Source organism: Orussus abietinus, unplaced genomic scaffold (assembly GCF_000612105.2).
Source record: "Orussus abietinus isolate OABI.00-Male unplaced genomic scaffold, Oabi_2.0 scaffold18, whole genome shotgun sequence".
Lineage (NCBI taxonomy): Eukaryota > Metazoa > Arthropoda > Insecta > Hymenoptera > Orussidae > Orussus > Orussus abietinus.
In genome coordinates, this window is record NW_019396011.1 from 741,373 (window position 1) to 882,324 (window position 140,952).

General features: G+C 52.1%; 6 protein-coding genes across 10 annotated transcripts; 4 read left to right on the forward strand and 2 right to left on the reverse strand.

Annotated features, from left to right (window-relative positions):
- The first annotated feature begins 1,519 nt into the window (after nt 1-1,519).
- LOC105700318 (octopamine receptor beta-2R) lies at nt 1,520-80,872 on the forward strand. Of its 4 annotated transcripts, XR_001104121.1 has the most exons (4): nt 53,147-53,260; nt 72,875-74,271; nt 74,372-74,628; nt 76,555-80,872. XR_001104121.1 is itself a non-coding variant. In XM_012426053.1 (3 exons), the coding sequence occupies exons 2-3, from the start codon at nt 73,031-73,033 to the stop codon at nt 74,457-74,459; spliced, it is 1,329 nt and encodes a 442-aa protein (XP_012281476.1). In that variant the 5' UTR covers nt 1,520-1,557; nt 72,875-73,030; the 3' UTR covers nt 74,460-80,872. The 4 variants fall into 4 exon arrangements, 3 of the variants coding, with proteins under 3 accessions (XP_012281476.1, XP_012281474.1, XP_012281477.1); XM_012426053.1 differs by lacking the exon at nt 53,147-53,260 and adding an exon at nt 1,520-1,557 and having other exon boundaries at nt 74,372-80,872; XM_012426051.1 differs by having other exon boundaries at nt 74,372-80,872.
- LOC105700317 lies at nt 12,329-14,551 on the forward strand. Of its 2 annotated transcripts, none has more exons than XM_012426050.2 (2): nt 12,329-12,458; nt 12,773-14,551. In XM_012426050.2, the coding sequence occupies exons 1-2, from the start codon at nt 12,399-12,401 to the stop codon at nt 14,117-14,119; spliced, it is 1,407 nt and encodes a 468-aa protein (XP_012281473.1). In that variant the 5' UTR covers nt 12,329-12,398; the 3' UTR covers nt 14,120-14,551. The 2 variants fall into 2 exon arrangements, with proteins under 2 accessions (XP_012281473.1, XP_012281472.1); XM_012426049.1 differs by having other exon boundaries at nt 12,330-12,458; nt 12,764-14,551.
- Nucleotides 48,951-50,270, reverse strand: LOC105700236 (facilitated trehalose transporter Tret1-2 homolog). The gene is made up of 3 exons (XM_023434507.1): nt 50,019-50,270; nt 49,666-49,954; nt 48,951-49,443 (listed from the first exon to the last, which is right to left on the reverse strand). Exons 1-3 carry the CDS (start codon nt 50,268-50,270, stop codon nt 49,031-49,033), a joined length of 954 nt encoding a protein of 317 aa, XP_023290275.1. The 3' UTR covers nt 48,951-49,030.
- On the reverse strand, nt 50,434-50,938 carry LOC111674365. The gene is made up of 2 exons (XM_023434503.1): nt 50,847-50,938; nt 50,434-50,762 (listed from the first exon to the last, which is right to left on the reverse strand). The coding sequence occupies exons 1-2, from the start codon at nt 50,920-50,922 to the stop codon at nt 50,482-50,484; spliced, it is 357 nt and encodes a 118-aa protein (XP_023290271.1). The 5' UTR covers nt 50,923-50,938; the 3' UTR covers nt 50,434-50,481.
- A 9,151-nt stretch (nt 80,873-90,023) lies between the features above and the next one.
- LOC105700237 (octopamine receptor beta-3R) lies at nt 90,024-91,213 on the forward strand. The gene is made up of 3 exons (XM_012425911.1): nt 90,024-90,662; nt 90,735-91,026; nt 91,209-91,213. Exons 1-3 carry the CDS (start codon nt 90,024-90,026, stop codon nt 91,211-91,213), a joined length of 936 nt encoding a protein of 311 aa, XP_012281334.1.
- A 32,153-nt stretch (nt 91,214-123,366) lies between these two features.
- LOC105700238 (octopamine receptor beta-3R) lies at nt 123,367-136,343 on the forward strand. Its single transcript, XM_012425912.1, has 4 exons — nt 123,367-123,981; nt 124,840-125,137; nt 133,395-133,506; nt 136,067-136,343. Exons 1-4 carry the CDS (start codon nt 123,367-123,369, stop codon nt 136,275-136,277), a joined length of 1,236 nt encoding a protein of 411 aa, XP_012281335.1. The 3' UTR covers nt 136,278-136,343.
- The last annotated feature ends 4,609 nt before the right edge of the window (nt 136,344-140,952 follow it).

The following is a 140,952-nucleotide window of genomic DNA, read 5'->3' on the forward strand; positions in this document are numbered from 1 at the left end:
GGATTCCGGATTTTTCTTCCAGCGGCGATCCACCCTCAGGGAGTGACGTTTCCGTTTCATTTTCTAATTTCACCACGGGAATGGACCGTTGGAAGTGGAATTTCTTTCTGTTTTTTTTTTAAGCGCTTAGATGGCTATTTCTATTTTTATTTCCTTTTGCGGTAATGGAGCGTTGGAAATAGAATGTTTATTTCTTTTTTAAGAGCGTAGATGGGTTGTCCAGCGGTATTTTTATCCGTGCACGGCGACGAGGCGTTAGAAGGAGGATCTCAATTTTTTTTTTTTTTTTCGTTCGAAGTGTTCAGGTGACAAGAGCTCTTTCCGCTCGCCGACCTTGATTTTTCGCTGAGCGGGGAGATCTCCAGGACGAGGCTCTCAGGAGGAGCTTTTTCCCGTCCGGGCCAAGCTCGAGAGAGCTTCGATCCCGGCTTGTCTACTTGACTGCCAGTAATGCGGACAAGTTTGAAACAGTTACGCCGGCCGAGCATTGCAGGGTACGACGGTGTTACGTCGAAATAATGACGTTAGTTTCACGGTAAACTACCCCTATCCATCCAGGGTTTCCTCTCCCAGGGGAGGTTCCAGGGCGTCTCGCAAGCTCCGCCTCGGCGGTTCGCGGCGCACCTCGGCGTGCTTTTTTACGGGAACTACCGAGACCCCTTTAATCCCCGAATGAATAATATGCCGAGGAATTTATGGTAATAAAACCCCCTCGAAAAATGCCATCCACCCTAACCTCGCATTTTCGAGCTTGCACCGAGTTTTTCCCGGCTCAGCGTCGCCGGATGAAAAGAAAAAAAATCGGAAAAATTCCCCTCTCGTTCTCCCCCGCAAAACAAAAATTGCTTCATTTACCAAAATCATCCGTTCGTTGAAAATCACCGAAACACAGTCGGTCCTTTAATTCCGAGCCTCGTTGTCGTTTGTCACAATCAAAGGTAATCTCAAACGATTTCCCCGTGAAAGACCCCAGGAATCGATATTTTTCGAGGAGCGTCTTCGGTACGAATCTCAGCCCCTCGCAGCGTGCGCATAATTGCCCCTCCCCCCCTTGAAAATAACGTAGCAATATCAGTCTCGGGGCTCAGGGTGAGTTTTCTCGCCCTAAGCGGCCTCCTTAGCTCGAAGGGCGAGAACCCTCCCGGGGTGCGCGCGCAGTCGAGCTTCGGGGCTGAGAAAATTCCGGAGGCCGGGTAGGCCGTTGGGGAACACTCGAATTCGGTGGATTTTCCTTCCCGGGGATTTCGGAAAAGCCGAGGGCGAGGCGGTGGGCGGTGCGGGGGTGGCGCCTGGAGAGGCGAGGTAGGGGCTCGTATCCGACACCGGCCGCAGTACCTCCGCGGTCACCACAGGGGACGCGTCGCTGCTGCCCAGATTCCGGCCGATCCGGTCTCGGGCCCCCCGGGCCCCTCGCCCGGGATGGGCCGCGCGCGGATTTCTGTGACAGTGTCGATCGATCCACCGACCGAACTAGACCGACGATGAGCATGGACGCCTCCTCCGAGCCGTCGACCCGTCCTCGAGAGACTTTCGAGCGCCATCGACGAGTACTCGGAGGTAAAGGGCCAGGGCCCTGTTCCTTACCTCGTTAGCGCCGAGGGGTGACTCCGGGACCCCCTTAACCGAGCCGACAGGTGTCCCGGACGATTACCCCCCTAGGTGTCGCGGAGACCCTGTAAGCCGAGACTTAGGCGCCCCGGCTTATGGGGCTCCCGTGGGAGTTTTTCCTCCTCACCGTGATAAAAATCCCCATGTAAATTTATAACGCTCGATTGTTGGGTATTTTTTCGATCCCACGGTAAATTGCGGGATTCGCGAGAGGCTAGTTTCAATTCCAAGTTTCATTCCCCTTTTTCTAACCCTCCCTGGAGGGGAGCCTGATGAGCTTCGGCTCGCTTTGGGGTCCCAATTAAGAAGTTTCCACGTGGACGGAGTAACCGAATCGACGTGGCTCGCTTTCGAAATCGGTTTTTGAGTAGTGGCCCGATACCTCGTCAACCTCCTCGTCATCTTCGGTATCCCCTTCATCTTCTTTGGCATCCTTACCAGCATCTTCTTCGTCGTCCTCTTCGGCATTGTCTTCAGGGCGAGGCGCTTCATGTCGCGAAAAGTGCCCCCCCCCCCGACGTTTTCAGCTTCCATTCGATTAATAATTCCATTTCCTTCTGAATTACGCGACTTCGGGCCTCGTCGAAAACCGATGGCCGGCGCCATTAGGAACTTCATTATTCCCGTCGGAAAGTTTGCCCCCCCTCGGATTTTCCGCGACTCCGTCGCAGACCCGTTCGACTTTTCCGCTAATTAATCGAAACTTGAAACTGTCCCCCCGTGAGATCTCGGGGGGAGGGGGGAAGATCGAGGGGTACGAGGCGGCCCCTTGCGCTAATAATCCCGACAAGTTGGGATCGTTTTTAATTAATATCGGGAGCCGGAGAGATAATAATTGTTCCCGCGGAGTTTATCGCTCAATATCACGGCCCCGGGTCGGACCTTAATGGGAGATGATTAATCTTCATCTGTCCAAGCGCCGGATAATCCGACCTCTCTTCGGTCAGCATATAATTGAATATCTGCGTTATTCGATTTGCTTGTTGTTAACTTACAAAAGAAATGAGAAACGAGTAAATGATATTAAACGCTTTTGAGCAACGCTACGGTTTTCTTTCAACGGCTTCGGCGCTTTTTTTTTGTCTTTTTTTTTCAAACGGTGGCGGGGCTTTTGCCGAGCACCTGCCATCATTATTTATTGCTCGGGTATTCCTCCAACGATATATGATAACCTTTCCCATGTGGACCCTCCTGTGCGGTGGGAGGAAAAAAAGAACTTTCGTTCGCTCCGAAATATTGTGTTTGCTTTATCGAGGTCGTCGCAGGCGTTTCAAAGCCCTCGGATGTATTCGGCTAAAAGTTATATCTACCGAATGTTGTTGCTCCGACGCGTGGCTTTCCTTTTTTAACCCCTTAACTTAAAATATCGTGCGAGAGAGACGTGGTATATCAATCGGGTCTAACGTGAACATGGTGCGACAGCCCTTTCGTAACACCGTAACCAGGTGAAGTTGCATCGTATGCACCTCGCACACCTGGCAGTCCCGACCTCGATTTCCGTGCCGCGGAAAACAGAGCCAGTAATTTCGGGGTAATTAATTTAATTGCCGTGATATTTCGGGGAAAATAATTTCTCTCGAATCGCGCGAGGGAAATCGATCATCTGTGTATCTGGTGGGCAGAGACCGGGGGATGGAAAGAATTTTTCCGGGGATATTCCGAAGGGCTTGCCGGGGAGTATTTTAAAAATACACCCGACGTCCTCCCCCTTCCTCCTTTTTCCGATGAAATATTCCCCCGAAAGAGCCGCTCTCTCGTTCGATTATCAACGTGCTCCTTTTCTGCTGCCAATTTGGAGGGAGCTCGTACGCGTTTCGTACACGTCGACATACTCGCCCTGTCTATCAGCCGACTTGTTGCGGATGCAATTTTGACTGGCCAGATGAAGGGAGCTCATCCTCGGGAGAATTCGTCATCGGGTTCGCGTGAAAGGGTGCAATCGAATGCGCCCTGCCCCCTCTTGCAGCAGGAAAAGCTCCCCGATGACGAAAATTAAGTTCGACTCGACCGAGTCTTATTTTCCGCGGACTACGGAAAATGAACGAATGCCCATTTACCGTCCTCATTTATTTTCCTCTTGTACCCTCGGGTTCTCCAATTCTATTTTTTTCCTTTCGTACATTCAGTATCTCGACTTTTTTTTTTTTTTTCAACACAGATTTCATTTCTTTCCGCGCATTTAGTTTCTCCATCTTTAGCCGTCTAGAATAAGGGGCCCCCTCGTGGGAGGTCCTGCGGTCAGCATCCTCGTTACGAGATCGGACGTTAAGTGCGGCTCCATAAAACATAAACACGGGGGGAGGGATTCCGCGGCCTCGAGTCCTCCTTCGGGAACCCCCGGGAGCTTTCCCGAGGGGATTCTCTGTAGCTTTCCGTTTTTCCGGAGGCTTCCTCATGCGCGTCACGTGCTCTCTTCCGGGTCGCGTGGAATGGATGTAGACGGGCGCTCGAGATGTTCCTCGAAAAATCTACCGTTTGTCCCCGGGATATATTAGTTCCCGATAGTCCTGGACGCAAGGAGGCGCTCCAGGGTGTGGGTTGTCCTGCGAGCCGAGGTAGGGGATAAGGTCGACTCGATTCGCCTTACTCCTTTAATTTCTGTCGAATCTCCGGAATCGATCGGCGGTACGGGGATGCGACCGCGGGACGAGACCTTCGGAGGTCCTGGGGATCCTTCGGGATCCCGCCACGACGGGTCGATGTAAATATTAGACGCGGGGATGATATTCCCGGGACGAGGGCGGGGGCGTTCTGCAAATGGATTCGACACGGGATCCCTCGGGACAGCCGGGACTCCTTCCCGATCCTTCTTCCTTCCTAATCTCGCCGCGACGGGGACGCAGGATAATTTTTAGAGCGATCCCTTGCGAGCCTTGTCGACGCTCCTTCCTCGGGAGAACACCCTGCCGGGATGCTCTACCCCGTATCTCGTTATTAATTCCTCCCGTCGTCCCGGGATGAGCGTCGCGTAAACGTGTCTCCCGGTCACGCGGAAAGGCCGCCCCCTTCCGAAAAAAAGACCACCCCCCGCGGTCTCCTTCCTTTTCTCGAAAGGGGCGTCGGGAATACGAAAGCAGGGAATCGGGGCAGACCTTGGATCGTCGTTTCGAATTTGCCGAAAAATATTTCGCCTTTTCTTTTATTTTCTTCTTTTACATTTTTTTCTTTTCGCAAATCAAAAGGCACTCTCGAGGCGCGGATCGGGGGGATTCGATCGCGGGCAAATCTCGGGGCCAATTTCCGGGGAGGTCGAGCCTCGCGACGTCTCGGCAGGCTCGTCACGTACTTTCGACATCGATAAATCGTTAGAGGCGCCTAATGCCCCGATCCTGCCCAGGTCTCCCCGAGGCCGTCCTCTTCCTTGCTCGCCCGCTCCCAATGGCGCGGTCATAAATCCTCCTTTTCCGGGAGTCATTAGGAGAGCCCCAGTGGAGGGGCAACGCGTTAAACCGGCCAATGAATCCGCCGGGCTAATTAGTGGTGGCGGCGTCCCAATGGTCAGCCATTCGCTCCTTCCTCGAGGTATGTGGCCCTCGTCGCGGCCCATTAAAAAGTTGGACGTCGGGCCCGACGTCGTCTCCAGGCTGCAGGAAATTAAGCACCCGGGTGCACTTACTGCACCCCGTCGTTCGCGCTCCATTTATTTCACCGCCCCCCCCCCCCCCCCAATGCGAATCGCCCGAGAAAAATCCCCTCGGATTCTCTCGCGTCCAGAATGCCTCCCCCTCTTATCGAATGAATTTTTTCCACGTGATTTTCTCCGTGGAAAGAAAAATCAAGGTGAAGTACAAGACGGAAAGAAGACAGACGGCCGCCGACTTTTTTACCACTGCGTGGCTCTCGCTAAACCTTTGAACGGATCGACTTTACAGTCGAATGGATGCCGCGCAACAGGGGAAAAGTGTTGGAAACTCGGGCCCCATCAAGATCTCGTTGAACTTCCGGGGGAACTATTGTAATTAGCCTTAACGCAATTACCGTCGCTTGTACCGCAAGCCGCCGGTGGCGCTGCACTTGCACATCCCCGTAATGCGGCTTCGTTAAGAGCCGGGGAATCGGCGCACTGTGCGCGGTGCACGCGGTGCATAAATATGATAACCGGGAACGGTGGGTTAACGAGGGGATTCAATCTTTCGGAGCTCCCGCGGGATTTGGTGGGTGGATGCCGGCCGACGATTTTATTTAGGCATCCCCGAGGGAGGAAGGCGCCGCGAGGACTCGCAGTCTAGGGCTAGGGATTTCTCGATTTCTGGACCTCCGAAATGTCGGCACGTCTGAAATTCTGAAATTCAGCTTTTCTGAACTCCATTGCGAGCTGAGCTGGACCCTCCCTGAAACTTCGTTTTAGAAAGCTCTCTACTTAAATGCAACACGTGGGGCGAGGGGGGACGCGGGGAATGTCCGACCATAACGACCAATTGCAGAAAATGTTCAAAGCTAATTGCACTTTCTGAATTATATTCGTGTATTTATGTATTGTGTGTATATATGGGTATGTATACATCACGGCGCCATAAACGCAAATAAGCGGAGCGGTAGTTTTCTCCAGACCGTCGGGACAAACTTTGTCGCTCGAATTGCATCCTCTATTTCTTTATATATGTCTGTCTCCCTCTCTCTGGAGAGAGAGAAAGAGAGAATCGTTAACGTTAATGGCCGGCCATTGGGGCAGATGATAAAAAAGTGGGCACCGAGGTGGCGCTCCGTTTTACAAAGTGCCGGGGCTCATCTCGCGAGGCAATCTCGGTGCATCTAGGTGCACCGTCTTCAATTTGCCGGGGGTCTCTTTTATTAAGAAATCGTCGCGCTCGGCTGATGCCGATTCTCCTAAACGATGGAAATTTATCCCGTCCGTTTGTCCCGTTAATTGTTTCGTGGATGAATTTATAATGCATTTATAAAGACTGTCGGTCTCGAGGGGGGCACAAATCTTTCACAAGGCCACACGTCCCTGTCCTCTTGTGCACATATGTCACTCCGTAACGATTGCTCGAACGAAGCCCAACATGGGGACATCGGGTCGAGCGATGCACCTGCCCTCGATGCACCGAACAACGGGGAGCAAGCCCGATCGGAGGCTGCCCCGGTTTACGGTCCTCTTTTTAAGGGAGCTTTCCATTAACGTTAAATTCCGGTACAGATGTCATAAATTCTTTTTGCCTCTAGCAGTCGGTCCTGCCTTTCTCCCCACAACCCCCCGCGAAGTCCCGGGGAAAGCTCGACGGTGAGATAAATTGCAGGAGATTTAAAAAGTTTTCCAGTTACCGCCCCGTAACGCCGTGCATCACGTCGATGCACTCTCGCCCGGGGTGCATACACGGGGAACTTTGGGATTGCCGTCGAAACCCCGTCGGTCTCTCTGCCTGGGGAAATGCTTATTCCGATTCTTACCCGGAATTGATTTCGATGGACCACGACGCATCTCCTCCTATCGCAGCATCCCTTGTCACTCGCGGCCGGCCCGTCGCGGTTTTTCCCTCATTAATCGTCCGCTAATGCGACGCGGACGAGCCGGACGTCGTCCTCGAAAAGCCAGTCGGACAGGTCGATGCCGTAACTCGATATTTCCCGTGCATACACTCCCCGTCAGACCGGGAATGCATTAACGCGCGTTGCACCGTCGGGCCGTACTCGTTCGATGTAAACTGGATCAATCTACGCGGCCGTAAATCGAGTTCGCCCACTTGCCGAATTAACCGACACCCCCGGCGACTTTTCCGCAGCCCTGAGACGCCACCCACCCTTGTCTCGACATAGCGAATTAAACATTCTACCACGCTCTTCGTGCTTCTCACGACAAACTTCATAAATAATAACTCGGCGCCGCCCATGAAGCGATACAGAGTAACTTCAACTACCGCGGGGAAAGCCTCTTATTTTAAGAAGTTCAACGCGAGTTTCCTGGCAGAAAGGGCGTTAACGCTTCGCCCACTCCGTTAAACAAATCGGGTGAAACTTTGTACGATTTCTCTTCCGCAGTTTGTATTCGGATACGGTGTACTGATTTTTTTTTTTATATCACGTTATAAATCCAATACACAGGTGCACTCATTTTCCCTAGGAAATTTCACAGAATTCTATGACGTTGCAGAATTATTTATTTTCAAGTTTATCATAAATTTATGGTACATTTACATTCGAGACGTGAAATATATTATTTTGCCACGGCCTTATGTACCAATTAGGACACCCTTGAAGGTGTATGAATTTTATGAATATTTTTAACGGGCCAGTTTCCGAGTCATCGGGGGGATGAGTCTGGGAGGGAGGGGTACGTTGTGCTATCTGTTATAATCTAGGTTATGAGCGCTAGGCCAAGCCGCGAGGGAAAATTGAACCTGGAGGGCTGAAAAGAACGAGAGGGTGGGCGGTGGGTGGTGGGTGGTGGGTGGCGCGCGAGGAGAGACAGGCCGGCCCTGGGGTGCAAAGGCTAGGCGTATCGCAAGCTCTGTCAGCACTCGAAAGCTAACCTCCCCCCTCGACCCTCCCCTTCGTCGTTCGACGACTCGCCCCACCCTCGGGGAGCTTTTTTGCGATTCCATCTCCCTCCCTCCGGGGCCCTTCCTTTCTCTGTTTATCTCCGTCTATCTAGCCGCGTATATACATATCTCTCCCTTTCTGTCGAGCTTGCATTAGCGAGGGCTTTATCGAGTTCCGGGGAGACGGGGGGATCGATCTCTCTCTCTCTCTCCAGAATCGCGCGACGTGATTCGATCTGCCCCTGTGATAACAAACTCGCGAGCGGTGCGTCCCGGCGCCTCCTCGAGCGGGCACGAGGGCGGAAACTGGAGCTTTCTCTCGGGTGCTTTCCAGGTCTTCCTCTTTTATCGACTCCACCCTCTCGCGAAAATCCTGCCGGAGGGGGACCTGGGGGGCTGTGCCCGGAAGAACTGCTCGGGGACGCGTCGGGCCCCGGAAACGCTCCATTGAAACCTGGGGATATTGATTTTTTGCCAATTCTGGTAATTAATGGCCACGTCGGGGCGAAACTAGGCCGGCCAGGACGCGTGGGCGAAATTCGGCCGAGCTTTTCAACCCGGCCCCGATATATCGCCCTGGCTGGCGATGCCTATTCAAATTTACCTCCACGGCCAGGATTCTGCGACCTGGACCAGTTACTTTATGGACCCGGTGACCCGTGCCCCCCTCACGGAGGACAATGGCTCCTCTAGGTGGCCCTGGCTGTTGCGACATTCTTTTCGAGAGGGAAGCCGTTGATATGGTCTTGGCCTTCCGAAATGTCACGACGAAAGTGGCCCATCGAGGCGGCATTTTGCTTCGATTCGATCGCCTTCGATTTTATAATCCTGATATCGTATCGGTGATTTCCTACGATTTTCCGGGACCTTGGGATTTCTCCCGAAGAATCGAATGCCAAGACCGAGGCCATATTCGCGGGACCTTTCTCTGATCCTTGAAGGACCTTCGCCATCCCGGGTAGTAATAATCGATCCGGGACTTCCGGGAATAATCCCGAAGGATCGTCGCCTCTTGGGGGGGATCCAATCGCGACCTCGGGCCCGGCAAAAAGAATTCGTTAGCGAGTTGTCAGGAGTTCTTTCCTCCCCCGGGATGGGGGATGATTGGTCGAGGCCCGGGACCTCGCGGGACGTACTATATACCATCCCTCGGGATAAATGGGAACGGATCCGCGAGTGCTCGGATAAAAAGAGTGCCGGGCCCAGCTATCGGTCTTACGCCCACGACGTCGGCGTTCCAGAATTGCGAGAGGTCGCTTTCTTCTCTCGAGGGAGACCTTTTCCCGAGGGAGAAGAGGTCTCCCCCGATGCCCCGGGACGAATTCGTCTCGCTCTCGGCCCCCCGTGGTGTCTCCGATTCCCTCCCGTTTTTTCCCACCTTTTTTTTCTCTCGCCTCTCTCTCTCTCTTTTTAATCGTACACCGGGGAAAAACGTCTCTGGTTAAAAGAAAACGCTCGTTCGGATCAAATGACGATGTCTTCGTGGAAGGAACTTGTAATTACTCCTAAGAGATGTTTCTTCTCCAAAAGAACGACATTATGTTCAATTGAAAAAATGACGGTGGAATATTTTCTTCAACTCCATTCGGTGGAATAATTTTTTGAGAGGAAAAAAAATATTTTTTTCGGGGTATCTTCGGATGTCAGGGGCGACTCTTCTTCTCTCGTTTGTGGAAGGGAGGGTAATGGCTCGTGATCGAATTTGTCTCACGGTGGCCCGTGATAAGTTAATTGTTAAGCCGCTTAGGAATTATATTTAGACGCGAATCGGTCGTCGTAACGAGCGATGAACGATATTACTCGGCCCTGGCTTGCTGGATTTTCATTTATATATCACACTCTAATTATCGCCCGGGCTTGCACCCGGCAATCGAATTCGGCCACCGACGTGTGCCGCTCGTTGTGGCAATTATGCGTGCACCACGCGTGCGCGCCCCGACGCTCGCGTGCAATTTCATTTTCCGCCGGAAGTTCTACATAGCGCCGGTTCTTGTCGAGCATGAACGCTCGTTACAGCGAATCCGAAACTCCGGGTAATTCGGACAATGGCGAGCTTTACTCCACCCTGGGTAATTTCTTAAATGCGATAATGTAGGTACGACATCGCATCCGGCTGGTCCATAAATTCCAAATTTGAATATTTGTGTTCAACGATTGTATTTTTTAGAGAGAACGGGAACGGTAATCGAGGTAATATGGATTAAGGGGATTGTAATTCTTTGAACAGTCCCAAGGAAATGTTTCGTTAATTCAAGGAAATTTTTCTTTGGGTTCGATGAATTTTTTTCCCTCGGTGCAGCACGTCTTGATTAAATTCAAGATGCTGCGGGGGGTAACTTTGTTACCGATATACCGCGACGGGGGAAACGTCGCGGGTACTCCGCAAAGCTCCGATTAAACATTGATTCGGTAAATATGGACCGATGGATCAGCTCTCGAAAGGGCGCATACCGCCTGGAGGGGGGTTGAACGGATTCCGCACGCGGAAAACCGCTCATACCCTGCGTACTGCGGTGAATTTGACGGAAAATCCGCAAAGGGCTTGCGGGAGATGAAATTCGTAGATTTAATTTAGGCCGGTCAAATTAAAATCTGGGCTTGTGCCCCGAGAGAAAAAGAGATTCATCGAACTGAAGAAATAACTCGTCACTTTTTTTCGGGTATGTTTATTTGTTTTTTCATTTCTCTTTTTTTTATTTTGGTTTTCATTTTCGGATAGAAAATTGGAACTGGGAGCTTTTAGCTAAGTTCGGGGGAAATCGGGTAGTCGAGTTGGGTCGAGCCGGGGAAGTACCTTTCCTCTGATTTTCCGGGGCAAAAATCCTCGTCCCGCCGCATCCTCCCTCCAGGATTAATTAACCCCTCGAGGACGAGCCCGGGATACCCTGGAAATTCGCGATGAAAAACTGACCGAGATTCCGCAGTCGTGTTTCGCGTTGTTCAATGCCTCGGGAAAAGTCGGCTCCCTCTCATTAGGCCGGCCCCGACTCTAAGGATATCCCATGAAGGAAACTCCGCCTCTTAATTCTCGAGCCCTCGACCTCTTCGATTACTCCTCCAATTACTCGATTACTCTTCTTTGCTCCCCTCGTTCCGCGTATCGATAAACTCCCCTTTTCGCCCCTCCTCGACTGACTGCCCTTCTTCCCCGAAAAAAAAAAAAAAACAGATTTGTCACGAAAGGAGTAAAACGAAAAGAGGATATTCCGCGTCGTCCCAAGAAAAAGGATTAGTTGACTGAAAAAAAAAAATATATATATAAAAGGAATAAAAACGCGATGAGAATTTCGCATCGTTGAAGATCCTGACATAAGGGGGTGGTTTTCGGATCGAGTGACTCTCCGGGGTGGAAATCGAGATCCTCCTCTTTCTTCCCTCGAAAACTGTCCTCCGATTCCCTTTGACGACCGCGGCCGCTTTATTCGCGTTATTCTCTTTACTCGCCTTATCCGGTTTATTCTCTTTATCCGCAGTTTTTCCGCGGCTTCGACGAGTGTCTCTCGCCTATCCCCCGGGGTGGCTAATTGGAAAAAAGAGGAGAATCCGCGGAAACGTGCCCGGCCGTGCACTTTTCGATTAAATCACGGGGTGGAGGTTTTTTCTTCATCCGTCCACCCCCGCTCGCTTTTCGCAGGTGGTTCGGGGGTAATCTGAAAAATTAGAGGGAGGGACCCCCCGGGGCGTCGTTTGAAGCTCGCGGCTCTGAATGCAACCCCCTCGTTCGTTTTTGCATCTGACGTGCCTCGTCTGCCGGTGAATGACACTCGACTCTCTGTAACCACTCCTGTAACACTCGTAATATCCATTACATTCGTAACCTCCAAAACACTCGTGGTCTCCAGAATTTTCATGTTTTTCACCCTGCCCTAGGAAACACTCGGTACTGCCTAAAGAGCGGGATTTTCCTCATAATTTTTCATCTCTCTTTTTTTTTTGGTTTTTCATCGGATCCATTTTGGAGCATCCGACAGGCGATGATTTCGCTCGGTCGTTACGAGTCGTTACGATTTCGTCAAAGCGTCGTTATCGTCCCCGCCATTAACGGCGGGGAGGGGAATGGTCGGTGTAAAGTGATTTCCCGGGGACTCGAGTCGGCGAATTGGCGGCGTAATCGTAAATCGATCGTAAACGCGAGATCGAAAACTCGCCGGAGTATTCGCCGTGTCCGGATTTGATGGGCGGGTACACATCTTTCGGCGTTAAACGAATCTAACGAGTTCTCGATAGCGAGCCTTTAATAAAGTCGAGCCGGAGCCCGAGAGGAACTTACTACGACGCCGGATCTCGGATGGTCGTATTCGGGGCTGAAAAATGCATCTCCTCGTGTCGTTGGCCTTATCACTCGTGCCGATCGTGATACCCGCCACCTCGGTAAGGACTCTATCTGTCTCGCCATACTCTCTCGCTCTTTCATTGCTCGTGAAGTTTGACTTTTTTAAAAGAAAGAAATGAGTTTTTATTCATCCCAGGCCAGAACCAAGGAAAGGTATTTTTATTTTTAATAAAATTTCACGAGCGTCGCGTTCTTTCTTAGGGCCTCCGTAATCACGTGTCGATGTTTCACGTGATTCGGGGCGCCCAGTTTGGAGGAAAAGTTTCATCAATCTTTTGCACGTTTTCGAGTACATATATAAAGTAACACATCAATCGGTGGATTTTTCTTGGCTAAATCGAAGTCGGTCCAGGCCGATCGGCGATGCTCTCACCTAGACTCCGTCGACGTCGGCGAGCCCTACCACGTGGACGGCCGACCTGGGGTGGTGAGTCAAGAAGGGACTCGAGACGAGAAGACCTCGCAGGAGTCGAATGGCAGCCTGGACACTGGGGGTGGAAAGTTGCACCAGGGTGGAGTCAAAGCTCGAGTGCACCCTTTTGATCCACCTGTTGGCGACGGGAGGAGGAAACGGGAGGCGAATGTCGAAACTGCCGCGGAACTGACAACGGAGTGCGTCGAAACGGAGAGGTCTTCGGGTAAGGGCGGTCAGGTGAAGTTGGATAGCGACGTCTTTGTTGAACGCGTAGATAGACACCAGGGGGTGGCCCACCCGGGAATAACAATCGGGGCGAGGAGGAAGAGGGAAGAAAACGCGGAAACTAGCACGCAGCCGGGGAACGAGGGCGACAAAGCGACGCAGGCTCCTAGCGAAAAGCCAGAGAACGGGGAGAAAGAGGCCCAGAAAGAGGAAGGAGAAACGGGAGGTCCTTCTTCGGGGTCCCCTTCGACGACCTCCGACGGGGGCGAAGCGAGGAGACTGGGGGAGGGCGAGGGGTCCAGCACCGTCGCGACGTCGGAGGCTGTGGAGGTTACTAGGGAAGCGAAGGCTGAGGGGAACGAGACGAGTGAAGGGGGGGCGAAGGATAAAGTCGATGATAAGGGCGAGGATAAAGCCGAGGATAAGGGCCAGGATAAGGAGGGTGGAAATCATTTGGTGCCTCCCTTGGTCTCCCTTGGTCTGCCCATGGTCGACATCGCCAAGCGGGCTCTGGGGGAGCTGAACCCCGTGCACGGATCCGTGCTCTCCTCCAGGATCGCTGACCTCCTCAAGCTGCATAGCGTGAAGATGGAGGGGGACAAGGACTCGTCGCCGAGGGAGGTCGTCCAAGAGAGGAGGAGGAGACAGGTGCAGCTCGACGGGCAGAAAGAGCTGACGGCAGGCGCGGCCGACCCCGCTCCAGAAACGAGGAAGGACGCCCTGGGAAAAAAGGAAAATAGGCAGGGCGATATCGATTGCGGTGGACTTGACCTCGTGAAAAGGGAGGTGGACCGAGAGACCGAGAGATTGTCATCGGGAAGATCTGCCAAGAAGGGCGGACGCGCCAGGGGCCAGAAGATCTCCATATCGAAGGGGAAGGTCCTGCTCCAGTCCGGTAGGAGAAGAGCCGGGATATACTCGTCGGAATCCTTGGAACATAGGGAGCCCAGGTTGCCCCCGGTAAGGCCTCTCACCTCCAAGCCCTATAATACTTGGAGGGCCCTCAGTACCGAAGAATTCCGCCGTCGAGACCCTCGCACTCGAGAGAAGGGCCAATGAGGGAAGGTCCTGCTCTAGCTTGGTGGGAGGGAGATGGTGGCATCGTCTGCAGCATCTTCGGAAGATAAGGAGTTCAAATTACCTCCTTCAAACCCTTTAATACTTGGAAGGTCCTCGGTATCGAAGAAAATTCCGGCGTCAATACACCCTCACCCTCGAGAGAAGGGCCAATAAGGAAAGATCCTGCTCCAGTTTGATAGAGAGGGATGGTGGCATCATCTGCAGCATCCTCTGCAGTATCCTCGGAAAATCAGTCCAAGTTACCTCCAGGAGAGTTCTGTACTTTCAAACCCTTCGGTACTTGGAAGCTACCCTTGCCAGAAGGGCCAACGAGGGGTGGCGATTTTTTAATCACTTAATCTCCAATCGAGACTTTGGACTGCTCATTGTTTCTGTATCGGCGAATAAAAACCGAGTCGTTTGGTTTCTTAATGACGATTTTCCTTCGAGGTCGGGCCCGGTGCTAATTAATTCCAGAGATTACGTCGCGCGGGGATCGCCTCCGATCGATACGGCTAATTGGCACCTTGTGATAAATCGGTGATAACTCGCTGGTTTAGGAATCGAATCAATTCCGATTGCGCTCGAGCGGTGCCGCCTGCTCGTGAGTCATGCTCGTTACTCTCGAGGTTAATGAGTGTTTGATTAACAAAAGGAAAAGAAGGAGATGTTGTTCAAGTCGAGCTCGAGCCTCTGGGAATTATTGGATCGGCCTGGTCAACAGGGGATGATTTATCGAGATTAAAAAAGCTCGTACACCCAGTGCGTATGAAACCGTGCGTGACTTTTATTCCCGTATGCCGAGTTATCAACGGCTTTTTAAATGTCATTGCATGACTCGCGAATGCCCAAGAGGCATTAAAGAAACGCGATAAGTTCGCTGAAATTGCACAATTAAGGTTTAAATTTAAATCGGACAAGGTGAACCGCGAACCAAGGTCCTGGGAATTTCTTTTTTATAACCTCCCCGATCTGCAAGGGAGGTCCTTAAGGGGAGGGTCGAGGAAGCGTTCGCTTTTTAGATTTTTTGTATAAATGCTTTTTTTCTTTTACGCCGAGTGTTTTTTGCCGAAACAATAATTGGGGTGCAAAGTTGCCGGCTCGCCATTTTCTCGGATTTTCATGCGGGACAAAAGGCGAGTTGCTAGAACAGAGTTAATTCCACCCCTAACGAGGCCATGAAAGTCCGTAATTCCGGGGCGGATTGAAAGTCCATCTTTCCGAAACAGAATCCCAGGTCGAGGATAACGCGTGATGTCTGAGGTGTTGCATTAATCTCCCATAATTAACCCCGTGATGCGAAAAGCCGCGACTCCAGTCTTCGGGGTGGTACGGGGGCTCGACGCCCCCGGGGTGGAAGTTAAAGGAAGAGCCGCGTATCCCGGGGGATATCCTGCGTGTCCGGGACAAAAGGACGTAGAAATCGAGCCTGCTCACTTTTCCACGATTTAATGAAATCCCCGGTTAATCCGGCCTGGGAATTAACCCGGACGTTTTGGGGTTGCGGGGGATTACCTTTGAGTTTGGGCTAATCTAGTCTGATGTAAATCTCACGGAGGGGGTTGCGGGTACATCGAGGAAGCGACATCCCCCGAAGAGTGTGAAAATTTATGTTAATTCCCATCGACTTTTCTCAGGGTGCACGTATTCGGACACGAGCAGGGGGCGCGTCCGACAGGTGACTATCAATTTCCAGGGGGTGTCATTTACCCCTGACCCGCCCCCGTCAAAATCTCGCCCCCGCGATGACAAATTCTTTTTTCCCCTCGAGATTATCGATGTCGCGGTGACTTGCGGCGTTTCCCCTGCGTTTTCCGCCCGTCACGATGAGTGTCGAGGCTCGATGCGGAATTAAGTGGAATTTGATAGGGTCTAATGACTCGTTTGCCGCGCATCGATGCCATCTGGGTGCTGTCCGGATGCTCTGGGTGTCATCTCGACGTCATCTCCTCGGAGATAAATAGGTGCCGTAAGTTACAGAAGCTTATCCGTTGGAAGTAGTTGTTCGCGGTACGGTTAAAAAAATTAATGGATTAGTGCGGTTAATCTTAATTTCTTTTTGACAATTTGCGGTCCTTATCTCAACGGATAAAATCTGTAAACTTGCAAAATTTTTTTTTTCCCCTGGGTCGATGCTACCTCGATGTCATCTCATTGTCATCTCGATGCCATATTGAACACCCTGGCCTGTTCCCACGGAGCCCTTCACGAAGGACCATTTCTCGGGGTTGAGTGATGTCCGAGAAAGCTCGCGGGGTTCCTCTTCCTCTTCCCCCGTCCCCTTTTCCATTCCCTCGGGGGAGTTCACCCCAAATCCCATATCCAGGTACACCTTCCTCGACCTCGAGTTCTCGTTAACGCGCGACTCGGGCCGCGTCTTGGGGATTCTCCGGTATCTATATCCACTCTGGTCGGGATTGCACCGGGTATCCCGGACGCGGGATGCCCCTGCCACGGGAAATCCCTCGGGATATCCTCGCCACCGCCGACAAGTCCACCGAGTAACCGGCTTCCGCAAGTGCAGGCACCCGGAGGCACCTGCAGGTGCATCCTTCCCCGGGAGATCGATCTTTGCATCCGACCCACCACTTTGGGACCCAACGCACCGACGATTCTTAACGAAATCAATTTCTCAATTTTACCGAGGAATCGAACCGAGGTATCACCTTAACGAGAAACGTGTTCGGTGGTTGCAAGTAATTCCCACCAGCCAGAATGCAATTTCCATTTTTTCTTTTCTCCCTTTTTCATTTCCTTTTCACTCGGCGAGGGGCCGCGTGGGAAGCGAAAACGTTTTTATGAATTTTCACTCTTTCAGGGGGAATTTCCCCCCTCGGTAGGGGGAAGGATAATATTTATGCGGGAATTTATGCAACGCCGAGCGGCCGATTTGAATAGCTCGCTTCTTTTCGAGTGGCCGATGTGTGTCAGGGGTCGGAGGGGGCATCCTCTCTTATCTGGCAGGGGTGGTGTCTCTTATTCCCTGACCTTTCGGCGAATTATTCCCTCCTGACCTTTCCCAAGGATTATTCATTATTCCATTGAAGTCTGCTGCATAACGCATAGAGTCTGATCCGATCCTGGCCATCGCTCAAAGGGCGGCCCTGGCCGTTTTACCTTGATTGTTGTCGCAAGTGCTGGGGAGGAAACCGAGGGGCTGCGACTTATCATTCTTATTTTCTCGACCATGGATAACGTACCTAGTTCCCCCGGGGGTTAAGGCGATTGAAAAACGAGAATCTCCCCCTTCGTTTTGAAAAACCCTCCCCGGTGTAACCCGGGCCGCCCCCTATTGCTTTCCGACTCGGCCGGTGTTCAATAACCGTTTCCAATAACCCCGGTTAATATAATATTAAAATATTCGGGCAATATTGCCGCTCGCAAAATTCCCCCTCGGTTGAAGATATCCCGGCCGGGGTCATATACGATTGGCTTTTTCCCCATTAATATTATTACCGCGCGAACAAGCGGCGGCGTAATCAACTGATTTGCATACACGCGAAAATCCTCGGTTATCGCGTTCCCACTGGGCGGCGTTAAATTCGGGGGAGGGAGATATCCACCCCACGGTGAATTTTTCCTCGTTAACACCCTTAATGCCGACAATGTCGCCCCGTTTATGGTTTAACCGCCTCATCGTTAATCTCGTTTCCCGCGTCGACGGGATATATCGCCCTCGGGTAATTAACGGCGTTACGGGGGATCCGTTAATCATCCTTCGGCGGAGCGTTTAGTTCGTTGTCTTCTTTTTCTGTTTTTTTTCTTTTCTTTTATCGCTCTCGTCGTTTTCATCAGTTTTATCTATCGCTTTTACGCCGCGTCTTGGGGGGAGGCCCGAGGGGTGCTAAGTGCAAGGCGGTGCATCCGGGGGTAGGAACGGGGGTGGGGCACACAGGTGCAGCAAAGTGCATCGCGCGTGCACCGGGGGGGTTAAATTCGCCCCTTTCTACGTGTAACATGCCCCACTTCTTGCACACGGCCCCGATGCGCTCGCGTAATTGATGGACCGACGACACGCCATTTTGGATGTAGCCGGTTATCGCGAATCAGTAATCAAGCTGGACCCCAGAACTAACCTCGGGCCTGCACTTCGGTTATTGCGCCGAGTAATCTACGGCTTTCGCTAACGACGTAATAATCATTTACCCGATCCGGGCCGAGGAATCGCGGGATACGGAAGCTCTCGGCACGCCATCGATTTTTACCCAGGAAGTACCGATTTAGAGATACATGGGAAACGTCGTTCCCCGAGACACCTCCTCCTTACAGCTGTTCCTCTTGGCGCGATTTTTCCAATTTTTCCGGAGTTTTATGAATTTCACGTATTTTTAGAATTTACATGTTTCCAGAATTTCCGATCGAGGTGGTGTCCAATCGCGCGATTTCCTCCTCCCACTTGTTCCCTTTACCGCGTTCGTGTTTAGTTTCGATGGATTTCCGGCATTTCACGTATTTTTCCAAGTTTTCCCCCCTTTCCGATATTTTCCGTATATCCGATCGACGTCCAATCGCGCTCTATCGGATTCTCGCGGGTTGCGGAACGAGGCGGATTCCTTGGGGGAGGGGTTTTGCTTTTGCTTTCCCAGATCAAGGTGAGCTTTTCGCACTTGGCGTAAGGACGAAGGGGGAAAAGTCCTCGAGGATTTCCACCGCCTCGGGATTGGCTGGTCCAGGCTCGCCGGAAGCTGCCTCCTGGAGAACGCCTCTTCCGGCCGCGTTGCGGAAAATCTCGAGATGGGAGGAGAGGGAAGTCAGACCCGCGGTGCACACCGGGGGGAAATCGCTTTTCCGTCAGGTGTGACTCCTTGTCGTTGGGAAAACGCGATTTCATTAGTTTCATTCCGACTCCGGAAATTGAATTGCCCCGTTAAGTGTAGTATTAATTAAATTTCTGGGTCGAAAGGCGACGAGGGAGACCCGCCCCCCTCCTGGATCGCGGGAATGTTTTCTTAATCACGGAGATGGCGCTTTAATTAATTCTCCGATCCATTGGCCCCGCGTGGTTTTTTTCAAAATTAATGCCCGAACGAACCGCAATCCGTGTGCCCCCGGTCGATAAAGCGGAGGAAACGTCGCGTAGACGGAATCGCGAGTTCCATAGACGGGGGAAAAGACGCGGAGAGGACCAGTCGGGCTGAAAACGCGTCCGGAAAGTGGCTTTTCCGACGACACTGATCGAAACGCGTCCGCCCTAAGGATTTAACTCCTCGGAGCGTGAATTGGAAGTTCGAGGGGGGTCTCGAGCTTAATGGAACTTTTTTTTCTTTCCGCTCCCAGGGTTCCGCGAATTTTTCGCGAGTTCCCCCCCGAGCCCTCGAGCACGTGGATGTATTAAAAAAAGAGATTGACAATAAATTTAAAAACATTCAGGACCTTCTGCGAAAATTCCGAGATTCATTTGCATAATATTCTCACGCTTCGACACCTAGGGGATGAAAAAGTTGAAGGAAAAAAATGGAAAAAGAAAAGGAAAATATTCTGGATTTTTTCCGTTTTACTCGCGGCTCGATAGGGATCTCGGCTGACTCCCTCGCGATGATGATTGCAGGGTAATAAGTCGACGGATTAAGACTCCCACTCCCGGGGGAGCACCTCGTAATCCGGGAGGCAGGACTCAATTTCCCACTCGGTTAAGCCCGAAGTTTCCCAATGAAACGATGGCAACTCGGATAATTCGACATGCGGATATCTCGAGTGCTCGATAGGGAGGACGAAGGAGGTTAACGGAAATCCTTGGACTATCCTGGGAAGTTCTAAAATTTCCCTCTTGGAGGGAAACCCGTAATCCCAGGGCAAGGTTTGCGGCGCCTCCGCGTTTGTTTTCCCGGGTTACGGCGTCGTGTCCTGGGTAAAGACGTATTTAAGAAACGTTTCCCGGGTTTATCGGGCGAGCTGGGTCAGGATCTCGCGAGGTGGGTAACGAGGGTGGTATTCTTCGGGGAATACTCGCGCCGTTATCGAGGTAACGCGGAATTCCGCGGGTAAAAGCTCGCTGCGGAGAGGTGTTCCCTCTCATTGCCCTCCGAGATGTTATTTCGAAAATGGAGGACCGAGCGCCGGGCATGTAAGTGAGCGATAAACCCGCGGACGGAATTACGAGGGGACTTTGCCGCGGCTTTTTATCGCGACTTGGAAAACGTCCCTATCGGACGCTTTGCTTTACCGCCACTTACTTCCCTCGAGTTACTTGTAACCGAGGGTATCAGATCGACGTCGCGACGTCCAGGATTGGAAACGTCGGGTCCCGACCTCTTCGGGCTCTGAATCCCCGCACCGAAATCCAGGATTTTACTTGCAAGCGTTTCTTTTCTTTATCTCCGAAGGTAGAATCGGTCGTTTACACCTGTCTCGATCTTCCCGGGGTCTGATATTAATTTTGTAACGCCAGGATTTTTTTTCTCATTTTTTTTTTTAGGCTTTGGGAGGCAAGGCTCAGGTGTTTGCACGTAGCCTTACCATCCGTTAAATTTAATATCCTAAGGATTTTATTTTCTCCTCTCTTCTCGGGTTAGGGAAGGTAGGGTCAGGAGTTCGCCCTCGTTTCCGGGAACTTTTTGAAGGGAGTGACGGGCTTTCCTCGATAATCCGAAGACGCGTGTCGAAGACGACGTCGTATAAGGGACGACTTTGCGGTATCACCTTCGTGACGTCGAATCCCGGATAAGAGCCTCGAGGTCGAGTTTTGTATGCCCTGGGCGATCCCGATCGGGAATGGCAGGTGTAACGGCACCGTAAAACGAAGGGGAAACCAACCCCTAGAATAGGCACGCCTCCACGTTTCCAGGATTTGAACGACCCCTGGAATTTCGAGTCTCTTCCCGTCCCTCCGATTTACGAATTTTACTATCACCGTATCACCGAGGTTATCACTCGCCCATATCAAAGTTCAAGTAACCGGGAAAGCAACTGGTACCTCACTTATCGAATTTCACCATTAGTAAATCAGTAATACCGATAACTCGTACATTAAAGCCGAAGCAAACAAGCGTTTACCTCTCTGTTGGAATTTCACTGTTATTCGGACCTATTGCGCCCATTATCAAGACAAGCAATCAATAAAGCAGGCGTTACCGCCCAGTTTTAGAGAGCCCCCCAAAATGGCGCAACGGACCTGGAAATTTAATCGCGAGTTCAACTTTCCTCCGGATATTAAATTACGAGGAACTTGTCCCAGGCTCGTATGGAGATCCCGCTCGAAGTTGCTCTTCTCCTCGACACTAAGCGACACCTTTGTCGAACTCGAAGTCTCAGGAAGGGCCGTCTTATTCCCCCAGTCGAGAGTTGTTCTTTCCGTCAACTTCCGGGGGAAGATGGCGAGATGGATCGAGGCCGAAACTTTCGGGGAATTGTTTCCGAGCCGGGTGAAGTCGCTGTCTTAAATGAGATCGCTTTTGTACTTTTCCACCGGGCAGCTTTATACAATTTGCTTTATACTTGTATTTTGGATGCGAGTCGGAATTTTCAACTTTTTCCGGGACCCATCTCCGCCGTTTTACGGCCTCGACTGTTTTCCCCATTGAAAATTCAAGTTTTCCCCCGTTACGCTGTCGTTGCATTTTTCATCCCCCCTCGGGGGAAAAGCGAAAAAGAGGGAAGGAAAGTGGCGCGTTATTATATCTCCAGGGGATGTTATTCATGTCGCCGTTTTTGCTTTCGGTTCCGGCCGAGGGCTCGATAAGGGACGAATCGAACGGTCGCGATTGCGGTAAATCACGTGAGGTGGAAAAAAAAGAAATGAAAAGTGGAGCGGGGAAATCTGTGGGTTCGATAACTCGGAATATTCGGGCCGGACTTGCGATATGAATTGCGGCCTGGTTTTAACAATTTCGGTTAATATTAATCTACGGCCGAGTTCGATTCTCGGCACAATTGGCTCGGATCAAACGTCCCCATCAAGCCGCATTTGCATGAGAGTGTGAACCGGGGATTAGGCAGCGTTAGGTCGGACTTAAAGCCGGGTCCACCCGTTTCCACCATCCACCTGTAATCACGGGGTAAATTAGTCACTCCTTGTCCCGGATCTGTTAATTATTCGGCTGTCAGTCGTAAACCTACTTTGCCGCAAAGTCGAGACCACCCATGGCTTCCTTGATCGCATGAAACTGGAATTAAAAGCCCCCAACGTATACCGATAAAAAAAATATCCCCATGTAAATTTACATACTCGATCATTTTTTATCTCGATGCCACAATAAATCACGGTAAAATCACGTTGTCTCTGTAATGTCCCGTTCGGTGTGCAGGTTTAGTTAAAGGAAATAGTAACGCAACGTTACGTCCAATTTTTATCAGTGCACCGGGGAATTGCCTGATTGCGGGACTTGGTGCACCTCGGGATGCACCGCGGAGGTGACGTTTATTCCTGGCGATTTCCCGGCATATCGACACGCGAGGAGTCGGTATAAAAGATGGACCGCCTCTCGGCCGAGATAAATTTCTCTTAGCGAATATCGGAGGGAGAGCCGACACGTGGGAAACGGATGCTGGGGAGAAAATAAAACCGGAGGTTATTCCGATAAATCCCGGGGTATCCGGTGGACCTCCTGGTGGAAGGTCTTGTTCCAGTGGACGCGAAACCTGCAATTCGGTACCGACTTCCATTTGTGCGGAAGACGAAGAGGAAGGAAGAAGATACCGTGGCACGCTTTTGTTACGAGAGAAGGATTCCGGCCACGTGTCTCCCGTAAATCGAGAGAAGATCTACTTCCTCGGACGTACCGAAATCCGCGTTCCACAGGTGCACGGATGCACCTCCCCCGATGCCCCCGATTTTATAGAGGGAATAAATAGACGCATAACTCACCCCCCCGTATTCCCACTTTTCTCTCCCAGGATTTCCTACCAAAATTCAAAAGATCCTTCAACCGATCTCCTGCCGAGAGTTGGAATTACAAGCTCTTCCAATTTCGAGACAATTTTCCATTGACTTTGTTCCATCGACTGCAGAAAATTGCATCTCCACCCTCCTCTAATAAAATGCACCCTCCTTCGGATATTTTTCAGGGAGCGCTAATAAAGTATTCATTCCCGAGACGGGGTAAAGTCGGGGGCTAATTTTCGGATTAATTTGGAAAATGTTGTTTAGGGGATGCAGGCCGGGGCATAATCTCGGGGATATGGTCGTATAACGAAGACGTTCGATGAGCCGGCCCGATTTACCCGCGACGGGGGTTGGGGCGGATTTAATTACGCGGTTTTATAACGGGGAGGTAATCCCGGTTCACCCCCTCCGCGTGGGGGTTAATCCGTCAGTCCTGCAAGGCCGTAACCCGTTTCTTCCTTGGCCGGTGCATTTTCGGGACTGTGCAGCGAGATGCAGTCCCTCGTGCACCCTTTAATCATTCCGGCTTTCGCGCTATTAATTTCATAGCTCTTTGCCGAGGGGGTCGTTTGCGACGCCATTATCGCGTCCAAGTGCCGGGGGGGAGGTGTACACGTTGTTTCCTCGTTACGGGGTAAGTAACGATGCACTCGTTTATGCACTCCACGAGAGGGGAGGGCATTTGCAGCCCCGAAGTTTGGGCTTCCGGGGCGGACGTTAACATGCGAGGCTTTGATAAAAAAAAAATTAGGCGGCATCTGCACCTACCTCTGCGAGAACTGCACAAGCCGAGGGCATCTTCGGGAACTGCGAAACTGCATGTCGCAGCTGCGCCCGAGACGGGAAGATGCATCCTGCGGGGACTGCGGGGGAGGAGAGGAGCAATCCGCGGAATTGGTCCCCCAGGAATCGGGGGAGGGAAATTATTAACCAAAGTTTCCGTGGGATTTATCGTCCGGCGAGATACTAATGGCAAACCGATTATGGGATTGCACCGACTAACTATGTACGGGCTCGATAATGCTATCTAAGGGCCCCCTCGACGAGAGACTCGCCCTCCCGATAACGAAGTCCCTCCTCGGGATTCACGAGACAGTCCGGCCATTTCTAGAATCCGTTCTAACGCGACGAAATCCTGAATTTCTAGAGGAGGGGACTTTTCCGAGGAAAATTCAATTCTAGGTGGATTTCCAACTTGATGAAATTATGAATTTCTACCAGGAGGATTTTTCTGAGGGAAATTATCTTCTAGGGAGATTTCTGCTACGAATTTCGGAAAATCTGGGGGAGTATCCGACCTGGCGGACATTTCTAGCGCTCGCTCCCGTGTTTCTATTCGGGCCGGATCGCTTGTCGAGCACAGTGTGTCGGTTATAGGACACGTTGGCGTCGTCAAACTTAACGGAGGCGTGGTAATTGCGACAAGGGACCTATTGGTTCCACGGGATTTAATAGGGACAAGGTCCATGGACGGTGTCGGCGATAGGCGATGTCGAGGTCTACCCGCTGCGCCTCCACCCGAATTGCGCCCGAAAGTGCACCCTGCGTCGATCCGATATAATAAAAATTGCATAATTGCCCCCTCCCTTTTCCTTGTACTCTGCACCGAAGAAAAGAATTTCCTTTCCTTAATACTATTCCTTATCAGCCATGCTGCCCTTTGCTGACAATTCAAGTCTCTTCTTCTTCCGTATGGGATTACCTTAAATGAACATCGCGGATTCGGTTTGCAAACGCTTTTTTAGAGGAGGGGAGGATCTCGTATTTCGGAAAGGGAGGTAGAGGGAGGGAGAGACCCACTTTCGGGAAATCATCCTTTGGCCACATATCGCGAATGCTATCTCGGCTTTTCAGGGTGGAGGCTCGTTCCCGGTAACGAGGGTTCCCTCTTCTCCCGCCCTCTCGTCGACGTGAAAGCCGAGATTCAGAGGCGGATTCGTATAAATTAAATCCAACGATGCATCTCGTCGTGTCGGAAGTGTTTTAATCCACTCTCCCCTCCCCGATTCGAATCGTCAAACGCCGGAATAAATCGATCATCCCCCGCGCGATTGCGGCGACCCTCCACTCGATTACTTTTATTATTCGGCCGGACGTGCATAATCGAAAGTAAACGGCTGTATCGCCCGCAATTGTCGCCCTTGTTATCGGCATTGTTGACCGCGTAACCGAGACGACTCGTCATGGCGGAAATGCAAACGAATTGGTGACGCCGACGACGAATTTTTCATCGAAAGCCCGAATATTTCCCGATGCAATTTAATCCGGACTCCGAGCTTCGTGGATGATTTCGGGTAGAAATCGATCCGGTACATTCCGAATTTCGAAAATGATTCTATCTTGCGATGTATCCAGAGGGTGCGAACTAGGCGAAGGGTGAGGAAATTAATATAAAACGTTACGTAAAAGGGGGGCAACGGGTTTCGCGTCGTTTACGGACGCTTGGTGCGCTTCTTCTAAGGGTCCATTTTGCGTTTAGGGGTGATAGTAAGACTAGGGATGCAGACGCACCCGGTTTTTAATCCTCGAAATCGCCCGTCGGAAGGAGTTTCGGCGAGGGTCTCGGGGCAAGAGAGAGAGAGATAAAGCGGAAATAAAAAGGAGGAAAACTGGGGAAAAAGGAAGAGGGAGGAAACGAGATGAAAGACCAAGTCGGGGGTTAATTCGCCGTGCGAAACTACTTTCAGAGCCGATCGCAAAGCCCCCGGAAACTGCGTCTGCCCGACTTTAATCCCGCGACTCTGCGACTTGGAAAAGTCAAGTCGGGGGTAATTGCTTGCCGGCATGGAGAGAGTTAGAGCCAGGAAGTGAGAGAGCGAGGGCGAGCAAGAGAGAGAGAGAGAGAAAGAGGGGATCGGGAAAAAAGGGAAGGTCGAAAAGCGGAAGGCAGAAAAAAAAAAGGAGCGAGTCGCATCTCGGGAAGGAGGGGGCGACTGGATTTATGGAATCTTCGTAAAAAATGGCCGGTATTTTGTCTCCTCTTTGATTTGTCTCTCCTTCTCTTCGCGGGGGGGCACCATCGAGATGGCAGAACTCGGGCCCGCGGATTTCGGGCTTCGAGGAGCGAGCTGCATAAATCTCGGCCGGAGGGAGGAAGAAAATATTACCCGGCCAACCCCTCGCCAACACCGTCCACCATTTACATGATACGCCGGCCCGGAGAAATATTAAGGTATCCACCCGGAATCTCCCCTAAATCATGCCGAAGAAGAAGAAGGTCCGCCTTTGCCGGCGATCGAAGACAAAAGGGCGCGCCCGGGGGATGATTTCGCCCGACGAGATTCCCCAGGGAGAGGTTCTCGGTCCGCCACAGGCGAGACGTTTCCCTAGACAAGGAAACCACCCGAAAGTCCCTCCCTAGAATTATCCCATGTTTTTTACTCTTCTTTAAGAAAATAAAAATCGCCGATAATCGCGAATGTCCAGGTTAGTCGAGGGTGGGTATCGATCGGGGGATGGAACTCCAGAGCTGCGCCGGATCTTTTCAGCCAACTTCACCCCTTTCATGGAACCTCCCTCGAGGCGGGGTTTCCGGCATGTGTCCGAATTCTCGCCGTTCCGGGCCTGGCCCTTGGCCAACTGTTATCGCGATATCGCGTTATCGCGTCGAGAAATAATTTCGGCTCGGACGGGTGGGTGCCATAGGATCGATCTTGAGAGAAAGTCGAAGGAAATCGGGGGACAATCGGCACGACCTCTTTGTCGAATCGAGGCTCGGTGACGGTCGAATCGAGGGGTGCAACGTTTGTAACGGGGTTGGTCCATAATTACGGATGCCGTATCTCAAAGCGCGTCTCTCGGCGCATCCGCGCCTCTATCTATCCCGAAATTCATGGACCGCTCCCCGGGGGGATGCCGCGCGCTTACCGCGTTTGCATAATATTACCGCAACGCGGCCGCCGCGGAATCCGTCGCGGAGTCGCCTAACGGATGGGCGTTACCCCGCGAGGGCGCAAAATACTGCTTAATTACGACCGCACTCGCCAATTGGACGGGCGATGCTCCCCTCTAACCTAACGAGCTCATTCAGTCCGGATCGCCTGATCCGATTACTCGCCGAGTAATTCCCCAGCGGTCGGGAAATGACGCGCAATTCTGCAGGCATTCATTCCCTGGGGTTTTCATTCCGGGGGTTGACTTCCCCCTGGACTTGTCGGGGTACTTTCTGCCCCTTAAACCTCCTAAGACCCCCGGATACTCTCGGGGAGCAAGTAGTTCTCCATCATGGTCGACGTCCGCTCCGTTCGGCCACTCTTCGAGGTAACTCCAGCGGTAACGAGGCGGATTCCTGACGGTGGGTGTCGAGGAGTTCGGCTTTTTATTTCCGGCCTTGATTCTCCTTCCTTATCCTTCCCGAGATGCTTTCCAGCCCTTACAAGGAAGGTCCTGGCTATTGAAGCTCGGAGGTCCAGACTCAAAGCTTGAAATCCAAAGTCTGAATCTTTGAGCTCGAGTCCGCAACTCCGAGCTCGAAATTTCAGGTTGGAAATTCTAGCTCGATCCTCGAAATTCGAAGTTTGAATTTCTGAAGCTCGAATCTGCTACTCAAAGCTTGATATTCCAGCTCGAAGGTTCAAGCTAGAAGCTCCCACGTCAGTCGCAGTTTTCCCGAGGGAATTGGGCCGAGTTCCAAGAGGACGGGCGAAGTTTCCCCCAGGAGGCGAGTGCTGGTGGAAATTGAATCCCACTCGATGATAAAAATCGGCCGAAAGCTCAAAATATTTCTCCCCTGTGTCAGGACTCCTCCCTCGTGGAGGAAGAAAATCCACTCCGCGTAGAATAAAAATAAAAATAATCTAGAGCATCTACTTGGGCGATGCTTGCGCCGAGAAAAAAAAAATTTCTTTTCTCGAGGGTAGAGAGTATTCCGAGCTTGCGATCGCTTTTAAGCAGCCCCGAATTGTCGGGTCGCCAAACCAGGGTCGGGTTTGGCCGGGCTTTCCCGATAGGGTCAATCTCCCTCGCACGTAAGCTTGCAAGCTCGTGCTTTGGTTGTTCTTCGGAAGGGATTGCGCGGCGTAAGGGCCGCAGTTTCCACAGTCAATATTAACAAATGATCGCAAGCTCCCGGCACTCGGCTCGGACCGGGCTGAGCTTTACGTGACCGGCATAAGAAGTTATTTCCGGCCTTCGAGTAAGGAGCTTTCCCACCCCCTCCACCTTCCGAGGGGGTCGAAATCGCCTCTTTCGTGGAATTTAAGACGAGCTCCTCCCTTGGCCATTGACACCAAGGCCGAGTTCGATGGGGTGCAGATACCTCGAGGGGGTGCAACGAGTCCACCCTCCTGGTACTCGAAAGCTCGGTCAACTACCAGGACGAAATCCACTCCTTTGTCCTTAGTAATCGCGCCGGAAATGTAATTAGGAGCTACTCAGGTTAGGGGATGGTGAAATATTCCGGGTAAATAATTGACGAAATTTGCATATTCGAGGAAACGTTTCTTCGGTTCGGTGGATTTCCTTTTCAGGGCAGGGTGCATTTCGAAAAATGATATCTAGTTTTTCCTTTCGATTCGTCGGCTTTTTCAGGATTTCCTTGGGAGAGATTCCTGGGGAGGATCCCTGGGATTGATTGAAATCCGATCGATCTCCTGACGGGGGCAGCCTCTCGGGGCTGGAGGATCTCTTAATGAGTTCGGTCCTCCCGTTAAAACGACGGGGAATATTGTCGGATTATCGGAAAATCGAGGAAATCGCAGGGCCCCGGCGGAACTTTCGCGATCGAATTTTAATTTCCCCCGGGGAATGTTTTCCCGGGCTTGAATTTATTGCGTTTGCCCCGCTGGAGAAGAAGCTCCCTTAACCCCTTGCAGACCCGTCATGCAAAATTCTAATAATATATACAAATTTATTAACCACAAAAATCTCACAAGGGTCAGGACCTTACTTTTTAAAGCAATTTCTTTTCTCAAACCCGCCAGTGCTTTTATCGGCGCAAATTTACCCGAATCTTTTAAGGGGGTCGATCGAGTTTGGATATCGATATCAAGTGTCGGCGAGAGAACGCGGGACGGAAGTGGGATCAAAATGGACTGCCGACAAACGGCGTCGATGAGGCAATTTTTATTCCGTCCAAACAGCAGGATCGAATCGTTTTGCCTGGAAATTATCCCGCGGGAGTGGCTCGTCAAGTTGGGTTGGCCACTCGGGTGGAGTGTCGGGAATGGAAGGCCAGTTTCCACGGGAGCGAGCGAGAGGTTCCCAGGGGACGGGGCGAAGGGGACGCCTCGTGGACCGGAAGTGGAGAGACAGGGGAAGATACACGCTTGCAGAATGCAGCGCGAACGGTGCACAATGACGCGATGCAATCAGCGAAGGTAGTCGTGCACTGCGTCGCTTATTGTCGATTTCTCCGCGGCCGGGCTCGGCTCGTTTGTTCGTTCGTTCCCTCCCGAAACAATTCGGTTAACAGCGGAGTCTGTTATCGGCCCGATTGGAGGCTCCGTGTCCATCCCCATTGATAATAGCTACTCCGCCCGCCGAGAGTTTGGCGGATTTTGCGCCCTAATGGCGATCAGTCCCCGTTGGATCCTCAGGGGTGGAGGCAACGTGCCTTATCGGAGCAGTCCCTGGCGCGATAAAAATTCTATTGACAGTTTTGAGAGTTATGGGAATTATGGATATTAAAGAGAAATTAAAATCGCAAGAGGTTTCATTCACCTCGGCGAATGCAAACGTTTGAAAATACGCCAGCAACGTTAAGCTGCTCCGAAGTACCCGTCTACAGACCGAAGTCGATTGTCGGGACGAGGGTCGAAATTAGCCGCAATTGTCCGGCCCAGGGCTCTTCCTCCGCTCCCGGAGCTTCCGGGGGACTTTTCATCCCCGAACCTCGCGACCAGCTTGAAAGAAGCTCATATAGGTTGAGTACACACGGAAACCGGGACGCCAGGGTGCTTTGACATCTTTTGGGTGCAGGTCGCGGTTAACGTGCATTCGGTGCATCCTGATGCACCCTCCTCGCTTCCTTTCCCCGGAGCTTAAAAACCCACCCCTACGCGTAACCACCGGGAAAAAAATATTTTTTCTCCCCCCAAGAAATGATTCCTTTGCTTAGGACCTCCTATAATCACGTGCTGAAATGACAAAAAATTATTCGGTGCCCCCAGCTTGGAGAAAACCTCTGGAAATATTTGGGACGTTTCATATACGTGGAGACCCGCCTTAATTTCTGAAATTTCCATTCGGTGGGGCCGGGGAACGTCAAAGCGACTCGGACACCGGAGGAAGGGGTGGACAGGTGTCCGTTTCCGGGGGAGTAAATCCTCGAGACGTTTGCCGGGGTCGTTTTCAACCCTTCCTGGGTAGAGGATCCAGGGAGGAGATGTTAATTCGCGAAAGCGAGTCGGCACTTCGGATAGGGTGCCGACAGGGGGGCGGCTGCATCGATTTTGGCCCTTTGTCGTCGGGACGCTCGTTTGGTGCGCCGGTGCACGTATTTGCATACGCCTAATTTATTTACCGTCGCATCGCGCGGGAGCTGCACTTCTCTGCATAAACGGAGGCCGGGGGGTGGCGTACTTCCGGGGAGCGTGGGGTTGAGTAATTCGAGTTTAAGGTGCGCCCCAGGGGGTGGCTTCGCATGTACTCTCGACGGTGCGTTCCGATCATTCCTAGTTGCAATTGGCCCGCAATTTGGGCTGCCTTTGATTACTTCGGGTTGCCCTCGATTATTAACATTCCACTTTAACCAGCCGACGGCTGCGGGGGTGGAGGAACGCGCCCTGGGGGAAGGCGAGCCCTTTGAGATGGGCGACCTGCGGATGGGCGCGTCATTTGGGGTCGGTTTTCTCCGTAGATGGGGATGCTTTACCGGGAGGTGTCAGACACTTCGCCCTGAAATGCTCGGCGAAACTCGGAAACTACTTGCCCGACCCACCACCTTGTTCCATAAGGGCGAGCAACCCTTTACCGCCTTGTAACTGGATGCTGGAACTCGCGCTGGTCTTATTTCGGGGGTGCATCCCGAGCACCGGAGGGAACCTTTCGAAAACGAATTTCACCCACCCTTGACTGAAATAAAGTTTTCTCCCTCAAGGAGATTATTTCTGTAAACAGAGTTGCAGAAACCGCAACGTCAAATAAATGTACTCCACGCTAAAAAAAATGCCGAAAGTTTAACTCCGATTCTTTCCATCGAGTACTTCGTATCTTAAGACAATAATTTTTTTTTTTCGCATTTATGTTGCTTTTCATTTTATCTCGATGATTTCCCAGGATGGATTTTTTTCTACCGAGTATCCTGATTTCCCGATATTGACGCATGTCAAGGAAAGTAACCGAAAGGGTGTTTTATATCACCTTGCATCTATTATTCTTCGCAGTATTGGACTCTTCAATTTTTTTCGTGAGGTGGGATATTTTTTAGGAAATTTGGGCGAGCCGGGACTCCTCGATATCCCATTGATTACCTCGTAAAAAGGACGCCTGGCGTCGCGGGACCCATAAGCCAACGCCGCGGAATACGACGCCTGTAAACGCGCCCCTTTTTCTTTATTTCCCACCGCGTGCTTTCGGCCTTCCCTGCGTTTCCGCAGCCGAGAACTTCCTAGGAGCGGGTGTATATCATGTTCGCGTGCAGGAGACAATGGCGGCTCGTATACTTTATCCACCTGTCGCCGGTGAGCAGTACCGATCGTTCGGAACTTTTCCTCGGGACGTAAGGCGTCGTCTCCCCAGGGCTTGCAAAATTCACGGCCGGATTCTTCGACCAACTTTTAGCCCCTCCACCTGAAAGGGAAGGACGCATCTGTCACCTGGGAATTTTTCCTCCATTATTGCAATCCCCCTAAATCAATAAAACGCGTCGACATAAATAACGAAAGTCCCGCCTCGTTTATGAAACATTTCTGCAAACTTTACCGCGTGAACATGGAGGCTAAAAGAAAGGTCCCGACGCCCTTGAAATTTCGAATTTAAATAAAAAAATGGTTTATACGTATTTTTAATATTTTCCGTAAACAGTGAAATTTCCTGGGGGGCCGGGACCTTCCTTACAGGTTCTATATTCACGTTGTAATGTTTTACACGATTCGGTACACCCAGTTTGGGCTTTCGGACCCCCTTAACATTGGAACTACCAAATGCAGTCGGAATGACTGGTTTCGGATGGATCACCGCGGCGATAAAAAAAAAAAAAAAAAAAACTGGCCGGTAGTTCTAGCGTTCATCATCTCCTGCATTTATTTTTGAACAATTCCGGAATACGGGGGAGTTTGAAATGGAGCTTGATCGATTTGTCCGCAATCGAGAGCGGTGCACCGCCAGGAGTTGCAGGGTGCATTGTGCAGTCTTCGCACGTTTCCACCTGACGAGTCGGCCGAATATCGCGGGGTAGAAATGTGCACCGAGCCGGCGACGCGGCCCCAGTAACGCGGAATAATATCGTTATTTTCCGCAGGAGCGTCGCTGGATGATAATTCATTGCTCGGCGACAATTTCGGGGGAGGAGATAATTACTCCCGGACTCGTTTCGCCGACCGCGACGAGAATTCCGCGTCCGCGTAATTCCGCAAGCCCGATCCGGCCGAGACGTCCGCTCTAGCGGAATAATTCCGTCGGAGGTTTGGCCGAAAAAAGTGAGATGCCCAACTTGCAGTGGTCAGTCTCTGGTCGGCCGATCGTAGTTGCAAGCTCTATCGTCACGTCTGCGGAGGGCCGACGATCGGAAGCTGCAACTGGGAGCTTGCGGAAACGTGACGGAAGCGACCACCCCCTAATGACCCCCAGGCCACGGTTTCGGGATAAATTTCCACGGACGCGGCTCGCAAGTTCCGAGTCCGGTTGCAGTAGATAAAAACAAGGGAAAAAAGGGAGGAGCTTAAATTCCCCCGGGAAGAAAGCTCCACTCGATCGGACGTGATCGAAAGGACTCGGTGGAAGAGCGGGGGAGATATTACGGAAGGAAGCTGCAGTTGGAGAAATAAAGGGAGAGGGGGTCGGACATGATCGAGATAGCTTGCGGTCTGGAAATATCGGGAAAACGGGAATGAAGCTCCGGGGGCGGGGGCAAATCCCCCGGCGGAAATAATTGCTGCAATTAACTACTTTTTAAAGTTCCCGGCCGGTATAGGGAGCCCGAGGAAAGCTCTCCGGGGCCTTCGACGAGAGGCGGGGGCGGAGCGAGTAAAAGCTCGCATCCGGGAAGCGGATCGAAAGCGAAGCTCGACGTTTTAACCGGTACAGGTGATTGCGGCTCGTGGGGCAGGTCAGGGTACCGACCGCGGGCGATTGTAATTCCGCGGGGGCTAGGATATTAACTTGAGAAAGAAGAGCACCCCCCGATAAGGGTTATCGCGAGCATCGTTAGGCAGATGCAATCGTCCCTGATTCGGGGCAAGTCGAGCTTAACTCGTTCCCGAAGAGCTTGCGAAAGATCTCGCACGCGACCTGCATATTCCGGAAGACGCGATTACCCGAGGAAAATGAGAAAATTCGGAAACTTAGGGAGGTTTCCGATCTCTTGAATCTCCACCTTGGTTTAACTTAGAAAGGCATACTTTCGACGCGATTAACCCTTTGGTGCCGGCCGAGGTCGTTAGCGCTTTAAAACGACGATATATCGTTGTTATCACGGCCGTTCCGCGACCGATCGGCCGTCTCGTTACGGCCGCATCCGTTTCGCCGCTTCTTTGAGGGCCGTTCTCAGAGACCTGTCCGCATCCGCCTCGGACCGGGGGTGCATTATTACCGAAGCTTGCGGAATCCGCAGCCCGTTATCCGCCCTTAGCGAGTCTAAGCAAAAGAGTGCGGAGTCGCGGGGGTCGCCGGCGGTCCAGGAGGGGGAAAGTCGGGGGGGTCAGGGAGGAGAAGGAGGGAAAATGCGGAGACCTAAAGGGGTGGAAAGAGAGGGAGTCGCGAGTAGACAAACCCGGGAGGGGCGCGAAGGGCTGGTGTAAAAGAAAGCGAAGAAGGGGTTTCGGGGGTGGCTGGAGGGGGGAACGCGGAGGGAGGGGAGGCCGCTGGTAGGCAGAGACTAAGGGTGGACGAAGGGGGTGCTCCATCGATTCACCCGGGGGACGTGCATCCAGCATCCGCTCGGCTACCACCCACACCCCCGTGCCTACACCTATGCCATCCACCCCCCCGCGAACTTAAGTCGCGACTTGGCCGTACAACTATTTCGCCCCCGCACCCTGGACCGCGATCTCGAGATTTATCACGATTTCTCGAGAATTCTCACGATTTATCAGGATTTCTCACGATTAATCGACCTTATCTCTCGCGTGATAGATTCCTTCTCGAGGGTGGTTCGCACCCCGATTGAAACGTCAACCTGACAGTCGCTCTCCATGTCCCCTTATGCACCCCGCGCTATTTAGTCCCCCTCGAAATGATTTTAAGCAGGGGCTGCTTTATACTATTTTCTCTCAGTAGTTCTTCCTTTCTCTTCCTGTTTTCTCCCCCTCGCTGATTATTCGTCGGAGGGGCGAGATGAAACACCTTTCTTGGGTCCGTCTCCATCCTCCACTCTGGCGCACCCCTCTTTGGTACTCTCTCTCCATTTTCTCTACGAGTCTTTGTCTGCATCTGTTTTCCCCTTTCTTCGGGGCTCCATCCGAGGGGTAATTCGCGGGGGATCCGCCTCAAAGAGCCCGGCGATGACATCGGAGATGCATTGCGAATGCAACGATAACGGGCGTGCAGGGCCTCGGGCGAGGCGGGATCGATTGGCGCAGATTTGCATGAAAAACGGCGCGGCCAATGAGGAGGCACTTTAGTCTTCGGAGGAAATCTGCACCGATGCATCCAGCTGGGATTTTCTAAGAGATTCGACGTTCTTGAGAATTCAAGTATCACTTTGCCATTTCCGGGCATTTCGTTGTCCTGGAAATTTTTTTCACACCTCGCCTCGACCCCATGAAAAGGTACTTTTTATCAGCTTTTCCCGATTATCGAGAGTAATCTCTGGGTCCTGGCCTTGGTCCGCGCACGCCTAGCGCGTAATTACGTTGCGGTCCAGGGGGATGCTTTCGCGCCGCTCGGCCGCACGCGTTACACGAAATTGCGTGAGCGATGTCGATAATCGCTTTCAAGAACCCCTAAGCGAGTTACACTTTGCAAGGCAAGTGGCCGTTCTTTCGGAAAAAAAAAATGTATCCTTCGGAGGAACCCGGGTTAGGCGCACATGGCGGTCTCGCAAGACTCAAAGAGCGATATATCGACGTTGTCCCCATTACCCCCCGGAAATTATACATAAATAGTATTTCCCAAGTCATTGTACATACTTCTGAAAGTAGACGACGAAATAACGAAGCCTTCTTTGTTGGGAAAGCTCGTTGAAAAAATACAAAGAGGACTTTAGGAGACTAAGGGGCTCGGAAGGATTTCCACGTCGAGTGATTAATAATTAATAATAGTCGGGACCGCTCGGGAGTTTTCCTCGCCGAATCCGATTTTCAATCCTTTCCTCTGGTCCGTCGTCGCTAATGAGAGCGGATCGGCATGGAAAATTTCGCTTTGACCGTCGAGGCGATTCGTTGCCGGGAAATCGCGACTTTGACGGACGAAACTATTTCGGAGTCGTGGTAGGTGCACTTTCGCGATTTCCTCGATTTTCCCTCGGAAATGTCCTCGGCCGAGTTGTCATTAAATCCCATAATTTCCTCATATCGGATGATTTCGAGGGAGCTTCCCCGTATTTCACGGAGTGCGTTTCCGCTCTCGAGATTTCCGCAGGAAATGTCCGGAAATATGGCCTCTGTGGAAATAGGACTTCCACGTGGTCGATGTTGGTTTTTTAGGGGTTTCATTTTCTTTCTTCGGCCCTAGAGATACACGTAGACGTAGAAAGTCGGGTCGATTCCGGGTTTCCGGAAATCCTGTCCCAATTTGGCCGGAATTTCGAATTTTATCGGGATTTCTTCGGTTCTTTTTTCGGTCCCCGAGGACACGTAAACACGAAAAGTCGGGTCGATTCGGAGCTTCCGAAAGTCCCGTCCCAATTCGGGGAGAATTAGTCATTTCTTTGATTCCCCGCGCCTCCCGCGGCCCGTAGAGATGGAAAGTCGTCGGCGATCCGGAGCTTTTGGAAGTCCTGCCCCTCCGGTCGTGCCACATCGCGAGCATCGGCCGAGACCTGGGCGTGACTGGAAACCGTGTCAAGCACCGAGCCGAGTGACTTTGTACGGGTCGCCGGGGAAAATGAAAGACGAAATTAAAGAAGCGGGAGTTTCGCCCATCCCTGGGCAAGGTCTCGTCGAAGACTCCCGTTTTGTGGGTCGCGATCGCTGGTAAAACTCCTGAGTGATTTTTCTCCCCTAATAAAAGAGCAAGTCCTAATTAACTTTTCAATTCTTTTTTTTTTCTCCCCGGCGAAAAGCGGGGGCGAGGCACTCCTTAATTCCGCCACGGTATCCGGCCGCGTAATGAATTCATGGGATGTAAAACTGTCATCTGGCACCTCGGCCGACACCGGGTAAGTCCCGGCCTCGTAAAGATAGCTTTTCGAGGCTTAATCGAATTTTAATGGTCTCTTCGGGGTGCTTCATGATTAGAACGCCGAGTGGTGGGAGCACTTTGCATGCGAATGCCTCGATGATCCTCCGAAGTCCTTCCGCGAGTCTTAGTAAGACGGCTAAGAGAGGCCAGACTCTCCCGAAGGGAAATCATTAATGCCGGAAATTGGGGCGCGACTTGCCGTATTAAAATTCCCGAAGTTACCGTAAATTCGCCGACGTCGGGAATTAAGCTCCTAGTTTCCTCGTTTTCCCTCTTTCGCTTGCCTTCGGGCCTGGGCGGAGAGAAAACTGGGGGATGAAAATTCCGGGAGTTAATATTTGTTCCCCCATTAAGGCCGCCACCTGCGGACGATGATGGATCGTGTCTGCTTCTCGTCGATGATTCGACATGAATTCGATGATGTCGAACCACCCGACAGATATCGAGGGGATGAACACGTTTAACCCGAAGTTTACCCCTGTAATGTCGCTGCCCATTTATTACCACATTTGTGGAATTTTTTTTTACCTTTTCATTATATCCGCATATTTCCTGCACCGAGACATCTCTCGTGTTAAGGTTTCGCAAATTCAAGGAGGTAAATTATCCATCGGATAATTGCGAATTAATTGGAAATATTTCGCTCGATGTTAACGGTTAAAAGTTAGGAGTGAATTTTGGCGAAGAGTAAGGATTTCATGGCAGGATTGGGCGCATCGCGAAATGGGATTGCCATTTATATAATGCGGCGATTATTAATTCGGATTCCCTGCTGGAGAGATACTTTTCGCGAGCTCGAAATTACGGAAAGCTCGATGCATCGGCTCGCGTGATCGAGTTCGATTAATCGACCCCGAATTAATTGGGAATATCTGCCGAATTTCATGGGATTTTTGCTATCTCCAAAGTGTGCGGATGGGATCGTGATAGAGAGATAATAAAACAGATCAAGAGGGCAATTCTGACCCCTGTAATAATTAAGTGGTTTCGAAACTTTCCACCCTAGCCTCGAAAAGGGGTGAGTCGAGATTTCGCGCTTTTTCGATCCAGCAGTATAAATGACGGCCTTCACGATAAGACTGCAAATAAAGCGGGCAATTAATCCCATCATGATGGAATTTGCAGAACAAGGGCTGCTCTGGAAGGGAGATCCCCCTCCGGTCACATTTAATTATGCAATTCCGACTGACAAAAGCAAACTCCCCACCGCGGCGCGGCGACCACCTCGGAGTCCCTTCTACTCTCAACGACGTCATCACGATTTCCGCCCCAACGAAGGCTCGGGCGAAAAAACGCCCCCCACGAAAGTTGTTTCTAACAACCCTGGCTCCCTTTTTCTCCCCGAGCATTTTTTCGAGAATTCACCGGCTGAAGCAGAAATCCGGCCGGAATGTCCGCCCGGCTCTGTCGTATCTCCGGTACCGAGATAGGTCCTTGGGGGTGGAAAAAGTCGGGCAGACAGGGGTGGCTCTAACGAATCGGCCTTTTCTCAGCGACAATCTCCGAGGGGTGAGACTTCGTTCTCCAATCGGCAGAAGTTCCTGCCCTCTCTTAAATCAGGGGGGCGATTAATCCGATTGTCGAGGCGAAATTGGCTGGTCGCGATACTCTTTCCGAGGTCTTTTGGCGCTCCTCTTCGGAGTCAACCGAGTGACCCCGATCGACTGAAGCTCGTTTCCGTTCCCGCTGCGCTGCTCGCGACCTACCCCAAAACTTGGCCTAAATGTGCCGCACGCGATATACCAATCGATTCTCCTGGAGGGCTTGCACCGAGGAATGGGCTTCGCATTGCGCCCCCGGCTCCAAATTAAACGTTTCCATTCTCACGCCCTCCTTCGCCGAGGATTCGGACCGACTTCCCAAGGCCGAGCAAGCACCTCGAATCGGGCCGATGTAAACCACCCTTAAAACCGAAACGGACAGCAGATCGTTGCGACTTTTCCCAACGTGGGTAACCACCTCCACGATGAACAACGAATCGATTATAATTACCGAGAATTAGCGGGAGTTGGCCGGGAATTTTAGCCTAACCCGATTAATCGGGCGTCATCGGTTTCCCGATAAATTTCGCGAATAATTATTTCCCGGCCGTGGGAATTATTACAGAGTTGCTGCACGTCTCGTTAGCGGTTTTTAAGGGTCGCCGGTGGACGTGGGAAATTATTGATTCGATTTGATCGGAGGGGAAATTAAATTATAAAGCGCAGGGTGGAATCGATGCGGCGTCCAGGGGAGGTTTCCTCGGGTGGCGACCTAACCCCGAACATCGTTAAGATCGAGATCACGTCCTCGGATGCGACTTAGTCGCTAATCATGCGAAAGGTCGGGCGAGGCGATATTCGAGATGAGCCCTCAAAGATAGCCGGTGGTAATCAAAGTTTCCCGAAGTTCGGCCCCCTTCTCGGATACGTGGAAATTCGCGGTCCTTAAGGGTCTCGGTTTCAAAGAGATTCCGGGTAATTAGGGGATGATATCGCGACGAGGCGGCGCCTCCACTCGGGAAACGCCGGCCTCGAAAATAAGCTTCGAGTCGTCGCCAAGGGAAACTCGGTTATCGGGAAATACTCGGCTCTTTGTTTCCGGGAGCTTTTTAAGCTCCCGGGATCGGCAATCGGTTTCTTTTTGTCCCTTTTACTTTGGCCATTAGCCGCGTCGTTAGGAAACGGGGAATCGAACCTGGAGGCTAAGCAGATTAGGTATCGGAACCCCATTGCGTTGGGCAGGAGAAAAGCGGTTTAACCAGACATGCAACCTGGAGAGAAAGAATCGATCCCTTATCTCTTCCTCCTGGAGGGGCTCCGCGAGATGCGCTCCTCTCGGCGGAGGCTGCGGATCTTCGACCGGGTACCACTTCGCGGGATGGGATTTTCCTCCTCCGAAAAGATAATAAACATTTCCTCGGCTCGGGAACCGCGGTCCCGGGTTTTCCATTTCCAGCGAGGGTGCAGCGGCCTCCTCGCTGCAGCCGGAGAGGTGGAGGTCCCCGCGACGCGACGCTTTGGAAAAAGCTCCAAGGGGGATCTGTTCCCCGAGTAATCGAAATTCCACGCTTCGATACGATCGAGTGATTACTCACCGACGGTCTCTCCCATCCCTGGGATCATTTTCCCGCGCACGCGAGCTTTTGCAAAGTTACCCAGGGCAATTACCCTCCCCGAAAATATTACCCGGCGAAAGGTCCCCTCCCTTGGCCGCGATTATTTATCGCTGCGGCAATTCACCGTCGGCCGCATCGCTCGGCGGGAATTTATCGGCTGGCCGGTCTCTCTCGTTCTCATTTACACGCCGCCTAGGCAGCGGCTCGGATTAATGCCGGAATTCCGCGAAAAGACACGCACGGAATTGGCGGAATTGAGTGCGCTCGTTGCGCCACCCCGGGGTGGCGTTTTCCTAGCCGGCTGAGAAATCGCTCGAATTTTTCTCCCTCCCGGAAGGGAAGTTCCTCGTCTCACCTCCCAGGGGATGCAACTCTCTCCCTCTTTCCCTTCGTGGTTCGGGACCGATCGCTCATAAATCCTGAAAATCGGGAACAGCGTCATCCCCGTTGCAGCCCTTCCTCCTTAAGGTGATACGAAAGTGTCATATACGTGCATAAAAAAATTCAACATTACAGTAGTTAGGACTCGCGTGTTAATATTTCGAATTATTCGGTACACCCAGTGTGGAGTAACGTCTTATAAATAATTTGACGTTACGATATACGTCTAGAGTGACCCTTTCGAATCACCTTAATTCAATGACCGTCCTCCCACTTTTGTACGTCCTTTTCCTTCGTATTTCTACCCCCGCCATTTCGTTGCCTCTTCCTCGAGCGGAGTTCCCAACTCGGTCCATTTACGAAACTCAGGGAAGAGTATTTCCCCCAGTTTAGAATTCTTCTGCAGATGCTGCCCGGGTCCCTAGGGGCCTGCGGAGTCCCGACTTCTTTCAGAATTCGACCGTGGCCAATTAATAGCCGCGGCCACTTCCGGCGCAAGTCACATAAATAGGGATGAGGCCTCGTAAAAAGATGCATTTTGGAGTATACTCGGAATTTTCCTCGACAAACTCGCGGTCCCTAGGCGACTCCGTGTCCCCGATTTTCCCCAACTTTTCGTACGTAGGGTCGTCCAAGTGCGAGAAAAATTCACCAGGCCGAGGGCGATGCAACGAGGCTCCCAACTCTGCTGCATTCGCGTGCATCGGCTGCACCCCCACAATTCCCGCCCCCGAGTGCATCCGTCAGGTCATTATGCACCGGGGAACTAAACCGCGGCTTATTAGGCTGGCTCGCTCGGGAACTCCGGCCGAGTTCCAGCGGAATCGTTTGTTTCGCGTCTTCCCCGGATGCGGCTCCCCCCAAGTTATTGCACTCGGATGCACAACGCCGGAAATTTCTCTCGAGCGAGCTAACGCGTTATTTCCCGGCAGATATGCACGTATGTCCGAGCCCTGGGGAATGAAATTCTCGGCCCGATAAGATTTCCCGAAAGTGCATCCTATCTTTCCAAAGAGAAAAGAGATCCGTTAAACATGACGGAAAAGCCTAAAATGTACAGATTTTATCCGTGGAAGGGAGGACGGCGGATTATTTCCGTCAGAGCTACTGTGAAGCTCCTGTCGAGAAAAGGGTTTTTCTTTTTCTTTTTTTTTTTTTCGGAAAATTGCCGGAAAATTCGTGCGAAATCCCGCCAGGATTGCGCAACCCCGGTTAAATTACTCGACGCGTCCGTCGCGGAAAACGAAGTATCGCTCTGCGTTAGCCGACCGTATACGAGTGATTGGCCTGACAAAGTCGGAAATTTAAGGCGGCATAAAATCACTGCATCGCGGAGGCCCCGTTTGCAAAAGGCAAAGCGTCGGGGAAACCTCGGCCTCACGGCTATATTTATGCGCGTCGACCCAACGAGCGCCAATTTCGAAGATAAATTAATAATCGGCCAAAATTAATAATAAGCTGGAACAAACGCTTTCTTTCTTTATTCCGGGTTTTTCATGTCGGATGAGATTTCGCGATAATTTCCATTCCACGTACGAGGGTCCCGGAAAATCCCGGAAAGTCACGGGTCGCCCTTGCGCTTCTCTTGGATTTTTCTTTCTTTCCCTCGTTGCCCTCTTCTCCGGGAGCGGGACCCCTTTTCATCCTCGAGGGCGACACTTCTCTGGGAATTCAATTAACCCAACGTACCGTCTCACCGCGAGGAGAACGATTCAGGGCTGTCGTAACATCGGCCTCCTTGCAACGGCGAGCGAAGCCACCCCTTTAAGGACGGGGTGCATTCGAAAGTGCATCTCGGTGCACGTCCTCGTTTCCGGGGGCGAGAAATTCATTTACCCACCCACCGTCGCGCCGCAAACAGCCGCCTCCCCGGGAGGTCGGATTGACGACGGGGGAGATATCTCAGGAAAATATGGAATTATTATGAAATAAATCTCGGAGCTGAGGGGTAACTACCCCGAGGATTTCTTTGATTCAAAGATATCCTCGAACTTTGGCTTATCTAGGGTGGAGTCCCGACTCTTCCTGTTCTTTTCTCATATCACCGTTATCAGGCATCCACCTGATCGGTCTCCGCGACCTTCTCCACGGAAATCCTCTTTCATTAGCCTACCCAGGGTAACGTGTCGATTTTTCCTTCCATTTTTCTTTATCACCGTTATCAGGCACCCACCTTTTCGCTCCCCCCGACCTTCTTCGCGGGAATCCTCACCCCTTGGCCTACCCAGGGCGGCGTCTCGGTTTTTTCCCTCCACTTTTCCGAGGAGAAGTCGCGCCTCGCATCGCTGCCCTCCGGAGAATTGTTCAGCCATCCGGGCTCGGGCTGAGCGCGGGCGCGTTAACCGCCCCGGGAGAGAAAATAGAGCAGGTCGCGGTCGTCGCACGGGAAATAAGGGCAGGGCGTGAAAACGTGAGAGGAGGAAAAAAATTGGTAACGCGTGAGTCGATGCGTGAGAAGGTCGCCCCGGTTAGTCTCGGGTTGGTGCTTTGACTATACAACTGACTGGCAGCCGTTCGTATTTTATCATACATTGATATACCTCGAGAAAAAAAAAAACAAAGAGAGTAAATTAATAATTAAGTCTAACTAAGCAAACGAAAGTAAGGAAATCAGTCACGTTTCCCAAATACGTGGATTTGATGTCAAATGACGTATGAAATTGTACAATAACCTCATAAGATGAGCCTTTTTTTTTCGCAGTACGGGCTAAGGAATCGGAAGAGATATCGATATGGGGGAGATTCTTGCAGAGGGGGAGGAAATCACGCAGAGGAGGGAAATTGTTCCATTCGGCTCTGATTTTGCCTGCCGGTCGTTGCGGGGGGTTTTCGGCGGCATGGGGTATTCTAGATCATGGTGGCCGAAGGGATCAATGGTGGATTACCGACGAACCGATAGCCCCGGATTATACGTAACTGATTCAAGTTACTTTCCGGATTACACCCGGAGTGGAGTTCCGGCCCCGGGGATTCTCTTGGCTCGGGTGTTCGGAGCTTTAATGAAGGCTCGAAGGGCCCTAATCGCTGTTTATGAACGAGAGGGTGTATGACGTCGTCAGTGGAGTTGCCCTGGATGAAGGGGATCGCCGATGCAGCGATGCACCGCTGCCTCCACCCCACAGCTTCCCCTGATTTTATTTTCATTTTTTTTTTCTTTTCCCCGGGGACGTGTCAACGTTTTATCGTGCCTCTTCTCTCGAGTGTTGCACGCGAAAGGCACTTAGGCGCCATTTCGAAAAAGCTGGCCGTCGCCTTGGAAGCTCCTCTCGTTTCGGGGTGAACTTGAACCGTTTTGGACGGGCCGGCAGGTTATTCCTGGCGGAGCGTCGCGGCGCATTTTCGCGATAGAGAAAGAGGGAGAGAGAGAGAGAGAGCGCCGAGGAAGTTTCGGGGGCAGCGAAACGAGTCCCGACTTTTCCAATTTTCCCCCCTCCCGAGAATGGTCGATTATTCTCCAAGTCGAAGATTCCGGGGCGAAGAAGCTGCGATGCCTCCTCGAGAGGTCCTCCTCGATATTAGCGGCTGAAAAGTTCCACTTCCGCCGGGCTCTGGACCCGGAAGAGAGGCTCTTCGGGATGGACCACCCCCCGGCTCGAGGACAATTTCTAGATCCACCCATCTGCGACCACTCGAAGGCCATTGATATCGCGAATAACTGGTCCTCCCTCTCTTCCATATCGAGAAGAAACTGGGAGGGTGCACGAATTGGCCTGGATAGATATTGAACTTTTTTTTTTTTCTTCCCGTGGCTGGACGTCGAGTTGGGAACCGGAAGCTGCGCTGGACCACCGGTCTGATCTTGACACCTCAAAATTGCAACTCGACAACAAGTAGAATTTCTCGCCGAACTTCCGGGAGGTCTTCGACTTCCCATCGGAAAGTTCGTCGTGCCGACTCGGAATTTTCCTCGGGGAACTGGCTTCGTGGTCTCCGTTCAGGGGGAATCCTCCGAGTATCCCGGAAGCTGCGGAATTTCCGGGCGAATCGCGCGCGGTCTCCCTCGGGAGCGCCTTTGAGGAAGCTCGACTTGCGGGGAGGTCTCCTCGGGGGGCGGAATTCGAGTCGCGGGAAAAATGCTCTTCAGGGTCCGACGAGCACTTAATTATCGGGGATGGATCGGGCACGCGGAACTTGCAAGCTCGTCTCGAATGGTCCATCGGCCCACCAATTCAGGACCTCGAGGGAAAAACGTGGGAAACCTTCGCAAAATGCCCGAGCTTTTTTCCCTTTCGCAAGGCTCGAGCGAGGAGTCGCCTCGACGTGACACCTTGAAGACGGGTCTCGATACCAAGGTCCGAGGCCTTGCTTCAATGGAGCTTGCGGGCCCTCACGTAGGAAACCGGAAAGCTCCGGGTCCGCAAATATGCTGATAAAGCAATATGGATCCCCGGGGAGGGCGAAGGCACGCAATGTCTCGCCCGGCGAACTTGAGACGAGCCTCGCATTAATTCCCCCCGCCGCGACGGAAGCTCGTTTCCAATTTCAAGGGCGCTTTTCCCCGCCTGCTCAGAATTTTACCGAGCTTTCCAGGAAAGAGGGGGGAGGGTCCTTCGGATTCCGAGCGAGCCGGCAGCACCCGAGGAAGAGGGCTACCCTCTTCCTCGGAGCTTTCCAGTTCTCCTTCCATGAGCTTAATTCGACCTCTCATACTTAAGCTGATGCGAAAGTGGCGTCAAGTCTCGACCTCTCGATATATATATATATACAATGACCCTTTGATAACACTTTAAGACTCTTGGAAAAAATTCTGTATGCTCCTTCCAATTAATGTCATCGGCGAATTGGAGCTCTGCGTGCTCGAAATACGGTGTGCGGGAAATTCGAGGAAAATTTGATCGGTTTTGGGTCGAAGGCATTTCCGGCCAGCGGAGAAAGCTCGATTTTCCTCCTCGACGCTTCTCGCGAATCAGGGCTAGACCGAGGGGAGGAAGAATTGGCCGGGGAAAATCTCGGGGATTAATTCGCGAAGCTCCCTCGGTTCATTTATGCGGCGAGCGCGGAATTTAACTGGATTTGCTCGGGTGAAAAAGCTCAGGCTCGCCGGCCCTGTCGAGCTTGCGGATGGTGGCCGACGTACTTTCCGCCCTTTCTTCTCGCTCGCGAGGTCGCCCCTCTGTCGCCTCCCTTCGTTACGGGAAAGGGCTCGAAATTAAAAGTATTCCAGCCAGGAGGGCTTTCATTAAACAGCGAGGGAAAAAGCCCGCCAGGCTATCCGCGTCCTCGCGGATTTTCGAATTTTCGAATTTTCCAATTTTCTCCCGCTCTCCTATCGGACTCGCGTTAGAAAGCTCGAGGTCGCTCGCGATTGTCTCTCGGCGTCTTTTCCGGCACTAATGAATTTCCCTGAATGGTGCGCGATGACTTCTGGCTCGACGAAATACCCGGAAAAACTACCTCAGGATCGAGATCGGACTTTCGGAGGGAATCCGAAGCGTCGAGTGATTTGCGAAACGCGCCGTTTTTAGCGAGCCTCGGTCGCTTCCGTTGACTGGCATCTCGCGGATTATAATAATCCCTGCCGTGTGGACGGCGTTATTTTTGTCACCGTAGTACCGCCGTCAGTGGGAGCCGACATCTGTTTGCAATATCTCAGTTAGAAAGAAAACGCGCCAAGAGGATCTCGGATTTTTTGGCGGACCGCCAGCCGATCCTCTTCGACACTTTCGAAGCCCACCTAAGTCGGAGCGTTTCCCTCGGAATAACGAGCCTCGAAGCTCCGGCCGAGAATCGAGTGTCTCCGTCAGCCGGTCGATTCCTGGAGTCGGCAATTTTCCAGAATTTGTCGTCGCAATTAGAAATTTTGAGTTTCGTTTAACGGGACGTCACGTGAAACGAATCCACGGCGGGCGGCATTTTCCTCCCGAGCGTTTTTTCCCAAAAATACGATAAGGATTATCAGCGCCCACGTTGTTCCTTAATTCCCGAGAAAATGAAGGCGCTCGCCTCGTCGTTTTTCCGGGCGTTGACAAAGTTTTCGCATCGGTCCCTGTCGACGACACGAGCCGCAATAATGACGAGCGATTACGAGAAAAGAGGACGAGTCCTCTCGGTGATGGATCGCGGAATGCAGAGCACTTCCGGTTAATCGAATCTTCCCTCCGAGCGGAGGTAGAGGTCGAGGAAAGGCGGAAAATGAGGAAAAGTCGGTGGATTTTTGCCGAGGTTTATTTTTACCGCCGACTCGTTATTGTCCTCTCGTCCAATCGGACTCGCCTCGGACGAGGATGGATGTCGGTTGCGTCGGTGGGGCGTGATAAGGATGCCAGACCACGTGGGCGGTGATAAGACCGATACGGAGGCGCGGCACGCGCGGCCGATAAATTCGTCGTTCGATCTCGGAATGCCGAAACGTTAATTATCGGCGATCGATCGACTCGAGACGTCGAAGCTTGCACCCGATGCATACCGATCGGCGGGAAATGCGCGAAATTTCTCCCGGCTGAAATAACCACTTTATCCGGCCGCTTCTGCCAAGTCGTGCGCGACATTTCAATGCGCCGACGACGGGAGTCTCGCCACGTTTTATGTAAAACGGGAGCATAATTTCCCGATAGAAATAAAAATACCGTATATTATTCGGAGCCGGTCTCACCGAAATACCGGGAAATATAAATACCCACTGCGGGGTAATCCTCAATTGCCGAGGGTACCTCTCTGGTCCGACCCTGAAAGGAGAAGCCACGGAATAAAAAGGGAAATAAGAGCCATAGGCATTACGGAAGAAACTCGCAGATTTAATACTCCGTGGGAGGAACGGGAATACCGAGGAGGAGGAAAAAGAAGCCGATCCAAGATGACGCGACGAGCCGCCGGAAAAGATTCCGCGTCTCTCCCGAATGTTTTTCTCCCCCGCTCCTCGTGGGCGGACATTCCCCGGGGAAAATTAGGGAAAATCGTGGAAAATCAGGGAAAGCCGAGCATAAACTCCCCGGCCGACTGCAAGTTAGAGCAACAGCTGCTGGACGAACAAATCCCGGTCGGCGTATCGGGCGACTTGGATTTCTCGAAATAACGGAATAATCCCACTAACCGGCGCGCATTTTCGGGTAATTGAGTACTCGCTCTATAATTTACGGGGGGGTTTAGAAATTTACGGGAAACTCGGGATTTAGTGCACCGTCCGACCCGGTTTCGAGTGGCTTGCCTCCGGAGGAATTCGACTTCTCTCCGAGGCAGCCTCTCTTCCGATTTCCGCCGGGCCAAGTAATCACTCGGAAACACCATTTCGCTGAAAGGCCGAGAGAGGAAAAGCGGGGAAAAGGAAGAAAAAAGGCGAGAAAAATCGAGGGAAACTGGGAAAGCGCGGATGCGACGGACTTTCACGGGGACTCTTGGTGGTCCTTTCGAGGGGCGCGATGCACCATTGCAGCGGGACCGGCGCATCGGCGTCGCGACGGTGTTGGACGAGATGAACGCGTAATTGGACCTCGGGATTTTCTCTGCGGTGAGGAAGTAACGCAGGTACGAAGGACTAATTAACGACCGCCGTTGGTCTCGCGGCATTCTCAAAGACCGAGAACCATTGGGACTGCAGGGACGCCGTCCATCCAGGTTAATTGACCATACGTGGGCGTTTGCTATGCAATATGCCCCGCTGTCCACGGCAGGAACTACAGTGGCAACAATAATGGGAGCCAACGTGGAGAGCACGGTTGGATTCGCCGCATTGTCGGGCCCGCAAAGCTCGAATGCATCTCCAAGGGACCGGCTTGTCCCGAAAGCGCGGATAAACAATGGGAACTCTCCCGGAGAAAAAAGTGCACCGATGAGGTGGCCCTGCCTAACGAGGGAATAATGAGAAGTACAACGTCGAGTCCGGTGGAAAGGGCGCGAAAAGGTTAATTGACCTAGGAAACATCAATGAGGATATGAACAGCATTTAATAGTACTCGATAATGTTCGGTTGAAGTGGAGGTACCTTCGCAGCGGCGCGGAAAAACGTCCTTTAGTAATTTCCGGACCACGTGCTCGGTGTTATTTTTTTTTTCCCCCATTCTTTTTCCTCGGACCACCGGAATAACTGGCGAGCGGATAAGCGGTGAGTCGTGCTCCGAGAACGCGAACAATGAACAAGGGAACAATCATTAACTACGCGGCGATCCTCAATGCGTCGGTTTTTCGAGTAATGCTCGAGCGCGTGCTCCCGCGGCTCTTTACGAGCGATCGCTCAATGCGTCGTGACGAATGCGAGAAGAAAAATTACCCCACCTGACGGTGCTCGTATTTTGCATTGCAAATTATGGCCGGCGGTGCGCCTGCAACGAAGGCAATAAACGTAGCCTGGATATTCCTTGAGTAGCTCCCAGGGAAGCGAGTCATAGCCGAGAAAATCCGGGATCCTCGAATCGACCCAAGACGAAAAGCCCCCAAAGTGAATTTTCAAAAAGAAATCCCCGACCTATCCAGATTTTTCAGAATTTTCCTGGCGACGAGAGGTTAATCGTCGGTTCGATAAAAACCAGGAGAACCGAAATTTCCGGCAGATTAGCATAGACGGATCGGCGATTCGAAGAGGATCCCGAAGACGCCATCCTTGCCGGTGCAAGGATGTTAAACCAGGAGCGATAAAATGTCTACGAGGGATGCGATTATATTCTTAGGTCCGTTTACAGCCGGTTTACGAGTCCGGAAACGCGTTGTATACAGAGAGGGTCGTCGTTCCCAGCAGTGATTCCGCTCCCGGCAATCCCTCGGGACCCGGGTATCCAGGAGCGCCGTCTAAACGGCATTTTGCAAGGCTGCTTCCATTCAAGGTGCATCCCCTGCACCGTGCGCCGATATTACCGGGGATGCACCGAGTCGGACCGATTCGTGTCGGCTGTTCTGTGTGCAAATACGGGGTGGATTATTGTCTCGCGAGGGGTTGCGCCCCGTTCAGGTTCCCGAGGGACGCCTTGTCGAGTCCCTGACCCATCTTGGCTTCGGCTTGCAATTTCTTTAATTAAAACCCCCTCCTATGGAGGTTATCAATTCCGCTGACAAAAAGGAGGCGAACGGCCCATGGGAGCTGATCCCTGTAACGAAGGGTCCCGTGGGAGGTCGAGGTCGGGATCAGGAAAAATCGGGAGGGCGAGGTCCTCCTTGAAAGGACCTCCACTAGAGCTGATGGCGCCGTTAATAAGGCAAAACGAAAAGCGCGACGAAGGGCCTTCGGTAGCTCGAAACGATGCTCTCAGATTTCCGCGGTCTCATTTTCCTCGGATGTCTCCGGGACCTCGAAGACCTGCTCCCTTTGGAGGTCCAGGAGAGATCTTCCTCGAGTTTCCTCGACGAAGACGCAGAAGAGCGCCGCGCCTGCCCAAGTGAAGACGCAGTAGGTCCAGAGGAGGTGCGACAGACCGAGCTGGATGACGACGACGCCGCAGAGGATCATCATCAGAATGGTGATGCCATGGCCGAAGAAGGCGACTCTGTTGGCACAGGATTGCCGAACCTGGACCGGGAAGCTGTCTCCCAGCATGGCCGAGGGAATAGGTCCTAGGCCGAGGTTGAAGAAGAAGAAGAAGAGCACGACCAGCAGCGGCGACGCCCAGGGGTAGTCGTCGCATATCTGGGGGTCCTCGTCTCTCCACTTGTAATAAAACCCTGGAACCAGGAGATACTCGTCGGAGGAATCCCTTCCCAGGAATCGATCGTCCATGCATCGACGATCGATTCCTGGGAACTCTAATCTGCAACCGATATCCCTGAAGAGGGGAGAAAAGAGGCTCCTCCTTAGAAGTAATAACCCGGAGGAGGCGTCGTCTCTAAAAATAAAATGCTCGTCCCTGACGCGTGAATCGCGAATTATCTGGCTTCGGGGATTACCGAGGAGGCAGAGGCAGAGTGCGACGGCTGCCGAAGACACCGTCAGCAGGATTTTTCGTCCCAGTCGGTCCACCAGGAAGATGGCTAGGACGCTAGACAGGATCTGCACCGCGCCTACGACCAGGGTCTGGTCTCCACTCGTCATGTCTCCCGAATCCATGTTGTCGAAGAACAACAACGACAGGGTGACGAACGGAGTCACTCCGCAGAGTTGTTGCACGGCAGTGGCCAGGGTCGAGACGAGAAGTGCTCGTCGCAGCTTCCGCCTCTTCAGGAAGTCGAGGCTGGTCTGGAAACGGATCATTGGAGGTAGACGAAGAGGACCATCAGAGGGGTCTTCAGGGTCTGCTCACCAGGGGAGACTTCATCGCCTTGGCCAAAATGTGTAGCTCCTCCAGCTCGTCCTCCAATTTGTACTCCTCGCCTCGGTACCACTCCAGCGATCTCCGAGCTGCGTTCTTGTCATCTCTTATCACGTGGTACAGAGGACTCTCGGGGATGAGGTTGACGAGCGCTATCGGGGCACACGCCACGGCGCAGATCAGGCTCAACCTCCACAGGGACTCCGATTCCTCCAGGACGAAGCCGATGACGTAGGCGTACATGATGCCGCAGTTTACGAGTAGCTGATGAAGCATTAAAAGTCGACCCCTGACCTCGGTGTCGGCTATCTCGCCGATGAAGACTGGGGTCAAGCTGCAGAAGATCGCGACGGAGAAGCCGCAGATGATCCGCCCGATGATCACGAGCCAGACCTGGGGGACCGGACTTTGTCAAAGCGTTTTGTCAAGGTGTTTAGTCAATCCGTATGCCTTATCATTTTTTTTTTTCGGAGTTCGATACCAGCTGATCCGCGAAGCAGACGAAGGCCCAGCCTATGAGACTGATAGGGATAGTGAAGAGCATCATGGTTGGCCTACTCATGTCAAAGGACAGGACGAATGGCAGCACTGCTAGGCTTATCAGGCCACCCGCGTGCGGTATCACCGCGACCGTTCCAATTTGGCCGTCACTGGCATTGCCTATTGACATCAGGGTGGACGTGCCGAACGAGGTCCAGCCCAGGTTCACGCCAATCGCGAAACTGCCCAGAGATGCTGGGGAGAAATATTGGAAACCGAGGGAAAATTGTCCTTAAATTAATCCTTCGCTGGGGGAAAAAACTTCCGGCAAGGACTCACCAGCGACGGCTCCTAGGTACTGGTTTAACCTCTTCGGCTTCTCTATGGACACTGTCGTGTTCGATACCGATGTCATTGTCGCGGGTTATTTTTTAAGTGGTTTCCTACTTTTTTCGAATTGCACCTGCGAATGTTCGCAAAGAGGTGCAGCGACATGACTGAATCAAATTCGCCGCAAATCTCGATCGTAAACCCCCGGCGTTGTGTCAAACAAAAGTGCGCAACGCGTAATTGCTCGCAATAACGCTCGTCGATCGACCTCGATCGCGACATATCGATTGATCGGGACGTGAGAAACAAAAAAAGGACAAGTGAGGAGGAAAAACGGAATTCGAGCTGCATCGACGGAAGCGAGCTCTCGAATGTATAGGATTCGATTGGCCGAATTTCTGTCGAATTGTCGATTTCGATGCGACCTTATCGAGGGTTGATAAGGGGAATCAGTTTGTCGCTCATTAGTCTTTTCGCGAGGTGATGATAAAATGCAGTTGGGTGTCCAGAAATAGGATCGGTAATTGCGACAATTGTCAATGATAAGCCGTAGAACGGGCTCGACTTTATTTCGCAGAATAAAGGTGTTGGTCTTGAAATTCGTAAATTCTTAGATAATCTTCATTTAGTCCCGAGTGCGTGCGACAGACTCGCGAGTGAGACGGCGATAGAAGGTCCAGGGTATAAGTGCTCGGCTGCTCGTATCTACGGGAGAAAATTGATCATCCGGATGATGGTCATTAATCGATTGATCTTCCGAGGTACATCTCGTCCGGGGCGCTCGTAAAGCGAGTAGAATCCATTTTCCTCGCGTCGGTCCGTTTCGCCCTCGCAATTTTGCCCCTCCCGCGTAGCGAGGGTAGCTCGTTCTCTCTCGTACCCACGTCTCGGGGGTACCTCGTTCTCCCTCCCACCTTCCCCGGCGGGTCAGCTGCCTCTCCCTCGGCCGCACGTCGGCGGGTCGCGCCGTCTCTCTCGCGCTCGCATGTCGGCGGGTCGCGCCGTCTCTCTCGTCCCCGCATCGAGGGGTGGTACTCTCCCTCGCGCCCGTACGTCGGTGGGGTCGCTCGCTCTCCCTCGCACCCGCCTCGGTGGGGTCGCTCCCTCTCCCTCAGCCGGCGGTCCGCGGCGCGAGACTCATTCAAGCTCGAGTCGGCATCGCGGCGACTCGAGCGCGACCAGAGCGCGACCGGGCGCGACTCGCCTCAGTCGCGGCCGACCCGTCGCGCCGCGCGGCCTCTCTCGAGCTCCCTCGCGCTCCCTCTTCCTCTGTCACTCGCGCCGCGACGCGCGCCGCGCGCACGCCTCGGGAGATCGCCGGCGACTACCGGCCGCGAGTGACCGCGACTCCGTGGCAGACCTTATCGCGGAACCTAACCGACTCCGATAAGAGCCTCTGGGATCGACGGCGCGAAGTGACATTTCTCAAGATTCGGGACGGAACAGCTGATCGAAGAGGACTTGTGATTTCGTCCTCCTCGAGGGTCCTTATCATCGGGTCGGAAGCGAAGAGACGAGTTATCACCGGCGCGGAGGGATAATTTTTAAGAATCAGGGTTTCAAGAACAGCTGATCGCAGGGAGCTCGGGAGTTCCTCCTCTTCGAGGATCCTTATCACCAGGTCGGAAGCGAAGGGTCGAGTTATCACCATCGAGGAGGGACGATTTTCAAGATTCGAGACCTCGCGAACAGCTGATCGGGAATTCGTTCTCTTCGAGGATCCTTATCACCGTATCGAGTTATCCCCGTCGCGGCCGGCGGAGGATCGAGGAAACGGAAGCGAGTGTCTCGTAGAGCGAGCAGAGCGAGTGAACGCGGGTTATCGGCCGTCGTTATCGGACGAGTGAGCGAGTGCGCGATAGAGAATCCGCGTTTCACGGTCAGCCTCGAGGATTCAAGGCTAGGAGCGAGTCGCGCGCGAGTACTTCGTTTACGAAGCCGTCTCGAGCGAGTAAACGGATCGCGTGTTTACAGGTTTTGCATCGTCCCGAATAATCCCTCCTCCCGAAGAAATTGCCGATTTTATTAGGAATTAATTTCCGGAATTTAATTCGGAGATAGTTAATACCCGAAATTAATTCCCACGGAATTAATTCCCGGTTATCGATCGACCGGTGATAACAGGTGGACAACCTGCTCCGATGTGACGTCCGGACGACTTCGGTGCAATCGGTCAAGTATGCTCGCCCGAGGAGGTGTCCGCGTCGCGACGAAGCTCTGCCCGTCGAATTTCGGGAACCCTGAAGAGACTAGACGGCGAATCCCCGCCGCAGCCCCTCTCTGAGAAGGCCGGAAGCGGAAGAGAAGCGGAGGAGCCACTTTAACGAAGGACTTTGTCACCGGTGGAATTGCGAGAGGAGTTGCGCAACCGCGGTGCACCTAGAGGGCCGGCCCAGAAGAGGACCCACGACTGACTGCATCGCGTAAGTCCGTCTCCGGGTTCAGGAAAGAGAGGATCATGGTTCCAAAGTCACCGAAGAAAAAAAAAAAAAAATGCATGACCCCGGATTTTGCTAAAGGAAATATTTGAAAAGAAATTATGGAAACTCCGCACTCTCGAATTCGTCCCCTCGAGTCCCGGGTTTTCTCGCGACTCTTATCAGTCCCGCGCGGAGGGTCTCCCGTATTTTCGTGATATTTTCCCAGAAACGGGAAGGAAAACACGGTTGGAAATATTTTAACGAATGGACCGAGGAAGGAGCTTTGATACCGCGAGATAGAACGAGAGGGCTAGAGGGGTCGGAGGTCTTGCGGAGGAATTTCGAGGCGCTCCCCGGAGTTTGCTCGCTCACGGGGCTTTGTTTTCGGAGTCGGAACTGGATTCGCTTCCCCGGGCGAGCCGCCTCGCGAACGTCCTCCTTCCCCCGGGGAGGGAAATATGAGAGGTAAAAAGTGGACCCGGAGTTAATCGTGGATTACGCGATCCCCAGCCGGGATCTTTTCCAGAGGAGGATTCGGAGTTAAGGCGATGCGAAAATGGCATCCGAGGAGTCAATCGTTCGTGAAACTTTCTTCCTACCTGGATGTACAGAGTCATATCAATTTTTACACATTTTTCAATAGCCATTTTTTAGCCTACATATTCGCGTCGCAAGGTTTGAAACGATTCGTTAAACCCAGTTTAGAGGAAAGTTCCCCATAGGATTGACTCCTCGGTTGCCACTTTCGCATCCCCTTAACCCAGAATTGCCCCCACGGGGAGTAGGGGGTGATGATCCATCGTTACGGATGGGATTTCATTTTCGTGATGGAAACGTTAAATGTTTACATCGTTTGCCCGTCCCTTTGGGCACTTTGCTCGGCCCTAATTGCGGATGTCCCGGTAAATTGAGAGAAAATCAGGGGCGACCCCCTCCCACCCCCGGCCCGCGCAACTCGTTAAATGGACGTCGGCGTTAATTATACAGCGGAATATTCGACAATGTGTCGCCGTGAGCTCGGGTCACCCCCGGGATAAATCACGTGCGCGGTTTAAAGGGCAATGATTGTCCCGGCGACCGATCGGTCGTTTCCCCCCAGCGGCTGATTTTCCCCATTTCCCTCATTTTCCCCCAGTCTCCCGATTTTCAACCCGTCACGTATTTTATTCCCGAGATTTCCGCGACTTCGGGAAACCCTCGCTCCCTCGTCTCCTTCCGAATTATTACGTTTCTCCTTTTTTTTCCCCCATCTCTTCCTTCAGACTCGGAACGTCCGCGCGTCCCGTTTTAATCCTCGCGTCCCGATTCGATATGGATTTCCATTCCTTTTTCTTTTTTTTCCCCCAGTTCCCACGGCTCGACTCCGTCTTCCGGTTCCTCCGTCTCCCTCTCGGTGCTTTAGTTTAGAGTTTGCCCCGAATTGCGCCCGATACACAGATGCCACCCCCGATTCCCTCGGGGGTGGCTGCAAGCACTCGGAATTCCATTTGTAAACGTTTATACCCGCCTCCAGAATTCCGAGTACCCTCCCCGAAAATTCCCGAAATGTCGCCGGAAAGAGGATTCGATGATCGAGTTTCGAATTTAAATAATCGACCCTCTCCCTCTCTCCCACGAGAGAGGGGGACGTGCACCCCTTCCCACCCTGGGGAGGGATCCGAATTTCCTCGGGTTAAATGGAATCGCACGGCCGATATTTCTTCGGCCAATCGATTCGTTTTTATTCGATTCTCGCCGATAAAAGCGAACTTCCCCTTCCCTCCCCCCCTCGTCCCTTTATATATAGAGCACCGGACTCGGATAAATTTCCGGTGGAGTTACGACCTACGGCGACGTGTACACTGAGAAAAAAAAAACCGTTTCTTTTTCAATGAAATCATTTCTCTTGAACCGAGTTAAAAAATCATCTACGGCATAAAATTCATTAAGATTTTCTCTCGGGCATCTCCGATGGAAATTGCGAATTCTGAGGGCTAGGGTAATTCAAAAGCAACAATTTCGGATTTCCACCTCGAGGTGTAAATATTATTCGGCCTCGAGTTGAACGGAGAGTTCTATAAGTCAAGCCAGTGATAGCCGCGCGATGTCATCGAAATTAAAGATTATAGGTATCAATACGTAATCCCGCGATTCGACTGCGGATACGATCGAGCGAACTGTGTATTTAGGAATAACGCGACATGCAGTAGAGATTAGAAGTCGGTAATTTGACGTGTCGATTTCTTGGAGATCGCGAGATCACCGGGGAGGCAGAAGAGATATGGACACGCGGAGATGAGAGAAGACGCGCCGGGAGAGCGGGACCTTGTCCTGATTTGTCGCGGACACGCAAATAGCCCTGGGCCGAACTTGAGGGTCGGTCGAAAGAAAAACCGGGAGGAAAATCGAAAAGTCCCTATTCGCCACGCTTATCCGCCGGAACCTTCGGCGACGGGCTCAAAATAACAATAACGCCTGACGACATCGAGCGGTTCCTGTCTCTGGTGAGGTTACTTGCCAAAAGAAAACAGCTGAGCGCTATCAATAAACACGCGCCGCTGGGACCCGGCCGACGGATTCTCTTCGATCTCGCCGATCCACTCGCGAGATCGGGAATGATCGATTCGCGAGTTCGGGAACGCGAAATCGCGAATTTTCGGAATTGGTACTCGCAGAAATTTCGAATTGGTACTCGGGAATCCGGGATGCCGAATCGGGATTACGAATCCGGATCGTTAATACGAGGCTGGGAATCAAGGTCGGGATTTCCCGAGGCCGGGAACGGGAAATCGCGAATTGGGAATTTTCGGAATGAGGAATCCCGAAATTGGGATACCGGGTTTCGCGGTAAGGAGTAAGAATTGCGAATAGGAATGACTGATCCGCCGATGCAGGACTCGAAATTAGGAATGACAGTCGGGAATTCGCGAGATCGAACTCGGGCCATGGATTGATCCGCGCTATCAGGTCTCGTTATCACCGGGTGTGTGGGAAGTTGCGTGAGCGTAATGACGAGAGGTTCGTGCACGCGTCCTAGCGACACGAAAACCGTAACGGCATGCTTTACTTATCGAGCCGGCGAGATCGTAACAAAAGGCCGGGGACCATTGTTTTCGAAATTACCGCGATAGGCGGCCGCGTGGTCGGCGGGGCGCGGAATCTCCGCGCGGTCGGGATTTTCGCGTCGTCCTCGGTCTTCGAGTTCGCGCGCGCGATTGTCACATCGGCCATGTGTATCGGACGTGGTGGATAAGACTTTTTCTCGCCCACGTACAACATCGTGACGCGTGCTCGACGGAAATAAATCCGCACGCGAGTAATGTACTACGGCCGTCCGCTTAGGGAGATTCCGTTCGGCGTCGCGATGGGATTAATTGAAAATTATCCACCTGGGTGGCCGAGGTAATATTTCCCTTGATAAAAGACGAAAAAAGAGGGAAAATGTAGAAAACGAAGAGTTACCCAGAAGTGGATATCATTTTCTCGGGGATTTCCTGGCTCACCCTGAGGAAAAAAAAAATTCACCGAGCCGAAGAGATACGTTTCTTCGAATGGCATCAAAGTTAATTCAATGAATCATTAATTGACCAAAGTTTCTGGGAAACTACGGCAATTCATTAGAGTCAAGTAATTATTTCTTGAGGCAGCGAAATATTTCTTCGGCACCATTCGAGGGAACGTCTCTCTTCTCGGCGTAGGCGCGTCCTCTGGAAAATTTCCTCGCAGTTGGTTAACGCGTTAACGTCGTTCTCGGAGGCGAGATAGAGAAAAGGAGAGAGAGAGGGGAGCCCTCGAGGGAGGTTCGGCCAAGTTTTCGGGAAAGTTAAGGCCCTTAGTAGAGCTCTCAGGGCGCAAAAAAAAAACGGGGAGAAAGCGGCTCCGCAGGGAAAGAAGCCCAGTGGAAATGGCACGTCCTAGGCGGACCTGGGAGGGCAAATTAAATTTGCAACGGTGTTCGAGCCGCCATACGGCTCGTATATTTATTACGCCATTCTTCAGGGGACCTTTCCCTTCGCTCTCTCCGTCCTTTCGACGTAGACGTCGGGTCGCCTTAACGCGTCGCGACGACGGTCCTGCCAACGACCTCGGAAAGGAAAGAATCGGCGGCGAAAAAAGTTCGCCCCCTCAAGGACCCCCCCAGAGGTTTAAAAAAGGAGGGGGACGGTTATAAAAATTTTTACACCTCCCAAGATCCTCGTGGTCCATCAGCCTCCCTGATCCGGGAATATTTTCGCCCTCGGGGGTGGATCAAAAAGAGGGACTAGGAAGACATCCGAGGACCGCTTTGATAGGTAGTTACAGATTTATTTCGAAGGTACACGCGTCGGCGAGAGGGGGCCTTGCCAAAATCGCATTAAAAGCATCTCTCTTCGGTGAGGGATGCTCGTGTCATTAAAATGATGCATGGCGGGACGCCAGACCACTTGGGTTTAGGTAAGATCCTGAAATACGCGAATCGAGAGGCGAGTCGCTCCCGAGGATGTTCCTCGTTCATATCGGTGTCGAGGCGCTCCGTCTCGCTCTGTTTAACGGGGCGCCGCATCGCGCGCTCTCCCTCCCACTCGTTGGCCGCCACTCGCTGTTTATTCCGCTCCCGTCCGATCGAACTGACAAATTGCCCTCCTCGCGGATCCTCCCGTGATTTTTCCGAGATTCTGGCCAGCGAGGTACTCGCCTCTCGATCCTTCCCCTTGCCTCCCCTACCTCCTGGACCCTCGGCAGTAGATAAGGTAGGATACCCGTGGAATCGCGGGAATTCCGCGCGGATCTTTTCTGCGGATTCCACGGGGTGTCGCGTTTCTCACGGGGAGGACGGGGGAGGGGTGACCCGCGGAATTCCCGAAATCGAAAACCCGATTCCGCGACTCGCGTTTCCGGTTAGATTTAACGTGGGGTCCGATTCGAGGGGAGGGATCGATCGATTGGGGCTATCGATGTTTAATCGGCGTTATTGGAGGTACAGCGGATTGCGACTTCGAGTATACGATTCCCTCTTTTTCTTTCTTTTTCCCCGCTTCCCGGAAACGGAGACGCCGCGGATGATGGGGAGGTATTAACCGAGGCGGCGGAAGGTGATTGCGGAAAAGTGGGTTACGCAATGTGTTTTTCTGCAATTGGGCTTAACGCGGGACAAATTGCGGCCTGCGACCGCGAGGAGGCGGAGGGAATTGCGCGGAGTGTTCTCAGAAATTTCGGCCAATTGACGTCATGTACCCCGGGAGGTTACCCCGTCGGAAGTGCTAATCGGAAACGCCGGAGTTTGTCAACGGAGTCGACGAGATGTGCTCGATCGTTCCCCTCGTCTTCGGAAATCCGGAAATGACATTTCCACATTTTTTTTTTTTCCAGCAAAGGACCGCGTCGCCAGTAAAGTCGTTCCCCTGCTACGGTGACAATATCAAAAAATGTTCATATCCTTCGAAATGAAAGAAGAAATTTCCGAATTTCCCGATTTGTGAAAAGTGCTCTCGATACTCGTTCACTTCATTTTTATGCAACGCAACGTGGCCTTGATTTTGAAACTTCACGAGCGCAATGCGTATTCTCTGTCTCGGGGGGTATAGAGGTCGGGATCTCTCGTCGAGCGTTTTTTGCGGGGAAGTGGAGTTAAAACCGCGCGGAATTGCCGGTCTCCGCGGCTCAATCTCCGCCTTAACGTCGGTCTCGGGCCGACGCATTCTGCCGTTTAACGGGCCGATTACGGATAAACCGCTTGTTAATTCCGGGCCAAATGGGTCGATCTCGCGAATGGCAGTCCCGGGTGCATTCGGCGTTGCAGCGCCTCCTAGAGTGCATCTCGGCGCGGATCCGCCGCGGAATTGCGCCACCTAAAGGACCCGATAGTTGGCCGGTACATTTGTTTAATGCCCCATCAAAGGAAAATCTCCTTTCGGGGATCGTTAAAAGGACCCGCGACGTCTCGATTCGATTACACGATCCAATCGATCGTAGTATCGATCTTCCCACCGGAGTCGCGTTTCCGCGGCTTCCCGGAATCCCCGGCAATTTTCGCGCGGTTTCTCGCTAAGGATAATTAAAAATAAACGGCCCTTCGAGAGCGGTTACGTGTATAAGCGGCGGAATGTCCGCGATGAAATACGATTACGCGGGGAAACTGGGGCGATTATGAGAATTCCAATTTGCCGACTCGCGGCCGGCCCGCGATCGCCTCGGAATTCCGCATGGGAACTCCGCGCCGCTAATTTTTCATCCGCGTTCCTCTCCTTCCTCCCCTGCGCCGCCGGTTCTCTGCGTTTCCGTTGCGTTTTCCCTTTGTCGCGCCCCGCGATAATCCATCTTGAAAGCTCCGGGACGAACGCGAGCTTTTCTCCGCACGGGGGAAAAACATGTCATCGAATCAGAGAAACATTTGTTTCAATGGTATTGAACATTTAATAATAATAAATTAATATATATTATTATAACCGAGGATGAAACATATACTTTGTTTACGTTTTCTCTAACTTCATATACGAGGTACACTTTGCAGCGGCTCAGCGTGCAGCAGCCTCGTCTCTCTGCAGCGCGCGAAGCTGCTCGGTGCATAATCTCGTGAGCGGCCGGCAATTACCCAGCCGAGTCGACAAGGAGGACACGCACACGTGTATATTGATTTATGTTAAGCGTCACACGTAGCCATACGAGTCACGGACTCCGGCCACGATTCTTCATTCAAGTCCGGAGGAAAATTCGCCCGCGATCCTTGGCCTCCGCCCGATGCACATCCGGTGCATCCCTTCCGGACTGTCCCTAATTCCGCCCTCAGGAATGGTTCAGGAAGTAAGGAGACAGGGTGGTTAGCGATGTATCTTGAAATATATGACATCCGTTAGCAGGAAGGCATAGCCGAGGAGGGATAAAAGGGGCAAAGGAGGATCAAGATGGAGGATGCGTTCCATCCCCTAAGAGCGTTCTCGTTTAGGGGCCGAGGGGGTTTTGGAGGCCGACTAATAACTAAATATGAGCCGACATAACTCCGGATTAGCCGGGCCCCATTTTCGCGATATTTCTCCCATTCTGGGTTAATATGGCGCCGCCCTAACCGCGACTGTTTCGGCCCCTCTTTTTCCCTAGCCCCGGCGTCGCGCTCCTCGAGGTCTTCTTCAGGGTCCCGGGTTTCCCTTTCCCGGTTATCGGGCCCTCCGAAAGGACTTCCCTCTTCTGCGGTACCTTCGGGGGATCCTTCGTATTTGCCCCTTTATATGCGCTATCTGCGATCCTGACGTCGGTTTGCGTCGACGTATCGTCTTTCCGCCCCCCATCCTTGGTATCGCTTTTCGAGGGGAACAGGGAAACCTGTCCCGATGTCGACTCCTTCAAGGATCTGCCCTTTTCCTGGCGTCCAGGAAGCGTCGACCCGTGGCCGGGATCCTCCCCTTCCAGGCAACTTTCCTCGCCGCGACGTCAACGGCGGATTAATAAAGGCTATTTTTGCCCGATTATGGCGGAGAATCGTTATATCCGTCACCCGGGGTATAAATAAACCCTCTGACGCGTTATACGCACCTCCGTGCCCCGCAACATCCCTAGGAGGTTCCCCGATGTGCCCCAATCGCGACATGCTCTTCGGGTACATTCGTTTCAAGGTTCAACCGGAGGTTCTGACTTTTTCCGAGAGACCGACCGTAAAGATTTCTGAAATCTGCACTTTGTGTCCTCCACTGCACATCCTCGGGTTCACCTAGAGGTCCTAATTCATTCGCTTAATTCTTTTCCCGGGAACGACACGTCGAGGTGGTGGGCGTATAAAACGACCGGGCGAATTTAAGGTGGCTGGTGCCTCCGTCTTCGGGGCTGGAAGTAACGGGGAGGCTCTCGCTTTTTTTCGCCCTCGGGAATGTTAAAAGATTCCGGGGCCGTATAAAAAGCCGGGCGAGGGCAATAACTGGTGTCTGTTTCCAGGACCTTTACCGCTAACGCGTTTTCCTCCCCTTTTATGCGCGTTATCCGGCCGACGCCTCGGGCCTACCCGAGATGGAGCTTTTTAGGACGGGCCTTCTATCGGATGCCGTTCCCCCGTCAAAACGTAATGGGTCTCCGCCTAAAGGATCCTTGCTTTCGTCCTGCCGGTCCAAAAATAAAAATAAAGGAGCGTATATCTCTCGGGGGAGACCTCGAAGGGGACTCGAGTGGCTGAAAAGTCTCGATGGCGCCCGGAAATATGGAAACCGCGGAAAATGCCGTAACTTCGGCTCCGGGAAATTCCCCCCCCGCCCGGTTCTATTTCATCGAGGGAACTCGAGATGGAGTGGGTATCCAATTCGCCAAGATGGCACCGAATTCAATGGATCTCCGCCTTATCCTCGAGGCCTCCGCATCGCTGGAGGCTCCGAAGGAGTTGAGATCCCTTCGGAGTTGCCGAAGGGAGAATTCCCGATCTATCAGCGTTCCACGTGGGAGTTCCACGCATCCCTTTTTTTCCGCTCCTCGTTCTCGGGAGAAAATCGAGCCAAAGACCCCCTGAATCCTTGAAGGGAAAGGACGATTAACGGGAGGACCAGGAGTGCAGAGATCGAGGAGGACATCGGCGAGGATAAGCATGGGCGAATTAGGTGGATATTCGGCAAAGTGGCCGACGAGGATGCCCGTTTATCCCGAGGCTCCAGGACCTCCCCTGACTTCCAGGACCACTCGGGTCGGCATCTCGGTTCCCATCTATCGTCCCGCTATCGTTCTTTTTGGTAATATGGCCACTTTGCGAATCTCTTCCGGCATAAATTAAGGCCCCACTCGGTAAGGAAGAGTCAGACCTCACCCTCGCATAATTCTTCCTTAAGCCCCGAGACTCGAGGGGGGTACGAGAGGTCCCCTCTTCCACCCCTTCCTTGGGGTGTCTCCTCGAACAACACATCGGTCTTCCTCCTACCCGAAGGGACGAGTCCCAGGGACCTCCTGGACCTCCGAGGAACTCGCCCTTCCAATGATTCCCCTCCCAAACGCAATATTTCGGCATCTCGTTTAAATGAAAACTCGAAAATACGAGAGTAGAAGTGATAATAGGGATGATTGACTTTCTGCCAATTGAGCCGAGGGGCACTGATAAGGAGATAATTCCGAGTTGGGAGGAATTCCTCTAGGCGGCTATTCTTACCGCAGAAGGATGAGTGCGCGTTCGCGTAATCAGCTGATCCGCGATTCTCAAGGTCCCCCTCGAGGATTACGTGAATCGCGATCGCGCAATCGCCGCGGCGTTTTTCCGCGAGCGGTCGTCCCGGCTTCCGCGAGCGGATCCCGCGGGGACAATCGGTCGAGTTTTGCAATTTCCACCTATTCGATTACAGCCATTTGGACGCCTACCCTCGTCGAGGAGGGTCGGCTCCTCGTTAACGTTACGTCGACGTCAAACGCGGAACGCCCGGCCGAGCTCTGTAACCGCGTTATCCACTCCTCGTTAAAACGACCTAATTAATAACGAATTATCGCCCTTCGACGGCCTCCCGCGCGGCAAATGGAAATTCACTCAGCCTCCCGAAATCCACCTTATCCTTATCGCGGACAGAAAAATTGTTCAGTCATAAAATCAGTGCCGTCCTTTCATTCGAGTTTATCCGAGCCGAGTAACGTTTTGAATTAAAGAAATATTTCAATGTTTCAATTAATTTCCCACCCGATGCGAGGATGCGTCCTTTTGTTCCCGTGCACCTCGAGCTAAATTATATCCCGCCCAATTTCCCCTGGACTTCTTTTCTTAATTAAGACGGGAAACTCGCCGGGGGAGAAATGAAGAATCGGAGTAATTACCCCTAGACCGAGGCCATGGAGGCGAGAAAAGGGCGACTGGGAAAGCGGAAAAGTGGAAAAAGGCTGACTCGATCGGTCCTTTTCCACTTCGAGCGGAACCCTCGCGTGCCGCACGACGTCGAAAGCACGAAAAAGCTCGCGAGGGGCGTTTCCGGATCGCACGAATGTCAGCGGTTCCGGGAAGTTTGTCAATTTGTTATGTCCCCGGTGACGCGGTCGAACTCCATTAACGGGGAACTTCCATTGGGATTGCGAAATGCCCTGCATCTTCCCCCGGACCTAAAACCACCCCGAAAAAGAGATTAAGACCATAATCGCGATTGGATTCCTCCCAAACAATTCCTGACTACCCCGAAAAAATAAGCAAGAAAAAAACAAGAAACAACTCATCGAACCAAAGAAAAGTTTCTTCGAATAGTACCAAAGAATTTCATTATTAATTCAAAAAGAATAGGAATTTCTCCATGTTCACGTTGTAAAGTTTGAGACGATTGCGATGATAGTTTAACGATCGGATGGCATTTTCCGCATCCTCTTGATACTGGGAAACGGGAAAAATGGGGATTTTCTTTTTCCCCCTCGCGAAATCAATCACGGCATCTCGTCGCACTCCCGTAATCACGCTCGTTTCGCGGCCAGACAGAATCGGGTCGCGAACAATGCCGTTGTTCCGCGTTAAACATGCCCACACCACGACCCGAAACGCATTGTTCGTCCTGTTCGCCCGCAAACTGCGAGACTCTCGAGACGTCGCGACGCGCGTCGCGTCGCCGGCAAATGAATTAGCGTCCCGCAACTTTCTCGAGCGTGTTTCACGCTTTCGTCGTTCCGCAATGAGAGAGAGAGAGAGGGTCCCTTTATGCGCGCGTTTACACGCGAATCTCCCGTTTGTAGCCCACAGGGGGGAAATTCCCCCGCGACAAATCGCGGAAACGCAAGAAACGTGAGGATTTCTTAAGCGGATGCGATTCGGTGTACCCAATTCGCGGATAAGTTGTCATTAACGAGTCCTCTCGGAATCCACTTTCACGCAGCCTTAAAATCTCGCCCACGACTCCTCCGTGCGGTAAGCGCAACGAGATTTTCCCGGATACGATTGCTCTTGATCGGCGCAAATTGAATCGAAGACGCGTGGTCTCTCTCGAGCAATCGATCGGAAGCGATCGCCCGAGTTGATCCCGATTATCCCCGAAGAGATGTAAATAGCGGAAACAACGGAATAATCCTTGAACCGAGGCGTCGTTTCGCGCTCGTCGGAGCAATGAATTCTTCTTCCTATATAAATTATTAATAAAATATTCTATATACGTTTCGGGGCTGCTTCGATAGGGGGAGGGAATTCTCTAACTCGATCTCTGATCTCATGTCAAAAGAATGGGGAATATCGGTAGGTGATAACAGGAGGGAAAGAAACTTGCGCTTTCCTCGCTCGTACCTCGGCACTCCGTATCGATTGACTTAAAGAGCAGTCGAGCTCGCCACTGCAAGGAGATGGCAGGCGAGAGTCTATACTTAACTGCGGCTTCCACGGTCGGCACCTTGAACTGTGACAATGAACCGCATCCAGGGCTCGGCAATGACACGGTATCGTTACGTGTAACCGTCGGTTAATTGCGCCTCGTCTTACGTCTAACGTCGCCGCCGACAGAGACTCGTCGCTCTCATTAGCCCAGGAACCGGGAATTCCTCGCAGCATCCTCTGGACCCATGCACAGCCCCGCAAAAGCTTCGATCCCCCGAAAAAAAAAAAAGAAAAAAGAAAATAAACGCGACAATTAGTTGAACAAATGATTAGTAGGCCGTTAAGTTCCTTCATATATGGTAATTAAAGGTCCGTGTCGCAAGCGTCAGCTGATCGCTCCCAAGGATCTCGGAGATGCCTCCAGTGCATCGTTTGGATGCACCGACTCGTGGGAATCGGGAGGAAAAATCGGAAGCTGGGAATTTGAAATTCGGGAAGGAGGTGAAAAATTTCTCTCCGGGTGCAGGGATCTGCGGGGGGCATCGCGCGGGGCCATTGTCCATGGCCAAACGCGCGGAATGGCCGTTGCTCGGCGACGCATTTATGACTAACAAAGAACATCCTGCAACTACGGTTTGAGCTATTCAATTTAGGCGCGCCTATGTGCGCATGCGCGCTCGCGATGTGCGTACGTGGGAACCGTCGACACGCATGCCTCGGGTGGCAATTCAATTATTCGGTTTAATTGTCGCTGGAAGAACTCTATTAACGTGAAAACCTCGAGCAATGTATAAAGATTTGAAATGTACGACCGCAAAGCGTGTACAATTTTTCTGTGGGTTGGATTCCTCCCTCGGGAGAAATCTCAAATTTGGAATTCTTCAAATCCCTATCGCCGCCCTCTCGCTCTCGATATTCCGCGTGTCTCTTACGATTTTCCTTTTACCTTTCCGAGCGACTTCGCGAACCGCAATATCGCCCCGCGAGGAAAGTCCCGGGTAATGTGTTTTTCGACACGTCTCGCGGGTTTATATCGATTTTTCGGGCTTATCGCCTCGCCGATTTCCACCCCCTCGAAAACGCGCTTTCGATGGTACCTCCCCGGCCGGCTTCGCGTGCTTGCCTTTCTCGTGATAGCGGAGATTGGGATCCGACGTACCAAGGGGGACGGGGTCGATTCTCATCGGCGTCGGGTCGCACTTTCAATTACCTCGATTGCCCGTTCACAACGGACAGCTTAACCGTGACCGACGACTGTTTTTCGACACGTCTCCTCTGGCGAAAAATAAAATTAAAAAGAAATAATAAAAAACGATGCAAGTCGAATCTTTTTTTTTCTCATTGTCAGGGTATATCGACGCGTTATCCCATCGAGTCGCGTCCACGTGTCGTTAAATCGGTGATCCGGGATCCGCACGCGCGGCTCGACCCCCTGCGAAGGATCGTTCCAAGTGTAGGACCTTTTTTTATTTTCTTCCTTCTTTTTTTACCGAGGCACCCGCTCATCTTTTGCCGGGATTACGCAGTCGCGTGCATAATCGCGCCGAGTACGGTACGTGCTCCGGGTGTCCCTTTTAATGCTCGTAAAGCTCGGCAGAGAGTCGGGAGACGTTTGCCTTCCGGGAGCCGCTCGGCGGAAACTTCGGCCCGGGACTGCCTCGTTATTGCTGGATAAATAAACAATGTTCAACCGAGTGCAGTATTTGTTACTTCAGAGTTCAGAAGGACCGACTCCGTGGCCTGTGACTCGGCCGGAACGAATATTCGCTGTTCGACTTCTCTAGTTCACGTAATTAATAAACCCGCTCTAGTAACAGTCCATTTAATTAATTCAACGCAATCGAAAGCGTTGCCAATTTTTTTATATATTTTTTATAAATTAAATCCATCGTCCGCGAGGATATACCCAGGCGGAGTTAGACTCGAGCAGTGTGATTAAAATATTAATATTAAATACTGTGCGTCCGAATAATTGTCAAGCCACTCTAGTGACGATCCATTTGATTATTCTAGTGCAATCGAGAATTTAAAATTCATGGGAACTTCTTTTCTTTTTTTTTTTCAAATTAAATCGGCGTTCGTACGTCCGCCAGGATTAACAAGGGAGCGCTAGGCCCGACCGATGCAATTAAAGTATTAATAATAAAAATGGAAGGGGCTCCTTTGTAATCCCCCCCTCCCTCGCGCGGTATTCTTAATTACTATTGCCTCTGGTTAATGCAGAGTTGGAATGGAATAAAGCGTCGTTCTCTTTTTCTCCCCGATTTTCCGCGTTTCTCGGGGTCTCTGAAAAATGGCCCCGCTCGTCGGCTCCTTCGGGACCTTCGTCGTATTTCTTTCCCTGGTACGGGAATAATTGGGTCTATCGGAGTCATAAGCGAGCACAGGTAATATCTCGTATTGCAATTTCCCTCCAAGATTGTGGGAATGAAAGACTGGATTATCTCGAGCCAATTCGCGAGCTCCGGATTAGAAGTTAGGCGATTCGCTAATGAGGATACTACGTCACGAGCAGTACTTCCTTCGTAATCGAGTTACGCAACGCGTAAGTACGTACTTAAACGTCGTCCCATCGATGCGTGCCTCGAAGGAGGATAATTACGGAGGTCCAGTCGAGGCAGGACGTCGAGGCCAAAAATTCGCGGGTAATAACGCAATTACGCCACTTAGGCAAATCCAAGGCACAATGCCGAACGTCTTGTGGACCAATGAAGCCGCTTAATCCTTTTTCCTGCGCGGCCTGATTGCAGCGGATGCACTTGGAGATGCGCGTCCACTGCAGGAGCGGACGAGATCGTAATTCGCTAAATGAAGCCCGTAATTATAGCCCCGGTTCCAGGCATATCCTGGAATGAATAATTTTTAACGAAATCCCCACGAGAGTGGGAGGAGAAATGGGAGGTCCCGTGAAAAATGAAAATGGACCCGGGAAAAGAAATTAGCCGGGACCCTTTGATCGCTTTTCCATTTTCGACGGGGAATTATGCCCTGGGAAAGTCGGCCCGGAGAAAGGCTCTCCGGTCGGGTGAAATGTTAAACGGACTTGAAAGGACCTCGCCCGCTTTTCGTCCTGCGACAGGGTCGCCCTTTATTCGCGCAGTTTATGCGAATGCCGCGGGCGATCGGCGGAAATCGCGTTGCGGGGCTGCGGAAGGGAAGGAATGGGGATTTTAAGGCGAATTTCGAGTCCTTAAGGGGAGGTCCTGGAAGCCCCTTTAAATGCATCTCCCCGGATACGGTTTATGGGGGAGGCTGCGCCGCGTACGGTTTTGTTTGCCGTGGATTTCCATAAATCTCCATAAGCCAAACGAAATCCTATATGGGATGCTGTAACCCTGGACCCGGAAATCAATGAACGTCCTCCTGGTCTTGCGAGTTGACGAAATGTTTTATGGAAATGGACCGCTCACTTGTACATGAGTGCTTCAGGCTTGATGGCGATTTTTTAATGGTGATATTTTCGGCCGCTGTTTCTTCTTTTTTTTATTTTTTATCCAGGGTCAATTCGTTCAGGAAGTCTCTTCAGGGTGTTCCTCGACAAGTGATGGGAGGACCGCTTGGCGGTTTCTCTTCTGAAGTTGTCGAGTCGACCTCGTTTCCATTATTATCACCCAGTGCCACTTCGAGTAGGGGTCCACCACGATGTGTCTTGTTGCAAAGAGGCGGATGAGAAATTGGGCTCGTTTTGTAAACCACTCCGCCACCAAAGAGCCGGCCGGGATTTATTAATAATTTTGTTTTCATTCGCCGGAGATGAATGGGCTTTTTCGTAGTCGGCGTCGGAGGCAAGACGTTCCCCGTTTCCCATGAAATTGATTTCGTTTGGTTATGTCAAAAGGGGCTTTTCGAGACGGAGGAAAGGCAATATTCGCGAAAAATGGAAAATCGCCTTAGAGCCCAGGAGACGTTTTCAGACCCGGGAAAACGTCCTTCCGCGTTATCCAGAAAGTTTAGCAGGTTCGTTAGGCTCCTCCTTTTTTTTCTCGTCCTCGTCCCGATTCCTTCGGTTTCGCTATTACCCCCTTCCTTCCCCCATTTCAATCTGGGAATTTCACAATTCCCCCCACTATAGAATCGCCACTCTCGAATCCTGAGGAAATTCCCGCCTTTGTAAACCCGAGGAAACTGGATTCGCGACTCTTCCTCCGGGAAAGTCACGGGAAAGCCGATTTTAGAAATGGAAAATGGAAGCCTTGGAAAAATCTCGGAGGGTCCTGGAAGACTGGAAGGGATGGGCGCATCCTACAGGACTTTTATTCAGGAGCTTCATTAGACTCTGCCCGGCCACTCTGATTCTCATGCATTTCCATTCTTTCCCTCGCTTTCCTCTCGACGTTTCGAGAGGAAAAACAAGAAAAGTACATAATTTATTTCCAACATTTTTTCATCCGTCCCGACAGACTACGCGATTTTCATCGGGAAACGAATCCACGTGGAACAAGTGCTCCGCGTAAATCGAGGGACGACCGGGAGTAAGTGCAAGCAAATTATTTCTCTTTTTCGTGCGTAAGGCAGGAAAGGAGGAGAAATAAAAAAAAAAAAAAAACTAGCTCGTCTTGGAGAGGATGTTGTCCCTACTGGGAGATATATTGACAAACCTTGCGGGGCACTCCACGGTCCAATTGACTCGAGGCTTTTTTCGACAATGACCCACTCGCGGCCACCCCCGGCAGTTTGTCATTTTATTTTCGAAAGAAGCACCGCGACGAGGCCTCTATTTATACGTCGGCCCCGAGGATGACACCACCACGGACACCGCGGAATTCCACATCCGTCCCAGCTCGAGGGAATTCCTCGATGCCGCTTCTTGGAGGCGGAAGATCAAGGAGAAAGCCGATTTGCAGAGAGCGTCGGATACATATGCGAGGATATACGCAGAAATACGCGAATCCAGCTCCTCCACCAGGCGGAATGGGGCAGGCCCGAACTTGGCTGGATTTGAAATTCAAATTGCACGCGAAACCCATTTAAGCCTGACTGTTTAAAGCCAATGACGCGGCGGGGGCGAATACAAAACCGCGGTAACACGGGCCCGCTGCCATTCGATTCCTGATTTACCCCCGGAACGGAATTTCATTTCCCGGCCGAATTTATCGGCTGGATCGTCGTGCCTTGATCGGCAAATTGGAATAATCCACCCCTGGCGGAAATACCCCCGAACGTCGATTCGATTCATCGAACCTAAGTGGAACTCGCGGTTTCCCGGGTACGCCGCGTCGCCTCTTGCGTTGGCCGACCACGTGGCGCTCCGAAGGAGTCCTTGTAAATATATGCATTTCCCGTATTTCGTTAATACTCAACATTAACAATAATAATTTTAGCGACCGAAGTTGGGACATTTCATATTTCTCGCGGGTGTCTCCCATTCCGGAGAGAAACCGACGCGATCGATACCTCGGCAGGAATTACCGGCGCGTTTAATTGAACCTCGGGTGATTCTTGAGTAACGAACGACACGACAGCGTCGTTTGCACAATTGGAATCTAACGATCCTCGCTCGTCAAGGCGGATCTCTCGTCCCTTCCTCGACTCTCCTCGCGCGATCGTCGATTAATGCGTATCGATCATCCGGGACTGTGGAAGTCGTTGAAACGTCTCGCATTTTTTCTCCCTCTGTTAAGTGATACCATGCGATCTCCGCCGATTAGCAACGAGGAATGATTGTCGCATTCAATTAATTACCATCGTTGCGCAAGTGAGCTCTAATTTTTTATCCCGAACTTTTTCATTCGATCATTGCTGGCGCGTGAGGCGATTTTTTGTCGCCGACGACAGTGACGGAAATAGAGTACAGAAGACCGATGAGGCGGAAAAGCTGCGGAAAAAGGAATTCATTTCAAAAACTTCGACGAGTCGAGTTCCCGACTCGGTAATTTTCAACTAGGCGGAAAAACGGAGCAATCTGGTAATCCGGGCCTTAATCTGGAAATCGCGATCTGGGAGGGAAATCATCCGTGCTTGTCGGTACTGCTTTCGCATAAAGAATGCACGCTCGTCCTTGTTGGGCTTTATGGATCATAAACATTGCTCGGAGCTCCCGGGGCGCCCCGGGAGCATAAAAAAAAATCCCTGAAATATTCACATCCGTGGGAAACGACGACAAGACCGAGGCTCTTCCTTTCTCTCTATCTTTCCCTCCGTGTCGGGTATCCCTCGCTTTGATGATATCTCGGCTCATTTTTCCTGAATATCAACGACTTATTAACCCCTGCACTTTGGTCCCTTTCCCCACAAAAGCGCTCTATATCGAAAACCCAGGATAAAAAAAAAAATAGGAAGCACGCCCCCGTTGTATAATAAACTTGGCCGAAAGCATTTGTTGCGCCCATTTTCCCTCGGCAGTGAAAGCAGGAAATGTTGTATAAAATGGCCCGATAAAAATAATCTTTCGAGTTTTGTCCCTTCCCACGAATTTTCTGCATCATTTTCCGAAGGGGATCCGATCGACCGGTCGAGGCGGCGGCATTCTCGACTAATTTTCCGGCGGCAAATAACGAGGCGGACCGATTGTAATTAGCAAAGGCAATTTGCAACGATCCTCTCCTGTGAATTGCACGTTTCGCGGCGCAATTTCGAAACGGGACACGTAGGTGAGATGAATTGTCGCGTTAAGGCGATACGAAAGTCTGAACTGAATCGCTTCGCACTTTACTGCGCGGTAAATAAAAATGTCAGATTTTTTACAATTAAAAAGAGAAAAGCAACTGAAATTTTGTGAGTATCAAGACCTTCCTTATAGCCTCCGTGTTCACGTCGCAAAGTTTGAAACGATTCGGTACACTCAGTTAGGAGAAATTTCATTTTTACACCCCCTTAAGATCGCGAGCCGCATCTCGATTCTAGGTTCATCTCGATCTAGAATTCGGATGAATTATGGATCTTGAATCTATGGAATATTTTCAGCCTGCTCGGCGCATCCGGCGTGGCTCCGGGAAGGATCCTGGCGACCAATTAGCGAATCCTGCAGGATCTCGGGGAAGGGCTCGAGCATTGTCCGAAATGCGAGAAATTCTCATTAGGACGCGCCGCGGGGTTGGCATTGATCTTGAACGCCAACGAGCACCCTTGACCGGCTTAAATGCGAAGAATTCTGCGTTAGAGACGCCGCGGGAAGGCCGTCGCGGTTAAATGGGGATGAAATTGCCGGAACTCCCGCCCTGGAGGCGCCCGGGGGTTCCGGATGTCCCTCGGGATCCTCCGTCGTGGAATTGTAGTCTCTATATACCGCGGCCATTTTTTTATACAAGGCAAGGGAGAACTACCCTCAATTTCGGGCAAGACGAACTCTATCTTTCTCATTTTCAAGGCGGTTCCCTTAAGGCGTTATGAAAGGGTCATCTTATAAATATATCGATACGTCGGAATATTTGTCAAGCTTTTCTTAAAATCGAATTATTTGAAACTTTGACACGTGATCACGGAGGTCCTGATGAAGGTCTTGAAACTGGAAAAGGGACGAGGTGGAGGATTCATTTGGAAGATCCCAAGAAGAGGTGACACGGGGTGTCACGAGGCTTTCAGTTATTCGTCCCCCGGGAAATGCGAGTTTTTCCTCTCTCTCTCCTTTCCTTCGAACTTCGACTTCGGGCCGACTTGGAAAACCACCGGAGAGTCTCGTGGAAGTCGTTCACCTGCGACGACTTTTCGCGGGAAAATTGCACCGGAAGTTTCCCCTTGCTCCTCTCCTTGATGTGTCCTCCGGTTGACTGGGTTGGAGTCCCGTTTTTCCCGGGGGAAAAGTCATCCTTTTCGAGGACTTCCTCGCCTTGGAAAATTTCTTCCAAACTGATCCTCGTGAAATTTCATTTCTTGGATAACATTTTAAGGATACCTCCAAAGGCATATGTGAAGAATTCAAATTTCATGAATTTCAGGACCTTCCTTTTACCCTTCGTATTTATATCGTAATGTGCGAATCGATTAGGTAAATCCAATTTGGAGAAAAGTTTTATAAGGGCGGCACTTTCACGTCACCTTAAGGCACGCGTGAACGGAGAGCAAGTTCCTGGTCGCGCTCGGAGTCTCTCCGTCTCGCCGTCGACGAGACTCCACGATGTAGTTACACGACTCGGCGCTTCCGTCGGATAATTGACCTAAATGTACCGCAAAAATAGCGGATCATAAATTGCCGCGACGAGCGGGGATGCACTTGACACGCTGGCAGTCGTGCCGCGATATAGGCGTCAAAAGCCCAGCAAATTCAAGGTCGCTCGGTTTTCGGTCCAACCTCATTTACGGCAACGAACTCCCTTCTAGATACCTCAAGGTGCATCGAGTGCATCCTAGAGATCCACGTCTAACAGGTACTCGAACTATCAGGTGCCAATTAGACTAAAAGAAAATGTCTTAACGATAATATCCCGGAAATTTGTGCAGAACCGTAACCCGTTCGATAGCAAGAAATGACGATGGAATATGTTCTTCTGCCATTCCAGATAGCCGGTCGAGGTCGAGGTCCCGGTGAACTCCTCGGTCGAGGAAGCATCGCCCCGGATGCGGAGGGGTCGCAGCCCTGGCACGGGGCCGGGGCCCTCGGCGCCGTCGCCGACCTCGGCGACCTAAGGTCGAGGTCAGGAGCTGGGAGAGAGACGATGGCCACCTCGGTGGAGGCGGCCACGACGAGTCCGCCCGGGGCCCCGGAGAGCTCGAGCCTGTACTCGTGGTCGAGCGAGGTCCCCTCCGGGAACGGGAGCGAGGTCGAGGTCGCGCCCGGCCTGGAGGGCTCGGAGGACTGGCCAGGGGTTCCCCTGGCCGTGCTGAAGGGGTGCATCCTGGGGCTGATCATCGCGACCGCCATCTTCGGGAATCTGCTGGTGATGGTGTCGGTGATGCGGCACCGGAAGCTGCGCATCATCACCAACTACTTCGTGGTGTCGCTGGCGCTGGCCGACATGTTGGTGGCGATGTTCGCGATGACGTTCAACGCGAGCGTCCAGGTGACCGGGCGTTGGTTGTTCGGTTACTTCATGTGCGACGTGTGGAACTCGCTGGACGTCTACTTCAGCACGAGCTCGATCCTGCACCTGATGTGCATCTCGGTGGACAGGTACTACGCGATAGTGAAGCCGCTGAAGTACCGGGGGAACATGACGAAGAGGGTGGTGGCGTACATGCTGCTGGCCTGCTGGCTGTCGCCGGCGATCATCTCCTTCGTGCCCATCTTCAACGGGTGGTACACCACGATGGAGAACAGCGTGCACCGGCACAAGCACCCCGAGCTCTGCGAGTTCAAAGTGAACAAGGGCTACGCGATCCTGAGCTCCAGCATCTCCTTCTGGATCCCGTGCACCATCATGACCCTGACGTACTTCGCGATCTTCAAGGAGGCGAACCGCCAGGAGAAGCAGATGCACAGCAGGATGGGGAACGCGATGCTATTGAGCCACCGGCCCAGCAAGGACCTGAACAACCTGAACGGGGAGCTGAACAGCGGGGGTGGGTCCTCCAAGACGCTGACCCTGAATGAGATCAGCACCGACAACCTGCACACCCCCACCAAGGACAAGAACATGATCAAGATGAAGCGGGAGCACAAGGCCGCCAGGACCCTCGGCATCATCATGGGCACCTTCATCCTCTGCTGGCTGCCCTTCTTCCTGTGGTACGTCACCACGTCCCTCTGCGGGGAGTCCTGCCCCTGCCCGGACGTGGTGATCGCCGTCCTCTTCTGGATCGGCTACACCAACTCCGCCCTCAACCCCCTCATCTACGCGTACTTCAACCGGGACTTCCGGGAGGCCTTCAAGAACACCCTGCAGTGCGCCTTCTGCTCCCTCTGCAGGCGCGAGCCCTCCGACCTGGAGGCTCTCGACTTCAGGAGGCCCTCGCTCAGGTACCGCCTCGACATCCGCCAGAACCGCCTGTTCTCTTGCTCTTATTCGCGCATGCCCCTCGATTCTCACCCTAACTGACCTCCCCCGCGACACCTCCAGGTACGACGACCGCACCAGGAGCATCTTCTCCGAGACGTTCAAGCACATCGACCGGCGGAGATCGAGCGAGTTCGGGAGCAGTCTCTGAGACGAGACCAAGTTTAGGTTTTAAGCCGAACCTCGGAGAGGAGGAGCCGTCCTCCAGGTCCGCCCGCGGACCCCTGGTGTTGCCAAATTCGATGTTCCCAGTGTCCGCCCCTCCTGGGGCCCGGCGCGGCCCGGAGGGCCCCGAAAGATATCCCATTGCCAAAGTTAGCGTAAGTAAGCTCCGACCGGCACCTCGCAGGCCCTCGAGAACGAGGTCGCCGACTTCCGCTCGATCCGCTTCCTGTACATTTGCCGCGAGCGGGAGCCTCGCGCGCTGCGGATTTCGAGGCCCGAGGTTCGATTCCGCTTTTTATATTTTTTTTTTTCTTTCCGCGAGCGGGGGCCTCGCGCGCTGCGAATCTCGACGACTCCCGAGGGCTGATTTTCGAGAGGAGAGGTTGGTAACGCCGTCCCGGCCTAAGGCTCGATCGGTTCCGAGAGGAAGATCGGACACCAACAGCGGGGACGCCACGGAGAAAAAAAAAAAGACTGCACCAAGTTAAGTTAGAGAGGTTAGAGCGACCTAGCTCTCGAGGTAGCTTCCGGGCTGGAGGAGCGTCTTGGAGGAAGAAGTATCCTGCCGGTCGCTCTTCGGGCTCTTCAGGGGCCTCTTCGGGGGAGGTTCCCCTCTTATCGGCCCCTGACGTTCCCCGATGGAGACGAACGCCCTCTCCGCGGATTTCCCATTGCCAGGGCACCAAGACCCTTCTTATCCCCCACTGTCCCCGAGCGCACCGGCAGCGTCCCTACAGGGACGCCTAGGAACCTCCGCGCGCCGGCTGTGCAATACTCGCAATTAAGGGCGTCTTTAATTCGACTTCCGGTTGTGCCAGGCCCTGGGAACCTGGACCGACTAATCGCGCAATAATGTCTTCTCGTTAAAAGACGTCGGCCGGACGGAAAACGACGGATTACCCTCGCCTTAGCGAGCCTCGAAGTGCCGAGGTGGAGGCGGGCGCGGCGGCCATCTTGGATCTTTCGCAGGGAGAACGAAAATGACGGCCTCCCTCCTCTCTATCTCGCTTCCACGTCGAGCTCGTTAACCTTCGCGGGATTTAATTCTCGCGTGTGCTGGAGCTTGTAATGCCTTGCGTTTAACGACGCCGCGGCGAGATTGTTTTCCGACTTTACCCCATTTTTTCTTTCCCCACGGCGATATCTCACGAGGCAAGGGCGGTCCGTCGTCGCGCGTGTCGCTTGTAAATACTCATGTACATAATATAGCTAATCATCGAGTCGAGACGAGCCGGGAAACGGTCGTGCGTTCGTTAAGTCCTCTCCGGTGGAGAAGTAGCGGCCATCTTGTAGCGTCCCTGCGTACCAACAATCAGATGCAATAATTACGAGGGTCTAGCCCTCGGGATACGAAATCCCCAAGGATCCTCGAAAATTCTCGATCTCGAGTCGACGTGCGGGAGCGATTCTCTGGAGGAAGTCTCACCCCCCCCAAAAAGTCCAGAAACCCCATTCGATGTCTTGTAATTCCACCCCCCTTGGTGTATGAGACCCACCCCCTGTACGTAGCCTGCGACTTCGCCCACTCTTCCCTCCACCCTTTTCGTCTCCCGGATGAAAGCTCGCGCGAAACGCGAGGGGGTATGCAAATGCCCCCGTTATCGACTCCCCGTAACTCCCCTTTATCCCCGATAAGGGTTTATCTCGCAATCGGGGAGGACCGTTCCCGAAGGAAGCGGCGTTTGTCGCGATTCCCTGATTCCCAGGATTACCGTCGATTCGTTTCAGTTTCTCGGAAAAGGGACGCCGGGGTTTTTTTTTTTTTTCTTCCTGCCGGGGACAAGAAATCCCGCAAGAGAGCCATCCACCCCCCCACGTTGCACCTATTTGCATAAAACTACCCTCTTCCAAACTGTACATACACCAATGATGTGACTTGCCGTTTACCTAGCCGAGGTGTCTTCGTGTACCTGTCTTATCCGAAGGGTAGTCGGTCAATTTGCGGTAATTGTAATTATGGCACGGTGCAACCCCCCCGTTTCGCGTGGCACCCCCTCCGCATATCCACCAGGTGCATTGCCGGCTAAAAGGGGCGCCGTGCTCCAAGGGACTAATCTCAACGTTCGTTTCTGCATTTTCAGATGATCAATGTCGACTTTGAACCGGATGTCGATTTAAACCCTCCCAGGAAAGCAATAAAGCGATCGAGCTGCATCGATTCGCCTTCCCCGAGCGAGTTGTCGCGATTTCCAGGCGCATCGCCACCCAGGACCAGGCGGTGCACGCTGCACATTCGCGATAAGGGATGATATAAGGGCGGCGTTGAGGAACGGGCGATTTATCAGACGCTGGCCTAGGTCAGGGATCGGATGTTACGGCGATCGAGATTTCGAGAGGTCTTTCGATGCCATGTCGGAGTTTTCTTGTATATACGCTGGTGATAATGAGATCCGCGAGCTGGGGTGAAAATTTAGAGGCGGGACCCTGACCTGGCCCAGCGACTCCTGGATGCTGTGATCGAGGCACGGAGAGGAACCCACCGTCTCTCAGCGGTTCTTGGGCTCTTCTCCGTCCTGGGGATGGATGTGATTCTCTAGTCATCACCTCGCCACTCGCAGGTGCTAAATACTCTGGCAAGCTCGATGTTCCACGTGTCATGACGTACGTGTACTTCCGGAGCGAAATGCTGGATAAGCTTTCGGCCTGGATGCTGCGCGTCCCTTGGGATGGCCGCCCGGATCGGGAACCGAGGGGACGAAACTCGAGCCATGAAGAGAACTCCGAAGAGGAACTTGAAGAGGACCTCGATGACTGACCAGCTTTCGCGATCTGCCGACCGAAACCGTGGGCTTTCTCTCGCGGATCCCGTAAATGCTCCTGTTAAACGCTTTACGAGCTTTTTATTACGTGCCGGTTATTACGTGCCGCGCGTGCCGGGTAACGCGCAATCTCCGCCACGGCGACACGCGGAACTTACGCGCGGCGGATTTTCCTGCAGGTGGGAGGGAGCTTATTGCTCTTGGGAACGTTCTGTCTTTCCTGGGTAAGCTCTCTTCGGGGTGAAAAAATTAACTTCCTCTCCGGGTATTAAGAATTGAAAATTGAAAATTTTTAATTGATAATTCAAAATTCAGAATTGATAATTCGACGACTAGGCCATTTGCGAGAGAACACGGACGACGTTTTCGGGTCGCGGGGAATTTCGCGAGTTTTCCTTCTCACGATCCGAATTTCCTTTTCTCGGCTCTCCCTCTTCCCCCTGCGGAATTTTTCCGTCGCGTTTTCGAGGCGGTCCAGGGTCGCGGAATCTCGTCCCCGAGGAGACTGGAAACGTCGCTGGCGACGTGTATTTTTGTATTTGATTTAGCGATTTTCCACGGGGAAGGTTCACTATAGTGACGAGCAAAGTCGGTCCTGCACCGAGAGAAAGCAACTCATCGAACCGAAGGAAAATTTCTTGAAGTAGTACCAAAGAGATATATTAATTCAAAGAATAATTATAAATAATCCAAAGAATATTCCATTGATTAGACCAGGATTTTGCTCGTCGCTAAGGCTCGCTCAGGGAGCGACGACCGAAGAGGAGGTGAGGAATGGTTGCGGAACGGCTGCGGAAATTCTCCATCCGAAGATAATCCCCGATCGAGTGCGCTTTTCGCGGCCGATGCGCAAGCGCCGATGGCATTTATTTAATTTCTCTCGCGCCGCATTTTTCCTTTTTCCTCCCCATACGTGGGCGACGCAGCGACAGGCCGCAGGGTTGTAAATAACCGCGGGAGGAATAAATAAACCGTAGGTAGCGATTTCTAAGGATGAGATTTGTCGACTGGCGGGAACCGAGGCTCGAAATCCGCGTCCCGTCGCGATTTCCGCACGCGGCGAGACCGCGGGATGCGGTTTCGCCGGGCAACATAATCAAAATGCGAAGAGGTCGGATCGGAGACAGAAATCGCAACTCTCATGTATCTCACGCAATAAGGCTCGCAAAGAGCAACAATGGAGCTGCAATCGAGATTTAAGGCCGATCCAGTAACGCGGTACCTTTCAATGAAAAAAAAAAACCCAACATAAAGCATTTTAATATTTCAGCCCCGAAGAGAAAGAGAAAAAGAGTAAACGAAATTTGTTTTAAGTGAACCTCAATTTTTCTTCTCAAATAATTGTTCCTAACAATTATATGAGATTCAGGTGATAATTAATATTTCTTTCGGTCAGCTGATTGTTTTCCTTTTCTCTCAGGGTGGAATATTTAAAGCCCAGCTATGGGGATTGAAACGTTAAGAGGACATTTATCGGTAACGAGGTGTGCACCCTCTGCCCACGTAATTGGATCGCCGATAAATCCCCGGATGCGTAATAATAAACCTGGGCGATTTATTAACTCGCTCGTAGATTCAGCCAAAGGTAAACATACTCGCATAGGCGCGCATGAATCGATTCGTAGATACGAAATAAGGGTAATGAAGACATGTACGCACAATGAGAGCGAGTCTAACGGCGAGGGGTTCCCTTCTTCGATTTCCTGGATTTCCGCTCGATCGGGATCGATCGCGCATATCGCGGACGCGTTAATGGTAGATTAATTCGACAGCCACGAGAAATGCCAACCGAGGCACGAAATTACCGACTATTGATCGGGCCGCGTTTACATCGTGGATTAACCGAACGCGTCGCCGAACGCACAGAAAAAGAGATTCATCGAAACGACGAGATATTTTGTTAATTCAAAGAAAATATTCCTTTGAAAGAAATTTCCTACTCAGAGTGGGTGTTCTTGAGGAATTAAACTGAAAATACCCGAGTGGAGATTTTAATACCGCTGAAAAGAATTTCTTAGTCATACCGGACAAGAACCAAGGAGGAACATATTTCTCTAGTCGACAATTGAAATCTGAGTTTCAAGACCTCCATAATCCCGTTGAAATTATTATCATTTAATTCTACCCAGTTTGGAGGAAAGTTTTATATAAATATTTCGAGGTTTTGATATATATATATATATATACATGTACAGCACCTTTCCATATCACCTTACAGAAGGATTTAAATTTCTGCTCGGACGTAACGCAATAATTGGAAGACACGGGTGAAAAAGAAAGAAGGTGTAGGAAAATGGGAGAGAGGGTAATTGGAGATATTAAAAAGGAAAGGATCCGCGAAATGGACAAGGAAGGTCTTCGTGCTCGTTTTTAGTCTACTCGCGTTTTTTGCCAAGGGGCGAGTGGAAGCGATTTCGATCGTTCGCCGTTAATACGTATTTTTACGTCTGTTTCGAGGTTCGTGATGAAAGGTGCTTTCCCTTGGCCCCGTTCGCGGTGACATTTCTCGGTCGATTCTCGTTCGAGTGGAGATTTCTCGTATTTCGAGCGAGAGCGACGCCGTTGAACGGCCTCGTTTAACTCTCTCGTTCGACCCTCTCGTAACGGAGCCATCTAATTTCAGATCACCCCCTCACAGTTGAAGGGACCCCCCTCGTCGATTTCGGGAAAGCTCCCTCGAGATTCGTAAAAAAAAAAAATGAAAGAAAGAAAGAGAGACCAATTTTACCGTCTGTCCGATCGCAGGACTTAATTGATGAATGAAACCATAATTTCCCACAATTTCGAAGTGAACAACCCATCGGTTTCCGAAATCCGCAAGGAAGAGAAAAAGAAGAGCAAAAAATCACCCCTTTTCATTGATCTCATTTCGGATCCCCGAAATTTTCTACACCCCGAGAAAATGAAAAAAGGAATTCATGGAACCGGAGGAACATCTTCTTTTAGGTACCATTGGAAGGGGTGTTTCTCTGATTCGAGGGATACTTTTTAATTTCAGGGTAGGTTCGATTATTTCCATTTATCCCTCCTCCGCCCCCGTCGCATTCGTCCGCTCACCTTTCCGAGGTGTCGAGAAGGGTGGGAAGATCATATGAGAAACATAACAAATATTTTAAATGGTCAATTGGACCTCGTCGCGACCGATCTCGCGACGTCGTCAAGTCGTCTCACGGTTTTATCTCGTCAGGGAATTAAGTCACCTGTACATACATACGTAATAGCCTCTCGGGGGGGCAAAAGGTTCGAGGGGAGGCGGGGGGTTGAATTAAAATTGACCCAACTGCGCGACACCTAGACAATCAAGAAAGTCGTATCGTAGTGTTATACGAGGAAACGTGCTTATCTCCCCGGTGGAGTCGAAAACCGCCCCTAGAGTGCATAAACGATCGCGAATTAAGCGCGCCCACCCTCCACCGAGTATGCAAATTAAGGAAGAAATAAACCATGCGAGAAAACTAACCGAACGTTAAGCTGGATGTCTTGTAAATAGTTAAGTATATGAGAAAGGATCGTCACTGTATAGAATTGTCACCGATAGTAGTCGGATGCGATTGTAATTTTCAATGTTCACGGTTCTCCTTTTGTTATGACTTATTTAATGAAATGATCGATCGAAATAAAGATTGTTTTTTCGAAGAGACGATCCTACTCGCCTGGGGCTCGCGCGACTCTGGATAATCGATACCCAATGCACCTTGATTACGCGATCCTATTAATCGAGCACCGATATCGTCACCCTGGGGGATGATTCTCCTCGAGAAGTGGGGTAAGTACGCATGCGAAAATTTCCAACGGGATTAACGAACTATTTCGGTAATGGGACTTTTGACTCGCGTGACGCTTTTCTTTTTTGTTACAACTGAAATCGAGTCATTCCGAAATGCAATGCCGGACGATACCCCCAAACAGGGACTCGATGTGGCGTGGTCCTGGAGTGGCCGTTGCGCATTGCAGCAACTCCAATACAAACGACCACCCCCCCTACGTGTACCTAATGCAGCAGCCGGTATAAACTGCACCGACTCGCGAGCCAGTTACATGCTTACGGTCGCCGTGCACCGACTCCGCGCGGTGCATCCTGAATTCCGCCGGGTCACGTTGCGACCGATCCTTGTCGCCGTGATATATCGTCCTTTCGACGGAATTACCACTTAAACGAGAGAGAAAGAGAGGGAGAGACTCCGTTGCATCGGGTCTCTCCCGGCAAGGAGATCGAAAAGTGCACGGTGCATTTTCCCACCCCCTCCGGCCGACCGAAAATTCCGTAAAAAAAAAATCAAGGAGACAGCAGGAACATCGAGGATAGCGGGAAAAAACGAAAGCCACGCGTATCTCGACCGGGGGATCCGTAGGAAAATTCTTTCGGCCCGGGAGTTCGCGGGGGGTCATGAATTTATTCATCTCGCGATCGAGGACCGAAGTTCCTCGGGGGTGGTTGGCTTCTACGTGGGGGTGGTCACGTATCGGGGTCCAATCGACTCGCCCTGGGGATATCGGCCGAGTAACGAACTAATCGATATAGAGTCCCAAGTTCGGGAACTCGGAGTACACCCCTTGCGGGGGGTCCTGGTGCCGACCTTGCCTTGGCGGTTGATCCCTGGCTCTGATTAAGCACATGCAAGCTCGCCTCTCCCTCTTTGCGTCTTTTCTAACCCGGGTGTCGGCCGATACCTTGACATACGCCCACCGATGGCATGTGCAAGCTCAAGGGTGCTTGCAACCCCGGCTTAATTGATCTAACCCCTTCTTACACTCTCCTCGGTCCAGAGAACGGTGACCAGTGAGGGCTGGAATCCCTTTGGCTCGCCAACTCCTGGAATCCGAGGGCCGGGCTCCGGAATTTCGAAATTCGGAAATTCGAAGCTTTCGCAATTTCGGACAGGCAGAAATTCAGAGATTTCGCAATTTCCCATGGACGGGCGCGGCTTGGTTAATCATAAATTTGGAAAATATTTCCCTGCCTGCATTGTCATCCCCTCGGCTTCGAACCGGGGGGTATCGAATCGCGATTCAAATTTCCCCGACCGTGATCGCCGATTATATCGATCGGAGATTATATCGAGTGAGGGTTTGGCCGTAGAATTCGCGGATTATGTCGAGGACCTCGGAATTTATTTCCAGGGGAAAAAGGGGGAGTCTTTGGGGAGGGTGGCGAAGCGATCTCGGCGATTCGCGGGGGTTTAGCGTCCTTTCCCAAATTCCGAAATAGCGAATGAAATTTTTTGTCGTCGCCAATCATATCGAGGGAGGATTTTGGCCGTGGAATTCGCGGATTATGGCGAGGACTCGGAAAATTAATTTGCCGAAAAAAAAAAGGGGGTTCAGAGCGAGGGGGAGCTCGGCATCTCGCGGGGTAGTTTTATGCCTTTTCCAGGACGTCCCCGTTCAAGTTCGTCCCTCCAGGATAATACTCCTTCGCGCCCAAGACGCAGGCATCCCGGGGAACGTGGGGGAGAAAAATGAGTTTCCCAGGGAGAGGTGACTCGGGGGGAAAAAAAAGGAAAAACGAGTCCCCACATGACGGACGATTTTCGAGGACGAGGAATGCCTCCTGGGCGGACCTCGTCCTTCGACGAAGGTGTCCTTATTCACGGCTCGAGGTTCCGTCACCGGAGAAAAGGATCTCAGAATGTGTCGTCCCGTAGTCCAGGGAAATGGAACCCCTTCGATTGAGCCGAGCCCGTACACTCCATTGTAAAAAAATATATACTCGGAGGGGAGCTTGGGAGCAGAAATAAATAAATAAAAAAAGAGAGCCGTACCCCTCGAGATCGGAATTCCACTATCGCCCTGGGTTTTCCACCCTCTCATTTTTACCCCTTCAACTTTGCTCCCGAATTTCCTCGACTCTCCCCCGCAAAAGGGTAGGCGAAACTCGCCTTAGCAATTTGTCTGCCTATTCTTTTTTTCCACCCCCCGTAATTTTTTTTATACTCCCACTTTCAGCCCCTGCTCACCGGCAAGCGTATTCATTAGAATTCCGCAGCTACGGAATTCCGAGGCGGTGGATCAAGGATGCTGTATCGCGTCGAGAAGTCGACGGAACTTTCTGCGGAGCGAGGAGCAGAGGGAGGGCCGGGGGCGGCTGAAAAGAATTAATTAAACTTATTTATGCCGGCCATTTCCGCGGTAGGTGCATCGAGGGATGCGCTTTCCTCATCGCGGAAACTGGCCTCCTGCGATTTCCTCAATTCGGCCACTTTGCTCGGCAACTTTTACAGATTGGAAAAATCAACACACGTGGCCGAGCTTTGGCATGCGGACAAAAATATGGAGGTACCAGCATTTTTCTCCTTTATAAGGGAGTTGCGTAATTCGGTACTTCCTTTGACAAGATTTCATAAATCCGGGTCGTAAAAATATTAACGGCGAGTTAAAGATCGTGGCGCCACCCCCAGGAAAGAGGGGCAAATGGGCATTGCAGTTTCCCTCCTCCAGGACTTAAAAAATTTCCCCGGGGGTGGCATAGTCGGTAATTCAGGAAAATCGATGCAAAGGGTGGCACTTTAACCCGCAAGCTGCCGGCAAATCAGAGGCCGCTGTCCCTCGGTCGATAACCGAGCTTGCGATGCACTTCGCCACTCCATAGAGAGGCAGAGATGACACCACGATGCAGAGTACCGACCGGACCCTTCCTCGAGGAGATACCCCAAAAAGTCGAGGATCACATCGGCGTGGCGTTGTGGAAAAGTCAGGAGAGAAAAAAAGCCCCCCACTGGGGTATATATAAAATTGATACGTATACGCAATTGTTGATTTTTCCAGTCGGGAAACAGTGCACCGCCCGATGCACTCGAGAATGGAGCCCGGTCAGGATGCAAATTCGAAAAGCTCGGTGGAAGAGGCATCGCAACCCTTTCAGCGGACTTGCCCGATTTGAAATTCCAGCTCATTTGCCCCAACTTCCGGCCATTTCGGGGCGCGTCACCTGGCGAAGTGCATCGGGCGGTCGGAACTATTCCACCCCGGATTGCAAAGTTCACCCCTCTGGAACTCATCTCGAAACTGGAATTGCGCATATGGGGTTGCATTGATTCCCTTCTTTCCGCGGCTGGAAATGTTGCAAATGCGGAATCTGGGAATATTCGAGGGAATTTCGACGGCCGGCCCGACTCGCCGAAGTGCAAATCGGGGCTCGATTCACGGGGATGGTTTTCGTTGGTATTCCGAAAGCGTCCCCGCGATTCCGGACGACGTCCGAAGGGGCAACGTGGCGGTTCCGTGCCGACACGTTTTTCAAGTTAAGTTCAAGGCCAACCCCTTCGCGAGGGGTTGCCGTGTGGCATGTCGTGGCATCGATTACGTACGACCCCTATTCCGCTGTAACCGCTTTCGCCTTGCCAATTGGAAGCTCCCTTTAAATGCCCCAAAACTTGGCCAACTTCGTCGACTTTGACTACTTCCCCGGGAATCTTCACGGCGACGATCCACGCGGCGCTCCCAGACTCGCGGATTGTATCTTCGGGAATTAATCGTATCGTATGAAACGATACAAAAATCGAGGAAATGGGTTCAAACCACCGAATCGAGGACCCCTCCCTGTGCCATTTTAGTTTCCCTCCTACTTTGGGATTTTCCTCAATTTTCCAGATTTTTCCTAATTTCTCAGACTTCTTTTTTTTTTTTTTTCCCAGTTTCTGCCGGCGGTCCCCAGTCCCTTTTTGCCATTCAGGATTCCCAGGCACGTCCAGGGGCTTCATAATTTAAGAGGAGGTCCTCGAAGGACCTCGCACCACGATTCGAAGTCTTCGAGGAGTTCGGAAATTCCTGCGAAATTGGTCGTTCGATTTCCGTGGGCAGGCGTCGCGATGGACGAGCACGTCAGGGAGAGACGGACGGGATTATGGATCCTTGGTCCAGCTCATTATCAATGCGTGGTCATGCCGTGCGAATTATGGAGCCGGATTCTGCCAGGAGCACCGTATTGCGATTGTGCGACGACGTTAGGGAAAATTAATCGAGCTCGTAAACCCCGAGATTCTAATTCGAGATGATTTCTAGCGCACCCCGAAGAAAAATTCTTTTTGAAATCTCGAAGAGCGTCGAAATTTCCACCCTCTGGGTGGAACTTTTTTTTTTCGCACCTCCAGGCGGTCGAGTCACGAGGTTACGCTTCTTCAGGGTCTTCCTCAGGGTTGGTCGAGGCAACTGCGCCGGAGTCGAGCAAATCGACTTAGAAGTCTTGTTCCTCATAGCCCGAGGTCGGTACACGCCACGACGAGACGTGCAATGAAACCGACGTCGAAGACGTCGCGACGCATTCCGAGCTCATCCGGGAGCTGAGTTTATAAAATAGGATATACGTCGAGGATTCTCCCCATGGAAGTCGATGTCGACCTCGAAGTGGGGACGAGAAGTCCCCAGGCCAGTATTCGAGTCGGGAATTTCAACCGCGACTTACGAGCGGCCAATTTGCGGAAACTTCAAGGGTGAAATCGAACCATATCGGCCGCAGGTCGAGATATCGATTCTCGATCACGAGCATGCGCGTGGATAGAAACTACCCTGTAATATTATAATACCGGGGCGGCTTTAATTAGAAATCTCGAAACCGCCCGTCAGTATTCGCGCCCCAATCGGGGGATGAAAAATTAGCCGGACCCAGTGCCGATTCAATTATGACGTGTCCTTATTATCATATCGGCCCGATTAATTGGAAATCTCCGGGTGGACGCGACAATATTCGCCCCTAGGGGAGGAAAGAATGAATGGGGAGCGCACCCTCGATCGAGACTGCATCCTCGCTCCTAAAAATAGCCGGTAATTGAATTATGGACATACCGTTGACACGGCTACAAGCTCCTACGAGCTTCCCGACGTATTAAGCGGTTTCGCCTAAGACGGGGTGGAACCACCCTTGCGTAACCGGAAACCGAAGTCTCCCCCTTACGTAAGTCGTCCGGCTATTCTCGACCTTCGATGGTCCCTTCGAGACGCCTCTCTTCAGGGGGTGAGAGATTGGCAAACCCAGTTTGGGGAAAAGTGATATAGATATTTTGACGTTCATGTATGGAATGACCCCTTCGTATCACCTTAACGATAACGATATGTCATTGTTTCTAATCTTTTTCCTCGGTGCAATGCACATATCCGGGTTCGCAGGGATCCGTTTCTCCCTCTCTGTCCGTCACCTCCCGGCCCCCTTTTCGCGCCTACCCTCTCTCTCGCTCACCCCGGGAAGGGGTTGTTTAGCGGCGCAGCGCCGCCAGCGGCGGACTCGCGAACTCGCGGGCCGCAGCCGCGGCAGTGCGCCCTGATCCGCGGCCCCGGTCGACGTAGTCCGCGCGAGTCTTCGGGGCTCCTCCTATATATCGGGTGTGCGCGTCAACGATGAATGAAAAAGTGCCGGTCGACCCATGGGGCCCCCTCGTCGGGCCCCATTGCCGATGAGGCCCCGATCGGAGGGACAGCCCTGGCCCCGGAACCACGCCGTCCGCCCTCGCCCCCTCTCGAGCTCTCGAGGTTCCCGGAACACGACCTACCCTATTCCCCTTGCACAAAAAAAAAATAGTAAAAAAATTTATAAAATGATGAATCTTAATTTCCAATATTCCATACGCTCTTACAGATTTTCCCACATTTTGTCGGACACTTTCCGGAGACTTCTCGGCGAGGGGAAACTTGCCGGCGGATTTTTCATCCTCGGCCAGGATGCCCGGAAAAGTTTATTTCCACGGGACCGTGGGGATTATTTTCCCTCCCATTTCCCCCATTTAATTTCGGCCGCGCGTCCGGTCGGGAATTAATCCCGTTCCCCGGGACGCCCCCCGTGCCGGGGGTAGTTTCGGGAATAATTTAATAGCTGGGGTGGATTTTTCGTTGCGATTTCTTTGTGCCGGTGAGTTTTCCGGGGGTCGGTGGACGGGCTCGCGAAGCTGGCCAATTTTCGAGGGGTGCAACTCACGTGGGGGTGGGCTTTGATCTTCCGAGGGTGTAGGAACTCCAGATCTGCATCGGGCTGGACCTCGGGGAGGGAGCGTTAATGATTCCCTTGTTATTAACGGCCCGGGAAATGGAGAGAGCGCCTCGCGAAATAATGGCCGGGAATTGTTTCCGCGGCGGATTTACGGGGTGCGATTACTCGCCCCCCGCGCTCCGGTAACTACGACTGGGCGTCGTTCTTTATTCCAAATTTGACATCGCCGCACCCCATGCGGCTCCGAAACGCGCCTCGATTTTCATCTCTTCTCCGACTTCCGCGAGCACTCCTGAAATTCTTGGAACGAACTCCAAGATGAATAAAAATATCCTCCCAAAATTCGTAATCCGTGCGGAAAATTTCATATCTCTCTAAATTTGTTTAGAGATGATTTAGGGGATTCCTTAAAGCCTCCGCGTCCACGTTGCGAGGATTGAAACGTTTCGGTATACTCAGTTTGGAGAAAAGTTTCATGAACGATTGACTCTTCGGATGGCACTTCCAAGTTCCCTTAAATTCTGGAATCCCCGCCGCGCCATTCCCTCCTCTAATTTTTAACCCCGGCACTGCTTCACGGCGTAAAAAGTCTCGTAATTCGCGAGAAAACGTCCCGGGAAGGGTGTAACTGAGACGGTTAAAAAGACTCCGCGGGAACGTCTCGCTTTGAGGCATAAACCCCCCGGGGTCGAAATTACCCCCGACCCGTTTGATGCATTCGAAAGGCGGCTTCATCTTTCAAGATTCATGGCTCCGAGTAAAGGAATTACGGAGGCTCCTCCTCTCCTTCCTCGGCGGCTTTAAACCTGTGGTTAAAAAACATTTCCCCTAGAACTCACGACACGGCCGGGGGTTCGCGATCGCCTCCCATTTTCGCGAAACGCCTCCCGATGAAATTCTCTCCCGGCAAACAATTTCTCGCCTCGGGTAAAACGGCCGATGGGGTTGATCACCGAGGTGCTCGAAGAATGCCAGGGTGTTCCGGGGTGGGACACCATGGAAAATCCCCGCTTTCCCGGAAGCGCGCCGATCGGGGAACTTCTGTAATTCCCCTGGATTCCTCCCGGTCCCATTGTCCTCGGCTTGAAAACTTATTAATCATTCCTAGAGAACCAGTCGCCGGGGAAGAAGTCTCCCTTTGACGCGGCTCTGGGCCGAGGAAATTCGTCCCCCGAGTGAAAACTTTTCTTATATCTCACTTACGGAAATTCCTCCCCTCTCCTGCAGATTCCGAACTCCTTGAGGGCGTCTTACGTATCGGAGCATATTGCCGTACAGATTTTTTTTCTTTTCCACATCTTGAAGAAACTTAACACCCGGAGAAAATTCATTCTTGCAAATTTTACCATCCCCGGATATCATCGTCTTGCACATCCAAGTAAGCGGCAAAGACCCTAAAAATCGATAAAAATTGGACGTCCAAAATTTGGCGTCTCCGCGACCGTCGATAATGGGACCCCCCCAAAGGGAGGATTAAAACCATGAAGATTAAAAATCCAGAAATGAAAAAAATAGTTTCCCCAGAATAGGATGCATTCCGGCCTGGGGGTTGGAAATTCGAACGTCAATTTCGGCATTCCCCGTTAATGGCCCCTAATTGAACAGAATTTCGCGGAGGGTGGCTTCCGTCGATTCAGCACGTCACAATTAAATGTCGAATCGGACGTTTCGGTGGAAGAGCTAGGGGGTGGGGTTGGGGGGGTTAGGATTTGGCGTCGCCGTCGTAAACGATTGTTTTTGCGTCGTCTCCCTCCCCGCGAAAACCACCTCCACCCCCTTCGTCCGAGCGCTCGAATTCGCGAACAATCGCGGCCGATTTGGCCGCTCCTTTTTTTATTCTTCTCCTTTGTCGTTTCTCCTTTTTTATCTACAATGCCGAAATCCGCGATGACCCTACAGTCCCGATACGTACGAGCGATGTAAAACGAGGGGCATTCCTCGTTTCGGTCCCGAGGGAAGAATTCCCCTCCGGGTTCTCGTCCCCGTCGGGAATATTTCCCTCTTGTATTAATTCATAACCGCGTCGTTTGTTTTTTTCGGAGCCAGGAATTGTTCGAGATCGGGTCCGGTGATTTATCCGACAGCATTTCGTCGGAGGCTGTCATGCCGGTCCCGAAGAGGCGCACATCACTCTTTCCCTCGGCCACGTAAAAGCCGTCGCCATTATTGTCGTCGGATGCGACAAGTTTTACTCGGAGAAAGCTTTGACGTTCCCCTTGCGGGGTGAGGGGGGAGGGAGCGAAGAAAGAGGAAAACGAGACTCTTTCCGCGATAGGTTCCGCGAGCCCCGCACTCTACAAACGGGAGAGTGGTTGCGCGTCTCTAGACATCTCCAATCCACCATCCCTGGATCGACTTTCCACTGATTTCGCCGATGGGTCTTGGTTTCCTCTCTTTACCTCGAAAACGAGCCTCTCGATTCCTGACAATCCGTCCTCTCAAATCGCGCTAACTGTCCAATTTCAGGATTATTATTAAAATAAAAAATTTTTTTTAAATGACCCTTGAGACCCGGAGTCGAGAGAAGGTGCGTGGTTTCTCGGTCATCCCTTGAAATCCAAAAAATTCTCAGGGATAACGGACAAGCGAAAAATTCCTGGACCGTGGAGATATTCCTGGAGTAAGGTGCAGAGGACTCTTCACCGGCGGGATTATCAAAGGGCACGGGGACTTGACCACCCCCCGCAGCTCGGCGAGGATCGCAAGATGCCGGTCCTTGCGGTTCCGAGCCCGGCGGGGGGCCGGAAGTGCGGCGGCAGGTGCAGCGGGGGGTCGCGACAGGTGCGACAGGTGCGGCGGGTCGCGGGGGGTCGCGGGGGCCGCGCCGTGTCCTAGGTCGACCCGAGAGCGGGCTCGGGTCAGGGTGTCGGGGACCATGCTGAACGTCATGGCGGCCGCGACGACGACGACGGCGGACCCTCTTTCGACGAACGGCGCCGCTGGGGGGGGCAACTCGAGCGGGACCCCCGGGGGCAACGTCACGACCGCCCCCGCCGGCGACCCCACCGTGGAGAACCTCCCGGAGAACGTGGGCGTCCTCGTGGTTATCTTGAAGGGCGTCGTGATGGGCACCATCATCACCACCGCCGTATTGGGGAACGCCCTGGTGATCGCCAGCGTTCGCCGGCATCGAAGGCTCAGGGTTGTCACCAACTGCTACGTGGTCAGCCTGGCTGCTGCCGATCTGCTGGTCGCCATCTGCGCCATGACGTTCAACGCCTCCGTCGAGCTCTCCGGGGGACGCTGGCTGCTGGGAAGGTTCATGTGCGACGTCTGGAACTCCCTCGACGTCTACTTCTCGACCGTGTCGATCTGGCACCTCTGCTGCATCAGCGTCGACCGGTACTACGCCATCGTCAGCCCCCTGGAGTACACGGTCATCATGCGCCAGGGTACCGTCGGATGCATGCTGGGCAGCGCCTGGGTCCTGCCGGCGCTTCTTAGCTTCACTCCCATCTTCACCGGGTGGTACACCACCAAGGAGCATCTCGAGTTCATGCTCGACAACCCCGAGGTGAGTGGGGCGTCTTCGAATTTCTCTTCGGCGTCCTCTTCGAGGTCACCGTCTCTTCGTCTTCCTTCGCAGACCTGCGTCTTCGTCGTCAACCGAACCTACGCCGTCATCAGCTCCTCCGTGTCCTTCTGGTTCCCCGGGCTGGTCATGATCGTCATGTACTGCAAGATCTACAAGGAGGCCGTGCGCCAGAGGAAGGCGCTCAGCAAGACCTCCAGCAACATCGTCCTGAACAGCGTCCACCGGCATCGCTCCTCCACCAGGCAGCATCATCATCAGCTCCTCCAGGCCGCTGCTGACACCGGTGAGCTGGCTCTCCATACCGCACAATTCAGGGCACCTGCCGAGCTCCTCGCCATTAACGGTGAGTCGTCACGGGATTTGCGGTTCGGCCCCGATTATGGGGACTCTTCGACCCCTGGATAGGGGACGTTCCTGGACCCCGATCCGACGCGACCCCCAGTGTCATCAGAAAATGGGGGAAAAAATCTCTAACTATTTTTAACAATGTCATTAAAGATACAAACTCACTATTTCTCTCCCCAGAATGAGTTATCGTTTTCCCTGGGGGGGTGGAGTGACTTTGAAAATGGCGGCCATGAGTTAGACGCCACCGATGGGTACCGATGGATTTCGATGGGTTTCGATGGATTTCAATGGGTATCGATAGGTATCGGCGGATATCGAGCGACGCCGACGGAGCTCGACGCCGGGGTGACCGATTGCCCGACCTCCGGAGAAAACGCGCGGCTCCGTTTACGTCTCGCGACAAAGGGGTGCCTCTTCGCCTCGATATGTCGCGCCTCGGTGGAAACAGCCCTCGGGACCCTTCGATCGTACCTTAAGTTCCTTTTTACGAGGGGTGAACGTCGAAAAGAAACGGCACCCCCGTGACAGGGGCGAGGGCGATACGGCGTGCCTGGCCGAGTCGTAAACTCGAATCTCTCTTTCCTCAACCCTTTTCGTCTGCCGATTCGAATACGAGAAACAAGGGCAGCTTCTCCAGGGTGTAAACGTAAGCATCGACACATCGATGCTCTGTAAATTGAATCCTCATAGAGCCGATCGGCGAGGGAGCAGGGGAGGGGTTGCGAGCTAACAAGCAAGATTAAAATGAAAAAAGAAAACGAAAAAGGGTGCAACGAAAACATGCGAAAATGAAATGAAACACAGGGATGTAAAAGTTTCGACACGCGGTCGGTACGCAAACACGGAGCATCCCCTATTTTTATTTTTTTTTTCACCGACCCCTCGATTGTTACGCGCCCCGACTGGGAATTACATCCTCTGCCTATATACTCTGAGAAAAAAAATCATCACTTGACTGAAACAAGTATAAATTCTTCTCTGAATCATATACAACTGCAAGGGACAATTATTTCGTTGAAAAGAAAAATTGTTGCCGATTTAAACAAAATCCGATATTTTTTTTTTCTTCCTAGGATAAAGGGCGGCAGTCCTGTAACTCCCGGGGACTGCTCGCTCAAGTTTTTAATATCCTGGGAATGTGCAACGGGCCGGTGCAACTCCGTTTACTGCCGTTTCACCGCGAGGGCCGGTTCAGCCCTCCGAATGCACCGATCAATCGGCGAAACCGTATTGGCCGTATCGAGCCGCAATTTCGGGGGCAAGAGTTTTTGCCACCTCCTTTTTTATGCTTTTTTACTCCCTTCCCTTTAATCCCGCGATCGACTTTATACCCGGCCGGCGATTTTTATGCCAATATCCGGCAGCCTGGCATTTGACGTCCGACTTTGGCCGGTCCATTCGGGGGATGAAAAATCCTCGGCGCGACGTTCCGGGTCGGTAGCCGGTTTTCTACATTTATTTATCACATTTTTTGTTACTTGACTTTTTTTCATTCAGCTCTGGCGGTTAGGGGACTTTTTCGGAGCCAGATGCAATTCGGCTTTATTGCGAGATCCGAGGGTGACAATGAGCCGATACTCTCTCGATGGCTCTAGGCCTAATATCCGACGCCCACGTGGCCGGATGTATTTGACATTTGACGTTATATACAGGATGACAAAGTCACAGCTGTACTGTTTAGCGCATGTATGCACCGAAGAGCCGGATCGATCCGATGCAGCCCCTGACATGTAGAGGCCAAGAGGAGGGAGGAGAACCGGAAACATTGTCGCTGGACGGCGAAAAGTAAATACTAAAAACGAAAAAAAAAAAAAAGTAGGAGAAAAAGCATCGAAAAAGTCAAGAGTCCACTTCCCACGGGATTTTATTACGTCCCGGCGAATTCGAATTCGGGCGTACCGAGGACAAAAAGCTGGACGACTCAAAGGAAGGGTGCAACGTGACTACAAAATGTCGAGCACGTGGGAAGAAACGTCAGACTGAGTAAACGAAATTCCCATTAACCGACAACGTCAATTCTCCCGGGAAAATAATTCTTCCTTGCGATAATACACGATTCCTGTTACGATTTGTATGTCAATGGTATGTATTTGCTACTCTATCTTTTTTTCTTAATTTTTTTTTTCAACTCGCGAAATTTCGAATCGTGGGTTTTGAGCCGCCACCATGCCAGCTTCAATTGGGAGCCGATAAGTGTTCGATAAGCACGCGCAGGGGCGAAATTGAAAGTCGATACGAGGCGGAGGGTGGAGTAAATGGGAAAAAGTATCCTGCAAAAAGCACCGGGGCAAGTATTTGCATATGACTCGGGCTTTCGTGGGGTTTTCGTTAGCTCCGAGCTTTTTATCCGCCGGTGTCTGAATGAAAGCCCACTTTGGTCCGTCAAGTGCAAAGTCGCCGATCGCTTTTGAAAACCGCGCTAACGTGCAATTTTTGCCTGATTGGGGCCGAAACCCCCACCCTGGGGGAGACCGTGAGATGGTATCGATCGTCCATTAACGCGACGCCGATTTTGATTCGACGAGGCAGTTTTAATCGCCTCGGAAATGAGTCGATTCAGCCCCCTCGGACACCGACAAAGAACTTGTCCTCTCTCGGCCCCTTCTACGTCGGCTTTAACAAACTCTTCCCAACTTTCCTCTTCATACCGAGTATCGAGAAACTCCCCCTGGTTCTCGTCGGAGGAGAGGAGGGAAATTCAGAAAATGTGAATTTTCGAAAATACTGAAATTCGCAACATTAATAAATCCAGACGTTCAGAAACTTGGAAATCACGGAAACTCTGAAGTTCTGAAGTTCAGACATTCTGATATACGCCACGGTCTGAAAAATGCGGAAATCGTGAAAAGAACGTTTTCCTCAATTTTTTTTTTCTCAGCTTCTTAAGCGGACGATTTTCGGGATCCGCGAGGACATTCGGAAATCAGGATACGTCCGGTGTCCGGAAATGGGAAAACGGGGGGACCGGGGAAAAAAATTCCCTCGGACAGATTTTCCACGACTGACGCGCTTAATATTCGACGGGCGTTAACGAATCTCGCCCCGACGACGAGTTTCCCGTCGGGCGGAATTAACGAGGCAAACGAGAGGTCAATACGCAAATCAATGCCAACGCTTTACTTAGCGTCCGAAACGCGTCGTTTCGACGGTGCCTCCGGCGGAATTGCCCTCCTTCGGCGATTTCCACGAGGTCAATTCTTTCGAGCGGGTCCCATTTTGTTCAATATGCCCGCAGTCGATCGATCCCGAAAACTCTTGGGACTCCTACGAAAGGGCAAAAATCTTCCCTCTCCTTAGAACAATGCCAGATACTCGGTTGACTTTCCGGCGTAACAATAGCAGTAAAAGCCATTCGCGAGCGCGTAACTCGCGAGTACCTCCGACTCCGGGATATATTCCTATTTACCCGGGGCTGGTTGACTCTGTCCTGATTTGCATAAACCGAGAAGCCGCCAAGCGTATGCAAGGGACTTCGAGAAGTGCACTTCGGGGCTTTAATTCGCCTTTTTTCCCCGCTACCCCCCCGACTCTTAGATTTATCCCGAGTAATGCGGAAAGTTACCCACCGGATGACTGTTCGTGCGGTGCATGCGCTGTAATGCATTTCCAATGGCCGGGGAATTAATTCCAAGGAAATCTGAAGAAGTCCCTGGAGACTTTTCAAATTAGATCCCCCCCTTAGAATCCGCGTTTTCAGAATATATTAATCAATATGTAGGCGAGGATGGTCGCCATCCGTGATCCACGTGCCGAGATAAAAAATTCACATAAGCAAAGAAATATTTCGTCAATTCAAGGAATAATTATTTCCGTCGAGTTAATCCGAATGCGAGATCCCGCAAAAATAAAGCTTGGACCTTGAAGTCGAGCTTCGAAAAAGCTGGACTTTCGAAACGAGCTTCATGGACGTTGACTAATTGCCGTTTACACGTCGGTGTCGCTTCCGTGAATTATTCATGTCCTCGCGAAGGATTAGTGCGATCGAGCTTTTCTCTCGCAATTAGGAGCTTTCCAACCGCCTGCGGAAACGCACATCCTCGTGTCGATCCGAATGAAAAGCAAATATCTCCCCGGGTAATTATCCATCCCCCTAGAATCCTGCCATTTGATCCGAATAAGCATTATTCAAAGAAATCATTGATCTTAACCGAAGAAATCTCTCGACGGGGTAGGAGCCGAAAATGTGCGCAGCCTCTCTAGGACCTCTCGAACAATTAAAAAATACCGTAACTCCCGAGAATTTCATTTCCCGGGGTAACGGCACGTTCGTAATTTTCCTTAATCTCCGGAAAATGGCCGTAAATTTTCTTGGGAGGTAAGGAGGTGTACAGTAACCGATGTAGCCGAAACGTCCATGGATGGTACCCACCCTCGGAGCCCGTCAGCTCGCCTTCTATTTACGAGCATACGTGCTCCAAATATATATACAACCTTGGGTGTATATCCACATATATACACGTACATCCCATCGCGAGTCGGCGTGGCAATTATAATCATACAATTATTGCCGGGAAGAATTTATTGCCCGGAGTGGATGCTCCCACCGATCGGCTGCGAGAGTCCGGCGGAATGCGGATTTATTACCCGCCGGGATTTTCGGCTTTCCCCGTGTGCTCCTCGTGAGAGAATTTCCCGATGAGCTCGAGATACCCCGGAAAAGCTCGACTCGTTTCCCAAGTTGCTTAGAATGCAAGGAAAACATTTTTTCTCTATCCGCGTCGATTCGTTGTCGCGCTGCCAAATTTAGCCGCGGTCCTCGGAGCGCGAGATGCGGCCCAGCCAGGCGATTTCCGCGGGCCGGAAAATATTCCGCCGCGCGGAAAACCCAGGAAGGAGATCGACTTCTAACCGGGGCTTTAGCGGGGGAAATGCGGTCTCGGCCGTTATCGGGAATTCGAAACGACGAAACCCTATCGCGATTTTCAAAGGGATCCGCAGAGAGGAGGAAGAAGAAGACGAACCCGATAAGAGTGCGAAGAAGACTCCGATAAGGGAAATTAGAGTCCGCCATAAAGGCGGTTTAGGAGAACTCAAAGGAACCGGAAACCTCCTCTGGGAATATTTGAAAATTTCATTATTATATATTCTCGGTATCGCGTGTCGCTCCTTGGGAAAACTTAAGGAAAAATGCGTTGCTCCCATAAATTGGACGCAACGTATCTTCGGAGTTATGACAATTTATTTGAAGTTTATTCCAGCGAAATAATTGGTACCATTCGAAGAGACATTTCTTTGGTTAATGAATTCTTCTTTTGACTGTCCCGGAAAAGTCGTGGAAATTTTCCTGTCCCCGAATTGCCGATTCCCTCCAGGGTGGTTACTCGGCCGTTCTTTTTCGAGTTCTTCTATTCCTCTCTGGGACAACGTTTCCGCACGGAGGCCGCAGCTGCAAGAGCGAGCGGAAAGAGTAATTCTGCCTGAATTATTACGCTTTCGCCATTACGAAGGCACGCCGAAGGTACGGTGTACCTCAAAGCCCCGAAGTTATTCAATTTCCGAACTCCTGGCCGAACCCTCCTCGTTCCCATGACTTTGTTTCTCATTCCGAGTAGCCCCATACACGGAAAAAAAGAAATTTGCCCTTCGAGCTATGGCTAGACAATACCCAGGAAATTTTTCCTCCCGCCGCAGGAATAAATTTTGACAATTCATTCGAATGAAATCGTACCGTATCTTTATTCTCAAAGTAACAATTCTGGATGATAAATTTTGCTGCTCCATTTCCAAGGGTTCACACATGTCGAAGCAAGTAAAATATCTCGTTGCGACGGGGAATTCATTTTCTGCGAGTACCCAGCGGAGGTAACTGAATTTTTCGGCGATTTTCGTGAAAATCTATACACGCCGGAGCGGACGCTCATTTTCATCGAAAACGGAAAGGTTCATGCTCGGATTAGCAAAAGGGTCGATCGATGATCGATTCCGCCCTGATAACGTGGACTCTCGAGGAACTTTCCAATTACACGGCCCTTAAAGCAACGCCGAGCAATACTCGAAGCAACCGCGGGGGTCATTATTCCAAATAATCGGCAGTCAGGAAAAACAACTAGGCAATTTCCCCCGGCCGGTTGCGCGATACGAAAATTCGTTCCGCAGGCTGATATCGGCGGCTTCCTTTTTCCGAACTTCTCCCTCCGTTCCAATTTCCTCGGTTTTTTCCTTTTAGCCCCTGCAAGCCGATTTTTAATGCACCTGTCAGACGGGCCGATTTATTCGCGCCGCATTTCGCGGCCGATGGGACCGCGGCACATCATGAACGCCATTTAACCTGTCGGCGGGTCTCGGCCCGAAATTTCGCCATCCAGAGAGGAGGGAAAAATGATTATCGCCAGGAGGACTCGGCGTGATAATTCCCGGCAACCGCGCCCTCGTCGATGCGGAATCCGCGTTTACGAACGAATGTACAAACCGGACGGTTTCTCCTCTAACCGGGCCGATCGAAACGCTACGGAAACGCTACGCAACGTTATTCCGCTATTGTGCGGGAACGCGTCGGCCCATTTGATAATCCGCATAGTGCCACTAAATTGGACCACGCTCTCTTGCCGCTTTTGTCTCCCCGACCGGCCTCGAATTTCGGACACGCCGACTCCCACGGAGAATCGACCGCCGATCGAAATTACTCGTTTACCCAGTCAATTTTCACGCGAAAGAAATAATAATAAATTGATCGAAGCGACAGAGAAGATAATAAAATGCAAATAGAATCGAGGCAGCCGATTTCTTAAATTGCCGACGGAAGAGGAGAGAGAAAAAAAAAATTCAAGATAAAACCCCAGGATGAGTGAGATCGAGTCAGTCGACTTCCTTGAAGGTTCGATCGAACGGGGAAAAATAGTGGAAATAAAATTCGGCCGGATTAAAAAATCGAGCCAGAGCGGTATGGCGCAATGAGACATCGCGCACCTACTGGGAGGGGATATATCGCGGGATGATAATTCGCGGCGTGAAAGGCGAGGCGAAGAGAGGGTCTCGATCAGGCGGAGCGGATTGAAAAGCGAGAATAGAAGGAGGTCTCGGTCGCGGCTGCCGAGTCGGCGTTATTACCGGGGACCTTGCCACTACTTTGCCGCCTTTAGATCCTATCTTAACAGGCGTTTTTACAGGCATGCAAGGTGGCCGCGAGCCCGCCTTAAGCGAGGTATTACGCCTTCGATCCCAGGGACCGTACCAACGACCTCGGGGGGCCCGGTGCATCGGGTGCATCGCCGTTGCATCGCGGTTCCTCGACGGCCACGTTACGTGATTCGATATTACGTGCCGATGCTAAGTCCAAAAGTGGAGGGGCAGACTGCGCAAGGGTCGCACGAGACGTCGGGAAGTCTTAGGAGCAATCTGCATTAATGTCCCTAAGTGCAGCACGCGTTCCCCTAAGTGGCCCCGAGCTCGATTTCCCGGTAAATTCCTGGAAATCCAGGAAAATTCTTGGAAACCGTGGAACGTGCGTCTTTTAAAGGTCTCTCTCGAAACCTCAACACGGGATTATTTAGGACCTGAGGAAGAACGCGATACTCATAAAATGCCATAGATTGACCCCTCGAATGCCGCTCTCGTATCACCTTAAGAAATTTCTTTATGGGCATTTTTTGATAATTTCGTTATGAACAATGAAATTACATGGTTATCAGGACCTCCCCTATAGTCTCCGTACTTATGTGGCAAAGTTTGAAAGGATTCGGTGAGCCCAGTTTGGGGAAAAGTGGAAAGCCCGTGAACGACTGACCCCTTAGATGCCCACTTTTGCGTCCCCGTAATATGATGGCTTCGTTATCGCGGGGAGTGATTAGGATTTTTGGGAGTTGCCCTCGGTAGCTCGAGGGAGGAGCTCTCCTAAGTGGCAGAGTGCATCAAGAGGAAGTGCAATTTCGTAGTTGGCCCTGGAACGTATAAGTGGGGAGAGTGTCGCTAAAAGCGCGGCATTTGCGAGGTGGCTAAGAGTTCCCCTCAGATTTTAGGAGGTGTCGGGGAAACGCCGCTCCCGAGGGAGAGTTAATTCCTCCCCCGGGAGCCGCGGCGTTTCCGGCGCGGCCGAGTCGCGCGGGGCGATTTTCGAGGCGCGGAATCCGGACGATTCGGGAAAAAAAAAGGAAGATTAACGAACTCGGCCCGTAGGTAGCCTCGTAATTCATGGCGCTTGCTTTTCCCCGTCAAACTTCGCCCCATAAATCCCTCCACTTTCCTGCCCCGTAAGTCGGTGTTACGGGGCTCGCCCCTGGAATGCCGTAAACCCCCCGAGATGGGTTTTCATTTATGAGGGAAAAAGAAGGCGCGAGGATTTTTCATTCCCTCCTAATTGCCAGGAAACTTAGCCCCGTGTTCCTCTTGGCCGGACCTCAAAGGACTGGAATATCCTCCAAGTTCGATTCCGATAAACGAGCGATTTCTTCCTTTAATCCAACGTCCAATCGCCCGAATCAATTTATGGACCGCAGGAACAAATAAAAAGTCAAAGTCGAATCGGTCGCCCCTCGACCTGGTTCTCCAGGATTTCCGCCTGGGAAGTTATTTCCTTTAAATACCCCCAAGGTAGTTCCAAAAGACTCTATGAATATTCGGTCTATTAATTGGGAACTTCCTGACCTAGGATGCTGACTCTTCCTCGCCCAAGTTCTCGCTTAATCCGTCCGTCAGACTTAAGGTGATATGAAAGTTCCATTCGTTAAGTCAATAATTTATGAAACTTTTCTGCGGACTGGGTTTACCGAATCGTCTCAAACATTACAACGCGAACACGGGGGCCGTAAGGGAGGTCCTGATAACCGTGAAATTTTATTTTTTATAACGAAAATTGAAAATGGCCACAAAGAAATTTCTTAAGGTGATACCAAAGTGGCATTTGACTTGATATATGTAGAATGACTATTTCATAACGCCTTAAGAAGAATTGTCTTGGTCAGGGAACTTCTACCGATAGTTCTGGTTCTGGCCCTTCCATATGTGAATAATGAAAATGTAATAGCCATTCGGGGTTATTAAATCTCCTGAAGTTCTCAGAGGTCCCCCAGCAGATGATATTAATCTCATAGGAACTATGGGGTGGGTCCTCCGGGAATCCCCCTGAGCCTTTCCATGGCATTTCGCGAGGCATCCCAGGGGATGTCTCACCTGTACGATTCGAGGTCGCCAGGCTATTCCTGATGGTTTATATTCCTTCCCGGAATTACTCGCAGCCTTAGGTGCACCCTGGCAACGTGTAATTTCCTCGAGGGCATTCGCGTAAATAAATATCGAGTGCATATCGAATTTTCCGCGTCCTTCGCCGACCGACACGAGGACTGCTCCGGGTTCTCCTCGGGGAGGTTATCGAGAACGTCCTTCTGCCCGAGGGCGGACTACGGCCATTGCGCAACGTTGCATCCCTGCGTTTCGCCCTTTCGAAAAGTCGATACCAATTTGCGTCTCTGACTGGGGCTCGTCACGAAACTCGCGGAGGTCGCGGCCGCCGTCCCGACCACTCGGCGGAAACGCCGCTTTTCCGGCCGAACGGTACGCGCTGCGGAAAAACGCGCTCAACAAAAGCTGCGAGAAATTATACGAGGGAGATTTTTTGTCGGGGACATTTTCCTGTCCGATGCGCCGGTGAGGCGAAAAGGGCATTGAAAGATCGGGGGCGGAGGGGCGACCCTGAAGGGGTGCTCAAAGACGTACCCGAAGAGGAGTATAGGGCTTCCTAGAGACGTGCTAATACCAAAGGTCTTTCCATAAGTACCGTTCCGGTCACGAGTGATAAGTGGATCGGACGTTTTCCCAGGATCCTAGCACGGAAATTAATGAACAGAACGGGTTTGACTCGGGCTATCGTTATTTCCCGTCTAGGAATTCTTTTTGCGCCCTTGACCATTTAGCGGTTTATCTTGTCGTGCAGGGATGATCGCCCGCGATCCACCTCGAGGATCCTCGCGTGAGATAATCGAGATAATCGCAGTCCGCAACACGCGGCCAGTTTTCCTGAAAGTACCCTGCGGATTCGCGAGGGATCGATCGCGTTTTTCCCGAACAAGTCATACGAAAGACACGATTAATCGGTCCTGGGAAATTTGAGAGGAAACGCTGAAGCCTTGACCAGGAAATTTCCGAGAATTTATCCCCGCCTTCTCCATTTTCTTTCTCATCTCGAATCACTCGTCATTGTTTAATGATCTCCGAAAATGTTTCCATTTGGGAAGAAATGATTAATATAGTGAGCTAACTCGATTAGTGCCGGGCGGTACCGGTTATTCGGAGGTTCCACATTTTCCCCGGCTCGAGGAGGGTTTTCCTCCGTCAAGGGGTTTTCCCATGGAGATCCGAGGTCCATAGGGTGGAAAGCGCCTCTGGCTCCTCTCCTTTAGTTGCTCGTGTAATCACCTTCATGGTCGGGTAATACTCTTTTCCCTTTTTTCCGCAAAAAGTTGGCCGCACATGGCTCGGCACACCTTCGATCGCCCTTTACATGCGTCGCGACGAGCCTCTGAACTTTCGCGGTATTTTCGCGGCTAGTCGGCAATTTGGCTCGCTTCACCCGGGCCCAGGGGGTAACTTCGTCCAGGAGGTCTGGAGGAGGGAAAACTCCGGGAAGAAACGGAGGGAAACCGCCGTGGGAAGGAGCCGGCCTGGAAGGCTTAACCCAGTTTTCACGGGGCCCGGTCTCGCAAGGCGAAAAGTTCCCTTCGCGGTTGCGTGCCAACTTCTTACCCGGGAAACCAGGAAAAAGACTAAGGGAACGTTATCGGAGCGGAGTCGTGATAACGGCCGAAACAAGTCTCTAGGCCCGCTTCCGACTCGCATCGGGGACGGCCGAAAAATATGGCCGACGGAATTGCCGAGCCCCTCCTCGAGGAAAAAGCTCTCGCGGATCCGGGCGCACAATTTCCGCGTAATCCCTCAACCGGACGCGGCGGAAAACGCGCGAGAAATGAGAAACTCCTCGGAGGCGCGCCCGTAACCTATTCTTCCTGTCTGCCGGATGACTGCTCGCGAGCTGCTCCACTTTTCGCCCGATTTGCATTATTACGACCCGTCCGAATTTTCCCCGCAGTTCCTTCGACTTGCGGTGAACTTCCCGCGGAGAAGTGCATCCCTTCGATCCCGTTCTGAGGGCTGTAAACGATTTCGCCTTAATTCCCTCGCCTCGACTTGATTTTCGAGGGATCCATCGTCGCGGAAATTCAGCCTTGCGAGTTTCCCCCCCAAAGGACGGGGTGGGAAAAATCGGCCGCGCGGCTAAAACGCGACGTAACGAATTTTCGGTCCCAACGCCAGAGGGGTGGCTACCCTTACCGCCACTCTGTAACGAAATGAATTACCCACCACTCGGTTACGAAACCAATGAAATTTCCGCCCTCGTCGACCGCGCCATTTTTCGCCCGATTTACAGCGTTACGGCCGCCCTGCTGTCTCCTGCACTTTTCCGCCCTCCCCTCGCGGTAATTTCCGCAGGTAATTTCCGCGAAATTAATTTCCTCGTCGATTATAAATATACACCTGTAGAGGCAGGAACTTCTGGGGATAAAAAGGGCGGAGGCGCGATAAATCATCGCCTTCCTACTTCCGCGACCAGGGACATTTCCGCGGCTAGGGCTCGTTGCGTTTTCCGCACATGAAGGCGCGATCCGTAACTGCCGGCCAACATGCACGGGCTTAAGCTCAAGGCTAATTTCCTCGGTCAGTCGTCCAAATAAGCGTCTCTGCAGGCGATTATCTTCTGGGTGGTTCGTGTACCGGCAGTCTCGTGCGGCCCGCCGTAAAACCGCCGCGGTACGGCCGCTTTCGCCGCTGGCGGCCTTCGGTTAACGTCGGCAATAATAGTAAACCGCGCGGGAGATATTAATGATCCAGAATAAAAAGAAAACCAGCTCCGCATCGCCGAGACGCGATCCGCGATTCGCATGTATCATATGTATATCGGATGCCACTCTAGAGCTAGGAATTGTTCAACTAATTATTGTTAACGTATGTCGAGGCAGCGACGCCGTTAATAACGATTGGCCGGTCGATAACTCGCGGAATATCGGCGGAATTAAATCACGGGCCGCCATGTTGGTAGCATCCTCCATTCCGGGCGAGGTCCGAGCCTCGGAGTGCATACTGCATGGGAGCATGCTGAATTTTCGAGGTGCGAGCTGCAGGTACCGGAGTCACCCCGATAACGAGTGAATAATGGACCTACGGCTTATACACAGTTTCCTTCGTTTTCCACGTCGGTTCCGCAAAGGGAATGATTTACAAGCCGACGAGAGACGCGCTCGTTCGATCTCCGAGATCATGACCGAGGGTTCAAGACCCTCTCCCACCGGTTCTTTTTTTCCCTCCCCTCTTGCATTTTCTATCGCCAGGCTTTGTGGACCGTTTAAAGATTTCCAAGAATTTTTCTTATCACCTTATATTTCGATTTTCGCATTTTCTCCCAAGGTGCGCTGACGGGTTTTCATGAACTCGAGCCCCTTCGTTCCCTCTCTACAAATGCGTTTTGAGGGCGGTATCGGGGCTCATATATTGAAGCCCTGCCGGATCTTTTCCACACTCTCGCTGCCGGTTTTTTTCTTGTTTCCTCTTTTTTTTCGAGGAGCCTCTTTGGAAAAGCTTCGCCCCGAGTTTCGGTGCTCGACGCAGAGCAAACACTCCGGGGTGAATTTCTGTCGCGACCGCTTTAAGGCCCTCCACCTTACGACCTACTTTCCCCATTGCGAAGCTAACCTACAGCCCGAGATACGGAGTCACCTTTAAATCGCGCACACGAATCTTTCGATGATGTTAATCTACCTCTCCGGTGCATCCTGCCGACAAATCGAGTTCCGCCCTACCGCCCCTCGCCGAGGCCGAGAAAAAAAAAAGAAAGAAATAAAAAGTTAGGGATGCGGTCTCGATATTTCAGAGGCCCTGACGCGTACACCCACCCCTGGGATTATTAAAAGGAATAATTCAAGTCAGGGGGGGAGGGAAATTCGGAGCGACTTTTCGAACCCCCTTCAAGACTCCTAGCTAGAGCCTCTCCGGGTTCCTCGTCGAATTTAACCCGGTGATTTATAGCCGGAGAGACTGGGCAGAAATTTGTTGCTCCCGGCGGGGTGGATTAAGTTTTAAGGCCGTGTCTGCACAGAGGCCGAGCCTTAAGGCGCCCTCGAAGTCGTCGAGGAGAGCGATGGCATGTCGACGTCGCCGCCAACGAGGCTCGTAACTTTCCACCCCCGACGTCAATGAGAGGGAATGCTAATGAAACTCGCCCCTTCCAGTTAGCCGACACTTGTATCAGCGACAAAACTGCTACGTTATTACCGCGGTCTAGCCTTAAGGCGATATGAAAGTGCCATTTGAGGGTCAATTTATGAAGCTATTCTCCGAAAAGGGTGTACCGAATCGTATCAAACTTTGCTAAGTGCACGTTTCATGGAAATCGTTAGGATATCTATAAACAAATTTTAAATCATCGAAGTCTCACGGAGAATGAAACAATCCTTAAGGCCTTTATGTTCACGTGATGACATTTCAAACGATTCGGTACACTCCGTTCGGAGGAAAGTTTCATAAACGATAGACCCCTCCTATCACCTTAAGGTCACGTCAAGCCACCCTCCATCCCCGAATCCTCGTCTTGGGAAAAAAAAAAAGAAATAGAACCGAGAAAAAAGGCACCCCCTTTTTTTAGCGTAATTCGGCCGTTCCCGTGCAGTTGGCCGGCTAAAAAGTCGAGCGAGCGATTTATATCGGGGGTGTAATTGCACCTCGCTATCTCGATGTCCACGGAGAGAGTTTCGGGGCAATAACGATAAATTTCGCGGTTTAGGGAGAGAGAGAGAGAGAAACGAGTCGAGACGCCGCTTTCATCCTCGTCACTTGCCTCCCCTGGTTCTGAAATTCGAGGCAAAGAGGGTGCGAAGGTTAAGGTCGTCATCGGAGTCAATTTTTACTACTTGGCTGACCGCTCTGGCAGCCACCCCTGACCCTGCGAACTTGACACCCTCCGGTCTCGCGCCACCCTCTAGTCATCCCTTTCGACTGCACCCCTTGCCAGTCACCGACGAACAATTTTTCTCCGCTCTTAGAAGGGCGGAAAAGAGTGGTTTAAACAGTGAATATATTCGTGAGAAGTCTGGGGTGGTTTTATTTTTTTTCTTTTCTGTTGAGAATTACGGTGGAGCCCGTGGCGGGCCATTTGCCGCCCTCGAATTTGGGGCTCGCCCGTTCGGGCCACCCCTTTGAACAGGGCGGACAAACGCCCGATCGTAGTCCGATTAATGGCACCCCCTAATTGGCCCACTTGTCCGCGAATGTCGCCCCGCAAGCCGATATCGCCCTCTCGTTCAATCGCCGGGCCACCCTCGAACAGTCGCGGAGAAATCCGCGCGGAACCTCCGCGTGGGACGGCTTGTGCGTGTGGGCGCATCCTAAAGCTCGAAACGACCGCCATTACGACCCCTCTTGCCTCCCCTATGACAATTAACTCCCACTGAACATTTCATTCGATTGAACTCCGATAGGTGGCGATTAAAGGAGTCTGAAAGCTCGCGCGAAAAGCGGCTTAATTCCCGGCCACGCGACCCCGGCCGATCGGATTTCCCCCCGTGGGAAAATTTTCCACCCTCTCTGAGAGACGGGAACAGGAATAAAATGAAAACCCGCGGGGAAATAACGAGGTCTCCCGATTTTTCGGGCTTTTCGCCCGACCCTTGGTCCTCGCGAATCGGGGGAAATTTAGCACGTTTTTCCGGGATGGTCTGGAGATTTCCTCAGCGCGAGATGACGCTAGGCAAACTCTGGGAATGGTGGATAGGGGGTGGGATTTTCATTCAGGAGTGCCTCCCTGTCGGCGGATATGAACCGGAAGTAGGTGCGTCCCTTCGACCGAGGGTTTCCCTCCCTTTTTCCTCGGAGGAAGAATGCCGCCTCGAGGGTACTCGGCATAATTTTCGACCCTTTGAAGGGTCTCTCTGGTTTGGACGCGAGTTCGCCGCTCAAAGGGAGGACTCGAGTCCGCCATGCATAGGACGTCGTCCGAGTCGAGCAAAGAACGCGACTCGTTTGGTCATCGAAGCGAGTGCATCTCGGAAATCGGACGGGCGTAAACACGGGGCGGGGGCGAAAGGGGAGGTGAATTTCCCCGCGGGATGAGAAAAGGTATACCAGGGAGCAGGGAACAATTTCCAGAACGTCCGTCCCTTCCGCAGGAAAATCCTTCCGCCCGGCCGGCCGAAGGACCCGCAAAGGATTCGATTTCGTCCGCAAGCGGATCCGCGAATTCGGAGGTTCCCCGGGCCAGGCAAAAATATTTGCTCAGAGATCAAAGCCGAAAAAGGCATCGGCGGACGAAAAGCAATCGGCTTATCCGGCTTCCGGGTGGAACGCGACGCGGAAACCGGATAGGCGGGAATACCGGAAACGGGGAAAGAGGTGGAGGCGATTCCCGAAGGAGAAGCCGACGTCCTGCGAGTCCCCGAGGGGAATGTTCACCCACGTCCTCCGTTGACATCCCTCTGGCCAATAATTAGTTCCCCGCTCTTCGGGGCTCTCCGCGTCCGGTTTTTCTACGTTTCCGCGCCTTCTTTCATATATAACAATACTTCAAAGAAAATGTCGGAATACGTGCAACAAACGAGGGAGGATCCGCAGTGGGACGATTCCGCAGAGGAATGTCGGTTGCGACCGAAGGGATCGATGCCGCAATAATTCCTCGCTCTTCGTTTTTTCCCGGCGGAAAAGCACTTTAAGCGGAAAACTCGGAGGAGCTCGTATGGCCCGGAGGTTCGGAAAGGCGGGCAGGAGGACGATAGACTTTCGGGATAAATGGGACGTCCGTGTAATCTGCGAGCTTTCGATTCCTATCTGCCGGCGCTTTCTCCGTCGCGATCGTTCCATTTTCCTCTTCGACCCTCGACTCCGTTTTCAAAATCCCGACATTTCTGCCCAGGTCGCAAAAAGTGCCCGCCGCGATTTTCCTGGATTATGGGGCGAAGAAAGCGAGACGATTCAAACGAGATGAATCAAAAAACGAGATGATTCAAAACCTCATCGCGTGATTATGCAGGAAATCGCAATTTTTTTTTCAATAACCATCCCTTGCGGGGAGCGACCACTTAGGGGAGTAATTACCTCCCTCCTCTGCATGTTTCGATTTTTATTCTTTTTACGGGACTCTCAAAGGCGGAAACCTCCCGAAGGATTTCCTTCCCGGGTAAGGGGGTTTCCCCGATAACGCGTTATCGCCGTGTCGGGGAATTTTGAGTGACGGCCCTCCCTAAAGCGTGTCATCCTCGAGAAAATGGGTCGCACCTCTCGCCCGTGGCGTTTCCTCCGGCTACGAGTGCAATCCGTCAGTCCGGTTTATTTCTGGGCGAGATAAATACGCCGCGAAGTTTCTCTTATGGTGTGTCTCCGTCTCCGCTCCATCACCCGAGATCCTCTTTTTGGCCGGCTCCGTCTTCCTCGAAATTACGCACGCAACAGGTATCGCGAGTAATTGGACGGCCAAGGCCTTGGGCGACTATGCGAAATTATCGCGGATAAGTATAGGGTGACTTCTGGATCTCGCCATGACCTACTCCTCTCCTGGCGCGTCGAATTCGAAGGGCGACTCGACTTGTCACGGAAGCGACCCTCCATTTTCAAGATTTCTCTCGTCTTACCCCGCGCCACGGGAGAAATCGAACTACCGACTTAAGGGGAAATGACTCCCCGGTGGGTTTTCGAATTTATCGGGGAATTCCCGAGTAATCCCTTCCTCGATGTGGCAGAACTTTTCGCGAGCGGCACTTCCGCTGGACCGACTCGGATGCTGCGAGAGGGAGGGCCTTTTTCTTTCGGACTGGATGTACCGAATTATTTCTGATTCCTCAATGCGAATATGGAGGCTACAGGGAAGATCCTACCACCCGTGAAATTTCATATTCCACGAATAATTGAAAAAAATGCCTCCCGGCTGGCAATTTTTTCCCACTGAAAGGGGAACTCTCGAGTAATTTCCCGCTCGAAGGGAATGAACTTTTCGCGAGTTCCATGCTCGGGGCTTCCGCTGGGCCGAGTCGGATGCTGCGAGAGGGAGCAGCTGATCCATCGATAATTTATCGTCCGAGTTTCTGGGCTGGGGTCCTCCAAATATCAAACCAGAGGAAGGTATTAGGAGAGCTGGCAACGATCCAAAATCCACCTCGAGGCCTCAGGGTGAGACTTTCGGAGGTGCAGGGTCGAAAGGGCTGAAAGGGTTGATCGTCAACACGGCCTGCTCGAATTCTAAAGCAAACCCCCTTCCTAATTTAATCGAAATTCAGATGAAACTTTATCCTTACTCTGCACACATCGGGAACTCTCTTTTCCGTCCTTTCTGTCGCGAAACAAAAATATAAAGTACTCGAAAATGGCGACTCGGCAAAATGTCGGGCAATCCGATTCCACCGAGCGAGGGAACCGAAGTAATGCACATATCAGGAACAATCCCCCTTGTCGAAAAATTCAAAATAAAGGAATCGAAAGTAGACTTCGTAAAATTCGATCCCACCTGGAGAGTAGTACTGGAAGTAACGCGCCCAATCGGCAACGGATGTAATTTCCCGTCTTTCTCCCCTTCCCCACGTCTCGTCCCGAAGATAAAAGAAATAAATATTAAGAGAGTTGGCTGCGGTCCAGAGACTGCTTTACGTACATATGTACATCCATGTACATGTACACCTCGGAAAGAGGAGAAAACGAGTTAACGCTCGGAAGGGTCGGGGAAACGGGGATCGTCAACGGAGTTTGCATCGAGCCGCAATAGTCGGCTTCGAAATTGGGTCGTGCATCCGTTATCACGGTTATCATTCCGCGCCCTTTTTTCCCGAATGTCGGAAAATATTTTCCAAGAGCAGAGAGTCGTTCCTCCACTAATACCTAATTAATTCGAGAAACAATTGCTTGATTAAAATAATCTTAAATAAATTGTCATTATTCCGAGGACAAAAAAAGAAATAAACGTTACATCCAATTTATTTCCCGTGAAATAATTAATTCCGGGATTATCGAAATATTTCATTGGTGATATTAAAAGAAATTCCACTTCGGATCAATGAAATCTTTCTCGTGGATAATTAATCGCGAGGCGGGGACTTTGGGGAGATCGTTAGATGTCCAGGGATATATCCTTTGCATAAATAATAGTTTCTCGTTAAACGACGGGGATGCAAGTCGCCGAGCTGGCAGCAACGACGGTTCGCGTAATGGCATACTTCTGTCCACGTGTAGAGCTTAATGTAAGCTCCGTGGGATTCCTGGAGCCGTACGCAAGAGGACGTTCTCTGGACCTCAAAATGCAGGTCACCTGATTTCGAGGGAATAATTATCCCCGGACTAAATATATATATATATATATCTCCGCACTTTGAGGGCCAGATTGAATTTCGAAACCTGCGGACGGGATTTCGTCCTCTCCAAGAAAGGGGACCGGGCCGTGGGCCGCAACTTGGAATTAATCGAAATAAGTGTCCCGGGGCGGGGGGAAATTAAATCCGACTTTGAAAGTCGGTACCGGTACACAGGGACATCGGTGCAGTCGCATCGGGTTGCAACAAAGGCGAAATGCAATTATTACTTCTGTCCGTTCCATCGGGGGGGAGGTGAGCGAGGAAAGGAGACAAGCGGCGACCATCAAATATGGAGGGCGGGATTGAAAGCCGATGGAAATTGGCCGTTCCCTCGTCTAGGTAATGGAAGTGCTCCAGAGAAACTGCCGGAATCGACTGATCGCCGATCGGACTTCCAGGCTCGAAAAAGGAACAGTGCTCCGGGCTGACCGGGCGATTCAATTTTCCGGGGATCTTTGTCGAGGCCGAAACAGGAGACTCGAAAATTGGAGTCGAACCGATGGAAAGAGTCCTTTGGGTCCTGTCAAGTCAAATGCGGTTCGTCCGATTAGGCTGGGAAAGAGAGAGGTGGAGGGTCCCAGGTCCAGGATGTCGAGGACCGGAACTATCAGAAAAAGTCCTTGCACCGCGCACAATGATCGGGCAAGGTGCAGAAATCATGAACTAGGACTCTCAGAAATGTCCTCGCATCTTCCAGAGGACTTTGGCGAGATGCAAGTCCCAGGGAGCTCGACCACCAGGGAAAAGCTGCATCATCCAGCATCCGCCGCAATGACCCGCAATCGCAAGCTCAAGTTCACGCCGTCAAGCTCGACCCCGTTAAGCCTAACCATTGAACTCTCTCCCCTCTCCTTCCTCGAGCACACGTGCACGCGGAAAGTACGTGCCCCTCGTCCTCACCCACACAGTCGCCGTTAAGCCCGAATCAGGTCGACTATCGATTTCCACAATTCGGCGTTCTTCGGACGTGCCACTTTCCCCAGCGGACGACCACGAGTCGCGCGACTTTTTGCGACATCCCCGCGGGTCTCGCGACCTTGGTCCCCGTGATGTCCCATGATCCACAAAGTCCCCTCGTTACGGGTACACGTCGACATCTCCCAGGGACACCTGACCACCTCGCACCTGTGCACCTGTGCGAGCAGGTCCAGCCGAGTCCACCTCTCCCTCGACTCACCGGTGGACCGTAAAATCCCGAGATTCTGATAAATTCCGAATCCAATCCTATTAAATTCCCATTAAGACGGCGCGAAAGCGAAGGCAGGTCCTGACCCCCAGGGAAATTTCAATTTTACATTTAAATTCGTTTACGAACACTTAATTTTTTTATAGAGGGCGAAAGTCATGGACGAATCGAAAGGGTAAAATTCCTACATAATCCTGGCATTTTTCTTATCGGTTTCGCAAACGGCCGGAATTTTCTCCAGCCCGGATTTCGTTTGACGCGTCTTCGGAAAGAAGCGAAAGAGACGAGTAGCCGCAGCATCTCTGGTCAGGTGCCAAGCGAGATATTTATATATCTCGTGTTATAATAATACATCCGGCCTGGCGTGCAGGCATTATCATTCGCACCACACATCCTCGAGTCCAGTAGCGACGAGAAGCGTCCAAGGCGTCGCGACGCGTCAGGGCTGGGAGAAGGCCACGTGGCGTCCGAGGTCGGGAGGGGACTTGCACGTCACTTAAATCGGAGGAGCGTAGTCGAGGTGCAATTTAGTCGATTTCGTGGATGCGTAAGAGCGAGTGCGCGGTCTCGTCGGTGGGTTTTTTTTCCTGGCGGAAACCGCCAGCGGAAAAGGAAAAAAGAAACGCTCCTCGACATCACGCGCGCTAAGGTGGAGGCGCCGTTTCTCGTTCGAGTCCGTCCGGCCGATTTATGGAAAATCGAGGATTCCAGGATATTTCTCCTAAACTCGACGTATCCAGGTATCGATCCGCATCGGGGACGATTCCGCGCCGGGTAGGCCGCGCGCGGGGACGCCGCGTCTCGGGCGGGAATCTCGCGTCGCGACGGCACGAGGGCCATAATCGTAAAAAGAGTCGCGGGCGAAACGCGGCCCCTTATACTGTAAACGGATAATAAACGGACTTTAATGGGTTCGTCAAACCGAGTGCCGGCGTAATTACGGCATTACCAAGCGAACTTCACCGTCGCGACGGAGTTCGTCGCGAACTCGTGCAGCTTACGTGGAAGTCTTCGAGGCGTTCGCGCTCGTAAAGGAACCCTGGATTCATTGCGCTGCTCGATACAGAACTCCCGTCCCTGCATTGATTCTCCGTGAAATTATCCTGGCACTGATGAAAATCAGTAAAAAAAAAAATGAGAACAATGAACGAATGGAACGGTTTATTGCCCTTCTCGACACAAAATCCTCCCACGCGTGTATTCTGAAGTTACCTTGACACTGAAGAAAACCCGAAAAAAAAAAAAAGTAGACCATAGGAAAGCAGTATAAATCGAGAAAGTGAGAAATTTTCATGGGAATATTCTGATAACGCGCCGTCGGTGCACTCTATATAACCATAGGGTCGCAGGCGCGATAAGAAGAAGTTGGGTCGACCTAGGTCGGGGTTCCTGATATCGCGGGAACCGGAGCTATCGAGCGACGTCGAGCGAACTGAAAGCGAGCGAATCGAAAAACCGAAGGAGGAAGCGAGGGGCGTCGCGACGCGGACAAAGCGTCGGCGAGCATGTCGTGGGCGGTGCAGTTGCCCTGATTGCACGGGACGAAATTGACGTTTCATTTGTAGGCGCTTGTTTGCGCATCCACGAGGTGCAAGGTGTCCCATTAAGTCCCGCGGCTGCGATTCGTTAAAAAGCTTCGCTCGCAGCTTTCCCACCGGAGGCGCTCGGCCCAATGGGCGCCGCAAGACCAGAAACTTTGCAAGAGATTCATACAATTCATACAGTTCATACAATTCGTAACGAAGGCCCCAATGAGAGGAGGCGAGGTTGAAATAAAAAGTGGGAAAATAATACACGGAGCAGAAAAGCCCCAGCCAAGACGTTTTCCCGACCTCCATTAAACATTTACGTCGACTCGAGGGGGGGAGGAAAAATCCCCCAGATGGAGGGGAATTTTTACAACCCCCATGCCCTACCCTGAAAAAAGAAAAAGATTTAACTCTTTCGAGGAAATTATTTCTCCGGACGCAGTTAAAGAAACGCAGCCGGGATTTCCGTTGCAAGGATGCATCGCATAGAACACCTCCTATCATTAAATAACAAAGCAAGAAATCGATTTACTTAACCTCAAAGGAATAATTCCCTCGAAAGAGAGACAATACTTTCTATCCATTCGATTTTTTATTCTCGGCTAAATCAAATTAAATACGTCTTCACCCCTAAGAGGGCTTTCTTTCAACGGGCGGAATAAAACGTTCCACCGTGATTTTCTGCGATTAAGCTCGTTACAATTTTCAAGTGACTCCCGGAATATTACGAATTTGTTCGTTTCCTCATGAATATCAAATATTTCTCCGGCGTAATTGCGCGCTCTTCCTACCAAGGCACTGTTTGCTCCAGATTTGTATAAAACAATCTTTTTCTTTGAATCTCTCGGTGAAAGAAATTTCTTATCAGCGTAGGGGTGGGAAGCGAAGTTAAAGCTCTCCCTCGGTGATTAATTGACTCTGGGAGTAATCATTTCCCAGCCGGTACCTTATTTATTTTCCAGCGACGTTTAATTTGCTCATTAACTTTGTCCTCGTATTTAGGGGACCCAGTCGACTTAACGGGAGCGGATTCTCCGGCGATGTTCATTGTCAGACGAGTACCAGGAATGGAAACGTCAATTCCGGCCCTTGCAATCAGAGCGCCTTGCATTACCCGCGGCTCTGTTTGCCGGGCCTTTGTCGCAAGGGTGAAGTAATTTGCGCTTCGTTTGGCCTCTCGACTGCATTTTAGCGTTCCCTCGCCTTCGACTTCCGGGGGGCGAACAGTCTATTCCGGGCGCCTCTGTGGCCCGAGATCGCGATTTCCGGAGACGGCTTTCGCGATCGGCAGATCGCTCGCTAAAAGCCGCGAGGGTGATTAAAACGATTCCGCGGGCGCTTCGCCTCATTAATCAGGCGTTCCCTTAAAAGCCGCGTAATTGCACGGAATAAAGGAGGAATTCGACGTTTCCGAGGGCCAAAACTGGAGACAGAGTGAGACGATCGAGATGAATCCAGATTAATCGAGATAAATCGAGATACTAGCGCGGTCCAGTTCGCGCGACGCGATACTTTGTTTCCTCCATCGATTTTCTCGGCTTCTCCCCAGGAAGGGTTAAGCAGCCTTAAAGGCGCACGCTCACCGGGGGTTAACCCATTTGCCTACGTAGAGGGTGTTCCAGAGAACATCCGCGAGTCGCCCGTTCGCGGATTCCTGACCTGAGGACGCCAGCGAAGCGCCTCCACCCGGTGACGAGAGTCATTTTGGAAATTATTTATAAATTATTCAATACCTCTCCCGCAGGAGTGACTAAAAATTCCGGCTATCGGATTCGCAAATGGGAGCTAATCTCTGATTAGCCTCGGAATTTTCCCGACCTCCAGAGTGCCACCTCCTCGGCTAATCTCGCGTCTTCGTCTCCGACCTCGTCCAGCATCCTCTTCCCTGGACCGCTCCCGGTCACCCCAGCGGCGTATCCACTTTCCAAGTTTCGACCCGATAAGACCGAAACTTCCCAAGATCGAACGAAATTCACATCCTCGATACACCTTCCGAGGTCGGCATCGAAGCTGCGATTTTATCCGGTTCTCCTCCGGCCCGATAACGAAAAAATTCATCCCACCCCTCAAAAAAAAAAATGATCCGGTTAACGCTACCGCGTCTGATTAAAAGATTTAAAGTACGCTTATCCTCTCCCGAGATAAAAGATTCATCGAACCAAAGGAATATTAATTCAATGAATCATTTTTTTTTTTGGAGCGATGATCTACTCCAGATGAAATAACCGAAATTATGGTACTTTTAACCGGAATGTCTCTTTTTCATTTGCATGTACTCTCGACTCCCGGAGAATTCATCCGTGGGAACTTAATCCTGGTTATCGCCGTTTGCGGTTTTGCAAATTTGGATAAATTTTCGTCGGCAGTCTCCAAGGGCGATTAACGCGGCGCCGCGACGCTCCTCGGTGCGCGAGTGCACTGACTAAGTACAGAGCAATAATTAATCCGGCTTTTGGGCAGCCCGTCCGTAGATTCGCAAGAAGTTGTCGGATGGTGCGCCCCGCCGCACCCGCCGCGTGCAACTACTGTCATTAAACTGCAGTTGACATATCGCCGGGGCACTGAATCAACTTTATAGGTCGTTAGCACTAATTACGAACAATCCTCGCGGTGACGTCCATGCCAAATGGCGCGCGCCCCTGGCCAAGAATATTAAGAAGAACGTCGTCAGCGATGACGGACTGTCAGCAAATCCGAAAAGACAGAAATCCGAAGGATGAATTGACTTTAAGTTTGGAGGGATGAGAGGTCTGGTCGGCATTTAATTGCGATAATTTTTAATTGACGGAAACACGTCGGATTTTAGACGTCAAATCGGAGAAATTCGGCGCGTCCAAGATGGCGGCGCGAGAAGACGGCCTCGTTAGGCCGCCTTCTCGTTTCCCCACATCTCGATAACTCGTTATTTCTTAGCACTCGGAAACATTATCGAGTACAGCGGGAGCAAACTAGTTTACACCGTTAACTGCATTACACGGGCGCGCCAACGAAGTTAAAAAGCTTTTAAGCGGCAGCGAGGGCTAACCGAATAACACGGAGGCACTTCCGTTCTTTCTCCGTTTCTCCGCGGTGTTCCGCGAGGAAAAACGCGAACTCCCTTCAAAGCAGGACTGGAGATCCCTCCCTTTACCGGAAACCAGGGAACCGAGATAGAATCGAGCCCTCCCCACGTGGAAAAAAAAAAAAAAAAAAATTGCAAGGTGCATTTTGGAGCGCACCTGCAAGTCGGCGAAAATTTAATCCGCCGAGAGAACCTCTCCGATTTCGCGGTTATTCCGGAAATCCAGGGAATTTCGGGGCATTCCGTATTTACGACTCGCTTATTTGGGACGGTAATATGCAGTTTTACATCGACGGTGCGGTGTAATCAAGCCGATTTCGAAATTGCACCGGTTCAATTAGCCGTGTCAATATTTTCACAAATAACGCGGACATTTCGCCCGGACGCGAGGGCCGGATATTACGTGAATTATGATTCCCACTTTATTACAACGGCGCCGGCGGATGTCAGGTCGAGGAACGTGGCCGATGGAATTATAATCCCGCCGTATTAAATCGGTGTCGGCACCCGTCAGCCTGAGGAACGTAGCGTGATGCGGCCAATGATCTTTCGGGTAATGCCGTAATCGGATCAGTGTCGTGTGCCCCTCGCAAAGCGTCCGATTAAATCGAGTTATAGGACCGACGTCCCGTAGATATTAAAAAATCCTGGGATTTATGAAAATATATAGAGGAAACGATGAGACATGCGGGGGTGCGGTTAACCCTCCACTAGCAGAGCTCAGAAAAAGACTGACATCGGATGGGCCACGGCAGTTAAAAAAATGAATATTTTTTATTTTTTATTAAAATTCAAATCTCATGGATATCGGGAGCCTCCTTGTGGCCTCCATATTCACGGTGCAAATCTCGGTACGGTTCGGTACACTCAGAGAAAAGTTTTACATTACGAGGCCGACGGCACTTTCGCGTCCCCTTAACAAAGAATTACGGCGAGGCTCTTATCGGTGAGTTTGTCCCGTGATAATTCCGCAGGTGGAGGCGCTGCGGCCAGCTGATGAAATAAACCCTCGCAAACGGGCGTCGTGGGTGTATCTCGCGTTTCTAATTAGACCGCCCTCTGTACGTCGCCTTTATGCCCCTTCCGGCCTATATGACTGCAAAATAATTGATACAATTCCAGCTGCGACATCCGGCAATATTCCCCGCCACATGAGCCACCCTTCTGCACACCCTCTGTGTCGTATTATACTTCCGGCTTGTCCTATCCTCGCTTTATATAACTTCCAGTCTCCGTACTCGTTGCACCCACACGGGGGTAGGCTCGTGTCCATGTGTTACATGTGCGTATGTACTGCGACGGGAATTTGGGGACGGTGAAATAAAATATTGAGAACATTGAAGTCGCAGGTAATCGACATTTTATGTCCGACTCGATGAGGGGCATCGAACGTGCCGTACGTGACAGGATGCCGGAAGGAGTACCGAAAAAAAAAACGAAGAAGAGGAATATCACTTTTATGCCCGAGATTTCCGCGAATTCGCCGCGACGGAACGTCATCGCGTGACGGGCATAGATATGACAGGGCCGCATCGGCGAGCGAATCGCTGCGTTTCGGCCTTTAGTGCATTCCGCTCGCGGGATTCGCATCTGGAGGATCCGCGGAATTCCCGGGAGAACCGAAAGAGAAGCGGAAGCAAGTATCTGGGTCGCGTTTCATATCCGCGATATCGCTCGCAGAAATTTCCAATTAACTAGTTCAGGGAGATCCGCGATGTTCGCGGTCTCCGGTCCTGGCGGAGCTTTTAAGCTTCCACGGGGCGCTGAAAAGCCGGCGATAAGCCTTTCTTATCGGAGCCTTCTTTGCGCGGCTTTACAAAGGAGCGGCTCATCGTTTATCCCGTTAATGGGCCGGTTCCTTTTCTCTGACTCTCGGATCCTTTCCGGCCGCTCATTAATAACGATCCTGGCCAGAGGAGCGAGGATTCGGCCGAGTCGAGAATCGGCTCTTCCTTGAACTCGGGATTTCGGGGATCCGGAGAGAGCTTTATCGCGGACCTCCCTTATCGGCGAGTCTCCTGCCGGAAAAGCTGCGCGATACTTCCTTCGAGACTTTCCCAGGGACCTCGAGTTCCCCTCGAGGACCCTCCCTTCCTTTCGGAGGCCCTCGTCCTTTTCCCCATTTTTCGCGAAATCGCGAATTCCTGCTCGAAGTCTCCTATCGATCCTTCAAAAAAATTATTCCCAGGTCCTCGTCCTCTTTTTCCCGAAGAATTCCTCTTGGACTTCCACTAGGCTGGACCTCTGCTGCGAGTCCTGCCTCCTTTCCCAAATGTCCTGGCATCTCGGGATTCTCCTCGCTGCCCCATCGGAATGTCCCCTTTATCGCGGGCCTCATTCAACTTAATCCAAGCTATCTGCATTTCCGCCACCGTGGCCGCAACCCTTCGGGTTCGACGGAAACTATGCCGTCCGAATTGTCGGAACTCCTCGACGAGGACCCTTGGAATGGCGACTTGGACGACCTCTTCAACTTCCTGGATCCTCCAGAAATGCCGAGCATCGTCCCAATGGAGCAAATAACGAATCGAATAGACTCCTGTCGGCGATTCCTGATCAAGCGTCCTGGGTCTCCCGGAAGTCCTCTTCGAGGAACGTCGGATGGAAAATCCGATTCATCAGGGTGGAGGAACATCGAGCGCGATGGCTCCGGGCAGGATTCCCTGAGGATTCCTGAAGAATCCTTCGAGAAACGTTCCTCCTCTGGGAGACTTTTTTGTCTAATGCGTTTCCCTCTTTTCGGACCGAGTCGTGTGCACACGTACTCCTTCACGTACACGCGCATTCGCGCGTTTCCCTTCCCGGAAACTCGGTCTCCCAGGGTCTCGTCCCTCGGGAATTCCTTGGTAAGTACCTTCGTCGACGCCTGAGACCTAATATTTTCCGCCGAGCCAGGAAAAGGATCCCCTTTCGCAGGATTTCCCACAGACGTCCACTCCCTGGCCGGACCTCGGAAGTGATATCGACTTATGTGGAATCGATACTCCGCGAGTCGTTCGACCTCCGGGAAGAGACGTCTCCTTTACGTCAGGCCTTTCCTCCCGAGAGAACATCGCGACCAGTCTTGCAATCGAAAAGTCTCTCTTCCTTTTACTTTTCAGGGAATAATTGCATTCCGCAGTGGCGAACGCGCGGAATCGAATTAGGGGATCGATACCCGATCGGAGGGTATAATTCTCGCCTCCACTTTTTTAGGAGAATGGCACCGAAAGCGCAACATTTTCGCGGATCCAATCTGAAATTTCGAGTTCCTTTCGCGAAACATCTTTCAATGTTTTACAGAAATTCGCAGAATATTATCATTTTTTTTTAATGAATAACTGCAGGAAAATACTTTTCTCCCTATTTAAAATGACCGATGTACATATTGTCCCCGGTGTTAAAACTTCTTCAATATTTATATATCGCGAATGTCATTATTTTTCGGCTCAATATATTTTTTTTTATCTCGACCATCACTTACATCGGTTTTCCGCGTGCGGGACGAACAAAGGAGCCTTCCGCGCCAATTAGCCCGGGTCTGCGGGAGTTCCGCAGATTAACCTCGCGATCGGAACCGACAAATCGCGAAGTCGTCCGCAGGGCCATCGACCGGGAAACGCAGCCATCGATTGCCCCCGCGAGCGGATTTACATCGGCCGCATGCGGCTTGATAGCGAGCGAAGCAATCAGCCCCGCTTCCGGGTTTCCGCCAATCTACGTTACGCGGTGCATGGGGTTACACGGGTATTACCTGTGCATTACGTGCCCATGTCCGAAGGGGTTGACTCTAATTAGCAGGTGCCCTCCAATCTCGGGAAGATCCTGACCATCGACAAGACGCGAAGGAGGTTCCTTGACCTGGGGCAACGGAACCCCTCTTCGCACAGAGTTAAAAAAATGAAACGTACCTTCAATTTATTATCTTATTATTTTATCGACGCAATGCATCGGAGCTGAAAATTCGTCATTCCCGTAATCCCCGGGGATGTTTTTCCTATCTAAGAGGGAAGTTAACCCCATCCATCTTCCTCGACGACCCGTTTGAATTAAAGCCTCATCGAGGGAGGTTTGCCGCAGGAAGGTATTAATGAATTCGGCGAGGCGATTCATCTTTTTCGTCGAAGGGGTGGGACGAGAACCCGCGGCGGTGTATGGGGTATGAATGAACGAGATTCATTGAGTAAGGGGTGGGTTTGGGGGTCCTGAAGACGAGGGGTGGTTGTGGGTGGCGAAGGGTGGCAGGCTTTAAGGGGTTTCCTCGGGGTTTTCGGGGTCGCCATGGGGCAAGGGGTGAGGCTCTTCGGCTAGATTGGCAACGACGTGTCTTTGGGGGTTGCCACCCCCTGCTCAATGGCTCGTGGGCGTTGATCGACGAGTGTTGCGCCGGGGTGTACGTAACACCCTGTAACACTTTGCGCAGGGATCGAGACCCGACCTTCTTCAAATCTCGACTTTTACGAGGCCCTTCATCCCAGAGAGTGAAGAGCTGAATTTTCCACGGCGAGGAAGATATATGCGGTTCTTTGGGGTCCATCGGTCTAATAAAAAAAAATCGTTTTCACTGATTTCTGAGTGAATAGCTCCTCGGGAGCGTCTCTCGTAGGTTCCGCAAGGCCAGGAGTCATTTTTGAATCGATGCAAGCCTTTCGAGCATCCCTTCGCCTCGGGTCGAGTCGATTCTTCCCTCGTTAGAGCCGGAGCTTAAGTGCGGCAAGCTTATATCTACATGCCCCGTGGTTGCGTGATCGATCGCCGACTGGGGGTGGAAATTTCGGGCCGCCCCCCGGGACTGACCTCGGGATCTTAAATCACGAAAACCCCCCGCGGAGATGTCGCGAGGTCGCTCGACGCAGTCCTCGGATTTCAGGGTTAAGAGGATGCTGAACCTTCCTACTATTACCGGCTGAATAACGACATACGAGCCAGGGAAAAAGGACACTTTCCTTTTCATTTCCAAAATGGTAGATAATTACCAGATTAATGGAATGACTATCCAAGTCATACTAAAATCCAGGAAAAAAAAAAAATAATTTCCACGTAAGGTTACCGATCGACTTGATCGTTTCAATCGACTTCGGCATCTCCTTCGCGCGGAAAACCGCGGTGGAATGGGGTAAAATAATGGTAAGCGTCCAACTTTGGTTTTTTTTTTTCCATCCCCCAATGTAGACCGCGCACCGCCCGGGGTGGCCATTATCGCCCAGAATGCCGCGGCGATGTTTATCCGAAAGCCATTCATCATTTCGACCAGCCGAATCGATCCCACCCCCAAATTGACGGCCCCCTGTTCCGAAAAGACGGTCGGAATTAATGGTCCCGAAAATTATTGCCGCCCGCGCCCCACGGCTCGGTGGTTTTTTTCGAAACGGGGATGCGAGAGAAAAAAGGAGGGGCGGCGAGATGACTTTTATCGGCCGCTTTTTGCCCCCACGACCCCGGCCAATTTCTTCCCTTCGACGGCGGTGTCCTAATTCGTGCTCCTCGGGGCAATAAAACCGATCGCGCTAAAAATATCGACGACGATGCGTGTTATTCCCGAGGCATCGCGAGGCACGTCGTCCGGAAACGTCGCGGAATCGACCGCGGTTTTGGATTCGACTCCACCCTCCGAAAAAGCAGGGCGACCACCCCTCTTTAGGCGCCGTCCTCGACTTCCACGTTTCCTACTTTGCGCCCTCCAATTGATTAAGGTGATATGAAAGAGTGATATCGCGACATGGAAATATTTATGAAATTTTCCTCAAAACTGGGCGAAGGTCTTGAGACTAGGAAAATTTCATCGTTCGAAATAAATTTTTTTTGGACAAAAGTTTTATCAATATTCTGACGTTTAGATTTATCCCTTTCGTCACGCCTTAATTCCGGCCTGCCTTCTCGATGATTAATTGGATGGAAAAGTTGGTAACAAGGAGAGCAGGAAAGTCCTCTCTGAAAATCATGGGGAGTGTCAACGAGTTCGGAAGTAGTCGGCAAGGCCACTCTCGGTGTTCTTCGGAGTGCTCTTAGGGGTGGTCTTCGAGACGGTCTTCGGGGTGGTTTTCTTAGCTCGTTGGATTCAGGGGTGGATTCCGATGACAAACCGCCTATCCCGTTCCCCGATCCTCCCCACGCATCCTCCGCTAAATAGGAGAAACGAAACGGGAGACGAGCGAAGAAGTCGGCGACTCTAGATAATACGACCACCCCTCGCCGTGAGTGGGAGAGAGACCGAGCGAGGCCGCCCCGCGCGAGTGCGAGTGAGAAGAGGAGAGTCCGATCCGCCGATGGTCGCGTGGGAGTGCGACAGTCGTATTCACCGCCACGGGGACTGCGGCGCCGCGTCGTGGAGCGTCGCGACGCTCAGTCTACCGGCGTCGTTCGTGCTCGCAGTGTGTCCGAAACCCGCGGCCTTTTCGCGTGCGGAAAAGTGCGATTCTGCCGTTCCGCCCTCTCCGTTTCATTTTTTTTTTGCCCTCCAAGTCGGGGCCCTGCGCCCTCGAGGTCGCGCTGCAATTGCCCTAATTACCCTCTAGGTGCACGCGTCTCTTTTGAGTTGCGCCCGGCATGGACGGCTGTAAATCCAACGCACAGGGAAATCGATCCGACGAGTGGCCGGTAAAGGAAAAACGGATACCGGAAATTCGGAAAATTCGGCAAATTTCTGAAATCCCGAAAAATCCGCCAAACTCGCGAAATTGCTCAAAGAATCTCAACTCCAAGTGGGGGGTTAGACCGAAAGCGTCTCGATTAGTGACTTTTTCTCTTTCCCCCTAGGAAAATCGCGCCTCCTCCACCTATAGATAGTTTTCACCTATTTCCTCCAGGTGGAACCCGCGGGAGACCAACTTCTCCTTGCGGTGCGAACTGTATCGAGTTGCACGGTTGCGGCGAAACGCAGTCTTTACCGCAAAACGGAGTTATGCCGTTCCGCTTGTGAGCCAACGCGGTGATAACTTAGAAACGACGTTACACGAAGTACCGATGCGCCGAGTTTCCTTCCCTCCAGTTTTCGGCTCTCCCGAAGTTCGGCAAACTTCGACAACTTCGGATGAAGAGCAGAAGAAAAAAACATTGATAATCAAAGAGCTGCGCCAAACTCAGCTCCTCCAAACTCAAATCCAAACGAAATTGTCCCTGCACATCCACGCCGCGAGGTCGGTAGGATTTCGTCGCCGCAAGGTACATATCTTTTTTATCGACGATTTTCTGTTTCCTCAGGGCAGAATTTCGAAATTCGAAGTTTCCTTCCAGTCCGCCACTTTTGATATGCGAGTATTCCTCGATCAGTCAGCGATCCGAAATCCCGAATCGAGTAGTCGAAATTAGCTCCCCATGAATATTGAGCTATGTAAATCGACGCCTTTCTTGAACTTGCACCCCTTGGAGGCCTCGTGACGCGTCGCGACGCCGCGGGTCGCGCGCGGCTGCGCGTAGGGTCGAGTTATCGGCGACTCTTGGACGCTCCTGGTGGGTGGTGGGTGGGTGGGGGCCGAAGGACAAGGTCGAGCGATATACAATTTTCAGACGTTCGCGGAAAGAGTGGGAATTACCGACGCCAAGGCGCCAGAGGGGGGAGGAGAGGGTGGCTGGACCCTCCGGGACGCTGCGGATAGATTTTGGGCGCCAGGGGGTGGCGTTGCCGCCTCCCCCCGGCGCAGTCCGCTCCGCATTTTCGACCCCCAATGGCTCTTCCCACCCCCTCAGCCCCTCCTTCTAATCACCCGACGTCTTCACCTCGAATTAGCATCCCGAGGAATCGGATTCCCGAAGAAAGTCCCAGTTTCACGGCTCGCGGGCTGAGTTATCGCCGAGTTGCCGGCTCCAATTCCACGGCTCCCTCGTAATTCTCAAGAACCAGCCGAACCTGGGGCCACCTTGTGCTGGAAGCGTCGATAATTCATGCCGCGTCCGCGACGCAGCCGTCGCGGCTTGAGATCAAATGAAGTTTAATTAAGCCGAGGCTAAGAGCAATAAAGTTGATGAAACCCGCGAGTCGCAGTGGTTATCGTTCTTGGGGGCGTTTTCGGGACGGATATCCGGCGCGGTTAGAGGTATCCGTCCAGGTGGTACATCACCACGTCCGACTTTGCCTTAGTTGAAGGGTTAACCGGGGACCGGAAGCGACCGCGTGCCCTGGAGAAGGCCGGAAGTGGAAGGGATCCAGGGTCGAGCCATGGTGCTGGAAGTAGAGCCCCGTGAAGTGGCGGCCGCGAAGTGGCCCGTGGCAATCAGACTCGGCCAGGGAGACTTCGGGTTTCTGGACGTGTCTTGAGGGTCGAAAGCGGAGTCCGCGATGGACGCGACGAGGACGCCCGAGATCGACGAGAACCACATCCTGGGACGTATCGTCAGCTTGCAGAAGGCCAGGGGGTCGGCGGGGACCCTTGACCCGGGGCCCACCGCCGTGGACGCTCCCTCGCTTCAGCAGAATCTACCCATCGTCGCCGTCAAGGGCCTCGCCATGGTCCTCGTCATGGTCACCGCCGTGCTGGGCAACGTCCTGGTCATCGCGAGTGTCCGCCGTCATCGGAAACTCAGGGTGCCGACGAATCGCTACGTCGTCAGCCTCGCGACGGCCGACCTCCTCGTCGCCGTCTGCGCCATGACGTTCAACGCCTCCGTCGAGTTGACGGGTCGCTGGGTCTTCGGCAGGTTCATGTGCGATGTCTGGTGCTCGCTCGACGTCTACTTCTCCACCGCGTCCATTTTGCATCTCTGCTGCATCAGCGTCGACCGATACTACGCCATCGTCAGGCCTCTCGAATATCCCGTCATCATGCGGAGACTCACCGTCACGGGGATGCTGGGCAGCGCCTGGTTACTGCCCGCGCTCATCAGCTTCATCCCCATCTTCATGGGCTGGTACACCACGGAGGAACACCTGGAGTACTTGGGCGCGAACCCCGAGGTACGGAGGGTTCGGTTCGACGGGAGATCTCTCGAGTCGCAGGACGGTTTTACATGATTTTCCAGAATTCCCCGCGATTTTCGACGTTTTTCTATCATTTTCCGCGATTTCTTTCCATCTCTCGACCTCCCTCGATTTTCCGGGATTTCCCGCATCTCTCTCCAGTGTCCACGACTTCCCTGGATTTGCCTCCGTTTTCCACGATTTCACGTAATTCTCTCGCGATTTTTCCCGATTTTTCTCATTTTTCACGAATTTCTCCCGATAGAACCAAATCCCTCTCGCGGAATACCCGGCTACCCGCCACTCGCCGCTCTCGATCCAATCACTCGTGTACAGTTTCCTAAGTGAATTCCCGAATCCACCGATTTTCCGCCAGTCCCATTGACACGCCTTGTCAACGCTGCGCGATTCGAAGCGGGGACCACCAGGGTCCGATCAAACCCTCGCCCGTTCCTCTGCGGCGATCCGTCCGCCCAGTCAGCCTTTCCTCCACTTCCTTCCCTCACCGTCTTCTCGAATTCTGACCCCAGTGTTAAAATTCGTTTCCATTAATTCCCAGAGATTTCCGAGGTAACCGCCTCATACAAGACCAAAGGAAAGTCCACAAAAAGGAAAGAAAAATCAGAATTCGATTATTTTACCTATTTCGGACAAATAATTATTCCCTTGAATTATTAAAATGTTTCCGAGGTCCAGTGAATTTTTTTTTCTTCTTCTCGAGGTAAATACTTCCTATGTACTTCCTGTGCGGGTTTTCTTTGGGATGGTCTATACGTGGTTTCGGGGATCAGGCGGGTAATGAGCGTTCTCGTCCCTCGTTGAGTCGGAAACCTTCATTTCATCGGAAACATTCAGGTCTGCGTCTTCGTGGTGAACCGGCCCTACGCCGTGATCAGTTCCTCGGTCTCCTTCTGGATCCCTGGCCTCGTAATGATCGTCATGTACTGCAAGATCTACAAGGAGGCGGTCAGGCAGAGGGAGGCGCTCAGTCGAGCGTCCAGCAATACCGTCCTGAACAACGTGCACCAACATCGGGTCTCCTCTTCGAGGCATCCTTCGAGAGCGTCGCACCAGCTCCTGCTGCATCCCAGCGATGTCGGGGATTCCCGCAGGCCCTCTTACAAATCCGCCGTCGAGCTCAATGTCGAAAATGGTGAGTGCGATCGGTCCCGGGTATCGAGATTCAAAGGTTCCCCCCAAAAACGAGATACCCCTTGATTATCGATCTCAAGGTCTATTTCTCATTCTACTTTTTATCCGGGGAAAACGCTCTGAGAGTGAAAGTCACAATTTCATGAAATCCCGAAGAAATTACCTCTTGACCTTAGGGTCAATTTTACCTCTTACGGGACGAAGGAGTGAGGAGGTAAAAATGATAATTTTGTAGAAACGTCAAAAGAAAACAATACTTGATTATTGAACTCAAGATCGCATGACGAAGTTCAAGAGTAAAGGGTAATTTTTCGCGTCTTGGAGTCCCCGCGACCTTCCGCAAGGCGGAGAGGCGATTCCGCGCGTTACCCACCGAGATCGATCCCAAGGTACGCCGGCGGGGAATTAGCATGCGAAACGCGTAACGTCGGGGAATTAACGCGAGGTTACGTCGGCGACTAACGGAGGAGCACCGTTTGCGACTGCTAATGCACATTTTGGCAGACATCACCGCGGAAATTCTGGCGGAGTCTCCGCACGCGTGGGCGAACCGAGCTGGTGGGAGCCTCGAATCGATGCCCCAGAAAATCCGGAGAACCTCGAAAACATTAATAATGCGGCCGAATGAAAATGGGATACCCGGAAAAATGACCGGCCATATCGTCGGCCGCTGGCTGCACTTCCGGAGTAATTTCCTCGGATTATTTAGCGATTCCGTCTTCGGTAGCAAAATGGCGAACGCCAGCCAGGAGGCTTCCGCAAAGCCGGCCATTAGGAAGCAAGCCATTTCGGCACCCTTTGACCTCTCTTCGGAGTCCACTCGGAAGCCGATTTCAATGGCGATGAAACACTTTTTTTTTTAATGAAGTTTGCAGAAAAGTTTATAAAACGATTGACCCCTTGGATGCCCCTTTCATATTGACTTAAGGGGATGTCCTGAAGATTAATTTCCTCCGTACTGAGCGCACCAAATCGTTTCGCGAACTTTGCAGCGTGATTTCAAGCGTCGATCACCTCCTCCGCTCGAGATCGAATTAGGTTTCCTTTCCGAAGATCGTCGATTCGGGAATTCATTCGACGTTGAGAAATCGCCGATCGATCTTTCGCGGAACTCCGAAGTTCCCTCGGTTCTCTCGCGTCATTGTTGAAGAATGGAGTTGCCGAGAGCTTGCAGGGGAGCGGCGCACAAAATCGCGTGCGTTTCCGTCCGGAAAGGGGTGTTCGCACCTAGAGGGACCCGAGGAAAATGTCGGGCTAAACTTTAATGAGAAACTAGGAAAGTTCGACCCGTGACAATAAGCCTCGAAAAGCTCCGCCGTATCGAGCGCAGAAGAAAGATCGCTTGAAAAATGTTCCCTTTCATATCATTTTAATAAGGTAATCCCTTGAAAAGTCCCGCCCGCCTAACAGAGAGCTTGTTACCGCAGAAGCTGCGATAGTCGCGAGCATTTCCGGAAATTCCGCGTCCCAGCATCCGGTAGCGGATATCACCTCGCGGAGTTCGGCGAACTTCGATAAGGCGAGTCGGCGGAATGAGGCTCCCCTCGATTCCGCGTTTCGTGATTAAACGGGTCGAAACCAAGAATGGAAACTCGGTAGCGAGGGTTAATTGCCGACTGTTCCTTAATAATTGCCTCGACGAAGCGACTCCTGCGGGATTACAGCCCTGGGGCGATAACAGAGGCGGGAAAAAGGACCTCTTCGGCAATTTCCCTCCGCGAGGTCGCCCAGACGTCGCGGGTCCTTGCTTACCCGGCGCTAAACTACGGGGACAAAGTCGCGCAAATTGAATTCGTCGATAGCCTTAAGGTTCGGAAACTGGGTCGGAGGTGGCAGAAGGTTGCCCCTTAACCCTCTTCCCTTGTAACTTGCAACTCGAGGACTTGGCGCGCTTCCGAAATCTTGGGCGCGACTCTTCCGGGTGATTCCTCGCGAGAGGCGGAGTTTTCCCGAATTCTTTTGGAACTTCCTCGATTTTTCAGGAATTTTCGGGAGTTCCCTCCAACTTTCCGAGTTTCCCTCCCCTTTACTCGCTTGCAAGCTAAGGATTTCGAAGGAGAGGAGAGAGGGCCTTTTCCCGAATTTCTTCCAATTTTCCTTGATCTTTCGAGAATTCCCACGAATTTCCGGGAACGTCTCGGAAATTCTCTTGTTTCTCAAGTCTCGCGCTGCCCCAGAGTCAGTTTCTCCAAGGTGCCGGAATGTTTCTGGCGCAACTCTCCGGAGAAATTACCGCGAGAGTCAACCCGTCGACGGAGATGGAGAGGAGGCGCGATTTGCAGGAACATGGGGAGGATAGAAGAAAGAACGAGCCCCGCGTTTCCAGGGGTGATCGATCACGAGCTTGCACCGACTCTCGGATTCGATATTCCGCAACTATATTCCCCAGTCGGTGCCGGAACAATCCCGGAGACGAACCCTAAAGACCTCTCGTCGCCAAGTTTCCTCCCCTCGTCGCCATGACAGTCGCGACGCAGCGACTCCTCCGGTGCCGGAAGCTAAAGGCACACTTGACCGCAAATGGAAATGGGTCAATTTTTCCGAGAACGAAGGACGTCGAGGGGACGAAGAGAAGATATCCTACCTCGAAGTCGAGCTTCCCTCGATCAGCGGTAAATTTCGAAAACGAAGGGGTCCTCGAGCTTGCGAAGCTCCTGCGGAATCCGCGTCTCGGTTTCTAGGGAAAGTCAAGATCCCCTTAAAGTGCAGCCTCGGACTATCAAAATGTGCAAGACCGATTTTCCTCTCCTCGGAAAAGGGTTAACAGAGGCAGCCCCGAAACGACACGTTCCGCGATCCTTGCCGAGGCGTCGGGGAACAAAAGGACAAAATTGACCCGGATTAGAATCGACGGCCTGAATGAAGGAATCCCGGCCAGAAGCTGAAGAGCGAGTTTCCCGGCAAGGGATCGAGAGAGGCGTAGAAAGAGTGAGCTTTCGCTTGCAATGAGCTTTCCCCGAGGGTCTAAAATATGGGACAAGTGGTTGACATCGAGCCGAGACGAGACGGGCATTGATTCGTGCCACTTTCGAGTCCTGCCGCGTATATACCGCGTCTATTCCGCTCGGAACATCCACGAGGGGATCCGCGTGCGAGGGATTGGTCCCTAGGAGACGGAATCCGGCGCGTTTCCGCAGGGCGGAATCGCGGCCACGCGGAGATGTCGCCGGCGCCTCGTCTCTGTGACCTTATTTCACTTCCCCCTCCTCGCGCCTTCCCTTTTTTATTTATCAGCGAGCACTCGGAATGCACCCCGTGAAAGCTCGCCTCAAACGGAATCTTCAATCGGCCCTGAACGAACCATTTATTCGAAGATATACGAAGAGCTTATTTCTATTACCCTCGTCCTGTGGCCCCCCAGGTGCATCGCGCCGCAAACTCCTGCGAAGGACCTTCCCCGCCCCACGTGGGAAAAATCGAATGCAATGGGCATTTCGAGGGAATCGATTAACCTTTAGACGGACGGCTTTCGGGCTCGACCGATATCCCTTGGAAAAATAAATCCGGGCCGCTGAATATTAATCCTGGAGGCGGCACCTCTTCTCCCGGTCGAGCGTACGATCGATGTCGGCGCGAAACGGCCGGTCGGCCCCTCCCGATCGATAAATTGCCGAATAAATATTTAATCGCTCGGATCGATATAATGGACCACGGCATTACCATATTTCACTCATCGAGACAGGCCTGGCAGGCTTTTTCACCACTCGGGAGAGCCGGATATTAAATCGCAAATCCCCTAACCGGTGCGACGTTTCATGGGGAAGGGTTCGCGCGGAAAGTCCTTATCGGACTATTATTTCGGGAGGATTAGTTGGAGATCGATCCGCGAGTCTCGAATTTCCCCGCTCGAAGACCGTCTCGAAGAGGGTCCACGAGTCGCGGGGTGGGAATTACGGGGGAGGGGAAAGCTATGGGGTTGATTTCACTCGGGCTTGCGGTAGAATAGGGTAGGTCAGTGAACGCGAACCAGCTCCAATGGGAACAACCCGGGACTCCCTTGCCCGGCTCGCTCGATATCTGGAAAGCGCCGACCGAGGCTGCTTGCCTCCCGTTGCGATCCCGCGGGACTCGTTCCCTCTCCCTGCGAACCTCCAGGAATAACGAAAAGGGAGCCGCCACTTTTCCGTCCGTCTGTCGATAAGTCAGCCGAAATCCGGCTTCGAGGGCCAGACAGTTACCCCTCTCGAGGGGACTTCAAAGTGGCGTTTCACATTTTCGTTTCCCCCTCGATTCGTCCCTCCTCGTGCACTGTCAAAAAAATTCATAAAATCGTCCTCGAACGTGCCCTGAATATATGTCGAATTTCTTTGTCTGCAGAGAAACCGTTTAAAATCAAGTACCGATTTGAAAACATGTTATCAACGTTGTACACCATGTCTGAATAAAACTTCCAACGAAAATGTTATAAAATCATGATATTTTTTTTTTTTAACAATGTGGAGCGAAGTTGCTGGTAAACCGTCCAATCCATTTAATCATGGTCCCATTTCGTTTTCTGCACCTGCTAACGTTTCACTTCCGACGCCCATTGCGGCCTCGCATCGATTTTTATCTTTCGCCGGGAAAATTCAAGATCGCGATGCGACTTCGCACCAGATGCGGCGATGCGTTTTTCGAGAGGATTTTCCGCGTGCAGTTGCAGTGGTAAAATCGCGCCAGGGTCGTCGCACGGGGTAATCGATGTGTCGGCGCAGACACGGCCGCACGTGCGGAGACTGCAAGGTGATCATCCGCAATTTCGGTGCGATTTCCGGTCCTCCCATCGACCAGGGAAATCCTGCGGTGGCGACAGGTGCAACTGCAGCCCTGCACGTCCTCCGCGGTGCGGCACGTCGCGGATATGCTTAAGATCCTGCGGAGGTCCAAATCCCTCAGCTTCCCTCCCGAAATTATTCCAATCCCTGAGCTTCGTACCAAGATCCGTCCGCGTTTCCCGAGGTTTCCGCGAAGCGGAACATTTCGCCGCCACCGAATCGTATAGAAAACACAAGACAAATATTGTGTGCTATTAGGGTTAGGTCAGTTACGTGGGGGCGGCCCGCGTTTTCAGGCGGACAAGTACAAATGAAGATACAACCTGGCGGGGAAATAACCGGCGACGAAACGTCGGCTGCGAAACGCTCCGGGCCGAGGTTTACGTCTCCTCCCAGGATCCGGAATCGCCAAATAAACGCGCCTTAATTGAGCCGTCCGACTAATGAACCGCGGGAATTAATCCCCGGCTTGACCTCTCCTCTCGTCGTCGCCGAGGAGGAGAGTCCTCGAGAGTACCCCGATTACGAGGTCCTGGCAATTAATTAATGTCCTTATTGCTCCGACCTGGCCGTATCGCGAGGGATTTTTAATCCCGGCGGGTGCAGCTTCCGCCTCTTCTGCGACGAGAGCTTGCAAGCTCCTCTTCGGGCGTCCACGGGACAGCTTTTATGGCCCCGGGCTAGAGGACTTTAAGGCAGTATCGAAATTATCCCCGGAAATGCTCAAAGAACGCCTCGGATAGATCGCGATGCAGGACTGATACTACGTAATATCCCGCCAGGAATTTATACGAGCTCCTCCCCTTCCTCCTGCGGGAATTAACTCCAGGGGAGGAAATTCGCGGAAGGGTTGCAGCTTCTGGGATTTTCCGAAAATTCTCAAGCTAAGGGGGTAAAATCGGACTCTTCTGGGGGAGGGTCGATGTAGACGGTGAGAAATGCCGAAGCAGGCACGGGAAATTGGAACGCACGGTCGGCCATTATTTCTGGAATTTTGTATACGAGCGTCGCGACGTCGTTTCGCGTTTTCCGCCACGGATCCCGGATGGAATTTCCGCCCTCCCGGGCCTGCGTCTTTCAACCGAGCCCTACGGTATCCCACGACCGTAAAAACCTCCCGGCGTTCCTCAAAATCGCAGGGACTTTTAATTACCGAGAAATAAAGGGGAAGGGGATGGAATTAAATCCCGAAACGGGAAAGGGGTTCAGGAAGTCGGGGGTGGTCATCGACCCTCCGTTTTACGGGGGTCGAGCGAATCTCGACAGGGGTCGATTTACGAGTCGAATAATTTCCGCGACCCCCCTCTTTCCCGGGGAGAAAATTGCCTCCTTCGGGGGAAAATCGCCGCGGCACCTCGGCGACTCTCGCGGGGGATCATCCCCCACGATGCACTCCCCTCGGGGCGATACGCTCCATCGGAATGACGAGCGTATAAACCCAGAAGGTGCCTCTTGGAATCGCGTCTTTACGACGTGCATTGCCATCGTGTCGTCTCAGTTTTCCCTTTCCTCTGAAAAACCCACCCCGCAATTACCCCCCCGTATCACCTGAGAATTAAGGTGATACTTTGCTACGTGAATATGGAGGCTGAAACCCATGAACTTTCTTATAAAAAAAATTGCAAAAATGTCTATAAACAAATTGGACCTCTTTGTCGCCTTAATCGGCGCCTAGATGATAGGGTCGCGATTCTCTGCAGTCGAGGACCCCCCGCGGAGAAGAAGCATCGAATCGGTGTTTGGAAAGGCCAGACAGAAAATTGAGTCGCAGCGGTCTGATAGCGGAAATTATGTCCGGCAATATTTGTCAGGGGCTCATTGTCCCTCGATGCTCCGATTGCACGCGGCTTTCCCTCGTTTGCATAATTTACGCGTGCCCGCGTCGCGTTGACGTGCGTGAAAAAAAAAAATAGGGGAATCGATCGTCCCGAAATTTAACGTCGAGCGACGCTTATCTCCGTCGCCTGTCAAAAAAAGAATTGGAAATCGGGCCTGAAGGGTTAACAGTCGTCGACTCCGCTTTCTGGAATTCAGATCGCAGGGGGTGAAAAAGGACAGGGAGATGGCCGAGAGATTCGAGAATAATTCTTATATCGTGATGGATGAGCACATCGATTTCTCAAAGAGGGAGGGAAACGACCAACCAACCTAAATCTGCCTTACTGCGTCCAGACACGCGAGCTCTCCTTCGACTCCCATCGACTGCTAACCTTCCATTCTGCTCCCCGTATTATCTAAACAGTCCTGGAAATAGGACTACCCCTTAAATCGGCGGATTTAATCGGCTCGGATTGATCTTCGATTTTTTTTTTTATTACGATTTTAAAGTCTATTTCTCCACCGAGTGGAAATTTCAGCCCCCCTTGAAGTCTGCATAAACCAGGGAGGACCTCTTTTGGTCCTGTTTCCCTCTAGTCCTTTCAATTGCCATTTTCTTCCGCAACTGCATTTCTGGGCGCGAAAGTCCTGAACGAAAGTGGCCAGGATCAGGGGGAAGGTCCTGCTTAAGGATTCACGGGGCAAGTCCTCGATGCCCTCCTACTCTTGGCCGATCGCATCGGGGATGGAAGTGGCCGTCAGGGGAGGTTCGTAAAGGGAAAAGGAGTCTCTCCTTTTCCATTCGTTCCTCTCGAGGGAACGGAAGCGGAACGACGGGGTGGCGAACCTCCGAGGGAATTATTTAACGCCCTGGGAATCGAAGCTCGCGGCCGCTCGATTCTCTCCGGGAATTCTTTATATAGACGCGATGCCCACGCGAATGGCGGGCTCTATACTTGTCACCCCTTTTTACGGGGAGGAACACCTGCGACTTCCCGGAGGGGGATTTTTATTCCGCCGTGAAAGTGCCCCCCCAAAAATGACTTTATCCGTCTTAGATGGACGGAACCGAGGCGAGGAGTCGTTTTATCTCCTTTATCTCGGGACCAAGAAGGACCAAAATGGACGACTCCTCGAAAGGCTTTCCAAGGCTCTCGGAATAACCGCTAAATACACTCGCGAAGGCCACCGAGCTTCGACGGTGTAAAGCCCTCTGTTTCTCTCTCCCTCTGGCCGATCGATCCCGTTCCACGACGATTTAAGATCCCCGAAATATCCAGCTCGCAAATTAACGAGCGGGGCCTTCAAGGTGACTGCTCAATGCGTGCACGAGTGCACGTATATGCAGCACTGCAAGAGAAATTAGCCGGCTAGTTGCACTGGACGAGCCTCGCCACTCCCCATAATCGGGATAAAATTAATAGATTCACTTCCCTACCCGATGTTACGAAATTTAACCTCGATAAAAATAATGACTTTATTAAATCACTCAAATGAATAATGAATTATCGCAATTCCGGAACCAGAATAAATTCCAATCGCGATGCTTGCCCCATCGAATCGTCGATTCCTTGCCGCCACTTCAAGGAATCCTTTTCTCCCTGGATATCGTTTTCCCTAACCGGGATTAATTTTCACCCCAACGTTTGATCTCTATCGAATCGTTAACAGGTGCTTTTCCCACAGGCACGACGATACGGCAGCCGACGAAAAGCTGGAGAGCCGAGCACAAGGCTGCCAGGACCCTGGGGATCATCATGGGAGCGTTCCTCCTGTGCTGGCTGCCATTTTTCCTGTGGTGAGTGGGCGCGATTTCTTTTTTCCCATTCCCGGTCTGGAGGAGAATCCGGAGATCGCCCTAAAGGGAGTCCAGGACCTCGCAATGGATTCCGGCGACCTCGTTCCCTCTCGATTCCGCGTCTCTCGCAGGCCAATTAGTCGGAGCTTCGGGGCTATTTTTACGGAAGCTGCAAGACGGACGAACTCCTTGGAAAGCCCTACAATCGCTGCCGGCGGAAGTCGAAAGCTCGCCGGGAAGCTCGTCGGGGTTAAAAACGGGCGAGGACACCGGAGCCCTCCTGAAAGTTTCAGCCGACGTAAGTTCCCTAGAGGAGAGCCTCGGCGAGAGGACTCGTTGTCGGAGGAGGGCTCATCTTTTATTTACGAAAAAGTTCCAGGCACTGGAGCCCCCTTTTCCGCGCCTCCCCCGTCCGCCCCTGTCGAGCTAATCGCTAATAAAATTCGAGACGACTCCCATCGAGGGAAATAAAAAACACGGGGGCCGCGATTTCTGCAATCCAAGCGAGCACGTCCAAGCACTAGGACGCCTTTAGTCCTGACGTCGACGAAGGACTTGAAATAACGCGGTTAAGGAACCCCCTTAAGGTGGAGTGAAACCCCTCTCAAATCATAATTCGACCCAGCCGTCAATATACATACGTAGGTATTTAGAAGAACCCTTTCCCCGACGTCGAATAAATTCGTCGAGGAGTTTCACTTCCCCTAAACCGAGGCTCCGCGTCGCGGAATCGTAAACGGAGGCGGGGGTATCCTTATAAAGCGAATATACGGACGTATATACAGAGTCCGCGGAAAAAGGTTAAATCCGGATTTGCTAAACCCGGCCGTCCGAGGGTCGGATTTCATTCCGCGGGCCAATCGCCGCTGCGGCAGCGGCCGCGTTAATTACGCGCGGATTGTCGGGAATATACTTTGGCCGGCGCTTTTTAAAAGCTCCCCTGGGGATTCGTAGAAAATCCAGAAATCCCTAAATTCACGAGGATGAGTTCTAGGATTCGGCGATTCCCTTACGAAGTGCCCTTGCGGCTCGCGGCGGGGAAAATTCCGGAAAAATAGGATGAACCCGGCTATCTCGGGGAAAGAGGGGAACTGGAAGAGCGGAAATCCTGGGGGAGGAGAACTCGAATCGCGAGTCCCGACTAGGTCGCCATTAGTCCTCGTTATTTCGTCCTAACAGCGTCCTCATTACGAAGGGTGGATCCGCGCAGGACCTGAGCTTTTCGGCGAGGGGTGCGCGCGCACTCGCCAGTTGCGAGGCCCCCAGGTCATAACATTAATTAATATGCAGCTGCAGCGACGCGACGAACCTCGCACTTCTGGGCGCGAGTCGTTCCAGGAGCCCCAGGATATACCAGGATATACAAGGATGCCCCAGGACGCGCGAGAGACCGTCTTACGCGGACCCGCTGTACAGGTGCATCAGCGGATGCACTTTCCTCATCGCACCCGGTCCCTCGAAAACTGCTCTTTAGGGAGCGCATCCTCGGAGAGCGACCCCTGGGCTAATGGAAGCTGAATTTCCTCCCAACTCGCGTAATAAATCTTTTTTTCAAAAACATTTCCCCTCGACTTTTCCCATCCTGGAGTTGGCGTGCAGAAATCCCGCCGGAGTACGTCCAGACGTGACGCGAGACGTCCCTCCAGGACGCGGCAGTATCAGCGATGCACCATTGTCTGCTCAATTACTCGACCCACTGTGTATTGCGTTTCCAGCAACGGTGTAATCGATCCGCCGCATCCCATTACACGGAAGCGGAGTTACATCGCTCGCGTTATGATCTCGCGTTCCGCCATGGGATGCTATCTCTCGTGTAAATTCCTCGTTTCCGGATAAACCGCGCGTGGAAGAGTCCCGAGGGAAGGAAACAGGCGAGAATTTGAGTATCCTGAATGCAGGACCCTATTAATTCACTCCTGGGTTTCGTATTCCTTTCGGTCCTTTCAGCTTCCGTCATCTTGCCCTCTTCCAGATCTCAGCCGAGTTACTTCTCTTTGCGATCCTTCGCCCGAGTTACTCGGCACTTCGAGCAAGGACGAGAGACGGAAAAGGGAATAAACAGGGAGGAATGAGCGGAAATAACGCGCAATTCCCTTCCTTTAGCACGAGACAACGTCTCCGCTCGCTCGGATGCAGTTGGTCCTGTCCGTCTCGCGACCTCCAGCGAGAGGATCCTTCGTCCTCGTTGCAGGCTCGATTTAACCCCCGGGACGTTTCCGGGCCCAACTATCCGGAAGGGTGGAGTAACTCGAGGATAATCAGGCTTGGCCATCCGCTGCAATGGGCGGGACGATCGAGATCCTTTTATCTCATTATACGTCTTATAGCCAGAATGGAAAATCCTGCGTTTTGTAAAACGCGACCAGGTAGCCGAATCTTCGCTCACCTGGCTTTATTTTATAAACCGATTCTTTTCATTTTATCCCCGGAATGTATGGAGGATTCATAAATAGAGAAATTCTTGATTCTCTGCGTATAATTTATATATAACGACGCGGGCGAGTTCTGCAGCGAGGAGGTCCTGGGAACAGGTGTCGACGACCTCCGCTTTCTGTTGCAGGTACCTGACGACCTCCTTGTGCGGCGAGGCCTGTCACACCCCGGACGCCGTGGTCTCCGTCCTCTTCTGGATTGGCTACTTCAACAGCGCCCTGAACCCCCTGATCTACGCCTACTTCAACCGGGACTTCCGCGAGGCCTTCAAGGACACCCTGAAGAGCGCGCTGCCATGCTGCTCGTGCTGCTGGAAGACGCCCTCGCAGTTCGTGTAGCGCGAGGCGCGTCGGGACGACTTCGACCCCCAGCTCCCCAGGGACGCGTCCCCGAGGGGGGCCGAGGGGGACCAGGAACCTCCGGGAGGGTGTCCGGGAAGGTCGGTCACCTTCGCGGTGGAGCTGGTCGAGGATCGGGTGGCGCTCTCGGACCTCTCGCTGCCCAAAAGGCGGAGGTACGTCTGAGCAGGACCTCCGGGACCTAGAGATCGTCGCCGACAGTCGGAAACTCGATCGGGTCGCGCCGAACGGAGCCAAGCGCCGAGTCGACAATCTGCGGTCGGACCGACCGCACTTTTCGGACGGTTCTTTCGAGGTCCTTCCGAGGTCCTTTCGCGACGGGACCGGTCGTGGGAACCTTCGCTGACGAACTGCAGAACGGAACGGCCGGATTGCGCATTTCCGTGTCCGCATTTCCGCCCTCCGAAAATCCCACCGCAGCCGACGAAGTAGTCGAGCTCGTCGATCCGTTCTACTCGCAGTCAGACGCGTCCAGGATTGCAGATTCTGGGCTCGACATCGTGGCCCTTGTCCAGCCCAAGGGAAAAACAAGGAAGCAAGGACTCGGAAGAAGGAGGCACTCGCCCGATTTCCAGCGAAACTCCAGGCTACAACGAACAAGTGGCTCCGTCGGCCGTTCCGTGAACATTGTGATAGTCTACCCGAGGACACGAAGATGTAAATACGTATGCAGAAGGGCGTAGAGTGTTGTACGATGTTGACTAGATAGACTTTAGGGAATTAACCGGGGGAGGAATTGAGGGGAGGGCAAGACTCCACGAGGGGTGGAAAGCGCGAGTCCTGCCCCAGGACTCGGCGGGTTCGAGGAGCGTCGAGACTGAACGAACAAACTATACATATATACATACGTGCGTAGATATATGCCGGAGGGCGCGTCGGGAGGTGTAAAAAATGTATCATAGCAATAACTATTCCAGAGGATTGTACATAAGCGTCGTGCCACGGGGCTCCACCGATGTTCTTTTTTCTAAGTACCTCGAGGACTCGAGTTCGCGTTCGCACGCCATGTACATATACGTAAGGGGTAGGTACGGCGCGTCGAGGGAGCTCGACGCGGATTTACTTCCAGGACCGGGGACAGGATGCGATGGCCCCCTCCTGCGGAATCGTCGCCGCGGTCCGTTTTCCCTCCCTTTCAGTTTTCCGGGCGCTTTCCTCGCGTCTGGAGGATGTCTCGACTCGCGCCTCGTCACTGCCCGACCGGCCGGGATTCGGGGGCCGGAAAATGGGAAAAGTCGAGAGACGTCCTGCCGGCGAATATCGAATTCACTTTCGGTCCAATTTTCAGGACTGTCGGGGTTCCGGATACCGGATGTCGAGGGCTCCGCGCGGGGCAAGGGTGAACTCGGCACGGCGACCTCCACCCCCCCGGCCACCCGGTCTCGTTCCTCCCCTCGAGGCGCGAGAGGGCCCGGTGTTATTTTTCTAAAGCTGCGCAAAGTTTATTTTTTTATAGGCGACACACCCTCGGTGCCGGGCGATGCGTTTCACATCGGGCTTCCGTTTCCTGCACAGAGTTTCACAGTTCCTGGCCGCGGCTCTTGGCCGCTTTCGGACTTTGCCGTTTAATCGGGACCGGCGCGAACTCCCCCGCCGTCGGAGGGGGTGGAAATCGAGGGGATGACGGAAAAATTATTAATGGATCTCCCGTCCCTCAGGGGACGCACTCGCGCACGGTACACCTACACACTCACACCCTATCACGCCACACACACGTTCAAGCCGCAGACAAACGCCGTGTCATTGTGCATGTATCGATTGTTATGGGGAAGGAAGGTGGACAAGCGATCTCTGCCCGCCGCGGTCTACGTAAGGATACGAAATAGGAAAATAAACGAGAGAGAATTTCGTTATCTCGCAAGAGCCGTGAGAATTGCGGAGAGAGAGAGGGCGACAGGCGACGGGGCGTGGAGGAAGGGGGAGAGAAATAAAATGAAAATCTCACCGACACGCGTCCGGTATCCCGGATCTTCCTTGATTTTCCTTATCTCCTCCCTGAGAGTAATGTTCGTTTCGTTCTAAGATATTAATTTCCCTCGTTTCCACTTTTCTTTCTTTTTTTTTTCCACGCATTTGAGATTGTCCCAGGGAAATGGAACGCCGTTACCTCGGCGAGTCCGTTCGCCACTCCGGTTTACGGGGTGTACAGGTGACGGGGGATTTTTATTTTTTTATCCCGAACTTCGGCTCCAGTGATAAGGTTCGGTGACGTTTCCATATCCGCCCGAACAACCAGAAGCGCTCTCCATTTCGTGCTTTAAAGTCGGATCAGAGGCCGGCAGTTTGCGTTTAATTGCCGCCACCGAGCTCCGATAAAGAGAGCCCGCAAATCGCGTCCGGTATACGGGCGAATCGGCGCGGAACACCCGCCTCCCGAGGGACTGGAAGCAAACATCGCATGAGGGTTCCTGGTAAGTACCCGGTGACTTCTGCGTCAAACATCCCTAATTAAATATTTCTCCTCCTCTCCTGGAGTAATTCCAGGGTAAATGATCGACTCTTTTTTTTTTCCCTTCTCCCGTAAATCTAGGGTTAAGAGCCCTCGCGACAGTGTTCCCTTTTTAAAGTTACAGGGAAGAGATGCGCAGAATTTGACAGGATCGGAAACGTCTTGGAGTCGGGGGTCCGAAGTCTGTATTAACCTGGGGGCGTGTGCAGCCCTTGGTGCAATTTACGAGGGCAAACTTAATTAACTCTCAGAAGTGTCGCCTCCACTTCTCGAATTAAGTTCTGCCACCTCGAAGCCCCATCTCTGACCTCCATTTCTTTCAAGTTACATCCCCTGATTAGGTCCGCAGCGCACTCGGCGTGGACTTGCAAATCCATCTTCCCCGAAGAGTGCACCCTTCTAGAGGGGGATGTAATTACTAATTCTCATTCAGGAATCACTGATCCACCTCTAGGAAAGGCCACTCAGTCCGATAAATTCGAGCGACAAGGGTGGACCCACCTCTCCTTGTCCAGAGGGCATCTAGGGGGATGTCTCCAAATTTCCCCAGAAAGAAGAAGATCCGTCGTGGTTTTCTGGCATAGCGGATCCCGGGGACGTAATTCCGGACTCCTATCCCGGGTGACGTCGCGAGGTCAAGGTCGTTGGGGTAATTTATCCCCGAAAAAGTCCGGGGCTGAAAGGAAGAGCCGGGATCGTTTGCGAGGACCGTCTCCTGGAGACGTCTCCCTCGTCTCCGGTGCTCCTCCTCCGTGTTCCACCATCGATCTTCATTCCTCGCGAGGGTAAACACCCGAGGGAGTAAACATCCCCTGTAACTTCCCGCAAATACCCCGTTCCAATTTAATCGGTGGATACAATTTGTCACGAACTTATCGGACGAGGACCGATCCGGGCGCGTTGCGTTCCCAGGTGAGAGGAACACCTGCCATTCGGCACCGACCCTCACCTTAGGGTAACGCAAAAGTGCCGTCCAAGAGGTCTCGTCTAAGAAACTTTTCTCCGACCTGGGTGTACCTAATAGTTTCAAACTCTCTAACGTGAATATGGAGGCTGCAAGGAAAGTCCTGACACCCATGAAAGAAAAATGTCACGAACGATTCTTTCATATCACCTTAATAAACTGGACCAAGTGAGTGGGTGGGAACGAAAACCCCCCCAAAATCCGAAATCCCTTCAAGGTAAGTGAACCGTCTCCTGGTGACGCAAATGGAAGAGGTGCTTAAGAACGTAAGTATATTTTCCCACGTGGTCCCACTGGCCGAGCTTTCCCAAAAAGCACCCCGAGGTATTTGGCTGCTCAACCTGCTCGACGTCGATTTCCCCCTAGCCCATTCCCTAGGAACATTTGTCTTTCGTCTCCGAATCACTGCCTCGCATAGGATTTCGCATCCCGTGGCGTCTTCGCTCCCGTGTCGAGGATCGTTCCCCCCTGGAACATCGGCCAGGAGTGTTTTCAGGGAAAGCAGGAATCTCTGGGGGGAAAAATATTTTCCCTATCCCTGGACGTCCCGAGACTAAGCTCCTACGGAGGAGCCACTTTCTCAGAACTTTCGGAGCCGTCCCATCGCTTGCAAATGTCCAGGAAGGTGTCCTGGAATACGAAGTGTCTGCTTGATCCTCGGGGTCGTACCGACTCCACCTTCGCGAAACGGGGACACTCCTGGAGGTCGGAGGTCGATCGTAAAAGAGTTACGCGACTCAAGGGAAGAATCGAACTGGCACCCCGTATTTCCACTCCTCCGCCCCCCCGTGCCGGAATTAAGGGGGTAATTTGAGAAATCACTCCCAACCCCCTGCACCCGAAATATCCCATGAAAGGTCTTCGCATATCCTCGATTCGTCGGGAATTCAGGGTTCCATTTCAGCAAAAAACGTTTCGTTAATTATCACCTCCGGGCTGCGTAATCCGCGACGAATAGTCCCGAGAGAGGTGTCGGGAATTCTCGCGAATTACCTCGAATTACCTGGAATTATTGCGAGTCGGGGGTTGCATCGGGGAACGAGTTCCGGCGAACGCGAGGTTGGGGTGGTTCATGGGGTGTTATGGTATTTCGCTTAAGAAGGCAGGAATAATTGGCCGGGGTGGGTGAAATCGCTCGGAAATAATCTAGCCCGCGAGTTCCCCGCGGGGGAGACGGCGCGTAATCGCCGCCCCCGTCTCGCGGACCCACCCCCAGGCGAGTGCTCCTCGCCGCGCGATTA

What these genes read in the sequence shown, in the direction of transcription:
- LOC105700238 (XM_012425912.1), top strand. Translation starts at nt 123,367, where the DNA reads ATGGACGCGACGAGGACGCCCGAGATCGACGAGAACCACATCCTGGGA. An exon ending in CGAGCTCAATGTCGAAAATG is followed by an intron (nt 125,138 to 133,394) that starts GTGAGTGCGATC and finishes CTTTTCCCACAG; the next exon opens with GCACGACGATACGGCAGCCG. An exon ending in TGGCTGCCATTTTTCCTGTG is followed by an intron (nt 133,507 to 136,066) that starts GTGAGTGGGCGC and finishes TTTCTGTTGCAG; the next exon opens with GTACCTGACGACCTCCTTGT.
- LOC111674365 (XM_023434503.1), bottom strand. Translation starts at nt 50,922, where the DNA reads ATGACATCGGTATCGAACACGACAGTGTCCATAGAGAAGCCGAAGAGG. An exon ending in GTACCTAGGAGCCGTCGCTG is followed by an intron (nt 50,763 to 50,846) that starts GTGAGTCCTTGC and finishes ATTTCTCCCCAG; the next exon opens with CATCTCTGGGCAGTTTCGCG.
- LOC105700237 (XM_012425911.1), top strand. Translation starts at nt 90,024, where the DNA reads ATGCTGAACGTCATGGCGGCCGCGACGACGACGACGGCGGACCCTCTT. An exon ending in TCATGCTCGACAACCCCGAG is followed by an intron (nt 90,663 to 90,734) that starts GTGAGTGGGGCG and finishes CTTCCTTCGCAG; the next exon opens with ACCTGCGTCTTCGTCGTCAA.
- LOC105700236 (XM_023434507.1), bottom strand. Translation starts at nt 50,270, where the DNA reads ATGTACGCCTACGTCATCGGCTTCGTCCTGGAGGAATCGGAGTCCCTG. An exon ending in AGGCGATGAAGTCTCCCCTG is followed by an intron (nt 49,955 to 50,018) that starts GTGAGCAGACCC and finishes ATCCGTTTCCAG; the next exon opens with ACCAGCCTCGACTTCCTGAA. An exon ending in ACTCTGCCTCTGCCTCCTCG is followed by an intron (nt 49,444 to 49,665) that starts GTAATCCCCGAA and finishes TCCTGGTTCCAG; the next exon opens with GGTTTTATTACAAGTGGAGA.
- LOC105700318 (XM_012426053.1), top strand. Translation starts at nt 73,031, where the DNA reads ATGGCCACCTCGGTGGAGGCGGCCACGACGAGTCCGCCCGGGGCCCCG. An exon ending in TTCAGGAGGCCCTCGCTCAG is followed by an intron (nt 74,272 to 74,371) that starts GTACCGCCTCGA and finishes CGACACCTCCAG; the next exon opens with GTACGACGACCGCACCAGGA.
- LOC105700317 (XM_012426049.1), top strand. Translation starts at nt 12,399, where the DNA reads ATGCATCTCCTCGTGTCGTTGGCCTTATCACTCGTGCCGATCGTGATA. An exon ending in TCGTGATACCCGCCACCTCG is followed by an intron (nt 12,459 to 12,763) that starts GTAAGGACTCTA and finishes GCTAAATCGAAG; the next exon opens with TCGGTCCAGGCCGATCGGCG.